At 44.0% G+C, this 133,248-nt stretch overlaps 1 protein-coding gene and 2 long non-coding RNA genes across 5 annotated transcripts; 2 read left to right on the top strand and 1 right to left on the bottom strand.

Moving 5' to 3' along the window:
• The first annotated feature begins 11,728 nt into the window (after nucleotides 1–11,728).
• On the top strand, nucleotides 11,729–45,133 carry LOC310755756. The gene is made up of 3 exons (XR_014544514.1): nucleotides 11,729–14,660; nucleotides 42,676–42,793; nucleotides 44,407–45,133. It is a non-coding gene; the product is annotated as an uncharacterized lncRNA (long non-coding RNA).
• On the bottom strand, nucleotides 23,319–96,931 carry MAP2K6 (mitogen-activated protein kinase kinase 6). 2 transcript variants are annotated; one of them, XM_083598940.1, is made up of 12 exons: nucleotides 96,488–96,931; nucleotides 61,510–61,576; nucleotides 56,259–56,307; nucleotides 49,851–49,964; nucleotides 45,675–45,794; nucleotides 43,159–43,275; nucleotides 42,122–42,173; nucleotides 39,072–39,199; nucleotides 37,169–37,246; nucleotides 34,254–34,390; nucleotides 30,853–30,898; nucleotides 23,319–26,090 (listed from the first exon to the last, which is right to left on the bottom strand). In XM_083598940.1, the coding sequence occupies exons 1-12, from the start codon at nucleotides 96,501–96,503 to the stop codon at nucleotides 26,013–26,015; spliced, it is 1,002 nt and encodes a 333-aa protein (XP_083455066.1). In that variant the 5' UTR covers nucleotides 96,504–96,931; the 3' UTR covers nucleotides 23,319–26,012. The 2 variants fall into 2 exon arrangements, with proteins under 2 accessions (XP_083455066.1, XP_083455067.1); XM_083598941.1 differs by lacking the exon at nucleotides 96,488–96,931 and adding an exon at nucleotides 94,902–95,155.
• Nucleotides 96,932–116,179: 19,248 nt separating this feature from the next.
• LOC310755738 lies at nucleotides 116,180–121,618 on the top strand. 2 transcript variants are annotated; one of them, XR_014544490.1, is made up of 3 exons: nucleotides 116,180–116,977; nucleotides 119,019–119,119; nucleotides 121,349–121,618. It is a non-coding gene; the product is annotated as an uncharacterized lncRNA (long non-coding RNA). The 2 variants fall into 2 exon arrangements; XR_014544491.1 differs by lacking the exon at nucleotides 116,180–116,977 and having other exon boundaries at nucleotides 118,837–119,119.
• Nucleotides 121,619–133,248: the final 11,630 nt, after the last annotated feature.

Consider the following 133,248-nt stretch of genomic DNA (forward strand, 5'->3'; position numbering starts at 1 on the left):
GAAACAGAATCCGTGCAGAAGGGAAAATAAAGGGTGGGGGGGACCCAAAACTGTATCCTTTACAAGGTTGTTATTGTACTTCACCAGATCTTAACCTATTACAGCATTTGTAAGAATGGATTCCAAATATCATTGAATTTGTCCATTTATGTTGTTGTTGTTGTTGTTTAGTCGTTTAGTCGTGTCCGACTCTTCGTGACCCCATGGACCAGAGCACGCCAGGCACTTCTGTCTTCCACTGCCTCCCGCAGTTTAGTCAGACTCATGTTTGTAGCTTCGAAGACACTATCCAACCATCTCGTCCTCTGTCGTCCCCTTCTCCTTGTGCCCTCCATCTTTCCCAACATCAGGGTCTTTTCCAGGGAGTCTTCTCTTCTCATGAGGTGGCCAAAGTATTGGAGCCTCAGCTTCACGATCTGTCCTTCCAGTGAGCACTCAGGGCTGATTTCCTTAAGAATGGATAGGTTTGATCTTCTTGCAGTCCATGGGACTCTTAAGAGTCTCCTCCAGCACCATAATTCAAAAGCATCAATTCTTCGACGATCAGCCTTCTTTATGGTCCAGCTCTCACTTCCATACATCACTACTGGGAAAACCATAGCTTTTACTATACGGACCTTTGTTGGCAAGGTGATGTCTCTACTTTTTAAGATGCTGTCTAGGTTGGTCATTGCTTTCCTCCCAAGAAGCAGGCGTCTCTTAATTTCATGGCTGCTGTCACCATCTGCAGTGATCATGGAGCCCAAGAAAGTAAAATCTCTCACTGCCTCCATTTCTTCTCCTTCTATTTGCCAGGAGGTGATGGGACCAGTGGCCATGATCTTCGTTTTTTTGATGTTGAGCTTCAGACCATATTTTGCGCTCTCCTCTTTTACCCTCAATAAAAGGTTCTTTAATTCCTCCTCACTTTCTGCCATCAAGGTTGTGTCATCTGCATATCTGAGGTTGTTGATATTTCTTCCAGCAATCTTAATTCCGGCTAGGGATTCATCCAGCCCAGCCTTTCGCATGATGAATTCTGCATATAAGTTAAATAACCAGGGAGACAATATACAGCCTTGTCGTACTCCTTTCCCAATTTTGAACCAATCAGTTGTTCCATATCCAGTTCTAACTGTAGCTTCTTGTCCCACATAGAGATTTCTCAGGAGACAGATGAGGTGATCAGGCACTCCCATTTCTTTAAGAACTTGCCATAGTTTGCTGTGGTCGACACAGTCAAAGGCTTTTGCATAGTCAATGAAGCAGAAGTAGATGTCTTTCTGGAACTCTCTGGCTTTCTCCATAATCCAGCGCATGTTTGCAATTTGGTCTCTGGTTCCTCTGCCTCTTCTAAATCCAGCTTGCACTTCTGGGAGTTCTCGGTCCACATACTGCTTGAGCCTTCCTTGTAGAATTTTAAGCATAACCTTGCTAGCGTGTGAAATGAGTGCAATTGTGCGGTAGTTGGAGCATTCTTTAGCACTGCCCTTCTTTGGGATTGGGATGTAGACTGATCTTCTCCAATCCTCTGGCCACTGCTGAGTTTTCCAAACTTGCTGGCATATTGAGTGTAGCACCTTAACAGCATCATCTTTTAAAATTTTAAATAGTTCAGCTGGAATACCATCACTTCCACTGGCCTTGTTATTTGCAGTGCTTTCTAAGGCCCATTTGACTTCACTCTCCAGGATGTCTGGCTCAAGGTCAGCAACACCTGGGGTGTACGAGGCATCCATTTCTTTCTGGTATAATTCCTCTGTGTATTCTTGCCACCTCTTCTTGATGTCTTCTGCTTCTGTTAGGTCCTTACCACTTTTGTCCTTTATTATGGCAATCTTTGAACGAAATGTTCCTTTCATATCTCCAATTTTCTTGAACAGATCTCTGGTTCTTCCCATTCTGTTGTTTTCCTCTATTTCTTTGCACTGCTCGTTTAAGAAGGCCTTCTTATCTCTCCTTGCTATTTTTTGGAAATCTGCATTCAATTTCCTGTATCTTTCTCTATCTCCCTCGCATTTTGCTTGCCTTCTCTCCCCCGCTATTTGTAAGGCCTCATTGGACAGCCACTTTGCTTTCTTGCATTTCCTTTTCATTGGGATGGTTTTCGATTCTGCCTCCTGTATAATGTTGCGAGCCTCCATCCATAGTTCTTCAGGCACTCTGTCTAGCAAATCTAAATCCTTAAACCTGTTCCTCACTTCCACTGTGTATTCATAAGGGATTTGATTTAGATTGTATCTTACCGGCCCAGTGGTTTTTCCTACTTTCTTCAGTTTAAGCTTGAATTTTGCTATAAGAAGCTGATGATCCGAGCCACAGTCAGCTCCAGGTCTTGTTTTTGCTGACTGTATTGAGCTTCTCCATCTTTGGCTGCAGAGAATATAATCAATCTGATTTCGATGCTGCCCATCTGGTGATGTCCACGTGTAGAGTCGTCTCTTGTGTTGTTGGAAAAGCGTGTTTGTGATGACCAGCTTGTTCTCTTGACAGAACTCTATTAGCCTTTGCCCTGCTTCATTTTGCTCTCCAAGGCCAAACTTGCCCGTTTTTCCTTTTATCTCTTGATTCCCTACTTTAGCATTCCAATCCCCTATAATGAGAAGAACATCCTTCTTTGGTGTTGCTTCTATAAGGTGTTGTAAGTCTTCATAGAACTGGTCAATTTCAGTTTCTTCAGCACCAGTAGTTGGTGCATAAACTTGGATTACTGTTATGTTAAAAGGTCTGCCTTGGATTCGTATCGAGATCATTCTATCATTTTTGAGATTGCATCCCAGTACTGCTTTCACCACTCTTTTGTTGACTATGAGGGCCACTCCATTTCTTTTCCGAGTTTCTTGCCCACAGTAGTAGATATGATGGTCATCCGAACTGAATTCGCCCATTCCTGTCCATTTTAGTTCACTGATGCCCAGGATGTCAATATTTATTCTTACCATCTCATTTTTGACCACATCCAACTTACCCAGATTCATGGTTCTTACATTCCAGGTTCCTATGCAATATTTTTCTTTACAGCATTGGACTTTCCTTTCGCTTCCAGGCATATCCGCAACTGAACGTCCTTTCGGCTTTAGCCCAGCCGCTTCATCAGCTCTGGATCTACTTGTACTTGTCCTCCGCTCTTCCCCAGTAGCATGTTGGACGCCTTCCGACCTGAGGGGCTCATCTTCCAGCGTCATAACTTTTATATGCCTGTTGTCTTTGTCCATGGAGTTTTCTTGGCAGGGATACTGGAGTGGCTTGCCGGTTCCTCCTCCAGGTGGATCACGTTTGGTCAAAACTCTCCACTATGACCTGTTCATCTTGGGTGCCCTGCTCGGCATAGTTCATAGCTTCTCTGAGTTCTTCAAGCCCCTTCGCCACGGCAAGGCAGTGATCCATGAAGGGGCAGTGATCCATGAAGGGATCCATTTATATGTCTGCGTTTATATGCAAGTTGTTCATATGTTGCGAGTTTGTCTAAATCTTCAACCCAATCGTAGAAGGGAGCCGCATTTTAGAAATGCATGTTGTTTTATAACCACCCTGCAAACATATCAGAATGAATGCTCAATACAGGCCTAGTACTGTATAACCTAACCTCTGGGCCCATCACCTCCTGGCAAATAGAAGGGGAAGAAATGGAGGCAGTGAGAGATTTTACTTTCTTGGGCTCCATGATCACTACAGATGGTGACAGCAGTCACGAAATTAAAAGACACCTGCTTCTTGGGAGAAAAGCAATGACAAACCTAGACAGGATCTTAAAAAGCAGAGACATCACCTTGCCAACAAAGGTCCGTATAGTTAAAGCTATGGTTTTCCCAGTAGTGATGTATGGAAGTGAGAGCTGGACCATAAAGAAGGCTGATCGCCGAAGAATTGATGCTTTTGAATTATGGTGCTGGAGGAGACTCTTGAGAGTCCCATGGACTGCAAGAAGATCAAACCTCTCCATTCTTAAGGAAATCAGCCCTGAGTGCTCACTGAAAGGACAGATCCTGAAGCTGAGACTCCAATGCTTTGGTCTCCTCATAAGAAGAGAAGACTCCCTGGAAAAGGCCCTGATGTTGGGAAAGATTGAGGGCACAAGGAGAAGGAGACGACAGAGGATGAGATGGTTGGACAGTGTTCTCGAAGCTAACAGCATGAGTTTGACCAAACTGCGGGAGGCAGTGGAAGACAGAAGTGCCTGGCGTGCTCTGGTCCATGGGGTCACGAAGAGTCGGACACGACTAAACAATTAAACAACAACAACAATAACCTAACCTCTGCCTAAGGTTTGTACAAGCAAATCAGGACGCATCTGAGACCAGAGAGTCATGGCCAGTGAGACTAGACAGTAAAAAACTGTGCCTGATGTGATGTAAGGCTGCATCCTGCATCAAACAAATGAAACTGCTACCTCTGCACAGGTGAGCTGCCCTGCCTTCCACAGCCTTAGAGTCAACAGCTATTCATGTGCAAAAGGTTCAGAGCAACCCTTTTCACAACTTGTTGAGATTCTATTCTTCTGCCTTCTATTCTTCTATTCTTATTATTATTGGGCTTTATACGCCAAAACCAGCACATTCAACTTAGCCCAGTGGCTCACTGCATTCTTTCAACAGTGGGGTAATGTGTTGGCAATATCCTGCCCCAGTGTGCAGTCAAACCACCCCATTTTGCACCAGCTGCAACTTCCAGATCAATCTCAAGGGCATTACGCCCCCCCGCCCCAGCACATTTCAATAATCTGTCCTGGAAGTCACTAGTGCATGGATGACAGAGGTAAACACTATAATAAATAATAATAATAAAATTTTATTTATATCCCACCCTCCCCAGCTGAAGCCAGGCTCAGAGCGGCTAACAACAGTAAAATAATACAGCATTCTAAAATCAATTCATTATAAAATCAGTTCAAATCAAATTAATGGCAACCATTGAGCTAGAGTTCTGTGAGGATTACCAAAGGAGGGGGTCAGGCTGTGCCTTGGCCAAAGGCCTGGTGGAACAGCTCTGTCTTGCAGGCCCTGCAGAAAGATGCCAAGTCCCGCAGGGCCCTAGTCTCTTGTAACGGAGCATTCCACCAGATCGGAGCCACAGCTGAAAAAGCCCTGGCTCTGGTTGAGGCCAGCCTAACCTCCCTGTGGCCCGGGACCTCCAGGATGTTTTTCTTTGAAGACTGTAAGGTCCTCTGTGGCACATACCAGGAGAGGTGGTCCCGTAGGTACGAGGGTCCTAGGCCATATAGGGCTTTAAAGGTTAAAACCAGCACCTTAAACCTGATCCTGTACTCCACTGGGAGCCAGTGCAGCTGGTATAGCACTGGATGAATGTGATCCCGCAGTGAAGACCCCGTAAGGAGTCTCGCCATGGCATTCTGCACCCGCTGGCGTTTCTGGCTCAGTCTCTAGGGCAGCCCCACGTGGAGTGAGTTACAATAATCCAGTCTGGAGGTGACCGTCACATGGATCACAGTGGCTAGGTCAGGGCAACAGAGGTAAGGAGTCAACTGCTTAGTTTGGCGGAGATGAAAAAATGCCGCCTTTGTTATAGCTGCAATCTGCACCTCCATGGAAAGGGAGGTGTCGAAGTTTGCACCCAAACTCTCAATGGACGGTGCTGCCCCCCGATCTCTATCCTGGTCCAGAAACAGTTGTAGCTGCCTTACCAGCCCAAGAGCACCCCCAGATTAACAATCCGATCTTTCAGCGGGAGTATGACCCCATTATCTATCTCATATGTTCTGGTGGTGGTTTATTTTAGAAAAAGAAAACGAATGGGAGGGCAGTTATGGATGAGGGGGAAAGAGAACACTTGATGTAATTGCAGGTTCTCAATTGCCTAGCAGAGAAACCACAGGTGTGCATTCCACACACTCACACATTTTTCGAAATGCAGGTAGGTTCGTGTTACTTGACTAACCTGCGGGAATATTGGAAGGATGTGTCTGTCTCCACGGCAGGTCAGAGTTTTCCAGACCTCCCCCATCTTTAACAGCAGCACAAGTGTTTGACTTGAAGCCAATATCCAGTCAGTTCCAAACGATTTTACTTTCCTCTGCTATTAAAATACTGCTTGAATCAGGCTCTAATGTAATCCCTCTTGCCTCGTTACCTCTCTGTAAAATATGGAAATGTGTGTTTTGCTGCCTCCATGTGGTTGGCATTGGAAATGAGCAGATTATTGGGAATCTGGCTGCTCCTTTTCCTATTGCTTTCGGTAACATTTGGGAAAGTTCCATGGGCATCCATCGTTTTGACACTCTGGACCATTCATGTCTATTTCAGAACAGCTGTAGTTCCTGTACTGGCAGGACTCCTCTCTCATTGTATTCAAACCAGTGCCAGTAATTTGAGCTATGATGCAGAGGAAATAAAGTTCTATTTGAGCTAAAATTGGTCCCTTCAAAGCAATGTGAAAATCAATGCCCGCCACCACTTTTGCCTCAGGGGTTCCTCAGCTCTGTGACTCAACCTAAGCCACAACAGATCCATCTAAGTAGTTAAAATGTTTGTGAGCATTCTGTGACATCACAGCAGCTTAGCCAATGGCAAAAAGTGCATGGGCTCGGAAGTAGCAAATACAACATTATATAATTCTATATAGTTGCACTTGTATGAGTGGTGGTGCGATAGCAGCTCTTTTCAGGCACTCGTTGGACTTGGCTGCAAATTTGAGAAAACTATGTTCCTGCACAATAAACACACAGTGTTCCAATGTGGTAGCCAGAGAAGCCAGATGCTCATCATAGTTAAAAGACACAAACTCTTAACCTATATAGTGGTAGACTACCCATGCAGCAAATGGAGCAGCTGAAAACCTGTGAGAGATGGTGGCTGGCTTATATTAGGGGCATTCCCCCCACAGGTGTGTCATGTCAAAAGAAAGTAACATTGCTGTTTCACAACAAGCTCTCGTTCAACAATAGGAATAAATGTGATTCTGGTAACCTGGAATGACAAAAACCCAAAATTAGCAGGAATTAGTGGGTCAGGGGTAGAAACTTGGGGAAGCAAAGAGAGGTCCAGAGGTTATCTGGAGCTGTCCGTTCAGCACTAGAACAATAACTGTGAAAACAGATGTCTGAGCGGAGTAACCAGAGGTCCAGGAACATTATTGGCTATTATTCTTATTTAATTATTTGAACCAGGAGCATTCTGTTTTTCCTACCCAAGCAGGCGTCCAAGAAAAGCTATTAAATCCCCAGAGACACAAGTCAGCTCTCCATCTCATGGAACTACAGAAGGCTCTCATTCTTAGCTTTCCTGCTAAAGCAGAGCTTTCCAAACTGTGTGTGTTGTGACACGTTAGTGTGTCGGCTGCAGTGTGCATGTGTGTCATGCAAACGCTCTCCGAGCTCCTCCCAGGGCTAGAAAGGCGTTCATTTAACCTCCAGTTCGCTAGTAAAACTGCATTATCGTGTCACGAAATTATGCATGTCTAAAAAGAGTGTCACTGACACGAAAAGTTTGGAAAGCTCTGTACTAAAGTGTCCACCAGGAAAACCTGCTTGCAGATGGTAGTTACAGAGTCAGCATAGCTCCAGTTATTGGTAGAAAGGGATAGCAAGACAAGGCTAAGTATTGCTACTGTTCTAGAGGGGGAAGCCCACTGTAGCCGACCCCAACCCTGGAAAAGGTGATCAGAGAGAGCTGGCAGCAGTGACAGAGAGCAGGAATTCTTCACTGCCAAGCAGAGATCAACATGTTGTTTAGTCATGTCTGACTCTTTGTGACCCCATGGACCAGAGCACACCAGGCACTCCTGTCTTCCACTGCCTCCCGCAGTTTGGTCAAACTCATGCTGGTAGCTTCGAGAACACTGTCCAACCATCTCGTCCTCTGTTGTCCCCTTCTCCTTGTGCCCTCCATCTTTCCCAACATCAGGGTTTTTTCCAGGGAGTCTTCTCTTCTCATGAGGTGGCCAAAGTATTGGCGCCTCAGCTTCAGGATCTGTCCTTCCAGTGAACACTCAGTGCTGATTTCCTTAAGAATGGAGAGGTTTGATCTTCTTGCAGTCCATGGGACTCTCAAGAGTCTCCTCCAACACCATAATTCAGCATACAGTCTGCATATTCTCTTTTCTGCTCTGTAGAAGCTCCAAGCAGACAAAGGTTTGGGAGACAATATTCAAATAGATATGGCAGGTTGTAGTGATACAGATATTTGCTTTTCCTGAGCATTGCTCAAGCATATGAAAGGAAGACTCACACATAGCTAATATACAGAAATTGAACAGTGCCATGGTGATTACTGAGACATGGTTAGAGGGGAACCTAACTTTTTTTATTGCACCTCACCCTGGGCTACAAGTGGAATATGCAGAAATTGGCATAAATAGCAGCCGGGTGGGTAGTGCCTGTAACTAAGCCTGAATGGTACACTATTATGTCTACACAGCTTAACCTCAAAATAGGGGTGACTGGATTGTCCTGGAGGCGTAAGGCGTAATGTTCCTATCTACCCAGTTACGTGTCACAATATTTGTGCACAGATTATTATGGGGGGTCATTTTCTGTACGTCCACCTGTAAACACATTAGGGGTGGCTCACCCAACAAGCAACCAATACTGGCGTGAAAGTAAATTGGAAAAACTTTGGCTAAGTCTCCAAAGATGAATGCGGTAAGAAGTAGGAATGGACTGAGTTTTGATAACCTGCAGCCGTTTTTTCCCCTTGCTCAAGAGTAACAGGAACATCAAAGTTATGCAAAACCAAAAACATGCTCATTTGCTTATTGTACAATACAGGGTACAGGGTTTGGGTTAGTGTGACACAGAATTTTGATGATTATTTTCAAGCAGGGTTCCTGAGTGTAGTCAGGCAGAAGCCCTGACATTCTTCTTGGACTGTAAAAAAAATACAGCTAACATCTTCAGACTGATCTTTATAAATTAATAGGTGCCCGTGGCTATTATCTTGTTCCCCAGGTATGAGAAAATGCTCGTACACCTCAGCCTTGCTTTAGAAGTAGATCAAACTGACAGACAGACCACATCAGGTAACCAAATGGGTAGCATCTACAGGAAACTGTGGCGTGCATAACTTGGCCACTTCCCTCTCATTTCCCCAAGCATCTAACAATTTTTTAAAGCCCTAAAGGCTGTATAAAACCACAACCTTCTCTCCTGCTTGGAAAATGAAGTAGCTGTTGCAAACTCATACATCTCAAAATATTAACATCTGCTCCTGAAATTTCCATTGGGGCTGCCAAAAAAACGTTGCCTAACAGTACTGTGTGAGGCTCAACTTACAACGTGTCTGGATGATTCCCTTCTTGGCCCCAAACAAAAACTTTGATAATGTTTAATATCAATTTGTCATCTTCATTAATCAAAAAGTTTTAGCGCTTAATCCTTGCGTCAGGTGCCTCACGTAAAATGGAATAGATTGGGAGCCATTCCTAGCTAGTTTAGTTTTGCCATATTAGGAAATGGAATTATGGTTCCCTGCAAAATGCCTATGCAGTTCTTAACATGATTTCATGCACTACAATTGGTAGAAAGAGCCTCTTTTTGTACATAATTGTGTGTGTGTAAGGGAGAGGGGTACAAAGGTGCATATGCATTGTTGTTGGCACCCATCTGTCTCGGGAGACAATGGAAGAGTGCACCTTTGGGGCTAAAGTCAAACCATTGGAGAGTTACAGCTGTAGAGACCAATATGAGAGAGACATGTTTTAGTGCGGATGGGGCAGATGAAGGAGCCTGGTTTCGCTTTTACAGGCACACCATAGTCTTTCTTATCTCTGTGCTCCTACCAATGTTCATTCCTCCTCTGCTGACCGCTGTGGATACACGACCCGACTGTCAAAATTAGAAGCATTCAGTGGTGTCCCATTTCCACCTATTCCTAAAAGATTATTTCTACAGTGCTACGTCAGGTTAAGAACTTAATTCGTTCTTAACATGAAACTGTTCTTAACCTGAAGCACCACTTTAGCTAATGGGGCTTCCCACTGCCATTGCGCCGCCACCGCGCAATTTCTGTTCTCATCCTGAAGCAAAGTTCTTAACCTGAGGTATTATTTCTGGGTTAGCGGAGTCTGTAACCTGAAGCGTATGTAACCCGAGGTACCACTGTACTTGCTCTTTTAGTTCAACACTGCAAGGCTCAACCTTGCCTTGTGAACATGTATTAAATGTCCTTCTACATGTGTTCATTTAACTTGGTACAATCTTCTCCAACTGATGCCCCAACATCCCAGGTAAAGATTTCCCTCAGCTCAAACAACCAAGAGCCTTTCAACAGGAAATGACATTAATCAAACCTGGAACCATCTGCATGCAAAGTCATTGAGCTACACAATCTCTCCCCTTAAAAGATTGGAAAAAAAGGTAAAGGACCCCTGGACAGTTAAGTCCAGTCAAAGGCAACTACGGAGTGTGGTGCTCATTTCGTTTTCAGGCCAAGGGAGCCACTATTTGTCCGCAGACAGCTTTCCTGGTTATGTGGCCAGCATGACTGAACCACTTCTGGTGCAACGGAACACAGTGATGGAAACCAGAGCTCACGGAAACGCCGTTTACCTTCCTTCTGCAGCAGTACCTATTTATCTACTTGCAGTGGTATGCTTTCAAACTGCTAGGTTGGCAGGAGCTGGGACAGAGCAACGGGAGCTTACCCCATCACGGGGATTCGAACCGTCGACCTTCTGATCAACAAACCCAAGAGGCTCAGTGCCACCAATATCTCTACAAGTTGCATGTACCTGTAAGTAAACAGTGCTTACTTCTGAGCAAAGATATATTGCCATCCGCTCTCCCCTTAATAGCCAGCAGTATTCAGGTACCTCTCCATTAAGGAAGACATGTTCTCTTACGTTACCCTCTTGCAACCTGAGCTACATCAATGTTGAATTCATCACATGGACTCATAACAATGAGCCCTGGAGAAAGGATGGGACATGGGTGCCCTGCAGATGTTGCTGGACTACAACTCCCATCACCTCTAATGATAGGCCATGCTAGCTGCAGCTGATGGGAGTTGGGGTCCAACGTTTAGAGGCCCTCAGGTTCCCCATGCCTGCCCAGTGACTCTTATCCCACCATTAGCTTGAGCCCTGATTAGTTGACTTCCCAACACAAAAGGACCATTTTGCAAGAAGCACATCAAAACAAGTTTAGACCAGAAAGCAACTGACTGCTATGCCACTGTGTCTACGTGCCTCCAGCTGTTACTCAGCTTTCCATTCCTTGTCTGCAATCTTAAATCCAAGTTCCAGGTCACCCCTAGCAAACAGATAGGCTGGTAGGCTGTCCTCAAACAACTGTTTGCGTATTTGTATCTAAGTCCCTGGCATTCAGTGCAAAAGTGGTTTGTCATATGGCATGATGGTGGATTGGAAAGCCCCTTGGGTGTACCAAATTGCTTCTCTGGATTCTCGGCCTCTGTTATACATATATTCCATGCTAACCTAAGAGAGAATTTCAGAGCATTGGGAGGTATCTGAAAGTGAGACAACCTCTCCCTGTCTGCTGTACAGAAGGACAGATCTTCTTACTTTCATGTAGCAACATTTAACAAAGTATGGGGAAGCTTTTTCTTACTTCTAGATATGGGTTGCTGATATATTTATAGAAATTATTGCATTTATGTGTTTAAAATTTATGTATTAATTTTTTTATTTCTTAGCCCTACATTGTAAATCATCTAGAAGCTTCAACGATATAATAAAATATAATTACCACCACCACCGACTGACAAATGCTGGAAACTCAAATTTCTAACACCAAACACAAATGGCTAGGGGGAAACAAAACCCATACAGATGGCACTGCCAATTTACAATAATGGCGATGTACATATATGAGAGAAATACACAGCATCTCAGACACTTGGACTTGATCCCTCCAGTTGAAGACATCCAGATTTTCCATCTGATCTTTGTCAGGATAACTTGGCCTTCAACTCAGCAGAGAATCAGAGTGATAAAAACCTGAAATAATCATTATCTGAAATGCTTTAGTAATGAATCCTCTGAGAGATATTTCTTCTCAAGGAGTGCACATAATAGTTAAGGCATAAAGGATTTTATAGAAACGTGGTTGTTCGTTTTTTGCTAAAAACAACTAACTAGACATATTTCAAGAGCTGACAATTTGATTAATGTATTTTCTTTTCCTGAAACAAAGACCATTTGTCTACTTTACACAAGCTACTTTGGGTGCATTGAATGGTCTTCTTTATAAAAAAATCCATGGCAGATTCTTGTTTCCCGACACCTGAAAGTTCAGAGGATTCTGCACCATCTTCAAAGAGCACCCCAGGAACATGAAATTAACAAGTCATTCCACCAACGAGAAATACACGTCCACCTTGAACATGAGTGAGCAGTGCCACTCCAGCCATTTTAGCCTGTGGTCAGTCAGCAAATTCTCCCAAACCAGATTTGATGCTATAATGCTAGCCTGGAAGTGGTAGTGATAGGGAGGCAATAATTAGCTTGAAGTTATAGTAGAAATGTTGTATAATAGTGTCTGGGTGTTTTTCAGTCCTAATCCTACTCAGAATAAACCCAGTGATGTTAACAGGCATTACTAACTTGGGTTCATTAACTTTAATGGGTCTGTTCTAAATGGGACTCAGTTAAATACCACCTCTTTGCTGCTCATCATGACTTCATTACACTTTCATTTTGTAAGGGATCATGTTCAATGTCCAGTTCCTTTCATTAAGTTAACAGACTATATTTATTAGACAAGAGCAGCCCCATCCCCACAAAAACACACACATAAGAGCAAGGAATTTTAAATTCAGCATAAATCAAACACTTTATTTTTAAGGTGAATTTACAAGTTTTTTTGTTTTGTTTTCAAGTTACCCAAAAATCTTTTCTAAGAATCAGTGGCACATCTGGTTAGTTAAGTGATAATTCAGGATATGGTAGAATGTCATTCAAATCTGAATGTTTCCTATAACAACACTTAATTGTGATTGATCTGCAACTTACCCTCATGCCAAGGTTGTGGTATATGTCATAATTCCAGTTTAAGACAATTTTGTTTAGGAACAGAATTAAGTATCCTTCCATTTTGCTCACAACAGGGAAGGATGGGAATGAATACATCGGTTTGGTAAATCTGGGCACAGGTTTCACTACCCTTCCAAACACATTTGACATGACACATTTCGGAGGCATCAATCACACTGGTGGACTATCCACTGCCAGCAGTACCCCTTAGTGCTCAAGGAAATCACTGGCGTAACTCCAGGTTGGGGCCTTAACTTACGGGCCAGGTGTGGATCAGAAAGGAGCTCCCAATCTGGTTTTCATCAACACTTCAACCTCAACTGACCCACTTCAAATCGTGTGGGCAACGTCTGATGGATTTTCAGAAGCCAAAGTCAGACCAAGTATATGCTTCCAGTGGTAGACTCCAGAGCGCTGCAGAACTTATTGACCTTAACCATACCAATGGTATCAAATCACATGCACATGACTTCAACTTGGCTCCCTTTAAGCAGATTGAACCGTATGGCTTTTTTCTACATAGAAACTGGATGCAAGAATGTTTTTATGTAATTAAAAAGCACATCCCTGCCTCAGTGTATATAGTTATTGGATTCTAAAATTGACTATCTAGCATCCCTTCACAAAACTGGAGTAAAACAAAGTCATCTGGAAATATTCTTTGTGTAGCACTGGTGTTATGATTTCTTTTCAGCTAGGTATCTTGCCTGATATATAATCAGAGAAGTGGGTGAAAAATAAAAAGTAGTAGTATGACTGATGGCCAGACTGAGTCTCTATGGGCTCCCAAAAAATTCAGTGGTCTCTCCCAGGTGATCCAAGTTAATATGGTGTCCTTTCCTAATATCTCATCCACACACCAAGATGTAGGGAGATGAGGAAGAGAAAGAATCATAACTCAGTAAGTGGTAGTCTAACCTAAGGCCCCAAGCGCCCCCCACCTCCCCCTTTGACTTAGAAACGGAAGTAAAGGAAAAAGGAGGGTGGGGGAAACCCTCCATAATTTATGGTATCCATGGCCTAGCCAAAACTACAGAAATACTGGAAATCTCCAAATCAGTGCCTGAGGTTGTATGATATTTCCATGCTGATTTCTGAGATGTTATGAAGTTGAAAGATATACGATATACAATATCTTTATTGTCATTGTCCCATACAGAACAATGAAATTGAAAATCTACATAAAACATTCAAAAACCCCTAAAAACTTTGGAACCCCATTTTAAAATACAATATACTATAGAGACTCCTTATGCTGCATTTAGAACCAGAATTGCATTTGCGTAGAAACTGTTTCTCAGGCGGCTAGTCCTGGTCTTTATAACCCTATACCTTCTTCCAGAAGGCAGAAGCTGAAAGAGATCATTTCCGGGTTGCGTACTAGCCTGCGCTATCTCTGCAGCTTTCTTATGGCACCTGACAGCATAGATTTGATCTAAGGTGGGAAGAGTGCACCCAATTATTCTCTCTGCAGTCTTTACAACCCTGGACAGCATTGGTTTTTCCCTGGCCGTGCAGCTCCCAAACCACACACACAGACCATACGTTAATACGCTCTCCACAGTACAATGGTAAAATGCCATCAACAGGTCCTTTGAGAGATTGTTTTTCCGGAGGATTCTCAGAAAATATAACTTCTGCTGTGCTCTCTTCATCAGGTCTTTAATGTTTTCTCCCCAGGTTAGGTCATCTCTCCACTCCATTCGCAGAATGCATCTGAATGCTTGCGGAACTTGGTGAGCCCTCATGTTTGCTCTTGCTGAATCTAAAAAATGAATCTAATACCTTTCTAGGAAGCAGATCTTGATGGTGCACACTCAAACTGAGTTCAGAACTTTGTTGTGATAGCATAAATCCCTGTTTAGACTGGGTCGACTCAAACCGCAAAGGCAACACAAAGTGCTGATGTTTCCCCTTGCTTTATGGCAAGTATCCACACAAACCCACGGCTACGTCGTGGCTATACTCCCATACTGGACACTGTTTGAAGCATATTTCCCTCACTTCTGCTGAGGGTTTAACCAATTAATGACAACTCCCGAGTCTGAATGCTTGGAATTCCTGGTTCAGCAGTGCACCTGAGAACAATGCAATAGGATAAGGCTTTCAAATCAGCTCTGGCCACTGAACTATGCATACATTAGGCACACACCTGGGATGGAGAAATGGTGGGCCTGCAAATGCTGCTGGGTTGCAGCCCCCATCACCCTGGACCATTAAACATGCCGGCCCTGGGTTGATGGATGTTGGGAGTCCAACCATTTCTGGAGGGCCACAGGTTCCACCCTCTGATAAACACACCTACATTTGTACGTATACTGCACTCCTCCACCCCTTTTCTGAAGGTGGAAGGATCACAGAAACAAGACAAATGAACATACTACTAGTGTCCCCTGGATGTATGAGACACTTAATCTCAGGGTCGTGGGTTCAAGCCCAAGTTGGGCATAAGATTCCTGCATTGCAGAGGAGGAGGAGAAGAAGAAGAAGAAGAAGAAGAGGAGGAGGAGGAGGAGGAGGAGGAGTTTGGAATTGATATCCCGGTTTAGCACTACCCGAAGGAGTCTCAAAGCGGCTGACATTCTCCTTTCCCTTCCTCCCCCACAACAAACACTCTGTGAGGTGAGTGGGGCTGAGAGACTTCAAAGAAGTGTGACTAGCCCAAGGTCACCCAGCAGCTGCATGTGGAGGAGCAGGGAATCAAACCCGGTTCCCCAGATTACGAGACTATCGCTCTTAACCACCACACCACAGCATTGGACTAAGTGACCCTCATGGTCCCTTCCAACTCTACAATTTTATAATCTGAACCTTACGTAATCAAAAATGAAGGGTTAAATGTCCATGATGGCAAGGTCTGGATTTCATTGCTCAGTTATATATGGTGGTCACTTCTGTTGCAGCATGGTCAGTGATTTTGATGTTGACGATGTTTCTTCTTTTTTAAAAAAAAAAGCAAAACAAAGGTATAGTGAAAGGTAATTATGCATGAATGCAAATTTGATTGAGCTTAGAAAATATAAAACAGTTATAATACTGAATGTGTTTCAGGATAAATGATCACTCTTTGAAGTATATTGACACCTGTGAGCCATAAATTGTGCTATGCTTTTTTAAAAATATATATATTATATATAATTATGTCTTTCTGCCATCTGATGCTAAAAATTATTCTCTTTTGGCCAACATGCATGTTTAAAATACAAGTGGCATAACACAAACAATCACAGTTATATTTTAGAGGGTTGTATGATAGAGGGTTTTAAAGTTCAGGTTCTTTAATATGGTTGATGAACGCATAAGCAGACAAGTGTTCAATTGTTTTGTTAGAATAGCTGAATAAAAGCAGGAATACTGGCTCAAAATGCACTGGAACTGTGGTTTCCAAATGATCATCAAGTAATAAGCACCGCATCTTTTGGGAGTCTCCAGTCTCCTTTCAATACACTCCAGTGATGCCAATTCTACAGTATGTTTCGATTCATATATTCCTGTTTTCTCTGTATGCCAATAAAGCTTGATTGATTTGATTAATTGCAGCCGCTCCTTTAGGGCTCTTCGTTGTTCTTGCATTTCAACACTTCATCTTCAAACAGGATTCTTAGTGACCTTCCACACAAAGATGTTGCATGAGAACAAGATAAAGAATTGCCCCATTAGAAATGGGTGATATGCAAAAGGTTAAAGGGTGGCAGCAGTTATTTATGTCATTGCTGCTGCTGCTGCTTGCTTGTTTCACCTGTGGACAACATCCTTCCTAGCACTTGTCATGGCTGGAGAGAAAGTGGATGTGCAAGACTTCCTGCAGCAAATGCCACCCGCATTGAGATAAATATGGAAAGCCTTTTTGTTCATAGGATTCCAATGTGCAACCTGCCACTTCTGGGCTCCCAGGTCCATCCAGAACTGCAGTTCTGATGAATTTGTCATAGCCAGACAAAACTGAGAACTCAATAAATCCAGGGAGCTTCTTTAGAAGGAAAATGGGATGGAATGCTCTATGGAAAGAAGGAAAAAACCCAAGGTGATGAGATGAGAAAGCACTGGGGACTATAAACCTGCCTTAATTTAGAAACACATCTGTCTGTCATTTTATATACTTCAGATATTGTTTCTTCCCACCTTAAAGTGTCTATTGCCTGTGTTCCCATATAGGGGGGGTATAAGCCACTAGAACATATGTTACAGCTTAGATCTGTCCAACCGTTCCCAGACCAGGTCCAGCTGAAATATTAATTAGGAAATGCAATCCTCCCTACAAGAAAAAAAAATCTGGGATTTTATGGCCCAGCTTACAGGATGCCGGTGATGATTGAAACTGCATAGCCCCAGATTTTTAAAGGCTTACTACCTATAGTAAGTGTATTTATTAACAGAGAGTGATTTTGCCAAATCGGCTGTCAACGACTTCCAGATTGCTGATGTCACAAGTCCTCATTCAGAGAGGGCAGATCATTGTTTTTTTCTTGCTTCATTTTCTTCTGTGAGTCACATTGTCAATCTACTTGGAAATCCAGAGCACACATTAAATCACCAATGGAAAAAGTGCAGGGACTTCAAGATGGCAATCTGGGAGGCAAAACTGAATTATATCCCTGTAATATCAGTGGGCTGAGGTCAAGGCACTGTCTCAAGATCTTCAAGTGCTGGAACAAAAACTCAACCAAGAATAGTGGCAGAAAATGTGCATTTTGCAAGAAGTGATCCAGCAAAAGACAATGGAAATTGCATACTGTCAGAAAATTCTTCCTGATGTTTAGTCAGAATCTCCTTCTTGTTACTTGGATCCATTGAGCCCTACTCTCTGGAGCAGGAGAAAACAAGCTTGCTCCATCTTCCATGTGACAGCCTTTTAGATATTTGAAGATGGCTATCATATCTCTTCTCTTTTCCAGGCTAAGCACATCAAACTCCCTCAACCATCCTCATAAATCTTGTTTTCCACCATTTATCATCTTGCTCACCCTCCTCTGCCCACATTCCAGCTTGTCCATAACCTTTTTAAATTGTGGCACCCAGAACTGGACAGAGTATTCCAGGTGTGGTCTGACCAAGGCAGAATAGAGTGGTACTATTACTTCCCTTGATCTGGACACTACACTACTATACTTCTGTTGATTACAGTGCAAAAACTTCCAGGTTATCAGTGTTTCCAGAAAACAATTAACACAGAAAGGAATGCTAAACTTCCACTAGATTTCCAGGACTGTCTTTCCCACAATGCAAAAAGATCACGGAAAACATGGAAATTATCAGTTAAGGAAACGTCAGGAAAACAGAATAAAGTGCTGTCCGAATGTAACCTACGAGAGCTCAGAAAAGGATATTCCAAGCCTGGGTTTTGATTGATTGCTCTCGTTTGTTGGGAGTTACGTATATTATCTAGGGACGCAGGTGGCACTGTGGGTTAAACCACTGAGCCTAGGACTTGCCGATCAGAAGGTCGGCGGTTCGAATCCCCACAATGGGGTGAGCTCCCATTGCTCGGTCCCTGCTCCTGCCAACCTAGCAGTTCGAAAGCACATCAAAGTGCAAGTAGATAAATAGGTACCGCTCTGGCGGGAAGGTAAACGGCGTTTTGGTGTGCTGCTCTGGTTCGCCAGAAGTGGCTTAGTCATGCTGGCCACATGACCCGGAAGCTGTACGCCGGCTCCCTCGGCCAATAAAGCGAGATGAGCGCTACAACCCCCGAGTCGGCCACGACTGGACCTAATGGTCAGGGGTCCCTTTACCTTTACTTTTTACGTATATTATCTAATAGGTTTCATGAAATTCTTTTGATATATTGCAATATATCCTTCAGGAATGGTGGTAACAAGAAAAAGATTTTAGCTCAGAATACTGTGATTCAAAGCAAGCTTTCAAATCACTTCAGCCCTGCAGGAAAGAAGCATGCAAAGTGGGACAGCCCCACCCATCTTGAAACTCTTGCAGGGAATGAAGGAAACTAATATTGAGCAGGGCATTTTGGTATCACAGGATCAACAAGCAGTTTTAATTGATGACTACACCCATGATTTGGGCAATTTATCCCCAACTTACCAAGTGCAATTTTTAACTTCTGAAGGCAATAGGAAGCCTGATTGCAGATTTAGATATTCTTGCCCAGATTTAGATCTTCTGCTGCACTGTGTTTATTACAAGGGTGATTAACTGAAAAGAAATTATTGGACAAATTGGCAGCTTTAAAATTAGCACTTTCCCAATTTGACCTTGGGATATCAGACATTAGAATTAACAAGACTGTGCAAAGGGCTTTAGCTCAGATAATTTTTAACTGGTGGGTCCCCCCACTGTTGAACAGTGGGTATCACAAGAGAAGTGTAGCAGCAAAAAATCAAAAGCTGCAGAGGCTGGATCTCACATCCTTTGACTGCAAGTAAGGACTTTCTTAGAAGTTTAGAGACTTCCTCACCTTGGGCCTGATGAAACAATTCCCTCAGATTTACCTGTGAAGACTAGGAGGCCAAAAGTAATTAACAAATGCCTAAATAACAATGGGAGTAAGCACCAGAAGCGGAAAAGCAAAAAGATCACAAAATATAAGATAAGCATTAGTTCAAAGGGTAAAGTAGTAAGATTCATTTTTTACAATCTTTCTAAGTTGCTGGATAAAGATAATAAGGCTGTCAAGGTTAAGCCAAAAGCAAGGGAGATGGCATTAAGAATAAAAACTCCCTCTACTTCCAGGAAGACCTTAATGCACAGGATGCTATAAAAGACCGTATCTCACAGCGGGCTCCATTAGCATCACGAGCTATCTTTCTCTTTCATCCTAAGGAAACACCAAACAGTCCTATATAATTATCCTAAACATAAAGGATGACTAAGCCAATTTGAGGGCAAGATACATTTGGCACATCCTTTGAAGCATACTTAGCTGGATTCTATTGCTGTGAGAATTTGTTTTATGAATGACCTGATACTAGAGCAACTATAATTTGTGCTCATTATAAGTACTGTCTAGCATGCAATATTAGGAGTGCTAGAACTCCTTTAAGCAAAACTGGCATTGGGATCAAATTGCACCCTCTATTTGGCCCCATATCTCAGCATCTGACACAGGAAACAGCCGTGCCCAATAAAAAACAGTGATTTATGGCAATTGGACACAAGTATGAAAGGGTCGAATTTAATGTTTTATCCAATGAGAGTCTTTTCCCCAGTTCATATCACCACAAACCAAGGAGTCTGGCCATGAGATAGGGAAGCGTTCTTGAGTCTAGAATGAAGCCTTGGCACTCTTGTTGGTCAAGGATCGCCTCACCTTAGCTCACAAGGCTATGCTCAGTGCTATCTTTCCAGAGAAACTGATCATTCAGTTCTTCATCTGATTCTTTTCCATATGCCCCATCCAAGGGAACAGTGGACACATGAGAAATGGCCTTTTCAGTGATGGCCCCATCTATGGAATGCACCTCTTAGGGAGATGTGCCCAACACCGTTTCTGTTTTAAGTGCCAAGCTAATACATTCCTGTTTACGCGGCTTTCAGTGAGTTAATGTTGCCTCTTATGGTGGTGTCCATCTTCCAGCAGGAATGCAGGTGGCGCTGTGTTAGGGACTGGGCAGAGGAGCAATGGTGGAGACCGCTTCCCCAGCCTGACCCTTACAGAGAAGATGGAGACACTTCAGATTTACAACAGGGGTTTGGGCAGGGGCAGAGGAAGGGGAGGCGCAGTGGGTGCAGGCAGCCCCGGGTGTCACCACTGAAGGGGGCGACAAAATGCCGGGCGGCACTCACCGCGGGACCTGCATTGCGCCCGAGCCACGCCTCTCTCCTGGGAGAAATGCGGTGGCTTGGGTGCACAGAGGCTCCACGCTGCCCAAACGGTCCACCCGCTGCCTCCTCCCCAGCTGTAGGGCGGCTGAGTGGAAGGAGGCAGGCAGACACCGGAGGCCCAGTGGTGCGCCCTTCCCCAGACACCCAAGTGGCTTCCTCCGCTGCTGGGTTTGAGGGAGGTTACAGCTCAGAGGTAGATTGTCACAGCTAAAAATTGGCCACGGTTTCTTTAATGCTAAGTCAGCATGAGTCAGCGGCCTACAATGACTCATGCAACCTTTCACCAAATTATACCTGTATATACAGAGTGGTCAATGTTAGTGTTGGGTGTGGGTTGGTTGGATGGTAGAAAGCTGGTTGCGTTTGATATGTATAAAGCTGTCGGTCGTGGTTGGAGAAGCCGACTTTTAAGAATAAAAGCAGCATTCTGCAAAGTACTCTTTCTTAAGGACTTTTTGTGCCAACTAAGGTCTGAGGACTAGGCAAAGGGGTAAAAAGGAGGTCGGGACCTTTTCTTTTACCAACACTGACACAGATGAGGGGGGAAAGCTGGGAAATAATGGGAGAGGAGGAAGAAGGACCTCTTGGGCTTGCTGATCGTAAGGTCAGCAGTTCAAATCTGAGCGATGGTGTGAGCTCCCGTTACTCTGCCCCAGCTCCTGCCTACCTAACGGTTCAAAAGCATACAAGCACGAGTAGATAAATAGGTACCACTGCAGTGGGAAGGTAAATGGCGTTTCCGTGCGCTCCGGCTTCCGTCACCGTGTCCCGTTGCGCCAGAAGCAGTTTAGTCATGCTGGCCACATGACCCAGAAAGCTGTCTGTGGACAAACGCTGGCTCCCTCAGCCTGAAAAGTGAGATAAGTGCAGCAATCCATAGTCGCCTTTGACTGGACTTAACCATCCAGGGGTCCTTTACCTTTACCATCTTTCACTGGAGTGCACAGGACTTGGTCGTTATTCATCTATGGTTCGATGAGTGCTTTATATATCTTGCATTGTTAGCATTCCAAAATTTCCCTCTGGTTTTATATTGCTTCTATATGCTGTATTTTATTTTTGTCAAATCATTTGTGATGCTTCTTACTGTAAAAAGACTGGTAAATGAAATTAATATTAGTAATAATAGCAGCAGCAGCAGCAGCAGCAGCAGCTATGTGAGGGGTAAACTATAGTTCCTAGGATTCTCCAGGTAAAGCAAAGTGCTTTAAATGTATGGTGAGAATGTGACCTTACTTCATTGATAACTTTCCCCTCCATTTCCTATTAAAAGCAACGGCAACAAGATGTGTTTGACCAAGAACCTCAGTGGCAATATTCAGAGAAAAGAAGCCCTAAAATAATTAAGAGACTGAAAGGAAGGGTTGTGATTAGTTTTTGTTTGTTTTAATGGAGGAAAGAGTTGTGCTATATCATGGTCTACATCTGAAAATAGGAAATCAGCAAGTAGGGTAGCATGAGGAAACAGAAGATTGCAACGAATATCCCTTGGTTCAGCAAGCAAGAAGGGAAAATCAGGTAATCTGAACAAGCCTCAGAGCTACCCCTTTTCTTTCACAGTTCCAAAGAGTAATCATTAAGTTTACTCTTAATGTTACTGGTTAATGTATAGTGGAAGCTGAGACCAAGTAGGATAAGCCTCTGGAAAACTGAAAGCCATCACTTGCCTTTGAATCCATCCAGATAAGTGGTTGCATAAGCTATTGCTTCTTTATAACAACATTACCATCTGCAAAGGAGTTTATTTCAAGTTCAGAATTCTCCGCAATGACCCAAAAGTGACTTTGGGCCACGGTGCACATGGGAAAATTTCCTATGTGGGTCTCATTTCTGTGCACAAAACTGTCTTATGCACAACCACCTCTGTTTGCACACGATGGGCAGCCGGCATCAGTTGGGCTTCTTACTGCAGGAGACGTCATATAGGCATCTAAGCACATGTGATGGCACATAAGGAAGGTACCTGAAATTTTCTCAATATAACAGTATCGGTTGTCGTATGTGAAGTTAAGACAGTGAAATGAAAGCCCTGGGAGCCTTTGATCATGAAAACTAAGACTTGCTGGTTTCCCGCACACGTCTGGGTTACCTTTTGGCAATGTAACCAAACGTCATGTATCTTGTACAAATATGATTGTGGCCCCTACCAAATGTTTGCTAATTCCAGTTAAAAAATCACAGAACCATGTACACAGAACAAGGCTATGGAGTAACCTCATCCAATACACCCCACCCACCCCAAAGCCCTAAGGCATCATCTTTTATGGAAAAACACCCCAAATGGATGCCTGTCCCAATTGTACTGGGCAACCTCCAAGAATGCAGTTTCTTCAACTTCCCCAGGCAGCACGTCCTATTGAGGAACAATCTGCATGAGTCAACGAGGCTTCCTCAAATGTGTAAATTTGAATCTGCTTTCCTGTAATTTAAACCCATTGCTTCTGCTTCTGTCATCGGTGCACCATGTGATCATCTATTTCTTCTCCCCTTCTTTCCGACATCCTTTAGGAAATGAATAAGTTTGACTGCACCTTAACCACTTTTGAGATATCCCTAGAAACAATCTTCACTAACGTGGTATGTGAACTTTCAAATAACAAGAACACACGAGCTTTGCAGTTTTGATTGGAAGGGGGAAATAACCTGGGTGTGCTTTATTCTAAGACTCGATAAAGGTCTATGTACCTGCCAAAGGACAAATTATACAGAGACAAGAGTTGACAAAAAAACTCAAAAGCACCTAAGTGATTAAGGAACTTAGACTCCACATTTTAATTCCTAAAATAAAGCCCGAGGCATGTAGTGTTGATTCACAGTGCAATAATCCTTTCTAAACTGACTTGCTGTAGACAGCACTGGCATTCTACTATAGGAAACCAATGGGGATATTAATATCGGCTATTAACACTGATCCTATCTCGTAAATCCAGCCTGTCTGTTACCACAGCACTCAAATAAAGGTGTTCTGAGGTCAAGAGGATGTGGTGTCCAAACGAGTCTTCTATTCCAAGAGGAAAGCAGCAAAAACAACCTCTACAGCAAGCATCAGATCCATATGTAGGAAAACCAAAAAGCTGGTTTTAAATGTCATGTTTTTCAAAGTGAGAATTGATGCTGGAACCAGTTCTAAAAACTGGCTGGCTGAGCTGCAGCTGCAGCTGCAGACAATCAATCAAAGCAGCTCAGAATCAATGGGGAGGGGTGGGAATTGGAAGCGAGAGGGGGGGGGAAGCATGCACATAAAATGGAAAACTAGGAGTAGGTTACAAGCCTTTCTAGGCCTTTAAGATTACAAAGAAATGCGAGCCCACTTTAGTGTTTTGTCTGCAGTCAAATGTCTCCTGAATGGTTTCCAATCGGCGTACGCACCAACGACCGGTTGCGTTGTAAAATGTGGACTGCAGGAGAACAGGACGGCAAGTTCTGTGAACAAAATTGACACGGCAAACACTGACGCTTTGGGTCTTCACCTGGCGTGGCTGCTTGTCTGAATTCTGAGCTGCTCCACACTGATGCCCCCATGTTTGATTTCAGGGGCAGAAGTAGTGTGTCCCAAGTGAAAGGACAAAGCACTAGCAAGAACGTTAACTTTCTCCCTCAACACCAAACCGGCAGTACAGCATTCCTCACCCATTGTGAACACTGCCATGGTTCAGTTCAGGAAATGGAAACGCTTCGGGAGCAAAAGAGTTCTTGACGGAACTGCCACAGCCTCCATCAGATAAGACCCCTGTGGCCTTGCTATAGAATATATTGAATGGAGATTAGGTGGCCATGCAAACCGCCATAACAACAAAGCTGTGACTAAGGGCAGGTCAAGGTGGAAGAAGGCCTTGGGCAATTCCAGAAACAGTTACCACCAGGCCTTAAGTCACTCAAGTCAGTACTGTTTGGCCAAAAGCGTGTTTTTTTTAAAAAAAACAACAACAACAATAATAATAATAATGGTCACAGCAACAAATTAAGATGAAGGGTGCAACACTTATTGTCCAACTCCTATTCACTTGGTTTTGCTATGCTTTTCAGACAGAAACACGGTGTGATCCTGTGCCAGACGTGTAGGGTGGGACTTGATCAGGTTAAGCATCCATAAAAAGTGAAAAGTTGTTAGGGGGTTGGTGGGAGATGAGCAACGAAGTGGCAATTTGTGTATGACGTGTGAGTGTTTGAGACCAAAAAAAAAAAGGAATACTCCTGCCAGTATAAAAACGAGCAGTGCAAAACTGACTGGCCCCTGCCCCCGGCTATTGCATCCTCGTCAAGAGCTGCACCCCTCTAAGTTCCATTTTCCTTCAGGGCATCACCTTCTCTTCGGTCAAATGCATTGGCCCATGACCTACAGCCAAGAGAGGGCACTGGCTGTAGGTCATAAGGTGACTGATTCACCATTGCTTAGTAAACAGTTAATGTGTGAGACGTATATAGATATATATCCCGCACTTCAGAATATAATTATTCATTGGAGGCATAACCAAAGCAATGGAATAAGAAGTCACCACAGCAATGTTTTTGCATCCTCTTGATGTTTGTACAAGAACAATGCTGTCTCTGGGCACCTCCTAAAGAAGGATGCAAGCCTTCTCATGCATCAGTGGGCTGCCTAACATATAAGCCAAACTCTTCATTGAAATTAAATTAGTCTTCCACCCTATACACATATATAATATTTATCTATATGGCCCATGCTTTCTCCTCCTCTGTTTCCCAGCAAAGCCCTATAAATACTAATCTTTGTAGCTTTAGCTGTTGCAGCTGTCATCACCCCCCACCTTCCAACTCTCACATAAGAACAAAATAAAAAGGGTTCTATTAAAATCAAGCACTTAACATAAATATTAAAACAATGGTAGGGACAAAATATAACTCTACATATAGAACTTCATAACTACCGTAGCACCTATTACCATAAACAAAAGCAAATCTGGTCTGACAGGGAACATGGGGGGGGTGGGACTGAGGCGACGCTAACAGAACTTGCGACTGTCGTCATTTCAATCACTCTTTTAAATTTTTGTTCGTTTACCGTTGACAACCTTATTAAAATTCATTTCACTAACCAGTTCATTCTAAGTTACTATGGTTACCAAGGAACCCTTTAAAAAATAAAAATAAAAACCTTCAAGAGGACGATGATAGGACTTTAGCAATAATAATAATATTAATAATAATAATAATTAAAAAAAAACAAAAATTGGCCAGTGGCAGGTTCTCCTACTGGTTCTCCGATGAGGGCTGCCCTGCCATGTGCCCCTCCTCCTAAAGCCCACCAGTCCACAGAAGGGTAAAATCATGTACAAGTCCATTTCTCAGTTCCCCAGGATGAGTTTGACAAAAGAAGCCACGTCTGTCTCTTTGGATTCGTGCAGGGTGAAGAAACTGTGTTTCTGAAAGAGAGAGCGAGAGAGAACCAGTGAGGCGAAGGGAAAGAGAGGGGAAACATGTCAAAACCTTCCATTACACCTCTCACAGGAATCCTAGATTCCCCCCACCACCACACACACACACATTACCTATAAAAGGACCACAGTAATTCCCAAGCGGGACGCAGGTGGTGCTGTGGGTTAAACCACAGAGCCTAGGACTTGGCGATCAAAAGGTCAGTGGTTTGAATCCCTGCGACGGGGTGAGCTCCTGTTGCTCGGTCCCTGCTCCTGCCAACCTAGCAGTTCGGAAGCACGTCAAAGTGCAAGTAGATAAATAGGTACCGCTCCGGCGGGAAGGTAAACGGCGTTTCCGTGTGCTGCTCTGGTTCGCCAGAAGCGGCTTAGTCATGCTGGCCACATGACCCGGAAGCTGTCTGTGGACAAACGCCGGCTCCCTCGGTCAATAAAGCGAGATGAGCGCCGCAACCCCAGAGTCGGTCACGACTGGACCTAATGGTCAGGGGTCCCTTTACCTTTTTAATTCCCAAACAGGGTGATGATGACAGCGGGCCTTGACTCAAGGTACATTTTCCGTGGGACACATTCGGGTGCAGCACCGTGCCATCAACCATGGTTAACCAGGTGAGTTTGTGCACGAGCCTCCCTTTCTCCAATGGAGAAACAAGCCATGAAATTGGTTGGCTTAGCATTACATCCCAACCACTGTCCCAGTTAGTTTTGCTGCAAACAAACCACAATAGGAAGCCAAGGTTCCCAACTGTGGCTTCTTGGGGAGGGCTGTTTTGGGTGTAATGCTAAGCCAGCCATCCTTTGGTTTGTTTTTCTGCTGGCCACAGGAAATAGCAGAGCAGGGAGCTCAAGCCCAGCTCATGCACAGACTGATTTGCTCACCCATGGTTTATGGCTTAGTGTGGCATCCAAGTGCAACCAACGTCTCCACAGCAAAATACAGATGTCCTCCCCACCCATGGTCAAATATAAATGAACTGGATACAATATTATTGCAAAAATGGTAATCAGCATTCCGTCAGGGCTATCAAAGAAAAGCTTACCGTGAAAAGCAATTCAGAGCTATTGGAACAATAAATAAATAAATACCACTGAACTGGACACAACTCAGCAACAAAAACTTCCATAAAGATTTAAATGAACAAGAAAAGAAAGATTCCTAACGTCTTTCTTGTGTGGGAAGTGCTTTTCATCTCTCTCTCTCTCTCTCTCATTAATTATCACAATAATCCCATTAAGCGTGTATTCAATATAATTTTTACAGATAAGCAAAGCCAAGATTGAAAAAGAAGGACGTGCCCCAAAGTTAAAACTGGAAGTTCAAAGTTCAGGAAGGCCTGAAAGATGCTCCTCCCTAACCACTACAGTGGATGCAACTCAGAGAGGGTTTCCTTTGTGAGGAAAGACTTGAAAAGGTCCTCAGAAATGAATGCAGACCCACCCAATCTCATAAAAGAGATCTCCAAAGTATTTCAGTCAATGAGCAAATGAGTTTTGAATACGAAGACTTTGAGGGAGGGAGGGGCCACTTCTATGTGGTACGAGGTGTGACTCTCATGTATGATCTGGATCTCTTTGGCTGGCTCCTAGATTACGCATTGTAGCTGCAGTCACACCAGGGTTTAGGCGAGAGAAGAATCTATTCATCTAAATCCTGTCTCAGACTTATTTAGGGCTGGCTCAAACACAAGTATGTGCATATGTATAATTATATTTCTATATTGCCCTTCATCATAAGTTCCCACGGCAGTTCGCAGAATAAAATACAGGATAAAAGCAAGTAAATAAGTACAGCGAAACGAAACATTCATAATTTATGTGCATGACACATGGTGGGGTCGGATGAAACTCCATAAATTGGCCATTATGTATGGACTGGGGTGTCTGCCAGTAATTGCTCCCCATGCAACATATATGCCACAAGAAATCATGTGTGTGGGAGCTTACTTCCATGCAATATACAACAACACAACAGTACACACAACAACACAACAGTACACCGATAGCCCTTAATTCATACTAAATGTCCGAAGTGTTGAGGTGTGTTTATGCAGGAATACTCTTGTGCCACACTGTACATGTTGAAACAATAACAATGTGTAAGCCAGCCCTGTAGGAATGGGAGTGTTCCCATGTTCAGAAGAGGTGTTCCCCTGAACCCAGGCAGTGCAGAGCAGTGGGTATAGCTAACATGGTACCCCAGCATGTGAGTAGAGCATCATCTGCAAAGGGCATTGAGGGGGTGAGGGAGGGAGAAAGAGTAACACTCGTTCTCTCCAGCTGGAGATGGGGCCTGGGAAAAGGTGGTCAAATATATGGGATCCTGCCACTAATATTAAGAACTTCACGGTAACCAGCCAGATGAAAATCTGAACATCAATGTCCAAAAAGAAAAGAGAAAAAAACTGTAAGGAAAATGACCACTTTTCAAACTTTCAGCCTTCTGCAATTTCCTGGCTCATAGAACTGGTTTATGTTGCAAAGGATTCTGGGGTGAAGAATTTGTCCTTGGTCACAGGCTGGACTCATGGGCCTGTCGCCCAGCCTAACAAACACCCTTTTGGCCAATCTGTCTTTGAAGGAAGCTTTGCCTGCCATTAATGTTATTATCCCAGGCGGAACCTCCCATCAGCTTCCAAGGAACCCCAGGGTTCCCCAGGACGCATTTTGGAAACCACGGAGGTAATATAAAGCAAAGCGTAAGTAAGTAAGAAAATTAGCTCTCTAGCCATGCCCGAGTCATCCTCTCATTTTCCACTTGAAACCTCAACGACACAGGAAAGCAAAAGAAGCAGCCTCAGCCTTCAAAGACATGCAGCCCATTCCAGGACCGCAATGTCTACTGCCATGGGAAAGTGAAAAGGGCTAGGGGAGGAAAAGCCCAAACCACAGGACCTTACAACAATAATGTCAGCCGTAAAATACCACAATGCTGAGATAGATTTCAGAGGTGATCCAATATCCTAATTCAATAGAAATGTGCAGGGCTGCCAACCAGAGCTTGGCTGAAGAACATGCCTTTCCTCACTTCCACCCTGGCGAACCCAGTGTGTGCTAAAAAGCCACGTGGTAAAAACACTGCTGTATGATTTGGAAGCGGGTGGAGGGATTAATTCTATAAATGCACGTATGGTGAATTTTTAAACAAGAGCCAATAAATCGAGGCCTTTCTCCACCTAAAAAGCTGTTAATGAAAGGTACATAGGATCACAGAATGCTGGAGTTGGAAGGGACAACTGGCTTAATCCAGTCCAATCCCTTGCAATGCAGGAATCTTTGCCCGACGTGGGGCTTGAACCCACGACCCTACATGATAATTGCGTTATAGATCCCTTATGCAGAAATGCCATAGGAATTACTTATACACCAAAGAAAATCCCGTGTTGCAAAACAGAACACTCTGAACAACAACAAGCAACACGTCGGCTAACATTATACCGACAATATTTTTATAACACTATACTGTTTCAAAATTCATAAACAGAAGACATATAATATGTCCATGGAGTCACAAACTAATAAGAATCAAATAAATGTTCCATGAACAAGAATGGTAGGAATGGTAAGTCACTGTCAAAGATCACTGAAATGGAGTCAGAATGCCTTTCCACAGTCAATGTCCTACGAACGTGAGATGATGTGTGCTCCAAACATTGAAATAGGCTGCTCCGAGCACAACAGCAAGAACAGTACACTTCTTCCAGGATAACGAACTGTTTCAATGATAAATCTTCGTCAGCAAATTAATAGTCCCCAAAGGTACATCAAATGGCCATGGATCAGCTATCACTAAAAAGTGTAGTAAGCTGATGCCATGTTGCTTGTTGTTGTTCATAGTAATTACTTATACAAATTTCTTTTACAAGAAAAGAAGAGGATAATGGTTCAGAAACTTACACTTGGATATCAGAACCACCATTTAGTAAGAGTCAAAACGAGGTGGCAGACTTGGGAGCAGCTCAGAATTTCATCAACATTAAGAAGGAAATACGTACTACTATATTATACACATAAATGGATGGAAGGGTTGAAATCATTGCCAGAAGTCCCCACCTCCCTTCCCCAGGGACTTCGCAGAGGTGAGAAGGACATGGTGGTGGTTGCCACAAAAGCTTTTGGAAATTCATGCCATCTTGCTTGATACAGTGATTTCATGGGTACAGGTCATAGAAGAGAAAGGGAACTGCAACTTCTCTACCGTAAAAATGGATCCCATGCAGTAAAAGCAGCTTGAAAATTTGTATAAAAGCCCCTTCAGAAAGAAAAACTACAGTCATCTCCCTCCAAACTGCAGTGCCTTTTTAGCAACATCTGGGTGGAAATTGCTGAAACGTCCGGGAAAAGCTCAACAACTTTTGTGTCCGGATTTTCACTTTTTGAAATATGGCAACCCAAACTGGTTCTTGAGTTTCCATCTGGCAGAAACAGTAGGGCTGATTAAGGATACTTAATGAATTTGATCTTTGAGGATTCTAGTATAAATTTACCCATTCTGCACCTCCCTGAGTAATGTGGGAGTCTCTCCCTGGGACTTAAGGCAGCCGCTGGATTTCACACTTCCTAAGGTAAGCTATTGGCTCAAAACATGATTCAGATAACGTAAAAGAACGCTAACATTTGTGGGTTTCCATCTACCCGGAGGGAAAACCCAAACCAATTCTCAGGATGAGCATCCGCAACGACAAGTTGTCGGAACCAAAACTTGTGGTTTCTGCCTGTACTGCACCTGGATCTGTTGCGACTACAAACTCACCATTAGTTCAGGGTATGTTGGCCTCTCTTTGGAATTCTTCTTCAAGCTTTAAGGGGGGAGGAAGAGAGAGAAAGGAAAATTATATGTGTGTTTCAGCCAATAGAAGCAAACAGCCAACTTGCCTGTGAAAACACAAGGAATTATCTGTGTCCCTGTAAAGGAGGGTGATGGGACTTGCTTTGCACCAGTCTCAGCACCAAAGGACACCAGAAATGGAACCAAAGCGATGCCAACTGATGTCCACCCAAACATGTAACTAGATCATGCATGGTTCCAGCTCCCATGCCTATGCATGCAGAGAGCTATGAACACAGAATCCCTCCTGCATTAATTCCCATGCTTAAACTTCCCTTAAAACTGCAGGCATTGGAGAAGCGGCCAAGAGAAGCTGTTGTGCCCTGCTCTCTGGCAATCATGTGAGGAGCCCTTCAGGCATATCATTTGTATGGTGACTTAAGTGTGACTGGGATTCCAAGGCAAACTTTTAATTCTGCACAGCTGGTGACAAGCTGTTTCAGTGCCCTCGCCAAACTTCAGTTCCCAGTATACTTTGCAGGGCACCAGGACAAGCTGAACTGGCATAAAACCACTACTTACTTGTAGATGAGCCTCCTCAGACATTCCCACCCCCCCAAAGAGATGAGCACATATAATATTCATTTATCAGCTGTACACAACACGTGGGGCTGTTCTACCTTCCCATCACCTTTGATCTGCGTCACCCATTGCCAGGACAGGCCAGCTCGGCACACTTCATCCTTTCTGCAAACAGCTATTATTACTACAATGGGTGGCTGGGAAAGTTTGTCTGTGACTTGAACGGGTGAGGTGGAAGGGTAAAAAAGATCCATTTATTCCGGTCTCCCTGCAGCTGAAAATAGCTTTGAAGACAGGATGTAATAGCAACTCACTTCCTGGCAGAGTATTTACGGGGAAGATGCTTGGAGTGACTTGAAAAAAGATCTCCACACGTACACATGCTTTAGCAGAGAGGGGAAGGAGGTGTAAAGTGTCACACTGAGAGAAACAAAAGTGTGATCATCGGGCTATAGTAAACACACCCTCTTCTGGGATTTGCCAAGCCCAGGGGGTAGGGGGGAAGTGGAGGATGCTTACTGAAGGGATACTTCCTGCCCATCTCTCACTGCATAATCTCAGAGCTCAGGTTTACGGAAACTCTTATGCTGTGTAATATAACAAAACCCAATGATTCTTTCGTGTGTGCATACACGCACACCCCATGTCTTTGCTTATCAAAACTGACAGGAGAGAGGGTGCATGTCGAAAATTGTTGGGTTGGTGTTTTTTTAAATAAACTAGCATCGAACTCTATCCAAGCTGGCCATGAGGAAATTTTGTATTCTTCTGCTAATTTATTCCTTCCCCATAAGCTTTTCATAACTTTACTATGAACCTAGGCTGCATTTTTGTAGAGTTTAAATCTATTTCTGTCTCGCTCTCTCTCTCTCTCTCTCTCTCTCTCACACACACACACACACACACACACACACACACAGAGGATTTGGATGAGAGTAGCAATAAGAAGGCAGAAAGATAGGGGTAAACTGAAGATGCAATATATAAACCGAAGATGCTAGATGGGATGATACGATGGCAAGTTTGGCCGTCTGAAAGAACATAAACTTACAGTGTCAGGACTAAATGGCTCAAAAAAGGCCACTATGAAATAATGAAGTAAAACAGCACCCATTTAAATGTCACAAAAGGAACTCCATTCTTTTAGGCAGCCTGCAGGAACCAAAGACTCTACACTGCTCTATTTCAACGGTCTTTTCTCTTCTCCTCACACTCTGCCTTGGCACAATGGCGTTTCACGTCTTGCCCCAGAGAACTAAAGGACCAGAACTCTGACACACTGAGTCACTTCCCCCATAGACCACTGGGAGGTCAACATGACATTTCCTGAAAGCTACAGGAAACAGTCCTTGAGGAAAGTTCACTCAGACACACGTGCCTTAGCTCAGGAAGAAGGCAGTGGAAGTAGAGATGGCTGACGTAAAGACCAGGCTCACATATGCACCTTGCCAGATTCCCTTGAGAGCTTCTGCCTGTTTTCAAAACAATGGAGCAGCTACTTCCAGAGCAAGTATCTTGATCATGCCATTAGCAGCCAAAGGCAAGCATCTGCTGAGTAATTAAACTGACTTATTATTTATTTATTTTTTAAAAGCAAGTAGTGGACTAAAATAATTATCCCTACCTCCTCTACAGCATTTTATAGATATTTGTGACAAATTTTCAAGGAGGGATGTGCGTCTTATACCTGTCAGCCAGACCATTCAACCTCAATCCTGCAAAGATTTTAACTCATAAGCTGAATTCTGGAGAGAAGGTGGGGTTTAACCCACAAGCATGGGTGCTGCTCTATAAAGTAAAAGGTGATTGGCTCCTGCCCCAATGAGCTTACAATTTAAAATTTCACCCAGGGGGACAATAGCAAGTTCAGTCCAGCTACACCAGAGCTGGTCATTTGGGGCGAGCGATGGAGCCATTTGTTGTTGTCGTTGCCACAGAATTTTAATGTATTTTAAATCTGATTTAAGTTATTGGTTGTCTTTTTCTCCTTTATTGTAGTGTGAATTCTGGCCCCAACCCAGTGTTTTTGACTTAAAAACTTCCTTTTTACCTTTTTTTTTAAGAGCCAAAAAGGCAGCATGTAACTCTTCTTTATTTAAAAAAACAACAAACTAATAACGTAGTGCATTTGATTTATGTATTTACTGAAATAAGTTTAATGGAGACGTTATTTTGTTACTGCAAACTATCCTGAAATAATTAATGAAGGGTGTTGCAGAACTAATACTTTTAAATTATGCTTATGCATTTATATGCATACGTGTGTGTGTATATATATATATATATAACTATATACACACAGACAGATCGATATACTCCAAAATAAAAGAAATCACAGTAAAACCAGTCAAATTCTACTGAAAGCTCAGTATTAAAACCAAGCAAATTCCTGGTGAGCACGCAAAGGTCTTCAATAGCATTTGGTTCAAACAAAAATAAACTAGGTCAGGGATAGAGGAACCTGTGGCCTTCAAACGTTGTTGGACTACAGTTCCTATCAGCCACAAGGGTCTATTTTGTGTTTCAAACTGGTTGGGTGTTTTTTAAGTGTATGCCACCTTGAGATGCTTGTTTGGAAGGTGATTAAATGTATCCACAATAGCGATAATGATCATAATCATTAATACCTGCCTGTTGGTTGTGCTGGCTGGGGCTGATCGCAGCTAGGAGTCCAACAACATCTGGAAAGCCAAAGGTTCACCTCCCACCCACCCACCCACCCTTTGACTACATGAGTCTGGGAGTTAGGTAGGGGTTCCGTGGGGTTCCCACCCCACCCCACCCAAAAAATGACTCACGCTTACCACTGTGAGGTAAAATCAACAAACTCTGCAGAGAAGGTGTCTGGGAGCTGAGGCGATGGCTCTTCCACCACCTGTTTGAGCTGCTGGAATGGCGTCCCCCAGGACTCGTACGGAAACCGCAAAATGGCCAGTTCAATCTGGGCATGGAGAGAAGATGGAGAGACATCAATATCACTTTCTTAGGTTATTTTTTTAAAAAAGAAAGGTACCTTATAAAGGCACCGGAACCCCAGAGTCGTCTGCGACTGGACCTGACGGTCAGGGGTCCCTTTACCTTTACCTTATCCAAAAAGTACAGTGAGGAGACAAACACTGTTCCGTTTCCCTAACAACCGTAGCTTTTGCTGCCATCTGCAGGCATGGCCCCGCAATGGCACCGGACCTCCTCTTACGGCTTCTGCTCCCTCTTTTCTTTTTTCCGCTCCCCCCTTAGAAACCCTGGGCTCATTTGGCGCCTCTGGAAGGCACAGCCTGTGCGAATCCCTGGAGACGGCATGTCCCTGGGAATATTTAAAAGTAGCAGCATGTGAGGCCAGTTCAGCTGGTTTGCGCCACAGCCTTCCCTGGAGAATGCAGAATGCCAGGGGAGGGTATGCTCTCTGTCCTCTCCCTATCCATTCCCTACCCACGGGGGCTGTTGCAACCAGGGGGGACTCATCGTTCCCTGGAGAATGATTCCAGTTTGCCAAAAGAAGCTGTCTGTTTGCTCTGAATGCTCTGATTCCCTGAAGCAGGCATGGTGCCAACTGAGCGAGTATGGAGACAGATTATGACTGCAGGACACCAGGTCTCTTCCAGATAAACAACCTACACATGCACGCTGATGCCTAGCTGCATTAGCATTTATCGGAAGCACTGTTTTAAAAGAGGCTGCGGAACGCTTGTACGTTCTGAAATTCACCTGCCTACCCAAACTAGTCTGTTTTGGGTTGTTGTTTTTTAAGGAAGCCAGTTCCGATTTTAAAAACCGATCAGTCCCAAGGATGCTCAAAGCTGCTGACTTGGTTGTTCTAGAAAAAAGGCTGCCGCTGGCATACAAGCTGACACTACATCCGGAAATCTAGGCGTCTCTCCTGGCAACCTGCTTTCCTTCTGACCTGTTTCTGCCTATGGTTCTTAGCACAATTCATCTGATGTCTCTTGAACGTTGTCAAGAGAAGCTCGGATACCCACACAAAGTGAAGACACTCCTTTGTGGGGGGGAATTAGGACCTCTGCAAACAAAACGAGAAGGCACAGCTTCAGGTCTGCAAGAGGTCAGCTGGAGAAGGGGGGGAGGGGGAAGCAAAATTGACGATGGAAAGCAAAGCAGGGAAAGAAAGTGAAATCCATCTATGCAGCTTTTCAACATTAAAACTCCACCACGTTTTTGGCTTTAAACCCGCCAATAAATCCAGAAAGGAAAAAAGTGAACTGCTCCAATGAAGCATTTCTTCATGCCAGTGGCTATCAAAATGCATTTTGGGGGGCAGTCTCCAAGTTTTCAAGAAGTGTATTTGGGGGGCAAGTTTCCTCAAAAGTCTGCTTACTTGCAACTACAGATCACCCCTGGCGATCGGTGACAACTTGGGGCATCGTGTTTGTGCCATGGCACACTCTCAAATCACATGTGGTGGTGATAAGGCTCAATAGGCCTGTATCCCACCTGAAAGGAAGGCATGCCCTAGAACCATCTCCCCCCCCCTTCCCATCTCTCTTGCCTAGACAACATCTCCCATCAGCCCCAGCCAGCATGGGCAATTGTCAGGGATGATGGGATTTGTAGTCCAAAACACGTGGTGGGTTGGTGAAGGATGTTCACATTCCCCACAGTTTTCTGAAACATGTGTTCCCCAGTAGACTGTGGCTAAGGAAAGGGTTCCCTTAAAAAGAAAAAGGCTGAAAACCACTGCTATATGCCTTATCTGTAATAGTGATCTCTGCCACTCTCTCTCTCTCTCTCTCTCTCTCTCTCACACACACACACACACACACACACACACACACTCACACACTCACACACACACACAAATACCTGCCAGACAAATACAGTGGTACCTCAGGTTAAGTACTGAATTCGTTCCGGAGGTTCATACTTAACCTGAAACTGTTCTTAGCCTGAAGCACCACTTTAGCTAATGGGGCCTCCCACTGCCACTGTGCCGCCGGAGCACGATTTCTGTTCTCATCCTGAAGCAAAGTTCTTAACCCGAGGTACTATTTCTGGGTTAGCGGAGTCTGTAACCTGAAGTGTATGTAACTTGAAGCATCTGTAACCCGAGGTACCACTGTATATGGCATACAATGGAATACTAAAATGCACACATTTAGACTAAGAGCCATGGGTCTTGTTTCTGAAAAAGGTTGACGATTACTGTTCCGGACTTCCTATAAACTGCAACCGCCAGTATTAGTCCAGTATTAACACAACCCTCACAGTTACTCACATCTCTTTCCAGCCTCAATAAAATACTAGAATCATAGAGTTGTAGAGTTGGAAGAGATTCCAAGGTAGGTTGCCTAGTCCAACCTCATGCAATGCAGGAATTTCAGCTAAAGCATCCATGACAGACGCCCATGTAAAGAGGCAGAAGCAGTCAAACCACATTCCCCACCCAAAAAAAAATCAAGATATTTCTCCTGCTCTCACGTAACCCCCGTGACCGCAATGGGTTCTGCTAAGTACAGTGGCGAACTTAAAACAGTGAAATTGTTATCTTTCCTCTCACAGAATGTTCCGCATTTAAACATGGACACATTTCAAGCTCACCATGTCTTCACTGTATTGAAGGCTAAAGGCCTGAGCTGTATTCAGGCATTTTATTAATCGCAATCAGTCGCAGATTGCAAAATATTTTACGTGTGGAACAAGGCCAAATAGACAAAACTCTCTTCAGTAGACACAGTCCATCAGGCCTTCCTGTTTAAACTCTTACCATAGTGATTCCCAGACTCCAAATATCGGATTTGACGCTGTATCCCTTTTGGTTTAGTTCTGGGTTGATTCTTTCAGGCTGGGGTGGGGGGAGGAAGAGACAGAACACAAATAGTATTATATTTAGTTGCCCAAGTTGTAAATCCCTCAGCGATGGGGGAAGAAGACTCTCTCGACTTCCTGTATGCATGCAAATGAATGAAGGTGTATGCAGTGTCTAACTCCAGTCAGATATTCCCTTAGGCTTTGAAGAGATTTCAAAGGGAGTGTCTTTCTGTCTTAATCTGATTTTTGTTAAGAGCAGGGGCATAGGACGGGGGGCGGTCCGCCCTAGGTGCCATCATGGGGGGGGTGACAAATTATCAAGAATCAGTTACTGCCCTACTAGGGCGGTTCATAAAAAACTTTTTTTAAAAAATGCCTGCTCCAAAGGTCTTATCTTACTACACTAGGAATTATATAGCTATATCTGAAATTTCATGCATATCGGTTAATATCTTGACCCTCCTCCATGGAAATAACTGTTTACTTGGCCGTGTTCATATGTCGTGAAAGCTGAAATTTCAATTCAGTGAAGCCAAAACACAATCCATCCTTTAGATTTAAGTATCTGTCCACAGTCGCCTACTTGTTATCTGGGGCCCAGAATCCACATTCCTTTGTAAGAAAATATGAAATAATGCAAAACCATTTTTGCAGGCAAAAAAACAAAAATTTCAATGGGGGGGTGTGACAAGAAATTTTCCGCACTTGGTACCACCTGACCTTCCTACGCCTCTGGTTAAAAGTAGCCTTCCCCAACTTGGTGCCCTTCAGATGTTTGGGACTGAAGCCCTTATCAGCCAAACGTGGGAGGATATCACATTCAGGGAAGGCTAGTTAAGATGATGCGCTTGGTTAATCTTCAACATCATAACAGGGAGCACTATAATGCAATTGGGAGCCAGTCAACTAAAAACACATCGCTGGTGATGAAATAAGTCTGGATGGCGAAAAGAATCAAAATGTGCTGGTTCCCTCGCTACCATCACCCCACTAAACCTTTATCACACTCTGCCATCTTACATCATCACCATCCTTTTATTATCGGACTGGATTGCCCCAGCCACTCTGGACAGCTTCCAGCATCTAAAAACATAATAAAACAGTAAACACCTCCCTATACAGGGCTGCCTACAGATGTCTTCTAACAGGATGGGTGCCACTACCGAGAAGGCTCTCTGCATGCATCTCCCGTAAGTTAGCTATATTGTTATTTTGTCACAAGCGATTTTAATTAAAGAGCCAACGAAAGTGTAAACGAACTGGGTGAAATGTAATTTGAAATGCTGTTGCCACACTGGCCCTGGGAGATGGAGGAGTCCAGATGCTTAAGAACGCAAGCAGAGCTCAGAGAAGGACACACTAAACCGATAAAAAATGAACCCACAAAATATCTTCCTTGTTTCGGTCTTTGTGTGCAATACCTGCAAGTACAGAGGCAGACAGTCCATCTAAACCAGGCATGGCCAAACTTGGCCCTCCAGCTGTTTTGGGACTACAGTTCCCATCATCCCTGACCACTGGTCCTGTTAGCTAGTGATAATGGGAGTTGTAGTCCCAAAACAGCTGGAGGGCCTAAACAGTCTTGCAATAGTGGGGCGGAATTTAACATCACACTCTCCTGAGAGTTCTGTCAGTGAAAGCCGTTTGGCTTGCCAGACAGAATGATCCCCCCTCTCCTTCCAGTACATGCAGGTCTGGGGATTCTCTCCCCAGGTCAATTTCAGCAATTGAGGGTGGGGGCAGACCGCATTGCACAAGTGGAAGCCCTTCTGCAAAGCAAAAATACTGAAATACAAAATCCATTGAAGTTGAAAAGTGTCCCCAGATTCACTGAAAAAAATCTGGTAACCTGAACTTACTGCCATGTAAGGCTTGCAGCCAGCATCCATCGTCTTGGCCACGGAGTCAACGAGGTAACCACTGATTCCAAAGTCACACATTTTCACCTGTCCCAGTGTGTTGATCAGTACGTTTGAGGGCTTGACATCTGCAAGGTGGAATGCACAGGAAGCAGGTTGCTTGCAGTAGCGTTACAGCAGAAATGGAAGAGGACAAACATGAGCCACCAGAGGGCACCAGCATACATTTCACTTGTCATCTTGAGAACCACAGGAGATAAGAAAATGATGTCTCTTCCCAGGCTGTAAGCCAGGGACAGAGAGCCTGCCACCATACAGACGTTGGACTCCTATCCAGTAAAAGTCCACAAACAGGTGTACAAGTTTGAGCAGAAGTCACAGGGGCCAAACAGAGATGCAGGTTCCATTCCGGCTCGCTGTTAACCATAGTTAAAGAGTCTGGGAGCCAGCATTAAGAACCCATGTTCCTTCTTCTCCCTGGAGCACAACTGCTGTCTTTCTTTCAACCATGGTTAGCACCAACATTCAGCAACAGTTATACCAGCCGGATTGTCCAAGACTTACAGAAACCCTGGTTTATTCTATGGCAGGGAAGAAGACGTAGAGAGCTAGCGGTCACATTTATGCTTAATGCTAAACCATGTTTTAGAACTATGTGCAGAATGCACCCTATGTGCAGGTAAGGTAAAGGGACCCCTGACCATTAGGTCCAGTCGTTGCCGACTCTGGGGTTGCGGCGCTCATCTCACTTTATTGGCCTAGGGAGCCGGCGTACAGCTTCTGGGTCATGTGGCCAGCATGACTAAGCCGTTTCTGGCGAACCAGAGCAGCGGAGCGGTTCCTACTTATCTACTTGCACTTGGACGTGCTTTCGAATTGCTAGGTTGGCAGGAGCAGGGACCGAGCCACGGGAGCTCACCCCGTCGTGGGGATTTGAACTGCCAACCTTCTGATCAGCAAGTCCTAGGCTCTGTGGTTTAACCCACAGCACCACCCGCGTCCCTTTATGTACAGGTGCTTTCCCCATTTTTCTCCTTCTACAAGGCAGCCAGAAGGACTTTGTCAGTGAGTCTCCCCTAATCTTGGCTTGTCATTTTGTATTAGACAGGGATCATTGTTTATCGAACCTCTGGTTGGTTAAACAAGTGAGCTTCATTAAGCCATGGTTTGACCTGCTTCACACATCTCATTCAACCATCGTTTAAAACAAATTATGGTTTAATGTGATGGAGCTCGAAAGTTCCAACAGCACTCCTCCCTGACCGCTGATGAGACAAGTCAGAGTTTGGCTTGTCCGTCATCTAAACTGGAGGTTTCCTTCCTCCAAACAAACGTCACTCCAAACAAACAAATATTCGGTTTAAAAAAAAAGTTAAGAAAAGGGTCCGCAAACCTATGTTTGAGATAACATGAAAAGGGACTGAAAAGGTAGAAGACTACTGGTTGAGAGTTATATGTGACAGTAGCCATTGTGTATTTCCAGTGCTGATTCCTGCTTTGTTAAATGTGAATTAATAAGGACTCATAGCATAACAATTTCAATGAAATTATCTCTACTCTGAATGGCCATTAAGGAAGTGATTTATCTCTTAAAGGTAAAGGGACACCTGACCATTAGGTCCAGTTGTGACCGACTCTGGGGTTGCGGCACTCATCTCGCTTTATTGGCCGAGGGAGCCAGCGTACAGCTTCCAGGTCATGTGGCCAGCATGACTAAGCCACTTCTGGCGAACCAGAGCAGTGCACAGAAATGCCGTTTGCCTTCCTGCCGGAACGGTACCTATTTATCTACTTGCACTTTGATGTGCTTTTGAACTGCTAGGTTGGCAGGAGCAGGGACAGAGCAACAGAAGCTCACCCCTTTGCAGGGATTCGAACCGCCAACCTTCTGATCGGCAAGTCCTAGGCTCTGTGGTTTAACCCACAGCGCCACCCGCATCCCTGATTTATCTCTTACACTGAAGCAGAAGATGCTGGGTTTACCTCCCAGCATCTTCCTATGACACTTAATGAGGGAGGATTCCTAGTGGGCAAGTTATATGACAACAGGAGCTCACCCCGTCACACAGATTTGAACTGCCGACTGTACAATGGGCAAGCCCACGAGGCTCGGTGGTTTAGACTGCAGCGCCACCTCCATCCCTGTTGCTTTGTCCCAGCCCCTGCCAATCTAGCAATTTGAAAGCATACCAGCGCGAGTAGATAAATAAGTACAGCTGCGATGGGAAGGCAAACGGCATTTCCGTGCACTCTGGCTTCTGTCACGGTGTACCACTGACCCGGAAAGCTGTCTGTGGACAAACACCAGCTCCCTCGGCCTGAAAGCGGAGGTGAGCGCCGCACCCCATAGTTGAATTCAACTGGACTTAACTGGGTCCCTTACCTTTACCTTTGCCTATATGACGATGATACGTAAGTATTCGTGTGCTTTTCTTAAGTGATCAAGGCACATGTATTATTTGGACCCCAAGTTGCAGAAGCAGATAGTCGTTTTGCCCAATTTTAGATAATATCCCCATCACCGAAGCCCCTCCACTCCAGCCATCACTGCTCAGCGCAGGCCCTGACTCTCCCAAGTAAGGCTGTTTGTGAGACACAGGAGACTGGAAGGGATAGGGGGGAAATTCCACTGCACTAACAGTCCTCCATTTAGCATCGCTTTGGGTTCAATCCATTATACCACAGTAATCCTTACAGCCGCAATGTACAGGTAGGCCAATTCCATTATCTCAGATGCAGGTGGGGATGCTGATATAGGAAAAGTACCAAAACAGCATTTGGCAAAGCCAAAATGAGAGTTCCAGTATTGAAGCAATACTGGCCAGGTCAAAATCAGCATCCTGAGTTGGGCCTGGAAAGAGTATGGGTACTAAGTACCCTCGGCCATCAGGGAGAAGAAGTCTTGGTCGCTGATGCAGCTTCAAACTGACCTAAACTGACCCAAACTGACCTAAACTGACGGAAATGCCATTTAGCACTTTGCACAGCTCTCTTCAACCCATTTTCCAGAACCAAGAATTGTTATGGCGTCCAACTCTGGTCGCACTTACCTCGGTGAATTACAGACAGCTTACTGTGTAGGTGCTCTAACGCTTTCACAATCTGGAAGAAAAAAAAGAACAGGGACAGACAGATAAGAACGAGCTGCAGCTGGCTGAAGCAGAAGTATTCTGCTTCGCTGGTTCCTCCCAGGCCACAGGTTAGCTCTTCTTTCAACACTTAACCAGGCTGGAGACAGTCTAGGTTGGGCGCTTGGGCAATTAACAGGCAGGAGAGTGCTGAGCCTGCAGTCTGGCACCAGGGTGATAAAACATGATTCATACTATTCATTGCTCTTCCAATCCCCCTCTTTGCAGTGTGCTCAAAATAAAACACTGATGTAACAACCTTCAAGGGATCACAGTGTGTTCAAGCTTTGGGCATCACTCTAGGAAGTTTTGATGGCTGAATTCCAGCAGAGTTCTAAATTCCTTGGAATTCCAGGTTATACACCCAGTATAAAGTGTCTCCAAAGCACATCTTCTAAGAGGCAAAGTACACAAAAAGAAAGGAGCCCTGGGATTGTTCCTCACCTGCAGAGGAAAAATATTGTTTTCCTCCACAGGTAAGAAAGGAGCTAGAGGGGGAAAGTTCCCCATAGCAGAAAAATGGCTCAAGGAAGCAATTAAGCATCCCCTCTCCAATGGCAATCTGTGATCAAGCCACCAGTCCCTCATCCTCAGGTAACTTTCAGTCTTTGAAACTAAAGTCAAAGAACAAACAGGTATTTTCATTGCATGTCATTTGGCCCTCAGCTCACCTCTCTCTTAATGTTTCCCCACAGGGCTCCCTAACCCCGCTTTCCAAAACAAATTCTGGCTCTTCTCTCATGAAGGGCTTTCCAGGCTACTTTTAGGAAGATGTGGCTCATAAATACCAAGGATAAGCCCTAAAAGAGAAGCCAGCTGCTATTTGTTCTCCATTTTCCCTTTGCAGCTTTTGTACATTTAACAGCTGACTGGCAGATGTGGGCTGCAAAGATGGAAAGGGAGCTGAATCCCCTTTGGAAGAGGATTAAAGCAAAAAAAACCAACCCAGAAGCACTCACTGAGACGGCTATTTTTCCTAAGATGTCCTCAGGAATCGTCAAGCCTTTGTCAATGACTTGCTTGTAGAACTTGTCCAGTGAAGTGTCCATCAATTCCATGCAAATCCAAACATCTCCCTAGGGAAAGGCAGAGGGAAAAGAATGGTGTTAATAATTCTCCACTCTGGAGAACCAACTGCAAACACACACACACACACACACACACACACACACACACACCTGCTTCCAACAAAGTGTATGTGCATTGCCTTCAATGCCTAATAATAATAATAATAATAATAATAATAATAATAATAATAATTTTATATGCGCCCATCTGACTAGGCTGCCCCAGTCACTCTGGGCGGCTTCCAACAAATTCAAACATTAAGCACAGTAAAACATCAAGCATTAAAAGCTTCCCTATACAGGGCTGCCATCAGATGTGTTCTGATAGTTGTTTACTTCCTTGACATCTGACGGGAGGGCACTCCACAGGGTGGGCACAACTACAAAGAAGGCCCTCTGCCTGGTTCCCTATAGCCTCACTTCTCGCAAAACCATCAGAAGGCCCTCAGAGCTGGATCTTAGTGTCCAGGCCGAACGATTGGGGTGGAGACACTCCTTCAGGTATACAGAGCCGAAGCTGTTTAGGGCTTTAAAGGTCAGCAGCAACACTTTTGAGTTTGGCTCCCAGCACATTTTGGAGCACATGTATGAACTAATCTCTCTCCCATCACACTGTGTAGCATGACATACAACCTGAATAAATACATGTACCAACATCTCATGGCAGTGCAGGATTTGGGAAGACCAAGAGCAGAGTTTGGGGCATTGCACCCTCCCATCCCCTTGTCTGAATTCCAGTCTCGGCCACAAGTTACCTCAGCCATTTCACTAACAATGTAAAATTAAGCTGCATAGCTATTTTGTTTTCTGAAGCTGAAGCATCGCACCACAAAGCTGGCTCCCCTCTGACCACAGAAACATCGGGGCCTCAAAGCTAACTTCCTTGAGAAAGGGAACAAGTTTGCTAAGTGCAGCAGTAGCCAAGAAGGGCTATTTGAAGGATTATTTGGCCCATGTGAATTCCGTCCTCCAAAACAAATTCCAATTGGTGCAATGAGGAAACAGAAGCAGGATTTCAATTTCTGCAGTGATCGTTTTCATGCCAAGCAAAACACCATTTTTAAAATAATAATAATAATCCAGAATTCTGGCATTAAACGTCGCTTTCCTGTTGTGTGGAATTATGTTTTGCTTTTTTAGGAAGTACTGGGAAACACAAGGTGTTGGGAGAGGAAGGAGGGCCCTGGCACTGGAGAAAGGAGAAAAGGAAGATACAAGCTGTCAGACAGGTTGGAATCCCTATTTCATCAATAAAGTTAACACAGAAGGAAAAGGCAAGGGAGCCAACCTTTTTTAATCAACCGCTCTTTAACCATTTAACTGACTACGTGCACCAAATGGAAGTTTTACGAGAGAACCAAAAAATATTACTATTATTACACTCGTATTCCAACTTTTCTCCAAGGTGACATATCTTTCCCTCTCCATTTTATGTTCACAACAATCCTGTGAGGTAGGTTTGGTTAAGAGATTGTGACTGGCTCAAGGTCACCCGGTGAGTTTCATGGCTGAGTGGTGATTTGAACCCTGGTCTCCCAGGTCCTAGTTCAGTGGTGGCCAAACTTGGCCTTCCAGCTGTTTTTGGACTACAACTCCCATAATCCCTAGCTAACAGGACCAGTGGTCAGGGATGATGGGAACTGTAGTCCAAAAACAGCTGGAGGGCCAAGTTTGGCCACCACTGTCCTAGTCCAACACTCTAACCACTACACCATACTGGTTCCCAGCATGCACTTCCTGTACTATTCAGTACAGGAGCCAGTGTGGTGTAGTGGTTAAGAGCAGTAGACTCGTAATCTGGTGAACCAGGTTCTTGTCTCCGCTCCTCCACATGCAGCTGCTGGGTGACCTTGGGCCAGTCACACTTCTCTGAAGTCTCTCAGCCCCACTCCCCTCACAGAGTGTTTGTTGTGGGGGAGGAAGGGAAAGGAGAATGTTAGCCACTTTGAGACTCCTTCGGGTAGTGATAACGCGGGATATCAAATCCCAACTCTTCTTCTTGTCTGGAGTGGTTGAGAAGGTAGGTATTTCTGTTAGCCCTCTGCAGATACCTTGCTCTGCTTTCCTATGGTCTAGCTAACTTGTGAACTAACTAACATTACCACCTAGTATTGCTCAACTAAGATCTTGCACATATACTAAAAGAACGATCCGTGTTCAGTGGGGATATGCACAAGTGGTATAGAAGGTGCTTGGCATGCAGAAGGTGCAAGGTTCAATCCCTTGAATCAGGAAGCAGGGGATGGAGCCCGACTGAGACCCTGGACAGCCACTGTAAGTCAGAATAAGCAGCGCATACTATGATCTGGTTGTTGTTTTTTAAAAAAAGAAGGCTATTTCCTATGTACTGTACTGTGAAGGACTGCAGCCCAAATGAAGGACACAAGAGGAGACCTACGAAGCCGTACCTCACGAAACAGTGCACCGTAAAAAGTTACAGTGAAGTGGCAGTCTACTGTCCTCATGGAGATATCCAGGTCCATCAGCAGTCTCTTCTGCTCCTGGCTGTTCACTGTAGCTCGGATTCGCTGAAAGAAAGACTCGTTTTCAGCTTTGGATCTCCTCCTCCCCTGAGCCGTGTGAATTTCGTCCAAGAACTCACTGACCAGGTACAAAAAAGGAGTGACTTTGCTTGGATCATTTCGCCAAGCAAACGTCAACAGCGCCGCCTCCGTTTTCCTAAGGCAGCTTCACCTCCGCAACGCCCCATACTTTAAGCAAAAAAGAAAAGGCAAATGGTTGTGGCCTAACAGTTAAAAGCAAGGTAACCTAGGTTAATCTCACAACCTAAAAACGGATCGCGGGAGCAGCCACAGAAGCTCAAAGCCAGCAGAGATGTTGTCTTGGGAAACCCTGACTCCCGAGGAACTCTGGTTCCTAATGGCAAAGTAATGCTTTAGTGGCAATGTGGCCCTTTGCACACTTACCTGGGAGTAATTCCCATTGAAACTAGGGAGACTTACTTCTGAGCAGACATACATAAGCTTAGGTTGCAAGTGTCTCATAACAGGCACCCCAAATTAGAGGCCATGCTTGCACGTTGCTTTTTTTTTTTTTCCTTTAAGCCTCTTTTGTGCCTCTGTGAAATGGGGATAATAATGCTTACCTACCTCACAGGCGTAATTTATGTCTGGGAAGCACTGTGAGATCCTCGGATGTGAGGTGCTATAGAAGGGCAAAGGATTATTGTTACTACAGAAGTGCTTTATCTCCTCTCTCTCTCTCTTCTCTGTTTTTCCATCATTAACAAAGCTATGATGGCAGAACATTTGGTGGAGGGAAGCAACTGAAAGAGGCTCTGGTTTAGCAATACATCCCTCACCTGCCCCAATCTGGTGGCTCTCTGTGTGTGCAGCACCTCTGATGCACCCAGCAAGGACTCTCTCATTCAGCTTCATGTCAAGAACGGGTGGGTGGGTGTAACACACATACATATACAGATATATGTATGTATATGTGTGTATAGATATACACACACACCCCTACATGCCTAAACATGTCCACCAATATTAATGTACACAGGAGGCCCCTGGTTACCTGAAAGGGTTTACACCAAAGCTCCTGTAAAGTTTCAGATCAGATCAACTTGACCCTACACGGACATAAAACTTAACCAGTATTTTGAATATTTTAACCATAATGGAAGACTGGTTGCAAACTGTAGTGGATTTCCAGGGCATTGTTTGCATTAACCATGGTAATCTGTTGCCTCTGTGATAAGTGAACCATGGTTAAAGGTAACTTCCATGTGTCTCCAGCCTCTTTGCTTGCAAGATAACAGGCATGCCTTGCTGGTGTCTCCTTACTCATGCCCTCCACAACAGCAGAACTTAGCTCAACAAGCTAAACTATGGTTTTACTGTACAACTGGGATCCTAAAAAATGGTTTAACGGACTGAACTGCACTAACCAAGATGAAGTTATTTTTTGCAGTGGTCCATGTGTCAAAATACCTGGCAGGCAGTAGTACCATGTGCTGGGGTCTAAAACAGCTTGGCACTCTGGACCAGATGGGGGAAATGTAAATTATAGCTGCTCATTCCTTGGATTAACAGTGAGCTAACCATGGTTACTACCCTCTTCAAAGGACTTTTGTAACCATATATGACACTGGTGCCAGTACCTGACCTTGTCCCCAAAGGCCCATGATATATATATATTTAACAGCTTTCAGAAAGGAAATGAGAACGTCAACAATCATTTCCAGTTTGTAGGATCAACAGCTTCAGTGGGACATGCCAATATAAGCAGAAGTAAAACTTTCCCCCAAGCGTTTTAATCCACTGGGAATGTGAAACGGTTTTGAATAAAATGATTCCTCCCACCTCTTTCCGATTTGAAGATTTCAAAATTAAAGTCTCTCATTAAAACTGAAACCCAATTCGAAAAATCATTATAAACAAAACATTTTAGTAATACATAATTAAACATGGCCCTCTATGAAATACATGCTTGCAAGTACTTGAAATAGTAGCCATCCACAAAGCTCATATACTTACAGGTTATGTTTTGCTCCAGTGAGGACTATCTAACATGGAAATACATCGGGCTCTACTGTTTTACAACATCCTAACCGAGAATAAGGCAATTTACATCTTCGACCAGTTCTTTGGGCTCTATTATGGACAGAAAACGTTGGAGCCCACCTTTGTCAGTTTCCATTGAAATAAATGGGACAAAGACAAGACAACCAAGTCCAACTGTTTGGCTGCAATCCAATGGACACTAATCGGGGGGAAAGTCTCCATGAACTCATTGGGACTTGCTTCTAAATAGACATGCACAGGGTTGTGCTATGTCCATTTGGACCCAGCCCAAAGACAATATTGGCTGATAATCAAGATCATAACCAAACCACTGTGTTAGGGAACAGGAGTACGCATACATTAATAGATTGCTATTAGAGTGGCATTCATGCCTAAAGGCAGATTGCAAAGATTAAGAAAACCTGTCCTATTGACAAGATGTCAAAGGCCCAGTTCTGATGGCCATGTATCAGCTTAGTTAAGTGTTACGACCGTGCACATGGTCTCTTCATACGTCAGCTTAAGTCAAGATGTGATCATCCAAACACACTCAAAAGATGTATACAGTGGTACCTCTGGTTACGAACTGAATTCATTCCAGAGGTCCGTTCTTAACCTGAAACTGTTCTTAACCTGAGATACCACTTTAGCTATTGGGGCCTCCCGCTGCTGCTGCTGCGCCACTGTCGTGCGATTTCTGTTCTCATCCTGAAGCAAAGTTCTTAACCCAAGGTACTAATTCTGGGTTAGCGGAGTCTGTAACCTGAAGTGTCTGTAACCTGAAGCGTCTGTAACCTGAGGTACCACTGTACTAACAAAATGCATTCATATGCAACACCAACTCTTACATCCCTAGTTCAGTTCACACAAGACAAGCTGAGAGCGGATGCAAATAGCCCTCAACGTTGAAAAGTACCGCTCCCACATTTTGAAAGCAATCGTCCTGGAGAGACTCAATACATTTTAGGGAAAAGGCAAAACAATCAAGTTACAAGAGTCAAGAGACCAATGATTCACCTCGTCAAACACCCCAATTCTAACATGAGCCAGCATAGGAGCCAACTCCTAGGGGCTGTGGGGGCTTTGCCCCCCCCAATAAAATATTTGAGGGGGCTTCCCCCCACCCCAAGTTGATGGGCATTGCCATTTAAATGGTGTGCCTCCCCCCACCCCATATTTTATTCAAGTTGGCACCCCTGGGAGCCAGCCAAACTCTTCCAAAGAGCCTGTAAGGCTGATCTGGAGCACGAACAGGTGATAATTGGGTGGGAAACATGACCACGTATTTCAACCCTGAAATCTCCTCCAAATCCAAAGCAAGAATGCAAAGTTTAATTTTTAAATATAAAAATATAACTTGCGGAATCCAAGGCATTTTGTGGTTTGACCTAATAGATGGCAGCTAGAATACAAATGTCTTAGGATGGAATTCAACGTCATGCTATGCTGAATGTTCCATCTGCGCAAGCAATTCTGCTTGCCAATTAGAACAATTTCCCCCCTCCTGCTGTTCTGGGGGTTCTCCCAAGCAAGAGCCAATTTTTGGGTGGGGGGCAGAGAATGGGGAAGGTGGCAAGAAGAAAGCCGCATTGAACAAGCCCTTATGCTTGGCTTCCGCTGACGGGATTCGTAAGATAAGTCAAGTCCCACCCCTTTACTCCATATTAATGATGTCCTGCTTAATTGAACACAATCCTCCAGTTCATTGGAAGGAATCCAGAACAATAAAACAGGCTGATCTTTGGGACTTCTTTAGATTTAATGAATGATGAAAGTTCAAGCTTGCTCTAACTGAATCCCCAGAGTTTGGCTCGAGTCCTCCCACCAGGTCAGCACTTCAATAAATATTACTTTTACCATTAAAAATCAATAAATCAATTATCAAAGCATTTGTGCATGTGTGTTTGTGTATGTTTCTCTCTGTGTGTGAGAGAGAAATGCACACACAGACACATATATAAACACACAAGTGTTGAAAAAGGTCAATAGCTGCTGGGAAGGTAAGGAGTTAATTTGGACAGTTAATGCGTTCAAAGAAGGAATAACCACGGAGTCTACCTTCACGGCCATAATTTGCCCACTGGGCATGTGCCGCATCATCTCTACCACGCCATATGCACCGCGGCCCAGTTCTGATATCGGCTCCAGGTCATCAGCTTTGACTTCAAAGTTCTGTGGAGAGAAAAGCCAAGAGAACGTCACCAGGAGCCAAAAAGTGTAGTTATCCAATAATAATAATACTTTCATTTGTACCCCACTCATCGGACTGGGCAGCTCCATCTCTAATGCGTCCAAACTGGTGGCTGCTCACACACATATATAAAAATTAGTTTTTTGATATATCATTTTCAACAGTCATTCAACATAGGTCACATCTTACAGTTTTTTGGACTTCCATCAATCACATCTGAAAATTTTCCAATTTTTTCACTTAATTTACATTTCTTAATTTCACTATTGCTTTTAATTATCTTATCTATTGACTCTCTCATCATAGCCTTCCTTACAATATTTCACATATTCCTCCTTACAAAACTTCTTGCAGTCCTACTAGCGTAATATGTTGATTACAGTTGCTTTTCAAATAGTTCACATATTTATTCCAGTCTTCTGAGAATCTCTGGTCCTGCAGGTTTCGAATCCTTCCTGTCATCTTATCTAATTCTGCATAGTCCATTAATTTCAGCTGCCATTCTTCTTTCATCGGTAATTCTTCTTGTTTCCATTTCTGTGCCAACAGTACTCTTGCTGCTGTTGTTGCATATAAAAACAATTTTTTGTCCTGTCTGTTAATATCACCACTTAAAATACCAAGTAAAAATGCTTCTCTTTTTAAAAAAAATGTATATTACAACATCTTTTTCATCTCATTATATATCATTTCCCAGAAGCCTTTTACTCAATGGATGACTTAGCTCTGAATTTCCAAATCTGTGCATACAGAGAAGGCTTGTAAATAAGCCCACAATAGTTACTAGCCCACTAAGAGTCTATTAGGCTAGAATTCTGTGCTGGCCACAGAGGGAGGAAGTTCCCTTCTCCACATGCAGAAGGTCAGAGGTTCAATCCCCGCCATCTCAGGGCACGGCTGGGAAGAGAGTCTTGCCTGGAACCCTGGAGAGCTGATACCAAGCCAGTGCAGAAAATACTGAGCTAGGTGGACCAGCGGTCTGACTCAGGGCTCATTCAGACTTCCTTTTGCACCGTGCTTTCCAGGCACGGATCAATGCTTTAAAGCTCTTTGGGTGCTTTTTGTTTCCTCCATCCTTCATCCAAGTGCTCTCCCTGGGGAAACCCACGTTTTACAGCTGAATCAGAGCAAGCATCAATCTGCAGGAAACCCTATTGCTCCGATTCAGCGGTAAAACCCAGGTTTTCGCAGGCAAAGCTCCGGAACTACAAAAAAAAAATTTCCCTAACTGGACACAGAGCCTCAAAGTGCGGACCTGGGCATAGAAATGAGGCACAAAAATCTGGATGAGGCTTCAGTATAAGGCAGCATGACCTTCTACTCAACAGATGGGAGTAGAAGAGACAGAGCTGAGGATACGCTTCTGTTCCTTTGCAGACAGCAGAGAAACTAACCAGACTAGCCGAGGAGGAAGAGAAGAGGTCTGAGCCTCCTGCGCTAACCTGCACACTCACCTGCATGCAATTGCTGGCTGCCTATGGCTACCATGGGAGGAGCTGTTTTTTTTTCCCCATGCAAGGCTGCTCTGGAGCACCGACATATCCTTACTTCTTCAAAAGTGCTTGGATGGATTTCATTATGCCATTCGAGTTCTGAAGCTGGGGGCAGCACCTCTCTCTTACAGGCATGGGTAATCGTTTCTTTAAACGGAGCATTGCTTTGACCAGGGGTCAGCAAACTTTTTCAGCAGGGGGCCGGTCCACTGTCCCTCAGACCTTGTGGGGGGCCAGACTATATGTATGGGGCGGGGAATGAATGAATTCCTACACCCCACAAATAACCCAGAGATGCATTTTAAATAAAAGCACACATTCTACTCATGTAAAAACACCAGGCAGGCCTCACAAATAACCCAGAGATGCATTTTAAATAAAAGGACACATTCTTCTTCTTATTATTATTATTACCCATGTAAACACATGCTGATTCCCGGATGGTCCACAGGCCGGATTTAGAAGATCTACCCATGGCTTTGGCCGTGTACACTTGTTCCACAAAACAGCAAGTTCAATGTCTATTTCTAGATTACATCACTATAAAACACTTTTCTTAAAAAATCAGTTTACTCAAAAGGTTCGAAGTGATTTCCCCCCCCCCCCTTCCAAGCAAATTTACGTCATCCCTCTCTTGCAACGATGTTCACTGGGGTAGGGGGAAATGTGTACACCTGCTGTGACTTTTGCACATGTCAACACAAGACAACACAAGACAAAGGTTAGACACATTGGGTGCACATTGCTTTCTATACCCACATTTTTATTTCATGGGCTAGACGACAAAAAGTTAAGTAGTTGGCACAGGAGGTTTGATCACCTCATCTGCAAGGATGACGACCTGTCCCCATTCCTTCCAGTTCAGATGTCTGGCTTGGCCACTGGGACTATGCCTGAATTTTACACACTCCTCCCTTGTTTTCTAGTTGTAGATAAACTACTATGGGTTTTCACATGTTGAGTCCTGAGAGGGAGAAACAGCTTTATTCTTTTGTGCCTTTAATTGCTGACAAAAGCGGTGGACCAAATTCCAGCTCTCTTTAAAAGACACTAGCTGGGATGAAGGGGAGATTTGCAACAGCAAATGCATGTACAACTTATAGATCAAAATCTGCTTCCTCTACGAACCTTTTGGAACATCTCTCCCTTCCAGGGACAGAAGGGAACCTGCTCTTCTTGGAACAAAGGCATTCTACATCAGACATCTCTTTGATGCAATACTGGGTCATTGTGCTCCAGATGGCTCTCTCACTCCCTCCCATCTCAAAACACCAAAAATAGCGGGGGGGGGGGGGCGGGCCTAGGTCTCTGAAAGGCAGACCTATAAAATGCTAATGAATATACAACATTGCCAATAAATTAGCACTCTGCAGCTTAGGTGTGAGACTGAACAGAAAAGGCACTAGTGCCCATCTGTATCAGCCTTTACATCAATCCTGCTGCATTTTCCCTCTTCTAACCAAGAAAAATGTCACAGATTTGGTAAGAACTGGCCTTCAAGCAATACAGTACCTGAAAAGGGACGTGGAGACTTCCAAATTAGAGAGGATGGGAGAAACACTGACTGACTGATTGTTTAATTTCCACACCATTTAATATATTAAACACACATTAAGACTAATAACTCAGGAGGTGTATATGGAGTGTTATCGGTTAAAATATTCAAAGATAAACATAGAATGCTATGGAGAGGGGGATGGGAAGTCAATGGGTAAATTAGAGGTATTGTTGATGGTAAAGTATGCAAACTTTTGAAAACTAAATTAAAAAATTATATATATATAAATACACACACACACACACACAGTTTTTTTCTAAAAAATGTGTAGGGGTACTCTCATTTTGACTCAAGAAAATCACCATTTTATAGTTCAAATTGGAAAAAATAAATACAGTAAATGGACAAAAGTACAAAGATTCACAAAATGTTTAGGGGTATGCGTACCCCCTGAAAAAGCACTACTAGTATATATATAATTCTGTTGGATCAGATCAAAGGTCCATTTAGTGCAGCATCTTCTTCCTCTTAAATGACCAACTAGAAGCCTATAGGAAGACACACAAACTGGACAAAAATGCGACAGCCCAACGGATTAAGCTTTTTCTCATCGCTACATCTGCAGCAACCGTGTGGCGTGCAGACATGGGACATTTCAGAACATATGGAATTCCTCCTTTTGCCTTTATACCCAAACAGCACTGACCAGCGACACGAACACCTGATGTTCTGCTGACAAACTCACATAATTCCTCTAAATAGGTGCAGTGGACCTGCTGGCTCACCTCGACGCTCGTTTTACTAGCGGTCCCCCTGCCGTAAAAGTTGAATACTGGGTCTACTTGAAAATTACGGCCTTGAGAACAACGCCTTGTAGCTTTCTTGCTTAACAGCAGCGAGAGCAAGTGTTTGGAGGTAGCTGCTAATGCTAGCCAGAGCTTAGCAATAAGCATTTGGTGCTGAGCAACTGTTGCTATTAATATCAGTAAGCAGGTGCCTCTGTAGAGATGTTACATAAAAAGCTGGAGGGGGGCGGGGTTTGGGAAACGCAACCAGGCCTATTAATTTGGGTTATTCCTTGACGGAGCAGTAGGAGTCACCAGAGAATGAGGCAATCTGCTCTTTTTTTTTGCAGGGGATTTGTATACAGGTCTTTTTCTTAACTATTCCCATAGTCAGATCTTTGAATTCTTCGTTTTTGTTTCTAATAATAATGATAATAATTTTATTATTTATACCCCACCCAACTGGCTGGATTTCCCCAGCCCCTCTGGGCAGCTTAAGGGACAGAAAGGTAAAGGTAAAGGTACCCCTGACCATTAGGTCCAGTCGTGGACGACTCTGAGGTTGCTCGCTCATCTCGCTCTATAGGCTGAGGGAGCCCGTGTACAGCTTCCGGGTGATGTGGCCAGCATGACTAAGCCGCTTCTGGTGAAACCAGAGCAGCACACGGAAACGGCGTTTACCTTCCCGCCGGAGCACTACCTATTTATCTACTTGCACTTTGACGTGCTTTCGAACTGCTAGGTGGGCAGGAGCAGGAACCGAGCAACGGGAGCTCAAACCGTTGTGGGGATTCGAGCCACTGACCTTCTGATCAGCAAGCCCTAGGCTCTGTGGTTTAACCCACAGCGCCACCCGCGTCCCTCTACAGTACATAGATAAACCTAATAAAATATCAGACATTTAAAAAAATCCTGATACAGGGCTGCCTTCAGATGTCTTCTAAAGTTGTGTAGTTCTTCATCTCCGTGAACATCTTATGGGAGGGCGTTCCACAGGGAGGGAGCCACTGCTGAGAAGGCCCTCTGCCTGGTCCCCTGTAACTTCAGTACACCCAAGTTAAAATAATGTAATCAAATGATGCCCATATATTTTAAATGGTACAAAAATGCATTTCAATATCCCACCCACCAAAGCCTGAGGACTTGAAACATATTTAAAAAAAAAAATGAAAGCTGGTTTGAATCAGAGCTGTAGTTCACCATCCATTAAATCCCACATGGAACAGACTTTTCGTGAGTCAGTTTGGGTTTCTCTGTACTGGTGGTCGAACAGCAGGCTTCCGTTTGATTTTGCAGCCATCTCACATGTGTCTTAGATCTTAAACTATTAAAAATATGCAAGACTTGACCATTTAGCTTGCATCTACTGCAGTCATAGGAGGGATTCCTATGACAACGGCACATCCAGTCTTGGACTTCACTTAACAGAACCGCAGTTCTATGGACGTGAATATTGCCTGTTCCAAAACACACTTAGCATAGCGAGCGTCACCAAGTCAAGCCTCTCTGGAGCAAAGGCAGATGGTTGCCTGACACAGTTTCGCGTTAACACAATTTGGTTATCATTTGCATCCCATTTTCCAAACTTAGGTGGATGCCAAGCAGTAACTGTTGGACTTACACGATATTCTTATTCATAAACAGATGCTCTCATGAAAAGCTTAAGTCAGCCGTCAACTGAATTTGTGGACTACGGGATGCTGCAATACACATTTGTATGGAGAATGCAGTGTTCGACTCGTGTCTGTCTTGAAGGCAAGGGAGCAATAGTGTAAGTCAGGGGTCAGCAAACTTTTTCAGCAGGGAGCCGGTCCACTGTCCCTCAGACTTTGTGGGGGGCCAGATTTTAGGGGGGGGATGAACGAATTCCTATGCCCCACAAATAACCCAGAGATGCATTTTACATAAAAGGACACAGTCTAATGATGTAAAAACATGCTGGTTCCCGGACCGTCCAAGGGCCGGATTTAGAAGGCGATTGAGCTGGATCTGGCCCCCGGGCCTTAGTTTGCCTACCCATGCTGTAAGTGAAGCTGCTTTTAAAAGTACAGTCGTGTGATTGCACAAACCACTGCAACAACTTGGTGTCAACCACCAAGTGGTTGTGCATAGTGTCATCAAATGAGGGCCTGCATATACCAGCCAGACACTCCCTAGCAGGGTCCCACATAGGTCTTACCATTGCTCCTGAGTAAAACAGAGCTGCTTCCTTGATACCCCAAGCAATGTGGGAGAAAATACACAGCTTTACTCCAAGAGCGTCCAAATACAAAGACAACATCAGCAAAGAGGTGAAAAGTCAAAACCTTTAACTTGTTTTGGTAGGTGAAATTTGTAATAAAGTGAACAGGTGAATCAAGGAAAGAGGGACAAGAAGCTCAATGACTTCTGTACCAAGGAATGGGATTAGCAGATTATTTATAAGCCACCCCTTAAATTCACTTCTTCCCAGCTGGATGCACAGAAATCTTTAGAAGCTGTATTTGATCGTCACCGTACCTTGTCGCCAATGGAGATGCAGGCTTTGGAGTCCAAATCTCTAGGTGGCCTGCAAAATAGAAAAAAAAGAAGGCCCAGAAAACAGATTAGGAAGGAAGTATTTCAGGGCTCATATAAAACACATACAAACACTTCATTTTTATTCCATCCTTTCATCCCTCAAGGAAATCAAGGTGACCCAGGCAAGGGTCCCAGGCATGGGGCAATCCAAGGCCTGCTTAGCTTCAGCGAGGCTGGTGCGCTGTACACTTTCTTTAGACCATGCGCCGGGAACCAAATGTGAATACATGTCATGTATACACAACATCAGAATTAGCCAAGGGTCACTCGGAAGGAGGAGTCTTTCCCATTTTTAATCCAACTTCCTGGTAAGAAATATGGTTAACAATTGCAGCTACACTTCTGGGAATAACAGGTTTGGAATTGCCCAAGGAAGATGTTAAATTATTTTTGTATGCCACAACTGCAGCAAGAATTTTGTTAGCGAAGAATTGGAAAACACAGAAAGTACCAACAGTGGAAGATTGGCAGATGAAGATGATAAGATTTTTCGGAGCTGGTCAACCTGACTGGAAGAGTCCGCGACCAGAAGGAGGAGGAGTACCAGCAAGACTGGATGAAATTTAAAGACTATTTAGCTAAATATGTTAAGATAACTTAATTGGAAAAGCTTGCAAATAATAGTTAGACTTAGGATTTAAATATGTAAGGATAAGATTTAAGATGTTTAAAGTTAAATCAGAAAGAATGAAAGATTTTAAGTGATTAAGTTAATTTTTTGAGAAAATCAATTTTGGGAAACTGTTAAAATGATATATAATGAAATTCAACCAAGGGGATTTGAGGAAGTCACTTAATAATGTTACCAAGATTTAAACAGGATGTATGTATGTTTGTTTGTCTGTTTGTTTGTTTTGAATTTTTGGAAAACCAATTAAAAAAAATTGGGGGGAAAAACAATTGCAACTACTATCTACAAAGGGAGAAGTAGACAATTTTCACAAGCTGTCAAGACCCTCATGAGCGGCTTTTTAAAACAGCTTTCCAAAGAGAAAGCTCGGTCTCTCCCTCCCAAGTGACAAGCCCCTCCTTCTTGCCTACAGAGTTTTTCTGACACGCATTCCCCTTTCTAGCTCAAAATGGTGGCAGGCAAGGAACACCCCCAGTAGCAATACAAACACATATTGGGTTGAACCAGACCCTGAATGATCCTAAAGCTGATCTGAAATGGGCCTGTGGCGGACTCAAAATATTTCACCTCCAAATTCCAGCCCCCATTTTGGAATTTGCCACTCTTTTTCTCTCACCCCGCTGCAATAGCTATTTTTAGCGCCCGCTCCACCTTAGAAATCACTGGTTTGGGGTTTCTCTACTAAGAAAAAACAAGGCTGCAAAAATTACACGGTGCAGTAAGAAACTAATGAAGTCAGGTAACCCCCAGCAAAAGCCAACATCTTTTCCATAAATAAGAAATACTCTTCTATTTATAGGCAGCCTGTAAAAAAAGACTGTATTTATCTTGTATTAATCTGCACCAGAAATAGCTAAGACCAAAGTGAGCAATGCTGAGCTTTGCCATAAATCCCTTCTTTCTGATGGAACATAAAGGGTCAGTCATGCTCCTGTTTTGCAAATGACTCCTAATCCAATACGTAAGGAGGCGCTCAGCTAAATTGCCCAAGTAAAACCACAACCAGTGTACCCCATGGGTTTAACATATATGCCAGCTTGCACGGCACCTCTTTTTTTTATATATAAAAGTGTGCCCTATAACGCTCCCTCAGACTATCTACAGCCAAAAATAAATGGGTCATTGAATGTGACCATTGTGACAATCTTCAATAAAAGTTTTCTTTTCTTTTTTAAAAAGTATGCTTCAAAAGCTCTTGCTCTGATAGATTGCAAATCTTTTATTTATTCATTATATACCACTTACTCATCGAAGCCTTTAATCGCATAATAGGAAAGCAGTCTTTCCTTCTAATAACAAACAGCAGCTTGTGGATGCAAACTGCTAAATTAAGCTATACTTCCTTCTATAAAGGTAAAGGGACCCCTGACCATTAGGTCCAGTCATGGCCGACTCTGGGGTTGCGGCGCTCATCTTGCTTTATCGGCCAAGGGAGCTGGCGTACAGCTTCCAGGTCATGTGGCCAGCATGACTAAGCCGCGTCTGGCGAACCAGAGCAGCGCACGGAAATGCCGTTTACCTTCCCGCCGGAGAAGTACCTATTTATCTACTTGCACTTGGACGTGCTTTCGAATTGCTAGGTTGGCAGGAGCAGGGACCGAGCAACGGGAGCTCGCCACGTCGCGGGGATTCGAACCGCCGACCTTCTGATCGGCAAGCCCTAGGTGTGGTTTAACGGTAAAGCTAGGCATTGTGGTCAACATGTGGAAGCTTGTTCTCTAGCCTGTGGAGCAATGGGTGGGGGATGTAGAACTTTGTGGCATCACCACACAAGGCGAGTTCAACTAGATATTAAAAGGGGAGGACAGAGTAAGTAGACATTTGATGGCTGTTTATAGGAGCAGCCGCACTTTTTGATATTGCTAAGCCCGAGCCTTAAAAAAAAAGTACCTTTGGTACTATAATCCCACTACTTCGACTGAAGGACAGGAAGATGATTTCATTTGCTGACAGTGCCAGCTGTAATCCTTTTCCAATCCTAAAAGTTGTGCTCTGGAAATCTCATTCCATTCCAGCAAGTCTACAGAATCTCCATTTCTGGCTCTGCATGAAATCTCTCTGAAAATCTCTCCACATCACTTTCTCTATCCTAGGCAGTCCTCTCTTATGGGCATATTTTAACATCACCCTTTGAGGTGTCCTGGCATTTGACTTTCTAATGCTACAGACCCATGTATGTACCTGTGGATGGCATAGGCATGGCCCCTTGAAAGATCAAAGGAAGATCAGGGGTGGGAGATGGAAAATTGCCCTCCATAAGGTAATTAAAAGCCCTCCTAAGAGAATCTTCTGTCTTAATAAGTCCTTTCATTGACTGCAAGGGCAGTCTCAGGTTCCTGGTGGAGATCAAGCTTCATTTCACTGTTTCGAGTTGTGGGGAGATTGTGGGAAGAGAGGAGGGGGGCAGAAAATGCTAAGCCTTGAAGACTGTGTTCAAAGAGGCACCATAAGCTAAAACAGACCCCCTTTTTAAGAGAGAGGCATGCAGCAAACACAGTACATGAAAGAGAAAATAACAGGGCATTGCCCAGTGCCAGACAGGGCAGATTAGAGAGGAAAGCCTCCTTGACATAACCCATATCTTACCTTGGTACAATGAGAAAAGTTGAGAGTCTGTTGTGCTACCTAAAGAACTGTCAGGGGGCCATCGGGTAACAAGCAATTCACCAAATTTCAAGGATCCAAGATACGCATCATGAGGCTGCCAAGACTAAGCAGGTTTATGTATTTTATCTGGAAGCAATGGAACCGACTTCCAAGGAAATCTGGTTAGGATAAAGGTGAGCACACTTTCCGGGTGAAGGACAGGTGGATCTAGAAAAACTTTTCTCTTTCTTTCTTTCTTTCTTTCTTTCTTTCTTTCTTTTCTTCCTTCCTTCTGCTTTCTCTCTCTCTCTCTCTCTCTCTCTCTCTCTCTCTCTTTCTATCTCTCTCTCTCTTTCTTCCTCCCTGATTATTTTCTCAGTTGGCACAGCAGCCAGCTGTCCACTGTTCCCAGAGTTTACTCCGTTTACACAAGGTGCAAGGTCTGTGATGGGTCATTTGACAACTCAATAATCTCAATCTTGCAGCCAAGAGCTTGTGAGATATGGTATATTAAAAAAAATCTGAGAATCTCTTTCACCAAACCCAGAGATCCTGACCCTACGATCCGGCATAAAGATTTAATTCTTTTTCTACTGGTAGCTGCACATCTAGTGATAGAGTATCACTGGAAATCCCAGGTGGAACTACCTCTATCTGAAGAAATGTGCATGCACAAGAAATCTTATACCCAGAACTAACTTAGTTGGTCTCTAAGGTGCTACTGAACAATTATTTATTTATTTTTTATTATTTCCTCCAGAGATGTGGTTCAATAATATTTGGAATATAGCCAGTTCAGGGCGACTACCTTTGCTTAGAAGGGTTGCAAACGGGGTTATAAAGGAAAATACCTTTGATGAAACCTGGTCTCCCTTCTTTTTATATGTAAGGGGAAAAGAAAGCAAAGCTCTCCCACCAGCCTCACAAGCCTGTCTGTGAAGAACCTATATGGACTTGCCAGTGTTTTAAGACCATGTAAAATCGCATTGGCCTGGCACCTGCTTCGTATAATATAGTCAGGTTTTCCAGAGCAGATTTTCAGACATGTGGAGAGAAAAAGAAGGGGATGTTCTATGGTGTGGACAGAACTCTGCTTGCGTGTGGCACAGGATACAACCCTATGGTTTTCACCTTCTCATTGAAACACAGTCCCCGAAGTACTATGTTCGACTGCTTCTAACACACCCCTGAGCTTGCCAACAGAAAATGTTTTACGTCAATAGGCCATTAGGCATGCAAGAGTTGTTTCTCTGCATTGTGGTCTTTGTTAGGGAGCATTCACATCACCAACCTTCTTTCCAAAATCCATCTGAAATAAGCACTGCACTATATTATCATGTTAACTTACGCAGGTATGTAACACACATTTGCAAAACAACTTAATATTGGGCCATTAACTCTCTTTCTAAATAGCAAGTAATAGAAAAATAATTTAAAGTGTGGTTTCCCTTTCTCTATTCTTCACCACATTTGCTTTGGAATATCAGAATGCAGACCCAGTCTCTTTTCACTAACTTGCACAATTGCGGGCTTTTCCATTGTTTCGTCACTCCCGCGCCACCCTGAACACCAGCTCTATGAAGAATCCCATTTTGTGTACAATCGCTTCAAGCCAGGCGTCCACAAATCCACTTGCCTAGCCTTCTAGCAAGCAGAACCTCCTGGATCATGCACATCCCTGCCCTGGAGGTCTCACTTCCACTGCAGTTTTCAAGCAGGTTAAGAAACAGAATAACGTTCCAAGCGGCAGAAAGACTCCCGCTGTTTCTTGCTCTGTGTACTCTGCACAAATGGGAGAGGACCCTGCCTCACTTCCATGTCGAGTCTGCATTCCTGGAGGCTCAGGGAGGGGATTGGTGATGACCAGAAATAATAGCTGACTAGTACGCCAAGTTGACATTTATGAACCCCTGCTTCAACCCCCACCCCCCCCAACCCAACCCAAAGCAATCATGCTGAGATTTCAAGACATACGTAGAGCTCGTCTGTGGTTGTTCAAATGCTTCTTTAGGAATTTTCAGCCCTGGATTTTTCTTCCTGCCTGTGAAATAAAGAACAGAGAGGGGGGTGGGAAATAAGAACAACTTTTCTTCAGGTTTCAGAAACATCTTGCAGCACAGCGCTTGTTTGTAGTGCTTGATTTAAGTGCCAGGTCTAATTTGACACAGGCACCTGAATGCTGAAGAGGAGAGAGTTCAAAATACAAAGTTTCTTTGTTGGGATTCAGATTATACACTTCGGGTTCTAACTGATGCAGTCAGCAGTTCAAGCACACATCTGCATATTCTCAATGCTCCATTCAACACAGCAGAATAATATGGCGTCCTGACATGTCCATCTTGCCTTAATTTATTTTTTAACTCTCTAGCATTGCATTATATGGAGAGAGGAAATGAAAATGTGCAGGTGATTTTGGGGTGGGGGAAAGTTGCGAAACCAAAGTGGACACCTTTGTGATCATGTCTTCCAGTCAAAAGAGGTGCTGTGAAAGACTTTGCAGTTTTAAATAGCTCAGAGACCCATACCCTGGCTTTTCCTGATTCTTTCTGCTCCTGGTATTTTGAAATCCACACGAGTCAAAAATGAAGCAACATGGAATGAAAATTGCAGGAATGAATGAATTTATCCTAAGGGCAAAACGGAGACTTGGTTAGCACAGAAACTGGGTGGCTGGGTCTGAAGGAGTGAGTCTCTATTAAGCAGGCACATGGATCGCGCAGCAAGCAATGGTTTATACACTGACCTGCCAAACTCTTCTTTAAATCCCTTCAACCTGAACCCTGTTGAAAGGCTACTATGTTAGCCCAAACTACATTAAAGTATCAACACAGGAAAAACCAATAGGTTACACTAGCCAAGCCAGACAGGCATAGAAGCCAAATCCATAACAACAACAACAACAACAACAACAACAACAACAACATATACCTCGCCCATCTGTCTGGGTTTCCCCAGCCACTCTGGGCAGTTTACAGCACATATTAAAACATAGTAAGACATCAAAAATTAAAAACTTCCTGATACAGGGCTGCCTTCAGATGTCTTCTAAAGGTTGTATAGTTACTAACCTCCTTAACATCTGATGGAAGGGCATTCCACAGGGTGGGTACCACTACCGAGAAGGCCCTCTGCCTGGTTCCCTGTAACTTGACTTCTCGCAGCGAGGGAACCGCCAGAAGACCCTTGGAGCTGGACCTCAGTGTCCAGGCTGAGGTGGAGAAGCTCCTTCCAGTATACTGGGCCAAGGCCATTTAGGGCTCCTAGGGGCTGAGGTCCCTTCCCCCCCATAAAATGTTTGAGGGGGACCTCCCTCAAGTTGAGGGGAATTCCCATTCAAATGGGTTATCTGTGCCATGCCATGTGATCAATTGCACGCAGAAGGGCTTACCCCCCCCACTCCAATATTTTATTCAAGTTGGGCCCCCTGCAGAAGGTGTAATATGCAGATCTATTGCAGCATCAAGTTCCAGTTCTTCAGGGGAGGAAGTAGCTAGAGAACAAAGCCTCAGGTCAGGAGCACAGATGCGAATCCATATCTTTTGACCATTTTGTAGCCCACAATAGGGACACTCCCGGGGAGGCATGTAGACTCAGGAGCGAAAGCCATGCAGCCGGATGCGACAAGAGCAGAAAGCAGGTTGACTACAAATGGCAAAACTGCACTCTGTACTATGAGACAAATCCATACAGAAGGCAAGATATTTGAAGACTTGGACTGTCCTCTCCACAGTCGCCACAGAGACAATCTGCCCTCTGGGAAGGAAAGGAAAGAGGAAGGGAGGCAGGCTAACACAACATCAGGACATTCTCCAGTCAGACTGTCGCTTCCTTGACCCCTCCCCCCCCCACCGCATGTGAGAAATAAGTGTTCCTGGTTATTTTGGTGGTGCTGGTGGTGCTGGTGTTTGTGGCCCTGGTGCATCTGTTGTGTTTTACACAGGCGTCAGCTGCTTTGAGGGCTTTAGGCAGAAAGCAGAACACACATCTTCTAAATGGATAAATATGCACTATATTGCACACAGTAGGAGTCTTGTGGAACTGCATGATGTGCAGCATCAAGAATGGGAATGAAAGGGTTCACAGGTGTGTTGCTGGGGGGTGTGGGGATGCTACAAAATATTGGAAGGAATTCAACGGCATTTCTGTTGCTATTATGATTGTTCGATTTCAGGTGTCAGGTGGAAGGATCTCCTCCCAAAGTCAAATACAGGAACATGTGTAGAGAAAATCTGCAAGGCCGTTTTGTGTCTTTCCTCTCACCCCACCTTTTCGACAGCCAGAAGTAAAAGACTGGTGTGCTGGCACAATAGATACAAATCACATTACAGTGGTACCTCGGGTTAAGTACTTAATTCGTTCCGGAGGTCTGTACATAACCTGAAACTGTTCTTAACCTGAAGCACCACTTTAGCTAATGGGGCCTCCTGCTGCTGCCATGCCGTCGGAGCACGATTTCTGTTCTCATGCTGAAGCGAAGTTCTTAACCTGAAGCACTATTTCTGGGTTAGCGGAGTCTGTAACCTGAAGCGTATGTAACCTATAGCGTATGTAACCCAAGGTACCACTGTATATGCATCCCTGAACTGCCCTGAGACCGCCAGGTATAGGGCGGTATATAAATTCAATAAATAATAATAATACAGTAATAACAACAACAACAACAACAACAACAACAACAACAACAACAACAACAACAACAACAACAATCCCACTACCACACATTCGGTTTCATTTTGAACAAAATCAGGAAACCATGGTTCTCCAGTTCAAAGCCTTAAAAGAGGGCTGTTTGTTTTCAGCAGCTTCAAAATGATGGACAAACCACCACACCACCTCCTCAGGCGTCGATTGCAACATTCGTCAATTAACTCTCATCGTTAAAAAATGCTTCTCTCGATATTTAGCCTGTAGCTTCCAGTCATTGCAACATGTCTGGGTTGGCAAAAATAAAGGTGCCACTCTACAAACACATACCTTCATTTGCCCAAGTAGCTGGAAATTACAGGTTGCTAGGGAGCACAGAGAACAACAAACCCCTTTAAAAAAATCCAAGTCAAATTCAACTGTAACAATGGGAATAAGGGCGGGGGGGGGGGGGGAAGGAAGTATATTCCCAGCATGGCCTGCAATGAGGAGATTTGGGGTAGGGTGGGAATAAAATCAAGTCTTGGATTTCCTTTTTTTAAGAAGATATTCGCTGTTTCAGGGCCCACCATACCCCTTGTGACTTTAATGTCTTTTAAACTGTGTATTGTGTTTAGTATCTTGTTTCTAAATTGCTGCAACATACCCCCAGTGAAGAAACAAAAAACAAACAAAAAAGAAATGATGTGGTCAAGTGTTTACACACCTTCAGAATGTCATGGTTCAGTCAGTACAGGCCCAATACATTTTGCGGCCTAAAGTGTTATGACCCAGGGATCAGGCTCCGCATCCTGAGGGGAAGAAGTCATAGATTCAGAGGACATCTCTGACCAGGGACACAGAGTGCCCTCTAAAACAGCCTATGGCATCCCTGCCCTCTCAAAAATCCAAACACCAGAGAAGCTTGTGATACCTCTCTGGCCTGAAGAGTTTGCATTACCCTCTTCAGGGTTCAGTCATTTGTAACCAGCACGCAATTTCCCAGTGTATGCACAGAGTTGCACAGGGTGCTGTCCAGGGGCAGACGAAGTGGGGGGCGGGCCACCCCGGGTACCACTCTGGGTGACAAGATGGCCCCTGCCTCCCCCCAACTGTAGAGGCCGAGGGCACGTGCAGTCAGTATGGGCGCCACTCGTGCGGCATCCATACAGGCTGCCACTGCTGCGTGTGCGCACTCCATATGGGATGCCGCACATGCGCAGTTCATCCAGGATGCCACACGTGCGCAATCCGTACGGATGTTGTGTGTGTGCCACCGAGTGGTTCGCCCCGTCCCTCAACGTCCCGCCCCGGGTGCCAGAGAGGGTTCCTCCGCCACTGTCCCTTTTTAAAAATTAAAAAAAGCCTCAATGAATTATCACACAAGCGGTACTCTCAGTCAGTGTATATGTATCTTAACTCTCCTTAATTTAAGATTTCAGTTATAGGTGCAACGAATACTTGATATTTATGACTTTTCTACAGAGACTGAATTAATGAACCACCGTTTCAGCAGGCTTACCATTAAGTTCAATAATGAAAATCAATAGCCACCCAAAAAACAGGTTGTCTGGGGAGGTTTCGCACCAATATTTGTGAGGGATTCGTTTGAAATAAGACATCCTTCCTCTTTTGTGTATACTGATAATTCCAGCAATTTATCGTACTTTTCCATCTATAAGACTATGTTTTTTTACTCTAAAATAATGTCTACACTGATAGTATCTCTCCCCCCCCCCATTTTCTTAAATCGAAGTCCCCCAAAATAGGGGGCGTCTTATACATGAGGGTGTTCTATAGGTGGAAAAATACGGTATATATCACTTAGCACTGTGGTTTCTATATCATATATCACCCACAAACACTATTACATAGCCATAGCAGGTTTTCCACCTTTGTCTTGACGCTTTAATTCCCCCTTTTGAAGTTGCAAGGTACAGAATGGATTCTCTTTACCTGCTTAAGAAAACGAAAGAGGCAGCACTGTGAAATACAGTGTGTGTGTGTGCGCGCGCGCCTGCTTCTCCCCTTTACTAGGTTTTTGGCATGTTAATATACTGCACTGATACTCCTCCAATCTCATAGAAATCCCCCTGATCTGGCAACTTGCCTTGACACCTGCGTACTTGCCTCTGAGCAAACCTGAGGACCTCCACTTAACAACCGTCTCAAACTGGCTCAGCGCCTCTTTCGTTACAACATCACAGCATTACAACAACAACCAACCAACCCTTTTCCACCCTTCCAGCCTAACGCACATGAATTCCTGCTTGATCTGCTAATGGTGTCATCTACAAAATGCTAATGACAGGGCAATGAGACGAACACGGACGTAGCAACCACAAAGCAGAAACAGACATTCCTGAGCCCTCTATTCAAGCTGACTGCAGCTAGGCCATGCTTCCATTCATCTTGGAGACTATCAAAAAACAACAACAGCCAGGTAGGAAAGATTCCCACCATCCACGGGTGTGAAAGGTTCACCAGAGGAACAATGAGGCCCGCTTCCTGCATTATCCTTTCCTACAGACACTGATTTCCATTATTTCCCATTGCTCACATCAGCTGCCCAACCCACCTATCTGGGATACTAAACATATTTGCGTCAAAATATGACTGCGGTTTCCTGTTCGGCCAACAGATAACATACAGAGCAGCCCAAAGGCTAGCCCTGGTAGGAGTTCAAAAGACAGAAAACTTGGGTCAATATTAGCAGTTTTTAAAATTTTGTTTGTGGGACGGTACTAGAAGAGTAAGTACCAAGGAAAGGGATTTAGTCTTTCAGCTGTGATTGGTTTTTGTCGCTGGTATGTCTTAAGTGAATGCAGTTTGCAGGCAGCTCTCAACTTACACAGGGGCTACATTTTGGAAATAGTGCGTAAAATCGTGCACAGTCACACAGAAAAAGTGGGGGAATGGGTTCAATTGTGGGTGGGACTGTCAAAGTCATTTTCCCGAATGCTCGCCCCAATTTAAAATGAAAGTAATCTTTCTGTCAAGCACGTAAAGCAGTGTTCGAAACACCCACTGTTCTAGGCGCATTTTGCGAGAGGGAATTTCATTAGTGTGAGCAGTTTCTGAGCTCTGGGCACCGTACTGCGCTTAAGATTTTAGATTAAAACTGCAGAGTGGAAGGAAAGGAGGACCTTTTTCTGCCTCCCCACTTCCAGCTATTCTCTGAAGACTGGAGAAGAGACCCTCTTAAGAGTATTGAGGGGGGCAGGGGAAGGACTAGACCATGTGAAAAATGAACGTAATATTTTAGTTGCAGTTCATTCATTTTCAGCTTTGTATTCTTGTTATATAAAAAAGGGGGCAGGAAAGTTATCTTCAAAATAAGACCATCATTACGGATCATTTTCCAGGGGCTGTTACTTAATGATTCCAGCACAGGCAAGGCAGCTATTAACTTGGCTGTGCTAGAATCATTAACTAACAGTCCTAGATAATGATCTATAATGATGGTCTTATTTGCTTAGGTATCAAGAAAGAAGATTAGGGGGCTATTTGGCAACTGCTGTGTTTGTGAATCCTTGGGTTTACCAATATATTGGTCATTCTCTTTCTGCAACCACATTCATTTTAGAGCAGGGACAGGGAACCTCCAGTGCACAGGCCAAATTTGGCTCGGCAGGGGATCCTAATTTGGCCTGTGAGGCTGTTTTCTGCATCCACACGCATGTAATGCGGTAAAGACTTGGCTGCGAAGGAACAATCAGGAGCCTCAAAGTGCACTCTCAATAGTTCCTTGGCAAGCAGGGGTTGTATTCAGTGCCTTTTAATAGCAAGCCTCACTGTCCACTCAGAAGCTCTCAAGTGGCACCAATCCCTTCTGGAAGTTGGGCTTGCAGTGTGTACTTCTCAACTGACAGGCGTCAAATGTAAGCCTTCCTGGAATTGGCTGCTTTTGAGAGTTCTCAATTTTGAGCTCCCACGTGTCACTGGTCCCTGCAGAAAACAGGACCCACTTTCCACAGGAATCTTCCTTTGCAGACCAACTTGCATTCAAAAATTGTCCTTCTTGTGGACATGGTTTCAAACCAGACCTGCAAAAGGAAGGACAGAATTCAGAAATGCACTCTTAAGTGCATTCCTTATTCCTTCCTTCGAAGTTTGGTCACTTAATACCATGCTGGCTGGTGGGCAGCCCAGCCCATCTTTGTCAAAAACATGCAGATAGGGATCAAGAAGACATGGACTTGAATGATCTCTATTGGGTCTCTGTCTTCATAAATGGTATAGAGACAGGACTGAGAAGTGAGAAAGCCAAAGTCTGTGTACTACGGCACATATTATTAAAGATAGTGAATATTTAAGCAGACTGTACACACTTCAAAATGATTTCTTCTGAACCAGGTGAACTAACAAACATGGTTCAATGTAAAGAAAATCCAATTCATGGCATAGTGATGGCACCTTAACTGGTTATGTCTATTTGTAGACGTCTCCAGGTTATGGAAATCCAATTCATTTCAAGCTCTGTGGAGCTCCAACAAATCTAATTTCTCTTCCTTTTTCCTCCTTCTTTCTCTCTCTCCTATCTATCTATCATACTGTATTTTTTAAATGAGGTTTCTTTATGACACAGGCTTTGTGATGGATCTGGTTCCAAAATCCTATTCATTTTTGTTTAACTAACTGATCCACACATTAAAAAACGTTTTATCATGTGGATTCTTCGTTGTTTCAAAATGTATTTCATTTCATGATTAGGTAAGATGCTTTGTGAAGGCTTTGCCCTAAAAGGTAGCTTCTAAACAAGGGTACCATCACAAATGGTTGACAGCTTCTGAAGAAACCAGAAAGAAGCCATGGTTTAGCGCTGGCTTCCAGATCCTGGCTAATTTAGAAGTCATTAATCATAGCTCCTGATTTTGATGTTAACTGGAAGCTCTGGTTAACCAAGGCTCCTGGGCTCGTTCACTTGCTTGCACTATGGGAGGAGCGTGTACTGGGTCTCAGCATATCTAGGAAAGGCAGAATGGAAGTCTTTTAAATGCTGAGAGACGCCAATGTTTCCAAGCAAGAACATTGCCAAGAGTTTCAGCTTGCAGCTTCTAGGATCACTTTCCCTAATCCCAGTTGTTTACAGTAAGCCTCAGAAGCTGAAAAAGTGTAGCCTGTTTTCAATACATCATGAACTTCACACCCCACACTGGGTGGTATTGGCGCTCCTAGAGACTGCTGCTACGGCTGCTGTTATAGCGAAACTGACTAATGCTACATTCATTCATAATGGCCTCCTTTGTTATGACAAGCCCATTGGGGGGAATACACTGGTTCCAAGAGCTACCATGTCCTGATTCCTGGGATCTATAAAGGGCTGCCTTCAAACAAGCCACTTTAGCTTCAATACTGTCCACTAACTGTCAGCCACTCACCAAAGCAGAAACATTCCCCAGCTTCACTACCTGTAACTGCAGATCAGGGCTGTCTTAAGCATATGCGGCGCCGGGGTGCAAAGATCCGCCCGGCGCCCCCCTACCCCAGGTTGCCCAGTCCCAGGCGCGCAGGAGGCCGGAGCCAGCTGGCTGCCTCAGCGTCTTGCTGGCTCGGTCAGCCCCAAACTTGCGGCACAGAGCCACCTGCAACAGAAGAGCCTGGCGTGGCACTCCAACCGAAGGATGGGCTCTTCCCAGGACTCAACTCTCGGACCCCGGACTCTCGGCCTGGCACCCCTGAGAGCCCGGTGCCCGGGTGCCCCACACCCCTAGCGCCTATGGGTAAGACGGCCCTGCTGCAGATTCAGAAGGCGGTGGGGGAGAGGCAGTTCAATATGATCCATTAGCTTTCTACAGATCAGACTTCTGATATGGAGTACAGTGGTACCTCGGGTTAAGTACTTAATTCGTTCCAGAGGTCCGTTCTTAACCTGAAGCACCACTTCAGCCTCCTGCTGCTGCCGTGCCACCAGAGCACGATTTCTGTTCTCATCCTGAAGCAAAGTTCTTAACCTGAGGTACTATTTCTGGGTTAGCGGAGTCTGTAACCTGAAGCGTCTGTAACCTGAGGTACCCTTTACAGTCGTACCTCGGAAGTCGAACGGAATCCGTTCCGGAAGTCCACTCGACTTCCAAAACGTTCGGAAACCAAGGCACAGCTTCCAATTGGCTGCAGGAAGCTCCTGCAGCCAATCAGAAGCCGCGTCGAACATTCAGGTTCCAAAGAACGTTCGCAAACCAGAACACTCACTTCCAGGTTTGCGGCGTTCGGGAGCCAAAACATGCAAGTCACAAGGTGTTCGGCTTCCAAGGTACGACTGTAGTAGCATTTGCACAGTGTGGTGTAGTGGTTAAGAGCAGTAGTCTCGTAATCTGGGGAACCGGGTTGGCGTCTCCGCTTCTCCACATGCAGCTGCTGGGTGACCTTGGGCCAGTCACACTTCTTTGAAGTCTTTCAGCCCTACTCACCTCACAGAGTGTTTGTTGTGGGGGAGGAAGGGAAAGGAGAATGTTAGCTGCTTTGAGACTCCTTAAAGAGAGTGAAAGGTGGGATATCAAATCCAAACTCTTCTTCTTCTTCAAACCACCTCCACGTAAATCATGGGTAGGCAAACTAAGGGCCAGATCCGGCCCAATCGCCTTCTAAATCCGGCCCGCGAACAGTCCGGGAATCAGCGTGTTTTTACATGAGCAGAATGTGCCCTTTTATTTAAAATGCATCTCTGGGTTATTTGTGGTGCGTAGGAATTCGTTCATTTTTTACCCCCAAAAAATACAGTCCGGCCCCCATAAGGTCTGAGCAACAGTGGACCGGCCCCCTGCTGGAAAAGTTTGCTGACCCCTGACCTAAATGGATTGGCATAATCCAAAAGGGCTGCATCGCATGAACTTTAAGAACAGTTGCCCTGAATCTCTGCACAAATGTTGAATATTTGGGCCTTGGTTTTTAAAAAAGAACTTGGGGAAACGTTTTAACATTCAGTGCACACTAGGAGTATAGAAGAAAACTGGGTGGCATATTTACAGTATTTATTTTTATGTTTCCCTTTAACTCCAGTCCAGACAGTCAAATCTATCTTTGCCTCTCCTCAGGAAACACAAGTGCCAGAGTACATCATCTGGGCAAACTGCATTTGTTCCTTTCATGTTCTTTGCCTTAAGTGGCAAAACAGAAGTAACACAGTACATAGCTTACTAGCAGGCAGCTACTGAAAAAAAATCTAACCCAATGCATACCCAAGCCAGAAGAAGTGGGGATATACAGTGGGGGGGGGGGGAATTACATCGTAAAGCATTTCAGTAAGTTTGCTTCCATCTCCAAAGCCACTGATACCAGTTTTATCAGTGCAAACAGGCCACCTGCAAGGTTTGTGCCATGACAACATTCCACAGTTCATAGCATACAGTGAGGATTATATTCTACAAAGTGCAATTTGGAGGGAGGGGAGGCAAAACTAAAATAACAAGGTTGTTGCTAGTGAGGGTTGAAGTGCACTAGATGAACTGTGAAAATTGCAGGGATGTTTGTACAGTCTCAGTTCAGAGCACGGCATGGTTACTTGCGTCTCAAAACATTACCCCTCGTGTGAGGAAAGTCCGATTCTTTCTAGCACCTGCAGAATAAGAATCTACTTGGGGGCTGGCTTGCAAATCATTTTGGTGAGATTTCAAGCAGCCGATTTATATGTAAAATTGCAATTAACCCACTCAAAAAATATATATATACGGAGTTCAACTACCCACATCTCTGTCCGTGTAAACTTTTTTTTTAAAGTATTTATTTGATAAATTTGCACTCTGCACTTACAATCAGAATGTCCTCTGGCTGGGGTGGGGGTGGGGTGGGTAACACAAAATAGAATATTTGTTTCGTGGCTTCCCCAAAATTTTTCCACTTTAATATTTTCATTTAGTTATTACTGAACATTTTCATGTGTCCCTTGCTGTGATTTTTCTGACTGCCCAGGGCTCCCTCAAAATTATCCCTAATAAAAATAAATTTTAAAAAATTCAAAATTGGCCATGCTCATCTTTACACACAGCCCTTGAAGGGCTGACCATGGGTCAATGCAGCACGAAAAATGTTAGCAAACCCTGGCATAAAGGGGTCTTCACCCAGTAATGCCAGCAGCAACCTTAGAACACTGGGGGGGGGGGGTTTCAGGCTGGGACAAGCTTTCATTGCATACGGTCAGCGCCTGAATGATAACGAGCATCAGAACAACTTGGCCACAATAAGGAAATTTTGCCTATGGTATGACTATTTTCTACCTTCCCATTTCGACTCTGGAACCCTATCTGCGTAACCTACCAATTCTAAAATACAGACAGGCTTTTACTCTCACAAGATTGAATGTATTGCCCTCGGCTGTACTTGAGGGACGATTCCAACAGATTCCATACGAAAAACACTTATGTCCCTGTGGAGATGGCAGTACCGAATCGGTGGTGCATACCCTGCTGGCTTGCACCCTTTATAAAGACCTGAGGAATGAGATTATCACCCCTCTTTTACTGTCCATTCCAGGTCACCCAACCACTACCACAGTGTCCTTTCTCTTGGCAGATCAAGATGAGCAGGTGACAGCAAAGGTTGCAAGGTTTTTAGCTGGGGCACTCAGAATAAGATCCACTCTTTGACTATTGATTCAAAACTCTAAAATCTATTTTATATAATTGACTTTTTATTTCTATTCTTTGAATATCGTATTGTTGTTTTATTGCTATGACCGATGGCCGACGCAAATAAAGATTCATTCATTCATTGCATATGGCTTTTGCAAAATTTGAAACAAGCTCAAAGATATATTGTGCAACATAGCACGTTTTCAAATACAAATGATGTACTTGGATAACTCAGTTGGTTAGATTGGGTACTGATAACACCAAGGTTGCAAGTTTGATCCCTGTATGGGACATCTGCATATTCCTGCATTTCAGAAGGTTAGACTAGATGTTTCTCAGGGTCCCTTCCAACTTTTTATTTTTTTTATTTTAATCCTTTGTTTTTCTGCTTTTCTTTAAACCTTCATTCTGGTTTTTATATACTATGTTTTGTATGGTATTGTCAGTATTCACAATACCATACAAAACATAGTATGTAAAAACCAGAATGAAGGATTTTTTAAAAAAGCAGAAAAACAAAGGATTAAAATAATAAAAAAAAACCAGCTAATGAATTCTTCATCAAATCATGGCATGAGGTCAATTTTTGAAATCCCCTTTGCACAGATCCTTGTGGCAACCCATGTAAAAAAGTGAAACCCTACAAGTCAAAAAAACCAAAATCAGACTACCATCAAAATTAAGCCCAGTAAAGGTGTGCTATCACAATAAAATAGTATCTAGAAATTTTAAAAAGGCTTCTAAGTATGAAGGACAAAAAACATGTAGTATGGAAGACCAACTCTCAGTAATTTCACTAAGCCATTTATGCTGAGACAGAGAACCCTGGTGATATTGGCCATCCATCACGGCTGATAGCATAGTCTCACAACTGACAGCTGTAAAGGCTTGGCTGTGCTTAGGAAAAATAAGATTAACTAAACAGGAAGCTCTGCAATGGTGATTTTAAAAAACAAAACCAACCACCTGGAAAATTTTAAACTTAAAATTAAATTGCTTTATCAGACAACACACTTCATTTAAAAGTCCTATCCCTTGAGATTAGTGAGAGTGAGCAAAGAAAAATAGAGTAATAGCTGTGTATTATTATGTATATATCTGGAAACCCAAGTGCTGCTATTCTGTAAAGTTATGTAATGCAGTTAAGATAGGTATCTAGCTAGAGTGTTTTCCAGGTTTTTTAGTAGTTAGGAGTACAGTGGTACCTCGGGTTAAGAACTTAATTCATTCTGGAGGTCCGTTCTTAACGTGAAACTGTTCTTAACCTGAGGTACCACTTTAGCTAATGGGGCCTCTGACGGCCGCTGGGCGATTTCTGTTCTTATCCTGAAGCAAAGTTATTAACCCGAGGTACTATTTCTGGGTTAGCGGAGTCTGTAACCTGAAGAGTCTGTAACCCGAGGTACCACTGTAGTATTGTTTGATTTCACTCTGCATCTTTTGATATCTTTGTGCATTCAGCAGCTTCCATGGTCAGAATACACACACACACACACACACACACACACACACACTTGCCATTTTTGTTATTTATTGCACAGTAATCTGGCATGCGTAAAGCCCAGTGTCCAAAGTCTAGTGACAAAGAATGCACTGGAAAATTTACAGATGTCAAAGTATGCATATGTCAACAAGTGCTGGTCAATGGACCCCTCCCCACAAGGACCATGAACCACAATTACTACTTCCTGACATACAGATAATCTCACTGCAACACATGTTATAATGTGGCCTCCAAACAGCCAATTGTCTTTTCAAAAACCCGCAAACAAGAGTTGGCTATACATAATAATCCCACCCCCTCTATTACAAGCCAGGAAATCCTGCAAAGATGACTCAGTTTTCTATTAATCATTCAGTCTCAGAAGAGAATGGCCATCATCCCATCTAGCGCAAATCCTGGCACTTGTTTTCTTCCCCTTTCAACAGGCCCTCGTATCCTGCTAACTCCACTTTTATTTCCTAAATCAATCAAGCCTCTCTTAGAGCTGTTACATCAGTCTTGCGTTTAACACATCGCTTGCTGGAGATCAGACAGCTGATGTTCCCTGTATATGAACATTTGGAGGGTACTATGTAGTACCCTCTAGAATGATGTTTTTGTTGATACTGATTTATATACTGCTATCTATTAACATCATTCGAAATAAGGAAATACTTTACACTAGGGATTTCCACCCCACCGCAGCATGCAGAGCCCCACTGATTTGTTTGAAAATGGGTCAGTTTCATCACTGGACCACGTCTGTTGTTAATAGGGGATGACGATATGAAGTTTTAAAAAATGAGAGGGTGGGTGTTATTGGCTTTTGTTGTGTTTTACTGTTGCATTCCATGGCAGGCTTAATTCTGCAATTTATTTATATTCTGGGATTTGAAAAGGATTCACCAGATTGCTCTTCTTCACACTTGCAAAAGAACTCACATTTTTCTGACCCCTGAGGAAAAACAACACTTGTCATTATAAAAAGACCAGAACAAGATTTTGAGGAACTTTGGAGTATAGAAGAGGAGACAACTACCCCAAATATCTTGTAATTGCATGCGAACATTATTTGTATTTGCTTTTATATTTAGCTAGTTGTTTAAAACTGCCAATAAATCTTAGGTTGCATATATTTTCCACTAGCAGGAATGGCCTGATGTTGATTGGAATTTCTGAGAAATCAGAGCAGTTGTTTTTTATTTTATTTTTTGTTTTGCCTATTACAATGTTTCGACAATAGAAAGTAAACGAATTCCACCTATGTTTTCTGCAACTTCCCTCCCCCCACCCCCTGAAGTATCTAATTATATATCATTTTCTTACTGGATAAACACAAAAGCAGAGCAGTTCTGTCCATCACCTTGGTTCCGAACGGTGTCGAATTTTATAAAGGTCCAAAACGTAGACAAAAACTTGTTCCTTTATTTCAGGAACCATCGTGCAAAACTGGGTTATGATACTTTAAGAAGTGTTCAAATGTACGGAGAACGGACAAATCGATGAACAAATTTCCAAAATAAAGAGTGGGTTTTAGAGCTTTGTTGACAACAGCTTGGTGATGGATAAATTCCTCCAAGCTGGACTTGGAATGCGACCGAAACTTCCCCACCTTCCCCCAGAGCTCCAAACTTGCTCAGAACTCACTCTGAGGTTGCAGCAGAAGAATGTCTCTATCTCCATCGTTCTTCCCTGGCTCCTAGAATGCTGCACCACCACTGAAGAGCAAGACCTCCCTCTCTCTCTCCCTCTGGTAACATCACTACCACAGCAGCTGCCATTGAATAAGTCAAGGACAGGGAAACTGGCTCTTTAGATGTTGTTGGGCTCCAGCTCCCATCAGTACCAGGCAGCACTGTCAATGACCAGGGATGATGGGCTTTGTAGTCATGGGTTTCCCCATTGCAACAGTACATGAAAAGGGAAAGAAGAGTTTTAATCTGAGTGGCTTAGATTAAAATGTGAGTCGGAGATAATGTTCAACCTTGCACCAAGCCAAAGATTCATTGATTAGCCAATGTATCTTGGAGGCTAGATGATAGCATCTCCCACTCCGGTGCAGTGAATTGCGTCTTGACAACACCGAAAACGTCAAAAAATGACAAAGAGAAAAGAAAACATCTTCATATCCAGATATTTTAAAACTGCTGCAAAGCTCCAGCCTTGTGGGAGTGAAAGAACAAGACTGATTGTTCTGATAAAAAGTGTCTCCCGTTCTAGGAAAAGTTAACTGAATAGGCACAGAACAAGCCTGGTCCTGTCAGTCGCAGGGCAATAAAGGAATAAATGGGAAAACAACACAACGGCGAGGGAGAGGTCTGGAGACAGACAGACAGCTCGTACGTGGAATGGTGACTGGAGAGACTATCACTCCGAGTCATGTTGCGCCAGGAATGAGCTGGTGTTCGCAGATGCCAGGCAGTGACATTTTGCAGAAGATGAATCTTGCAGCCTTCACTGTGGAGCAACTGCTGATCACCTCACAGGAGTGGGTGAATGCTGGAAAACGATGTTGATGCAGACAAAGCCATTCAAATGAAGCCTAGTCAGTCACTTAATATTGGGGTACCGAGTTCATTCATAGGCCAACCGCGCCCACCCCGATTACACACGGACACAGCGAAGATAAATCTCTTTTTCAGCTCAGGAGAGAATCAACGCAGTACTAGGCTTGACAACAAAATTCACAAGCCCTCGTAACCTCTGTTATAAGTTATCTCTTAAATCAATACCAATAAAAATCCAGAGACATGGGCAACTCCGGGAGCACTGCTTGTGATTCCCCCATGGTGCATAAATCACACTTGCAGTTCCTTTCTACCCAAAGTTCAGCGGCTACACTGCCTTTTCATCCCAAAAATAGTGTTTTCCCCATTGCTGCTTATCTCAAACACGGAAAACCACAGGAATTTCAAGCTGTAAAAAGAAAAAAAAAACTGGATTGTGAGAGGCTCGGAGTCCTTTCAGTTTCACCGGGGATCCTTTTTGTTTAGCAGATGCTTAATTTTCTCATCCTTGTGACCTTTTAAAAGACCACAGTAACTTAAAGCATTGTTGATTCTAAAACCAAACAAAATGGGGAGAATTATCACTGTTGTGCGCATGTGGACATACCTATTTTCCAATAATTAGTACTGTGAAACATAATAAACCACACAAAAGAAAACGGGAACTGAAGTTGGAAAAACTTGACAGGCTGAGTTAAGCGAAGTCTTTAAGTCACCTACTTGACACTCTTTGTTTTTAACACACCCCTCCCTTCAATACTGAGATATCAAAAAAAAATGTAGTCCCCATTTGCAAGACCTGGTTTCTGTGTTTCATATTTAAACACCCAGTTTCAAGAGGGGAGAAGAATTTATACCACCTACAACTAGTAGCTGTTGACATTTATTCCCATATTTCCTCTCTTGTTCATAAAGCTCTAGGGTCAATGAGGTACAGTCGTACCTTGGTTCTCAAACGGCTTGGTACTCAAACAACTTGGAACCCAAACACTGCAAACTAAGTGTTCCGGTTTGTGAACTTTTTTTGGAAGCCGAACATACTCCATTTTGAGTGTTACGCTTCCGATTTGAGTGCCACACTTCCGTTTTGAGTGACACACTTCTGTTTTGAGTGCTACGCTGAGGTCTGGTTTTGCTATTTCTTTTGCATTTTTCTTTTTGCGGCTTTTTTGTTTTGTTTTTGTGACTGTGTGGAACCCAGTTCAGCTACTGATTGATTGATTGTGTGACTGCAGTACATTGTTTATTGCTTTCATTTTATGGATCAATGGTCTCGTTAGATAGTAAAATTCATGTTAAATTGCTGTTTTAGGGATTGTTTTTAAAAGTCTGGAACGGATTAATCCGTTTTGCATTACCTTCTATGGGAAAGCGGGCCTTGGTTTTGGAATGGACTTAATCTGGAACGGATTAAGTTTGAGAACCAAGGTACCACTGTATCAGGAAACTCTGATGGATCACAGAGTGTCAGGGACAAGTATCACATTACACTGAACTGCTTGGTATGTACCTATGTAATCTCCCCCTAGCCCACAGCCTTTTTAACTAGAGGTGCTGCCGGGAGGCAGTGTGTTAGGGGAAATGCAGTTCAAAAGGGGGAGAAAGAGGCTTATCTTTTCCCACCCTGGCTGCAATCGGAACAAAACTCCTTGTGCAGCTATGAGCCTTAGGAGAAAGGTTTCTAATGGTGCTAATGGGAACTTTTGTCAAAGCCACAATTGGGTGGGTTTTTTGTGGGAGGATGATAAACTTCCCTTCCCAGTAACAACACTCCCCACCTATCATTAAAGAAGAATGAATACAAAGACATAGCTAAACATCCAATATAATGTGCAGCTTGGCCCTCAATGCTTAGTTTTCTAGAGGAAAATCTTGACAGAACTTCATTATGGGTAGTTTTCATTTTATACTATACTGTAGTCATATGGCACAAAATGTAGGTACTGTATCTCACTGCAATGGTATAGAAGAAGAAGAAGAAGAAGAAGAAGAAGAAGAAGAAGAGGAGGAGGAGGAGGAGTTTGGATTTGATATCCCGCTTTATCACTACCCGAAGGAGTCTCAAAGTGGCTAACAAACTCCTTTCCCTTCCTCCCCCACAACAAACACTCTGTGAGGTGTGTGGGGCTGAGAAGTGTGACTAGCCCAAGGTCACCCAGCAGCTGCATGTGGAGGAGCGGAGACGCGAACCCGGTTCCCCAGATTATGAGACTACCGCTCTTAACCACTACACCACACTGGCTCTCTAAACTAAGCTAATTCCATTTTACCAAAATTGGAATGAGTGAAAACAGGTGGTGGTGGTTGTTCAGTTTAGTCGTTTAGTTTAGTTGACTCTTCGTGACCCCATGGACCAGAGCACACCAGGCACTCCTGTCTTCCACTGCCTCCCGAAGTTTGGTCAAACTCATGCTGGTAGCTTCCAGAACACTGTCCAACCATCTCGTCCTCTGTCGTCCCCTTCTCCTTGTGCCCTCCATCTTTCCCAACATCAGGGTCTTTTCCAGGGAGTCTTCTCTTCTCATGAGGTGGCCAAAGTATTGGAGCCTCAGCTTCACGATCTGTCCTTCCAGTGAGCACTCAGGGCTGATTTCCTTAAGAATGGATGCGTTTTATGTTCTTGCAGTCCATGGGACTCTCAAGAGTCTCCTCCAGCACCATAATTCAAAAGCATCAATTCTTCAGCGATCTGCCTTCTTTATGGTCCAGTTCTCACTTCCATACATCACTACTGGGTAAACCATAGCTTTAACTATAAAGACCTTTGACGGTAAGGTGACGTCTCTGCTTTTTAAGATGCTGTCTAGGTTTGTCATCACTTTTCTCCCAAGAAGCAGGCGTCTTTTAATTTCATGACTGCTGTCACTATCTGCAGTGACCGTGGAGCCCAAGAAAGTAAAATCTCTCACTGCCTCCATTTCTTCCCCTTCTATTTGCCAGGAGGTGATGGGACCAGTGGCCATGATCTTAGTTTTTTTGATGCTGAACGTCAGACCATATTTTGCGCTCTCCTCTTTCACCCTCATTAAGAGGTTCTTCAATTCCTCCTCACTTTCTGCCATCAAAGTTGTGTCATCTGCATATTTGAGGTTGTTAGGTTGCATTAAAATAATTGATTAAGTAGAACAGTTAAAACCATTCTGATTTTATCTACAATTTTCAACCATGCAGAAACTGGTTATACAGTGCAAAAAAAAAGGAGCCTGAAGTTTTTCTGTTCTGTAGAGATGTGTAATTACCTCCCTCCCCCCCCCAAATAATAATAATAATAATTTGAAGGCTTCCATAAAATCAAAAAGAGAGAGCAATAAAGTTAGGTGAAAATTGGTTTTCAGGATTTTGTTGCAGTTACAATTAAACTTTTGTTTTGTTTTTTAAAACTGATTCTCACGCCACTAACACACTTCAAAAATGTGTTTCTAAAGCTTTCCAATAAGAAGATGAAGTTACAAATATGCCAGGTATTAGGAAGAAATGCAGCGTTTCTGGCAAAGTTTCAGGGTAAGGGCAAGGGCCTGGAGCACAAATAAAGAAGCAGAACCCATGTCCTCATGATTTCGCTCTTCGATGCTCTGCAGCAACAGGCCTCTCGCTGTCTGCTAGAGTGACTTTACATAAGTAATTCTGGCCAGCCAGGAAAGTGACCTCTGTTTGTTGTTCCTCGGCAGGCAGGCCTCTATTTGCTTCTCTGCTTCCAGTTCACATGGCCTCCCCTTTCAAATTCCAATTCCAGGACAAACGTCATCCGAGGAAGAAAGGCACTCCACAATCGGAGACGTGCCTAGCATTTCTCTAGCTACGGTTAAGCAGACTCTGCTTGCTTTCGACAATCACCCAATTATACCAGGATATATTTTTTTATACGGATACAGTATGGGGCCATTTGCCCAGCAAGTATTTAAGGAAGGTCACATATTTAAGCAACGGCAAGCTATTAGGACACATTCTGGAAGGCCTCAAAATGGGTACTGTTATAAAACGTAACTCTGGCATTCTTGCAAAAAGATATAATACACCACTTTAACCCTGACTCCCTTCCCTACCTCTTTTCGTTCCACTTCTTTTTTTGGAGGGGGTAACCCGAGCACAAATGCAACTCTGTGCAGGTACACAGGGTGCCCTAAATGTATGGTCGGCTCGAGAGTTTAAGAACACAGCATAAACCAATTCAATGCAACAGAGAATCCGGAACAAACTGTATCCTCTCAACCCAGTAGGGTGCAGAACATCAATGCTTTCCCTTCTTCTCTTTCCATGGTTCATTTTACATATCATAAATCCCTGCATATTTTACAAATACTATACCATTCAGTAGTTCATTACATCCATCAAAACTTGCTTACACTGTTGAATTTCTCTTAATGCTGCCAGCATTTTCAGCTGTACAGAATTATTTCCCACATATTGAATAAACGTTTTCCAATATTCTCTAAATGTGCAGTGGTACCTCTACTTACGTTCACCTCCAGTTATTTATCCTTTGGGATACGTATGCGGCAAACCCAGAAGTATTTTTCCGGGTTTCACCATGTGCGCATGCACAGAATCGCTCTACCACCGCACGCGCATGTGTAGAAGCGGTCCCTCCAGTTGCGGAAACCTCAGGATCTGACGGGAGCTCCACAACGGATCTCGTTCGCAACCAGAGGTACCACTGTATGTACTTCTTGTTCTCTTATACTATATGCTAAGTCTGTGAGTTGTGCATATTCCGTCAACTTAAGTTGCCATTTTTCTTTAGTTGGGACCTCGTTTCCCATTTTTGGGCTAACAAAACACGGGCTGCAGTAGTGGCATACATAAATAACCTTTTTTGTCACCTGGGAACTTTAGTCCAGAATTATCCCCAACAGAAAGGACTCGGGGGGGGGCTTGGGGGGAGTACTTTAAAACTTTTTTTATCAATTCATTATGGATCGTTTCCCAATACTCTTTTACCCTTTTACAAGTTTACCACATGTGAAAGAACCTTCCCTCCACCTCTTTGCATCTCCAGCACTTATCTGATTCGGACTGATACATCTTCACAAGCCTACTCAGAGTGAAATACCATCTGTGAATCATTTTCCGGTAGTTCTCCTTCAAAGAATAACATGCTGTGAACTTCAAGTCACTTTTCCAGAGTTTTCTTCCGAGGTTAAAATCTACCGTATTTTTCGCCCTATAGGACGCACTTTTTCCCCTCCAAAAATGAAGGGGAAATGTGTGTGCGTCCTATGGGGCGAATGCAGGCTTTTGCTGAAGCCTGGAGAGCGAGAGGGGTCGTTTCAGGCAGCTATCCGCAAGCCATGGGAGCCCGGCGGGAGTTCCCACTGGGCTCGCAAGGCTTGCGGGCAGCAGCCTGTTCTGGGAGCTGGGGTCGGGGAAATAAATTCCCCCCCCAAAAAAAAAACTAGGTGCGTCCTATGGGCCAGTGCGCCCTATAGGGTGAAAAATACGGTATATTGTGTCCTATATCTATTGCCCAGTGTGTCATTGTGGCTTTAACAAGCTTGTCTTTTGTTTCCCAGTCTAATAACAAATTATACATTTTAGACAAAAGTGTCTCTTTGTTCTGCAGCTCTTCTTTTTCGAATTGTGAACTTCAGTCCGCAAAGCCATTTTTTTCTATCTAATTTAAACATTTCATGTAACTAATGGTATTGTAATACAGTGGTACCTCGGGTTAAGTACTTAATTCGTTCTGGAGGTCTGTTCTTAACCTGAAACTGTTTTTAACCTGAGGTACCACTTTAGCTAACGGGGCCTCCTGCTGCTGCCAGGCCGCCGGAGCACGATTTCTGTTCTCATCCTGAAGCAAAGTTCTTAACCCGAGGTACTATTTCTGGGTTAGCGGAGTCTGTAACCTGAAGCGTATGTAACTCGAGGTACCACTGTACCATCAATGTTCAATAACTTTCCATCCTCCAAATGTTGATGGATGACAACTCCCATTGGCCATCCTGGCTGAAAACGATGCGAGTTGGGAGTCCAGCAACAGGGTCACAGGTTCCCAATCCCTAATCTTTTGGGCAAAAGATTCCTGCATTGCAGGGGGTTGGACTAGATGACCCTCATGGCCCCTTCCAGCTCTACCATTTTATAATTCTATGCGCTGCCTCTTAAATCAGAAGCACTGTATCTGAATGCCCAAATACACCCCAGGAAAATTCTTCTAGCTGCAGCACATTGACTGCTTCCAGGTGCTGAAGTCCTGGAGCAATGCAAGTCAGTATTTAAAACGGGGAAGTGGGTGGGACAGGCAAAACAGATGGTGTGGGCCCTTTCCTCGAGACTGGCATAACTGTTGTGGGGAGATATCATGTCTTCTGCGCTTTCTAGGTCGCCTCCCAGCCCCCATGGCTGGGTGGAAAACACAGCCACACAAAAGCAGCAACCACGCGAAAGGCCGCCATTTCCTCCCTCACAAATATATACAGAGCATTTGTGGTTTCACCCTATGTCCAATCAGATCAGCTCTTATGTTCTTCAATCCTACTCCTACTGAAGTCCATAGAAAACTCCCAACAGAAGAATTGCAGCCTTAAGCATTCACAGTGCAGTGAGCATCTCGAGGTGCTCAATGAAAAGGGCTCTTCCCTGCAAAAAATAAAAAATGCCAGTAGGTCTCACTTCAAGCAGTTACATAATGATGAATTTCATGAGAGAACTTTTGTGTCTGTGCACTCTGGGCAAATGGAAGCAGGGTGAAGATGCACATACAGTGGTACCTCGGGTTAAGAACTTAATTCGTTCTGGAGGTCCGTTCTTAACCTGAAACTGTCCTTAACCTGAAGCACCACTTTAGCTAATAGGGCCTCCCGCTGCTGCTGCGCTGCCGGAGCACAATTTCTGTTCTCATCCTGAAGCAAAGTTCTTAACCTGAGGTTAGGAGTCTGTAACCTGAAGCATCTGTAGCCTGAAGTGTCTGTAACCCTAGGTACCACTGTACTGTAAAGGGAAAGTGTTTCATAATCCCACTGCTCCCTTTAAACACAAATAATGGGGGGGGGACGAACATAATTTTTCTTCTCTTCCCTTTCTTTTCTGTTCATGAGGAATTGGGGGAGTAAGCTCATTTTTATTCCACTTTGCAGCCAAGGAGCCCTGAGCCCACGAACCAGAATTACAATGTAAGAATTAAAACACACACGTAGAAAACAAAATTTCCATCCGTCAAATGAAAACAAGAGAAAATGCCAGCATCTCCTACCTAACAGGAGATAGGCAAATCTCAGGAGCAGGAAGAAGTCTCTCATCACGCAAACACACACACAGAGAGAGAGAGCGCTTTCCCATCCATGCAGCAAAGATAAGCAGATTGTTTTTCTGCTGAGCATCAGAATGTTTACTGTGGTCAAGAACTGGAGAAGTCTGTGGGCTGCTCTTTCCCTAAAGGATGGAACAAATCAAAGGAGTCAGTTCCTGCAGCCAGCACAGGTGCATCACTCAGGTTGGTTTGGGGCAGATGTAGGAAGCTCCTCTCTCTCCTGCCACCTGCACAGAGTTTTGTTTAATGGTTGCCATAAACTTGATTTTAATTAATTTTTATAATGAAATATTTTTAGAATGTTGGTTTATTTGATTGTTTGATTATTTGATTGTTGTTAGCTGCCCTGAGCCCGGCTTCGGCTGGGGAGGGCGGGATATAAATAAAATTTATTATTATTATTATTACCTGAACAGCCCAACAAGGCCACCACGACCACAACCTGTGAGGAGCAGCATGACTGCTCCCCTTAGAGGCTGCAGCAGAAGCAAGTGAGGATCCAACTTACACCACCGAGATCAGCAACTGATCTCTTGGGTGTTGAACAAAATGCAGATCTGGAAAATAGAGCAAAGGCCCAAAGAGTGGGGAAACAGGGCAGGGGAGACAACACACACACACACACACACACACCCTACACTTTTCCTGAACACATCGGCAACTCCCAGCTGTTGGCTCTTAATAAAATACTTTGCCCCCTCGGGCAACTCAATTTGGACAGATTGTAAAAGAGAAAAACTCTCGCCCATCCCCAGCCAGCTGCACCAAGTTGCTTCAGCTCCATGTGGCCCGTCTGAAGTTCAGAATGCTCAAATTCCATAGAGGCAGCATGGAGATAGAAACAGCTTGAGCTGTGGGGGAGAAAATCACATGCACACACTCTGTGAACTGTCAAAGGAGCAGGTGGTGTGGAAGTGGTATAGGAGGGTGCTTCTGCACTGGACCCACTGGTCACACTGGCCCTTCCAGTGTGAATGCCACCAGTGTTAGAAACTCAGATATATAAGCTAGGCACCAAATAGCTCCAATACACCAAGGTTGCAGTTGTCATTTTGGGGCAAGACCACTCTAAAGTCTTATTTTTCAAACGGTAGACTGACTGTGATTGATTCTCAGTTAAACATCTGACCAGTTCAGATGACAGCCTTGAGCTACTATGTAAAGAACTTTGAGAATTTAAAGAAGGTCACTTGATCCAGTCCATGTATCTATTGGCCTGTTCCAACCTCTTTTCCTTAATGGTGACTGCTCCTGCTCAAGGCAGCACAGAAAAGCAATTGGGTTCCGGAAATTCATCCCAATTGTGCAGATAAAATGTAACTGATAGAATTCTACAGGAGGAGGTATTTCTGTGTGTAAACAGTACAGATCCAGTGATCCGCAGATGGTGGAGATGCCTTGCGCCATCCTGGAGCCCAAACATCTTCACTTGGTCACAAGTGGTCAAAAGTCAGGTGCAAAATGTGTCTGGCTGGCACCTGGCTAATGCTGAACACTGAATGCTATCCATACCAGTAATTCAGCGACTAACATCTACATATGTTTCCCTGCACTTCTACTCTTGGCTCACAATGTCTGACCCACCATTAAGCACCAGACAGAAATCGCAGTTCTTTCTGAAAATTTTAATATGGGAAATGCCATGGTCACAGACAATATCCCTAGGAAAGCGACCACAGTTAGCAGAGCCATTTGGTGAAATCATAATCGTAGGATTGATTAATAACAATCCAATTTTAATTCAGCACCACTACCCCTCTAACCTCCAAGGGAATGGCTCAATTTCACATTGCACAGGCCCGGGAAATAAAGAGCTTTGCATTTATTTTTTATATATCTAAATGCTGCCATTTTCTAGACAGGCAGACAAGGAATATATATGAGCATCAGACAAAACGGGCCTAATGAATCAATTAGCAGAAGCTCCAAATCAACTGGATTGTTTTTAGCAGCTGGAAATCCCAGCACCAGCTTCCTTTTCCTTAAGAAATCATTAGCATGTGCTCAATTTTGGGAGAGCGTCTTTTGCAGGCTTTCTCAATTCCCTGCAAGAACTGCTTGCTATCATCTTCATAAGTACCCTGCTTATGCTTCGTAAGTGACCTGCTTGTGTTGCATCTTGTTGTTTTGTCAGCTCCAGTAGCCTGCCCCCTACACGTCATATCCATGGGGTGAGCTACACAGAATCTGGAATTGTAGAAAAGGAGCTATGAACATGCAGGGACCCCTTCAGATTGACCGCACTTGTGCATTGGCAGAGGGCATGGCTTGGGTGCACACAAACACACACACAGAGAGACACACAAACACAGGATTCTAGGGCAGGGGTAGGCAACCTAAGGCCCATGGGCCAGATGCGGCCCAATCGCCTTCTCAATCCAGCCCACGGAACGGTCCAGGAATCAGTGTATTTTTACATGAGTAGAATGTGTCCTTTTATTTAAAATGCATCTCTGGGTTATTTGTGGGGCCTGCCTGGTGTTTTTACATGAGTAGAATGTGTGCTTTTGTTTAAAATGCATCTCTGGGTTATTTGTGGGGTCTAGGAATTCGTTCTTCTTTTTCCAAAATATAGTCTGGCCCCCCACATGGTCTGAGGGACGGTGGACAGGCACCTGAAAAAGGTTGCTGACCCCTGTGCTAGAGGCAGGCTAGCTCACTCATTCAGCCACTTCACAGGTTCATTACCAAATGCCTGCTGCGTGTGACTCTTTGCACTGCATAATACAAACAAAGGGAAGAGTGGTAATAATCCAATTACCAAATGGTTTCTGGGGGTTGGGTTGGAGGAACACCTTATAAAGTACTCTTCTGAAAGCGGTGAACCTTCCCCCATAACCCTGGAGAAGTACACAACAGTAGTTTACCTGCGTTTAGCAAAAGGCAACTATGGAATAGCCGAAGTGAGAGGGAAAATTCTTTCTCTGCCCTGTTCTTTCCTGAGGGTAAGTTTCACAGAACTCAATGGGGTTCAATTCCATGTAGATATAGACATAGACACAAACAACTACACAACCAGCTGGTCACAAAAAAAAGAAAGATTTCCTAAAGTGCATGTGAAGTATAATTGCACCCTCTGTAGCCACTGTCTCATTACAGGCACTGCATGCAGCTTATTAAAAAAATTAAAAAATAAAGCTCCAGAATCACATGTGCAGCAAAGGACCATTGTGCAAAACTGCTACAGTTCCCATGGCATCTCTGTGTATGTCGCCTATACAACCTGATATAACACCACAGGATTTTTCTTTTCCAAGACCTGTGTGGTTAGATGAAAAACAAAGGCAATATTGAAAGCTTGTAAACAGCCACCAGTCCGGTTCCCTGCAGAATTTCCTCCAGACAACCAGGCAAGGAGGCTATAAAAGAGACAGGAGATTCTATTCATTTTGGGCAAGTGTACCAATGTAATATTTTTGTGCACTAGCTTCATTTGCAACATATTTAAGTATGTCCCACAAGCTGCTCCTGCTGTTATATGTATACAAGCCCCACTAAGGCGCACAGCAAGGCTTTTAAAATGTTTTGTTTCTTGCCAGTGGTGCGCCTCATAGGGCATCACACATACGAGAACGACGTTTGTGGCTCTCTGCATCACACGCATGCAGAGAATAGATCGCAAACTTTCAGGAAATTCCCACCCATCCCCACCCACCATTGCAAAACATCAAAATTTGGTGTGAGAATCATTTGGCAGAATGAACTCAAAGCAACAATATCTATTAAGGCAGCCAAGCCGCTCTGCATTCCAAAGGCAGTGAACAGCTTAGGAGATATTTTTCTGCTCTCCAATCTTTAACTTAGCTTTCTGGTTTTAAATTCTGGACACCCCAGCACCACCTGGATTCAAATATTATTATTTACATATGAAAGAGGTTCAGTTCTGCCTCTTAAAACAAAATATATACAGTGGTACCTCGGGTTACATACGCTTCAGGTTACAGACTCCGCTAACCCAGAAATAGTACCTCAGGTTAAGAACTTTGCTTCAGGATGAAAACAAAAATCGTGCTCCGGTGGCAGCGGGAGGCCCCATTAGCTAAAGTGGTGCTTCAGGATAAGAACAGTTTCAGGTTAAGAACGGACCTCCAGAACGAATTAAGTTCTTAACCCGAGGTACCACTGTATTATTCTTCATGAGACTGGGGTGGGTGGGAACCTTTGTATTTCAGCAATATAGAAGTGGAAAGATTGTCCAGTATCAGTGATGGCGATCATAAAAAACCAATTATGAAATTGGAAGGGTTACAGGCAGCCTTTTAACGTATATTTAACTGCACATTAGCATGTAAGAACATAGAAGCCACTTGTCTAGGGATCAGAAGCTGGCATCCTTTGGGCCAAAGCCAGCCCCATAAGTCATGCCATATGTTCAGTCCCCTCGCTCTAAACAGGGGACCATGGGATAGGTTATCATCATTTGCTTTAGCAGCAGATGAATGGAGGAATAGGGGTGGGCAAAAGTGATCCTCTGGAAAAACTAGGCTTGGTAGTAGTAGGCTTGGATGAAACCCCCCACCCCACCCCCCCAAAAAACAACCACATATCAGATACATTCAGTGATTCCGTCAAACATGTTCAGCATCCCTATCGTGCCATAAGGAAGATTTTAGCAGCAAAGAACAACCCCAATAATCATCTACAGAGTAAACTCATGAAGTTTAAACCTTTGCTAAACGTATTAGCTCAGATTACAACACATGCAAGTCAGAAGCTACAAATTCAATAAGCAAAGGGATTTTCTGTAAATCATTGTTAGCAACGATATTAAGGTTATTTGCAGTTTTCTAGGTCTTGTAGCGTATGATCGTCAAAAAAACATTTTTACACCCTTTTTTCATATATCAACAAGGACATAAGACCAGCAACGCACAAAAACCAAAGTGGAATAAATATGATCTGTGCCCACATTACGTAAGTGGACTTAAGCAATTTTTCACTTTTTCATGCCCTCCTATTCCCCACTATTCCCCACCTCTCCTACAAAAGTTTATAGCATCTAACAAAAATGGAATATACAATACAAAAAGATATTGTCTACAATAAATCTAATGCTTTTGCGCATTTCATAGATCTCACTGGCCCAACTTCCACAGTATGATAAGCCATAGTTTCTTTCCAAGCATTTTGCACCTGGCTAGCTACCACTTGCCACCAAGTGAAAATGTCCAGGAGCCAGGATGGTCCACCATCTGGAGGGGAATGAATGGGAAGACTTGGGTCTTGCCTGTTTTCACACACACTAACAACACATCCTGCAGAATTCTATCCATGATATGTTATCTGCACAATCGGAATGAATTTCAGGAACCAAAAAGTCAAATCGAGAAATACAACTTTTGAGCTGTCTGGCCCCAAAAATGGCAACTAGACAATCTGTTTTGGCAACTGCAACCTTGGCTTATGGAGCCCTTTGGCACCCAGCTAATACATCTGAGTTTCTAACAGTGAGTTGATGCCCAATAGCAGCACTCTGGGGCACTGTGGGAAATTCAAACAGCCCTCAAACAGCTTAGCACCCTGGTAAGCTCACTGCAAGAGGGGCGTCACGGCATGGGGCAGGGTCCACTGAAGCAACTGGGGTCCCACTACCAGAAGTCACTGTGCCAAGTGCACACTCTCAAACCTCATGCCTGACCTGAGTCAGAAAGATGGAACTTTGCCTAAAGAGCTACCACGGATCGTGTGTGCAGCAAGGCTCCAGATCCCTCTTCAGGGTCATAAGAGACTTGCACAAAATCAGTCCCTTGCAACTGGCAAGCAGTGGGTTACCAGTATTTAATTTAATTCAATTTTTAAAATTTAATTTTCACAAACATCATCACCATGGCAGTCTACAAGAAAATATTATTCCGAGAGGCACGGCTGCAACGAAAATCTGGCATGCGTGCAATGGATACCGTTTTTCGACCACTTTTCAAAGACAGCAGATGCTGTTCACATCTTGCACAGAATTCCACTACACATCCCCATTTCTCAAGTCGTTGCATCCAAATGGGACTGAGCCATGCAAAATCTTGACGCATATTAGAAGCCGCAAATCGGAAAACAACGAAGAAGGCTTCTTCTCCCATTTGCTTTTTTTGTTTTTCTAACCTATTCCATGCACAGAGGGGAGAATAAATAGACCAAACACATTATCAACTGTAAAAAAGAAAAGGAAGAGGATGCATTTAATTATTCCACAAGTCACAGAGGTTCACATTTTTCTAAGTACGGAATATTTTAAGCTTGTTTTTAATGTTCTTGTTGGTTCTGCATCCTTCTGCCCCAACTTGAAATTGATGCAGAGTGGAATTATCAACATACAGTAATGCAATATGGGGCATCCATCACACTGGGTGGAATTTAGCATCAAGCTAAGACAATCGTTCTGTCTGGGCAACTACATCAGCTTGCCAGATGTAACAATCGCTCCTCTCCTCCACTGTTTTGGGTGGTGGAGGGGGGTATCCTCAGAGCCACTTATTTTGCAGTTGGGGGGCACACAGGGAGGCCCATTGCAGAAGCAGCCCTTACACAGGGCTTCCACAGAAGTGGCTTCTTAGGTATGCTTATAAGCAGTGAAATAAATGAGCAAAGAAACTTCACCTGATGCTGCTCTTGATACGCCACGGCTAGGTTTCACAGGGGATACCCTGCGTGCAACAGAACCTGCCGAAACCCATTGCCACCCTTCCTCCCTACCACAAAAGGCCTCTCCTGAAGGTCAGGGGAACTCAATGCACCTCAAAGACTCGCAAAAGGTCTGCAGCTCCTATTCTCTCTCCCAGCATCCCACCCCCATGAGCTGAAGCACTTTCCATTCCAGCACAGGGCACTTTGGAGCTCAACCTTTGCTGTGCTCTTTTACCTGGGGATAATTTTCAGTGACTAATTCCAGCTAAGTGCTGATTTCAAGCACCCAGAACTAATTATCCTTCCACTAAACAATGGAGAGTATTACTTCAGTATTTAACCTCTTGTAACCAGTTCTGTAAATAGTCATTCGCGTTGCCCTAACGCTAGCTACACGATCAAGATTGCACACAAAAGCAAAGCAAAACTTAACCGAACGCAATCACAGCCAACTCTTCTGAACGGAACTAGCAAAGAGCTAAAGTCAAGAGAACCTCCCGACCCCTTCAGAAGTGCTGTCTGTGGCATTATTAGACTTGGTAGCTCAAAGCGGCTGCCATACACCTGTTGAACTCCTTTGTGAAGCGTTCCTGGTTCAATAAGGGTTTAATGGAATATTGAGGCCCCCTCCAGACTGCTGTTTAATAGCAGCTGTATGCAGCGACATGGCACTTATGCATTAGTAGGGCATGGGCGCATAGCGTGGGGAGTGCCAGGGAGGCACACAATTTTTGAGGGGGCACAAACTAGGCGTCTCCACACAGGTGACCCCAGTGTGGCATGGCCTGATGTTCCACTCTGCCCGCTAAGGGTCCTGCCGGCCGGCCAGGCTCCCCCCTGTGCAGGCAGACAGGCAGTTCAGCAGGGGTGGAGTCGCTCCAATGGCATCAGCAACTAGGCTCCCACCACCACTCACAGTGTGAGCACAGCCCTCCCACCCAGCATGCCCTGGGCATCAGCAAACAACGCTATGCCACTAGTAGGGCATCTGAAATGGATTTCTATCAGATCAGCCCACATTCTCAGTTGTTCTCTTATACTTTCTAAACTTTCTGCGTCGCTGCATCCACACTTGAACTCTACCTATTCTGTTTTCTGTGTTTCCACCCCTCCCTCCCCCCAAAAATTGCTCACCCTCTACACTAAGTGTAAGATAGTTGCACTATGATGCCATGCTTCTATTTGTACACTTTCAAGGGTTTGGGTTCAGGCTGCGGTTGCAGGGCTAAACCAGAGCTCGTTTCCACACACAATGGTATGCCGGCACCTGGCATCAATAGGAACTATGCAGGAGTGGTTACATCAAATAAGTGGGTACATTTCAGCACATTATCTGAATGCAGTCCTGTTTTTAATGTTTGGCGTTTTATTGTGTTTTTATATTTTGCTGGAACCCAGCCAGATGGGCAGAGTATAAATAATATTATTGTTATTATTACAGTCGTACCTTGGTTCTCAAACGGAATCTGTTCCGAAGTCCGTTCAACTTCCAAAAACATTCAAAATCCAAGCCACAGTTTCAGATTAGCTGCAGGAGCTTCCTGCACTCAATCAGAAGCCACGTCAGACATTCGGCTTCCAAAAAAAAGTTTGCAAACCAGAACACTTGCTTCCAGGTTTGCGACATTCAGGAGCCAAAACATTTGAGTCACAAGGCGTTCAAGAACCAAGATACGACTGTAAAGGATTTGTAGTATAAAAATTTGCAGATATTTAGCAGGAAACTTCAGGGCCCTGACCGATTACAGCCAAAGCAGTATAATCACCCTGAAATATTTGCATGTGCAAATGGCATTGAAAGCGCCATCACACATAAACAATTTGAGTGCATCACGAGCACAGGTGAGGATGAATGTGCAATAAAAAGGATGTCTGGAGGAGCCCTGAGATAATTGTGAACAGTTCAATATCAGAAACGAAAAAGACTGCGAGCTAAAATGGGATTTAGTCCTGACAATGTTAACAAAGCCCTGCTGAATTCAACAGCGCTCAAAAGTAAAGTAAGGTTAGGACTGCGACCTTATGGCTTTCGCCTAGATCTGTATTTCCATCGTCCCGGGGTATGCAAAAGGTTTTCAAAGGGGGCATATTTCATTTATTGACTGAAAACACTAACAGGTGGGAGCAGCCAGACTGGCTAATTTCACAGAAATCACTAAGAATGGTACCCTCATACGTTTCTTTCTTGGAGAGCTAGTGGCTTACCTTAAATAATTTACTTAAAAGCTCAGTTTGGGGCCTTTGCCATGAGGACATTTTCAGGCACTATGGTGCCCAGAGTCATTGGGCTGGTGACCCCTGAATGACCTAAGAACAATTCCAGCACAGACTGAGAAAGATGTCGGCTTAAAGGTCTTGTTGGAAGAGGAAGGTTTTCAGTAGACTCTGAACAGTAAGAGACAGTGCCTGTCTGATATAATATAGAATCTATAGAATTGTAGAGTTGGAAGGGACCCTCAGGATCATCTTAGTTGAACCCCCTGCAATGCAGGAAAATGCAGCTGTCCCATAGGATGGAGATCGAACCTGCAACCTTGGCATTACCAGCACGATGTTCTAACCAACTGAGCTATCCATGCACTAAAGGGAGGGGATTCCAACACTGTTGAGAGTCAAGTACCCCTTAAATCAGTCTTACCATGAGGTGAGGGTACCTGGAAATGCCTAAGTATGCCAACAGTCCTAGATTAGCTTGCCCTTTCAGAAGAACTGGCTTGCCCCATGGATAAGTCCCCCTTACGTAGTCTGCCTTGGCACTGCTGCCAAGCATCCTCGCTAGCAGAATGAGGTGGCACCCAGAAAAAGGTTTCACATGATCAACTTTCCCCATTTGGGTCAGGAACAGCAGCTTGCGCTTATAAAAAAGAAAACCCCACAGACCAGAAATAAGTGCCACAATTTAGGTAATAATAATAAAAAAAGATACAGAATCACAGAATCAGAAGGTAACCTAAGGGTGATCTGAATGCAGGAATCTCAGCTAAAGCATCCATGGCAGATGACCATCCAACCTCTGCTTAAAAACCTCCAAGGAAGGAGAGTCCACCATGTCTCTTCCACAGTCAAACAGTGCACCCTCTCAGAAAGTTCTTCCTGATGTTTAGTCGGAATCCCCTTTCTTGTAACTTGCAAGCCATTGGTTCAGGTCTTAGGAGAAAACAAGCTTGCTCCATCCTCCATCTGACAGCCCCTTGGACACTGTATTTGAGGAATCATTTGCATGGCAGGGGGCTAGCTTCTCCTTTTATTAATCTAGGGAGATGGGTGGCACTGTAGTCTAAACCACTGAGCCTCTTGGGCTTGCCGATCAGAAGGTCGGTGGTTCAAATCCCCGCAACGAAGTGAGCTCCCATTGCTCGGTCCCAGCTTCTGCCAACCTAGCAATTCGAAAGCACGCCAGTGCAAGTAGATAAATAGGTACCACTGCAGCGGGAAGGTAAATGGTGTTTCCATGTGCTCTGGCTTCCATCATGGTGTCCCATTGCACCATAAGTGGTTTAGTCATGATGGACACATGACCCGGAAAGCTGTCTGTGGACAAACGCCGGCTCCCTCAGCCTGAAAGCAAGATGAGCGCCGCAACCCCATAGTCGTCTTTGACTGGACTTAACCATCCAGGGGTCCTTTACCATTACCTTTATCAATCTCGTGTTTAAACATGCATACCCAAAAGAAGATTCCTTTCTGCCATTACAGTTGTCAAGGTGTATTATTTTAAAAATATTGCATCTCTTATAGCATCTCAAAAACAAATAATCCACAGAATCCCGCAGTTCTCATGCTCGGCTGAAAGAAATATCAAGTAAATGCAATTGTATTTCCTTTATATTGAACCTTGTAACCCTTGCGTTTTATTTCCTCCGGTCCCCCTGTTGTCCAACCCACCAGTTAACATTGCAGGGTAACCTGAGCAAAAGACAAGTCCCTTGTCCCCAATGAGCTTACAATCTGAAGTTCCGTGTACACAGTTACCCCCACAAACCTCAAAGTTAGGCCTTCTTCTTTCTGCCGTTTTAACACACTACCCCTTACTTTCTACTGCATACAAACACCCTTATTCTTTTGAAATAAAGGTCTCTAGATGTTTTCGGAGCCAACATTTGCTTCATTTGTGTTCTTTATAGTACCTTAAAAAACACACAACCTCATCTACTTGAAAATTGCATTCCACACATCTAAATATATGTATGAAAATGCTTCACATGGACACAATGAGAGTTGGAAAGGAAACTGGAATTCTAGGCTGGGAAACGATGGCCTTACCAGACAAGATGATGGATCCTGGCCACAAACAAAACTGAATGAAAGCAAGATCTAACCTGAATGAATTGGTGCACTTTCCCCTTCAATTTAGATAAATCCAGTCCCTCAAAAAAAGGAGTACTTTTTCACTGTCTCTCTCCTCCAGCTTTAATCAGTTTTTCCAAGGCAAGAGGAGGGAGATTCAGGTTTTTACATCCTCCCCTTTTCCTCCTCCGTGTATCAAATGATGGATTCCCCTCTTGGCTGCTAACTAGATCAACATGTTGGATCCGAAGAGAAAGGAAGAGAGCCACATTCTCTGCTAGCCATCCTTTTAGACTGGCAAAAAAACCCGATTGGGCTCTTTTCTGCTGAGAGCTTCCAATCAGCCTCCATTTGGCCAGAAGAGAGGACTGCAGTAAATAGGGAATAAATTATGCAATTCAGCCGCCACAAAGTGCAACTAGGGAAGGGGGGTTTGACATTAAACACTGCGATTAGCACCCATTGCCTCTCTAGCCCCCTTTCCCGACCACCCTCGAGAGGAAAAATTGAAGCCGTCGATAAAGCAACTCATACAAGTGGCTTCCCAAAATGCATTCTGCACCACTGTGCACAGAATCCAAACCCACAAGTCCTGCAGCCTCTTGTAACACAGATATTTGTAATGCAAAATAGAATAAAACCCAGAAAACTGAATCGGTATATCCATGCATAGACAACTAGATTCCTCCCCTAACTGCAAGACCCACGCAGGATGGCTACAGTAGTTCCCACTTTCAACATTACTCTTCTAAAGTTTGAAGGGGACGCTTGTCTGCATTTTTATTCCATGTCCATTATCCTTCCACGTTTGCCCATCTTTTAAACCGTGTTGCCAGCCTTAGGAGGACACAGAACCTTCTCCAGTACTTTTGAGAAAAAGATCTGCTCTGCCTCCATTTACACACATCCCAAACCAAGAAATCCGTGTTCCAGTATAAGAAAACGTAGGAGACTTCCTTGCGTAACTTTCTCAAACCCATTCCTAAAACTACACGCACAGCTTGCGACGACGGGGGGGGGGGGGGTTAGGTCTGTGGAAAATGAGCTCAGCATTGGCATCAGAACAATACTTTCCCATAGAAACAGAGGCATATATTTAATTCTTAGTAACTCCACTCAAGTTTCACCTTCCATTTCCTCCAGATAATTTTAATTTTTTTAAATACAAAGTTTGGCTAAAATTTGCAAGGTAAATTGTCTTGCAGATTTGCATTTCGCCTTTTTTGGAAAAAGAAAAAAAGAAAATATACAGCAGCTAAATGCATAAGCCCTTCCTAAGCCTTTATCTGCCCTGACAGTGCAAAAGGCAAAAAAAGAGCTCTGTAATCCCAGCAGAAGAATGCAAATAACGTCAATGCACAGCTGAACTGCAAGCCCTGCCTTACAGGAACTATGTGTGCCTGTGTGTGTGTGTATGTGCGTGAGTGTGTGCGCGCGCCAGTGTGTGTCTGCAAGGAGGAAAAAAAAAAGGTACATTCTAAACAGGAAATGCAACTGAGAGCTATTCAAAGCCTCAAACTTCAAAATGCAATTGCATCCCCAAAATTGCATGCATGCAATTCCATAATGCATGGACGACTTTTTGCATATCTGCAAGGAACGCAAGTCGGAGCCTTACCTCTCGGCTGAGACATTTTCCCCTCTGCTTTGATGGGGGAGGGGAACACAAAAGACTTTGCCTTCTCTCTTCAGTAGCTAGTTTTGCAACAAAGATGAAAACTGCAAGCGCTCAGTCTTCATGCAACTGGAGTTTTTCTGACTCCCTGCAGCAGATCTCCTTGCAGAGGAAGGAACTGCAATTGCACACCTTGCAAAACAGATTGCAAAGTGGGTTTTCACCCCCTATTGCAATGGTAAGGAAGGCTCTGCTGCACCTACATGATGGGCCAGGACTGGCAGCTAAAAGCTCCAAACTTGGATCCGAGTGCCTTAGTGCGCAGACGTCCTTTCTACGAGCAGCGCGTTGGTTTGTGGGTAATGTAGTTCATCCGGACAGCCCATTGAGAGCTTCTTTAAGGAGACTCCGTTGTCTTCATGCTGGAGGAGGGAGGTGGGTGGGATTAAGATACACGGAGCCATCTACTTGGAGGCGACTGCTGTGCAGCGGGGGCGCACAGATCCCACTGGAAAATGTAAGCAGGAAATGGAAACGGCCGCGCACAGTCTTCTGCTATGTAATCGGAAAGCTGCAGAGAAGCATTGCCTAGCAGAGCGAGCATGCAACCACGTTGCGAGACTTCGTGTCTATCCAATGGCAGTTTCATAACATAGGAATTGCCGTACTGCAGTCTAGCAATCTGCCTGCAACAGTGGCGACCCCTCGCCTCGCATGGTAGTACATATACCAGGGAATGCTCAGCCTCTCGGAAGAATATTGTCACTATACAGAAATATCAGCATGACTAGCCATTGAGCATCTTCTGAATTAATTTGCCTTAAGCTTTTAGTCTAAACACATACATGCAAGCAAGACACACTGCCCAAGATAAACAGTGGCGTTTCCCTCAAGAAAGACTTTCTTGCCATCTAAATGGAGGCACTCCGTATTGTTTGGTGCCAATATTTTGAAAATGCAGGTTGTTTTGCGTTCTCTTCAATTACAGGTTACAGTGGTACCTCGGGTTACATACGCTTCAGGTTACAGACTCCACTAACCCAGAAATAGTACCTCAGGTTAAGAACTTTGCTTTAGGATGAGAACAGAAATCTTGCTCCAGCGGCGCGGCGGCAGCAGGAGGCCCCATTAGCTAAAGTGGTGCTTCAGGTTAAGAACAGTTTCAGGTTAAGAATGGACCTCCGGAACGAATTAAGTACTTAACCCTTAAATGACCCTCGGGGTCCCTTCCAAGACTACCGTTCTATGGATCACAAGAACTGATCGCAAAGCTACAGCTCCCAACATCCTCAACAAACTACAGTTCCCAGGTTCTTTGGAGGAAGTCATTTGCTCGAAATCTATAGTGTGCATGTAAGCTCAGTCACATGTATAGTTCTCATCCCATGACCTGACTAAAGCTCAGGGATAAGAGTCCAGGGGGTAGGAGCTAGTGCACTCAGTGCCACACCCTAGTGATACAGAGGTGGGGGCCTGCAGGGAGGGCGCTGAGCACGGCTGTCACGAATTGCTGCCCACAGGTAGAATTCGTGCACCCAGGGACAGAGCCAAACAATAAACTGAAAAGCCCAGTGCTAAAAGAGCAGAGCCTGTGTAGAACGATTAGTTGTGCTTGCCAGTCTCCTGAAACTGAGCGATGCAACCATACTCATAATACCAGAGACCAGCACACAATTCAGACTCCCTAATAGGTAAAAGGTAAAGGACCCCTGGGCGGTTAAGTCTAGTCACCGTCATGGAAGCCAGAGCGCACAGGAACGCTGTTTACCTTCCCACCACAGTGGTACCTATTTATCTACTTGCACTGGTGTGCTTTCAAACTCCTAAGTTGGCAGGAACTGGGACAAGCAAGGGGAGCTCACCCCATTGCGGGGTTTACCTTTATTCCCTAATGAATCACCAGCACAATACAGTAACTGCATAAGCAGGGAAAGCAGCTGCAACCTACATCTCACATTTTGCTCACATATATGCATCGCGTAATTAAGAAATTAATTTTTATTTACAAGACATTTCAGATAACAGCAGGTCCAAGAGGACAGTCGGTGAATTTATGCCTGTTCTGAAGGTCAGTCGGTGAATTTATGGCAGCCAACTCGAACCACACCTAAGACAGATCACTCAAGGAAGTGAGCCAAACCACAGAGGACAAATGAGGCTACAGATTCACAGAGCGAACTGAAGACCGTTACACAGCAGATCACTCACGGCTGAGTGAGCCATCTTCACCACAGACTACAGTCGAGTCACAACGTAGCATTCAAGGAATGAAGTATCTATAAAACTTTTGTGAGTTGCACACTTTCTCCCGTACACTCGCTTAAAACAAACCTTCTCTTTCACACACATACACAGTCTCTCTTTCTCTTAACACACAAAAAACAAATACTCTCACTTTCTCACACGTATGGCCTCTTGCTTGTCCTCTGGGTTTGTGCTTCTAGAGTAGGAGACACAATCAACTCTGTAGGACTCTTGCTTGCCTTCTTCCAATGTTTATGTTGTACTGACCTCCGTTGACTGGGAAGCGGAAGGGGGAAAAGGGTCTTCATAGATTAGGTTAGTCAAGTGTCCTGAACCCCTGGCCTACCTGGAAGGAAGTCAATATGCCAAGTCCAAAACTCGAAAGTCCAGGGGTCAATCCACACAACCAATGTTCAAAGGTCCGGAAACACAGTCCAACACCAATCCAAGTAGCCAAGTCTGAAGTCCAGCAGTCCGGATACAGTCCAGAGTCAAACCCGAAACACAGTCCCATGGCGGTCCAGGAACATCCAAGCCAAGTTCCATCAACATGGGCAGATGAGCAGGCACAAGCCCCTCTTTTGTACAGTGGTACCTCAGGTTGCAGACGCTTCAGGTTACAGACTCCGCTAACCCAGAAATAGTACCTTGGGTTAAGAACTTTACCTCAGAATAAGAACAGAAATCGCGTGGCGACAGCACGGCAGCAGCGGGAGGCCCCATTAGCTAAAGTGGTACCTCAGGTTAAGAACAGTTTCAGGTTAAGAACGGACCTCCAGAATGAATTAAGTTCTTAACCCAAGGTACCGCTGTACTTGGCATGCTGATTACAGCATCTGGGCTTGTTGAGCCATGTGACCCTCACCTGCTCCAAGCCTACAGCTGAGGCATCACACACCTCTTCCCAGAGCTAGCAAGCCCCACCTGGCCACCTAGGGAGCTGGGCTGTGGGCCCTTGCCTGCCTCAGCCTCCTAGAGTGCCCTTCCCACTGCTCCCTGTGCCTCAGATCCCGCTGTGTTCGTGGAGATGGAGGCCACTCTGGCAAAAGGCCCTCCTTCTCTGGTACCTTGGTGTGTCCCCGTCTTTGCTACACCCCTCGCCGGGATCCTCTTCCTCCTTTTCCTCCCCCCTGTCGTCCTGCTACTTCACGACACCAAGTCAGAAAGTAAATTTGTACCTTCTAACAAAAGGTTTGAAGCTGCATTAAAAATCTAGGTATCTTTTTCTGAGAATCTTTCCTAAGGGTGAACACGCTCCGAGTTTCCATCCTTATGTAGCTGAAGTGGTATTATTATCACCTTCATCTTCATCATCATTATCATTTTATACCCCGCCCAGCCACTCTGGCCGGCTCCCAACAGAATATTAAAACAATGATAAAACACCAAACATTAAAAACTTCCATCATGCAAAAGGAGGAGGTATCAGCAGCTGTGGTGCAACTCCAGATATTTAAAAAAAATAAACAAAACATTTTTAAAGGTAGTGTGTGTGTGTGTGTGTGTGTGTGTGTGTGTGTGTGTGTGTGTATATATATATATATATATATATATATGAAGACTGAAAATCAGGCCGGACACTTAAGTGTTTGAAGCAGGAAATAGCATTTAAATGAGAAGGATGTATGGTGCTGCTAGTTCAAATTGTGAGCTCTGAATGGGAAACAAAGTCCAATTGACTTTAAAGTCTTAAACCTGAAGGACTACTTGGCCCAGGTTCTTAGAGCAGCCAAGGTCCTACTGTCTAGTCTGTCCATAAGAGATGTTAGGCTGAGAGGATCCAGGAACAGGGCCTTTTCAGTGGTGGCCTTGCACTTCTGGAATGCCTTCCCAAATGATGTTGGTATGGTCCAATCCCTGTGGCTTTCTTCAGAAAACCCTTATGAGGTTTTCATTTCACTCTGCTTTCTATTAATCTCCATCTAAATGAAATTGTCCTGCTTAATTTAAAGGGTGCAGTACGGATATGAATCTGATTAATGTTGATATTGTTGTTCTTGTTTATAATTATTCAGGACCCCTCCTTGTGAGGGCAAAGTAGTTGGAAAGGCGGTTGTGTTTTTTTTTTTTAATAAATAAAAATAAATGTGAATTTTATGGCAGAGTTGTAGATAAAAGCCGTCATAGAAATATATTACAGGTTATGAACTGGCCTATGCACTTCAGTCAATCCAGAAAAAAAGGACTACCCAATTTTGTAAATTACCTTCCTGTTCCAGTACATGTAGAAGTTATGCAACATTACAGGGGAAAAACATTAGCGTCTCGAGGGGAATGTGTGACAAACAGTGGTTAAACTGGCACATTCTAAAAGACTATGGGAAAATAGAAATTCCTTCCTTTAGAAACAATTTAATACTGGTTACAGTTTACTGGAACATAGTTAAATCTTTTGGGAAGGTTAAGCAGGAAGTATTGGCTCTTTATAAGATAATGGCCTGCTTGGAGTTACATGCAAGTTTTCTTTCTTTCTTGTTCTTGTGTGTATGTTTTTCTCTTTCTTTCCCCTGTTTTCGTATGTATGATATTTAAACCTGCATTTTATATTTCTGTTTAAATATGTTAACTTTCATATTATGCCAGCACAATAAATAAATAAATAATAAATAATAATATGATTAATATTGGTTATGTAATTGTTATATAGTTGCATAATTATGTAACTTTAAATGCATTAAAGTTAATGGGCTGGATTCAACTAACAAGGGCTCCTGCTAGTACAACGTGGCTTTCCCTCTCTCTGCTCAAATGTGCCTTCTGTGCCCACCCCCCCAAAAAAAATTCAGTCCAGAGGGTCAGGAGGATTCCCCCGAACAGCTCGTAGGGCAGGAGAAGAGTGAAGATCATGCCTCTTTGCAGACTGAAATGCTTTTGCCGATGGAATGATCAGAAGAGTGCGATGTTGAATTCCACCCATCCACAAAAAAAAAATATCAAGATATTTTTGAACTGCATGCATGAGACATTAATGCTGTTCTAAGGGAACCTTTGGCGTTTGCAGATGTTACTGTAATGTTGGGACGATATTCGGGTGTCATGGGACTCCGCGTGGTATGAGATGTGTGTGCGTGAATAGAAATGAGTTCATGTCCTCTTGTTACGATGTATTGACTCTCCTTCTATTGAAAGAAATGTGTTGGTCCTAAAGTGTTTTCACTCTGCACAGTTTAGAATTTGGAGGAAGAGCATCCGTGGAAATTATTGATGTGGGATACCCACTGTTCTACTTCTTGTTTTGATTTATGTATTGATTATTCACAGAATCACTGACTTGTAGAGTCTGAAGGGACCACATCCAATTCCCTGCAACATAGGAATCTTTCACCCAACATAACACTCCAACCCATGACCCTGAGATTAAGAGTCTCCTGCACTTTGACTGAGCAATCCATAAAAAACATAACCAGAGCCAGGGGCATACAAAGTGGGGGACGGAGGGGGCGGGCCGCCCGGGGTGCCACTCTGGGGGGTGACAAGATGGCCCCTGCCTTCCCCCAGCTGTAGAGTGGCCGAGGGCGTGAGCAGTCGGTACGAGGTGCCACTCTCATGCGCCATCCATACGGGCGTCTGTACGGGTTGTCTCTCGCACAGCGACCGTATGGGCTGCCACATGTGCGCACTCCGTACAGGATGCCACTTGCGCAGCAGCCCATACAGGCACAATGCAAGCGGCAGCTCATAAGAACACCACGCGCGAGCAGCAGCCCGTATGGAGTGCACATGCGTGGCATCCTGTACAGTCGCCACACATGCGCAGTCCGTACAGGCTGCCGCTTGCGCGAGGCGGGCGTACGGGCAGCCACTTGTGCGAGGCGGCCACATGGGCTGCCGCACATGGGCACTCCGTACGGGCAGCCCTGCCATGGGTGCCAGAGAGGGTTCCTCCGCCACTGAACAGAGCCTGCTGGATCTGGCAAGGGGCTCATCTTGCCCCACATCCTGTTGCCACAGTGGCCAACCAGATGCCTGTGGGAAGCTGACGTTTGTCGCCTTTATTACATTGGAAAGCTTAGGTCTTAAAGGAAAAAAACTTCCAACCTAATGTGATTTTAGCTTGCTGTTAATGCCTGCTTCGTAGACATTAGCAGAAGAAGATATAAAAGCTCAGAAGCTGGCAGAAGAATGAAGAATGATAAGCATTAAGCAATGGCATCAAAAGCCCTCTAATGCATAACTTTGCTGATACATGGGGGGAAAAGCAGGTTGAAAGAATGTTGTCCACCACAGACGTATTTCCCCTCCTAAAATGCCTCCATACGACGCAACCCTGTAATGCCATCACCATTTGGCAAGAGGGGAACATTGGAGATGAAAGAGTAGCAGCCAATCATGTGAGAAGGAGTCTCTCCCCCAACAACTGGTGTTGCTGCGACTCATCTGGGGAGGCATCTGCACAGCTCCAACCTCACCACCAACCTGACCCTCCCCTGCTCAATCCAGGTAAGCTCACAGCGACACCAATGTCAGGAGGGAAGCTCTGGCCCACCAAATGGGCTGCTTTGGCTATACAGTGGTACCTTGGGTTAATGGGGCCTCCCGCTGCAGCCGCACTGCCGCTGTGCAATTTCTGTTCTCATCCTGAGGTGAAATTCTTAACCTGAGATACTACTTCCGGGTTAGCGGAGTCTGTAACCTGAAGCATCTGTAACCTGAAGCATCTGTAACCCAAGGTACCACTGTATAATAAAGGCAAGGAGAAAGCGGTGGCGCTATGGTCTAAACCATTTAGCGTCTTGGGTATGCCGATCAGAAGGTTGGCAGTTCGAATCCCCACGACGGGGTGAGCTCCTGTTGCTCTGTCCTAGCTCCTCCCAACCTAGCAGTTCAAAAGCACACCAAAAAGTGCAAGTAAATAAATCGGTACCACTCCGACTGGAAGGTAAACAGTGTTTCTGTGCGCTCTGGCTTCAGTCATGGTGTTCTATTGCGCCAGAAGTGGTTTAGTCATGCTGGCCACATGACCTGGAAAGCTGTTTATGGAACAACGCTGGCTCCCTTGGCGAGATGAGCGCCGCAACCCCATAGTCGCCTTTGACTGGACTTAACCACCCAGGGGTCCTTTATCTTTACCTTTTTACCTTTTAGAATGAAGGCAACTACAAAATAACGGATATTGGCAAAATAACATCCATGAAACTGTAGCTGTGTTGTGCTCGTCAGCAGTGGCTATCGGTTTATTATTATTATTATTATTATTATTTACTTAAAAAGAAACTTCACATTCCGAAGCTCACACCGGATCTGTTGCATACCAAAATTATACCTTTGCGCAACATTTTAATGAATAAGGAATGAACCCCTTAAATTACAGTTTGCCAGCATAAAGAAGCAGTAAATGAATGAATAAATAAGAAATAAATACATTTATTCCCCACCTTTATACCCATTGGGCTCAAGGCAGCTCACGGGTAAAAATGAGAACTGCTAAAAACATAGAACTAGCAATCAATAATAACAATTGAAACAGTAATAGAATCAAAACTATATACATATACAAAATCTATTAAAACAAGAAAGATGATAAAGATTATTATATTATATTATATTATATTATTATATTATATTATATTATATTATATTATATTATATTATATTATTATATTATATTATAAATGTTTGTACCCCAGCCACTCTGGGCAGCTTCCAGCATTTTCAAAAACATAATAAAACATTAAACACTAAAAACTTCCCTATACAGGGCTGCCTTCAGATGTACGGCACCAGCCCGTTCATTAAAAGCAGTCAGTTCCCAAAAGCCTGATGGAACAGAAAAGTATTCAGCTGCCACTGGGAGGACAAGAAGAAGGAGCCAGTCTCACTTCCCCCAGAGAAGGAATTCCAAAGTTTGGGCACTGCCACCGAGAAGGCACATAAAATAAATAAATAAGGCGGAAGTGCTGGCAAAGCCTTTGCTCATCCATCCTCAGTGCAGTGTAGCACATAACCATGCCTATAATCTTAATGTCTTGTGATGTGAGCAGCCCATAGGCAATGTCCGCGGCAGAGTTCTGCAGATTCAGCTGATCCTGAAAGCCTGTGCAATGTCTGAAGTTTCTGAAGGCGTCCTGTGTTTATCATCTTTTGCAATTTCCATATTTTAAAACCATCATAAAGCACATGAAATCTCTGCAGAACTCGGGGGCTTTATCGTATGTTTGTCTCACTCAGACAGCAAATGGGAATTACTCTGGGTCGGAAAGGAGCTCTGTGGGTCAGTTTTCAACTATCAACGTGATACTGTCTAGCTTTTTCATGGTGACTACCTGTGCTTTGTAGCTCTGTACAGTGGTACCTCAGATTAAGTACTTAATTTGTTCCGGAGGTCCATTCTTAACCTGAAACTGTTCTTAACCTGAAGCACCACTTTAGCTAATGGGGCCTCCTGCTGCTGCCGTGCCACCGGAGCACGATTTCTGTTCTCATCCTGAAGCAAAGTTCTTAACCTGAGGTACTATTTCTGGGTTAGCGGAGTCTGTAACCTGAAGTGTCTGTAACCTGAGGTACCACTGTACTGTTAAGACAGACAACTTCTCTGTGGAGAAAGCTGCTTAGGGGGTCAGAATTCCACAGAGCAGGCTAACAGGAGAGAACCTAGCCCAGAAGCAGGGGAATATTATTCTTTTACTGCCTGCCATTCGCAAGCAGGAGAAAAGATCTGGAGGGCAGCAGCTTGTGGAAGTCTGCTGTAACAACTATAAAGGTAAAGGCTGTGGTCTAAACCAGTGTTCCCCAACCTTGGGCCTCCAGCTGTTTTTGGACTACAACTCCCATCATCCCTCGCTAGCAAGACCAGTGATCAAGGATGATGGGAATTGTAGACTAAAAACAGCTGGAGGCCCAAGGTTGGGGAACACTGGTCTAAACCACTGAGCCTCTTGGGCTTGCCGATCAGAAGGTCGGTGGTTCGAATCCCCGCAACGGGATGAGCTCCCATTGCTCTGTCCCAGCTCCTGCCAACCTAGCAGTTTGGAAGCACGCTATGCAAGTAGATCAATAGGTACCACAGTGGTGGGAAGGTAAATGGCATTTCCATGTGCTCTGGTTTCCATCACAGAGTTCTGTTGCGCCAGAAGCAGTTTAGTGGTGCTGGCCCCATGACCCGGAAAGCTGTCTGTGGACAAATGCCAGCTCCCTCGGCCTGAAAGTGAGATGGACACCACACCCCATAGTTGCCGTTGACTGGACTTAACCTTCCAGGGGTCCTTTACCTTTTTACCTAACAACTACTGCACACTGGCCCACTCTCATTTTAAGGTAACGTATTAAGTGCGGGGATAAGCATTGTGTCAGCTTAGGAGCAGAGAGTGTGAGGGCCTTATAATCTATTCAGTATTACAAATATAGATGTATTCTAGTCCCACTCTGGCAAGCCCAGGAAGTTCTCCCAGGGTATTAGACTGGCACAAGCTGGTTACCAGTCGTGATGGCTGTATGCTCCATAATCAAAGGGAAATGGGTCTCTGAATAGCAGTTGCTAGGAGACAACAGCAGGATAGGCCTTTTGTCCCTCACTTTATCCTCATGGACCTCCCTGAGACATCTAGTTGGCCACTGTAGAAAACAGGAGACTCAATTAGGTAAACCTTTAGTCTAATCCAGAAGGCCTCTTCTTAGGTTCTTAGCCATTGACAGGCCCCCCCCTTTTTTTTTTTGAAGATGATGATGAAGAAGAAAATCCTCCGTTGATCCAGAGAGAACATGGACCTCCCAGCTAAGCCTTAGGATGGTAAGATCATTCTTTATGTCCTGTCAGATGACCAGATGCAAAAGAAGATGGGTACCTGTGCTTTGATAGATGAAAAGGAGAGGGCATTTCCACGACTGCCACTTTCCTCACTGTTAATGACAAGGTGAAACTAGCGTTTTGTGAATCTGTTAGTTCTGGTTTCTCTCAGTTTCTCATTTTTCCAATCGTAACTTCAGTTCTCTGCATTTCCACATCACTCTGTGATATGTGTGTGTGTGTGTGTGTGTGTGTGTGTGTTTAAGTCCGATACAGCATTTTGGTGTGAATGTCTCCTAAATATTTTCATATGCATCTTCTACACATTCTTGTTGTTTTCCCCAATATAACGCATTTTGGAGGCTTTTTTTCACCAATATATGCATTTCTATGCACATTACTTGCTTGGAGAATAGCACTGCAAAATTTGGAGAAGTGTGAATTTTAAAGGGTGGCTGTGTTTCAGTTTGTGTATTGTTTCAAAAAGTGTGAATTAGGTAAGTCCACATTTAAATGAGAGATTAATTGAATTCCCCCACCCCATTCCTAGCTCCAACTGCTCTGAAATTTTCACTTCAGCACACCTCTTGAGAACCCAGCTGTCTTTTGTATCTATTTGCCAAAGCTCCCCACAGGTCAACAGAAGTTGGTGTAGATGACTTACCTTTGCAGCTAATTGTCCATTTGTCAACTGTGGCTGTTGACATAATCCGGCTCCTTCTACCACTCCCAAACAAGAAAAATGGGCCTTTTGCTTTGCATCAGAAATGGTAGCTATTGAAGTGTGTGTGTTTGTTTGTTTGTTTGTGTGTGTGTGTGTGTGTGTGTGTGTATTAAACACACAGTTTATTTATTTGTATTTATTATATTTCTTAGTTGCTTTATGTATAAATAAAAGTCTCAAAGCAACTTAAGAATTTCCAGATTGCTTTTCTTTTGTCTTGCAAAAATGAAACTAAGACAGGAGGAATTGCTAGATTCTACTTTGTGGTTTATAACCAGATCAATGAATGTGTGTGTGTGTAGCATATACATTGTGACAAGCTATAAAACCCTGGGAAAGAGTTGTAATTCATAAAAGTAACAGGAAATCAAGCCCGTTCACATTTTAAGTTGCCCTAATACAATCTTGGGAGTGAGGCTAGAGGAGAGGAGGGAACTTCCAGGTAAGTAATGATGGAGACAAATCTTAGTGTAACTGAAACAAAAGAAGGAAAAAGTGAACTTCCAGCAAATCAACAGAGCCTTAACTTGCCAAGAGAAACAAAACTCAGCAGCTGACTCAGGGTATTAGAGCTGCAAAAGATATTTGAGATACACTGGACAGGTCTGCCAGACAAAGACTTATTTTTATTAGACTTGTGAATCTTGCATTTAGTTTAATAGCATGAAAAACACATTCTTCTTTTTGCGATCTTGAATCTGCCAAGGTAGACAGGTCTGATGCCACCAATGATTTAGCTGTTCCTTTAAAGGACTTTGAAATTGTTATGAAGTCAGAAGTGCAGTGCTAGAAATGCTTTGCAGCGGTTCTCAACCTGTGGGTCCCCAGATGTTGTTGGACTACAACTCCCATCATCCCTGAGCTCTGGCCTTGCTAGCTAGGGGTGATGGGAGTCGTAGTCCAACAACATCTGGGGACCCACAGGTTGAGAAATGCTGCTTTAGAGCCAGCAGCAGTGTCTCTAATTCTGGATCCAGGCAAATGCCTCAAGTATCTCAAGGAAGCTTTGGGTTTCATTGCAGGCATGTCAGTCTTCTAATGCCAGGAAGATAGAAAATACCTGGTGTCTGCATTCAGGGGTTAAGGCGCTCATGCCCCTTTGCACAAAGATCAAACCTAGTTTGCAAAGATGCAAAACAGTGTCTGTTGCCACATCTTCTTGTTGCTGGTTATGGGTCCAACCAAGGCAAGGTCTCGCTGTCAATCAGCTCCATCGACAGACTGTCCCTGTCTGGACAAGCTACACTTTCTCATTCTTGCTCTCCTGTGGAGGGAAGGTGATTTTGGTAAGCTGAGAACGCCAAAGTATTAGCCTCGTTCTGTCATTCTTGTATGTGTAGAGGTGGAGCACTTGGGTGTGGAGGGGGGGTGCACATGTGAGAAATGTACACCTTTCGGTGTTGCCACTTTTAATCTCTAAAAGAGCACGTGTTGATAACCCTTGGTGCCATGTGATGCCACGCTTTATTTAAATATCATGTGGAACCCAAGAGCGTCTGACAGTAAATCAATCACAATGAACCTGGAGAACAGATATATACACAGTGGTACCTCGGGTTAAGAACTTAATTCGTTCTGGAGGTCCGTTCTTAACCTGAAACTGTTCTTAACCTGAGGTACCACTTTAGCTAATGGGGCCTCCTGCTGCCACCGCACGATTTCTGTTCTCGTCCTGAAGCAACGTTCTTAACCCGAGGTACTATTTCTGGGTTAGTGGAGTCTGTAACCTGAAGCGTCTGTAACCCGAGAGACCACTGTATAGAGAGATCCTCATTACAAATAAAAGAGCAAGCACCAAACTTGTACATTTTTAGTTTCCATGGCTTCTTGTGTTTGTAGCTTTTGTGGGAGCACAAGAACAGGCACGTTTGAGATTTGCATGTGAAGTTGGACCTTGGTACTGTATATTGTAGAAAGGATAGTACAGTGTGTTGAGTTCATGTTTGTTTAAATGATTTTATTACTTCTTGCAACGGATGGAAGAGAAATATGCTTTGGTTAGGATTTTAACGTGACCCTACCTAATTTACACTATCGGGAACAACATGCAAACCAAAATTCAACTTAAAATTCACCCTTCTCGGAATTTTGTAATGCTGTTCTGCAACCAAGTAATGTGTACAGTGATGTGTCTGTTAGGGAAAAGTGTGCATAGAAATGTATATATAAGTGAAAAATAACATGAAATGCATTATATTAGAGCAGAGCTTTCCAAACTGTGTGTTGCGACACATTAGTATGTCAGCTGCTGTTTGTAGGCAAGTCACGCAAATGCTCCCGATGTTCATCCAGGAGCCGGAAAGGGATTAGTATAACCTCCGGCTTGCTAATGAAACTGAATTAAAAAGGTAAAGGGACCCCTGACCATTAGGTCCAGTCGTGACCGACTCTGGGGTTGAGGCGCTCATCTCACTTTATTGGCCGAGGGAGCTGGCGTACGGCTTCCGTGTCATGTGGCCAGCATGACTAAGCCGCTTCTGGCGAACCAGAGCAGCGCACGGAAACGCCGTTTACCTTCCCGCCGGAGTGGTACCTATTTATCTACTTGCACTTTGACGTGCTTTCGAACTGCTAGGTGGGCAGGAAAAACTGAATTACTGTGTCGCAAAATGATGCATATCTAAAAAGTGTGCCACCAACATGAAAAGACTGTATTGGAGGTCATGGCATGCAAAAATGTGCATACCAGGCAACATTTCATGCAGAAATGTGTATACTTGGAGATATTTGCACTGAAATGCAGACAGAGCTTCATGAGAACTTTCTGGGGGGAGAAAATAGCAAACTGATACAGAAACGTGGAGAAGCAAACTTAAGACTGGGAAACTGAGCTAAACCAAAATTGGCCAGCCCTACTTCTTGCAAGATTGATGTCAGGTGTACATTCAGCAACACACTGCATGTACAAGAACTAGAAGTGAGAGGGTGCTGAGTTCATCCTAGGGCAATGCTCAGCTGGAATCAAAATACACGTGCAGAAATCACCATTTTTAACTGGAGACGCAAATAATGTGGGGGGGGGAATCTTAAATCACAACACACCATATTTTTTCCGTGTGTAAGACGATATTCCTCCTCCCCCCCCCCCCGATTTTTTAAGTTTAAAATTGGGGGTTGACTTATACATGGAATGCTGCAATCAAATATATAAATAAATACACGTCACCATCCATATTCTTTATCCTCAGCCTCCCCTCACTATTGGCCTCATGAAAAACCCTGGTACCTCGGGTTACAAACGCTTCGGGTTACAAACACTTCATGTTACAGATTCCGGTAACCCAGAAGTAGTACCTCGGGTTAAGAACTTTACCTCAGGAAGAGAACAGAAATCGCGCGGCGGTGGCAGCAGCAGCAGCAGGATCCCCCATTACGGGAGGCCGCACTCCAGCGGGTGCAGAATGCTGCAGCGAGACTCCTTATGGGCTCCTCGCTGTGAGATCACATTCACCCGGTGCTATACCAGCTGCACTGGCTCCCGGTGGGGTACAGGATCAGGTTTAAGGAGCTGGTTTTAACCTTTAAAGCCCTATACGGCCTAGAACCCTCGTACCTACGGGACCGCCTCTCCTGGTATGTCCCACTGAGGAACTTATGGTCTTCATATAAAAACATCTTGGAGGTCCTGCGCCACAGGGAGGTTAGGCTGGCCTCAACTAGAGCCAGGGCTTTTTCGGCCATGGTCCCAATCTGGTGGAACGCTCTGTCACAAGAGACTAGGGCCCTGCGGGACTTGACATCTTTCCGCAGGGCCTGCAAGACGGAGCTGTTCTGCCAGGCCTTTGGTCGGGGTTCAGTCTGACTCCATCTCCCCTTTCATAAGAACTTGCATGAAAGTGGCCACCCAATTTTTCTCACAGGCCCATATAAGTTCAGCACAAACAGTTGGGCCTCGTGAGCATTTAAGGTCCCCAACCCTAATCTGCGGGTTGCCATCCGATTGGATTTTATTCTGATCCTGATCTGATTTGAGGATGTATTTTAATTGATTGTCTGATTTTATGTTAATGTATTATACATTGGATGTTAGCCGCTCTGATCCCGGCTTTGGCTGGGGAGGGCGGGATATAAATATTATTATTATTATTATTATTATTATTATTATTATTATTAGCTAAAGTGGTCCTTCAGGTTAAGAACAGTTTCAGGTTAAGAACGGACCGAATTAAGTTCTTAACCAGAAATACTACTGTACTCCCCCCAGCAGCCCCCACTCCGGACATTGTACCTTCCACCGTAAATACTGAGACAAAAGTGCAACACACAGGCAGGAGAGCTGGAGCCGCAACTACAGTGGAGTTACACTGAGCTGACAGGAGCAGCTGCCATTACAAGAAGCACAGTGGTAATAATTTTGGTTCTCCCCCCCCCCCCATATATATGTGTGTGTGTGTGTGTTGAGCATGTGTTGCAAGAGTACAGAAACAAGTATACATGCAGGCAACTTTACATTTGTCAATGCTGCCACTGGCCAGGTCAGGAAATGAAATTCTAACCAAATAACAACCGCAACATTTTCAAGCCAAGGAAAATTCACTGTACATCCGCTTTGCGTGTTTCATTTACGGGCTTTTCTTCACTCTTTTCCAGCGGCGTTGGCCCTTGTTCAGTGCAGTCTTCTCTGAGCCACCCTGGGGAGGCTGTTTGGACTGCTCTACATCAGAGAGACAAGCCAGAGTATTTTCAAACGAATCCCTTGAAGTTACTATAAGATTAGGGTGCTTTTATGTTTAATTAAGAGAGCGCGGCATATCATTTCAGCAGTGTAATTGTTTCCTGCTATTAAATGGAGCTGGAGGTTGTTTATCTGCTCAACAAGAGACATCAATCCTGAGATGCTCCCCATTCCATCCCCCCCCCCCTCTTTCTGGACAATGATGTGATTTTTTTATTTGGCTGCATGATAAATGCAGCTGCAACCTTTGCTTGTAGATGGACTAACCCGCCCACTTCTGACGTTATTTCTGAGCAGATCATTTTATATTTGTTCCATGAGCAATAGTGTTGGTCTCTGTACCTCTGACTTCTGATTCTTTTAGGATCATCCTGGCCCATCTGCTGCACTCCTGAAACAGACGTTTCTAGCGCACAAATTTGGCCTCTCTATAATATTTAAAAAGTATCCTCTGCTGTTCAAATACATAATTTAATTCGGACATGCACGATATTAACCTCTTCTGGTAACAATGAAGTCGGGGCCTGAGTTCTGTGGAGTGGAAAACAAGAGCCTACTCACCCATGGAGGGATGCGAGTGGCACTGTGGGTTAAACAATAGAGCCTAGGACTTGCCTTTCATGTGCATGCACACTTCTTCAGATACTTTGTTTCAGTGTATCTGAAAAAGTGTACATGCACACAATCAGAAGGTCGGCGGTTCGAATCCCCACAACGGGGTGAGCTCCCGTTGCTTGGTCCCTGCTCCTGCCAACCTAGCAGTTCAAAAGCATGTCAAAGTGCAAGTAGATAAATAGGTACCGCTCTAGCGGGAAGGTAAATGGCGTTTCTGTGCGCTGCTCTGGTTCGCCAGAAGCGGCTTAGTCATGCTGGCCACATGACCCGGAAACTGTATGCCAGCTCCCTCGGCCAATAAAGCGAGATGAGCGCCACAACCCCAGAGTCGGTCACGACCGGACCTAATGGTCAGGGGCCCCTTTACTTTTACCTTTATAATATTTAAAAGGTATCCTCTGCTGTTCAAATACATAGTTTAATTCAGTCATGCACGATATGAACCTCTTCTGGTAACAATGAAGTCGGGGCCTGAGTTCTGTGGAGGGGAAAGCGAGAGCCTACTCACCCAGGCTCGTTCACTCAGGGTTTGGAGACCACTCAGAAGCAAAACTGGCAAACAAAACAAAGCAAAAAAACCACAAAATGGTGTTGCAGGAATCATGCGCACCTTATTTTTGCACTTCTGCTATATTGCCCCAAAGATAAATGATTGAAAGAGGACAGGGCTCCTGCATGTTGAACGGTTATGTAGATTGTCAAGCTGAGCTACAACCTGGAGATCTGCCCTGAACCTTGAAATTGAGGGGAGTACATGGCTTCCACCCCCTCCCCAGTTCCTTCTCCAAATCTTTCATACACCCAAGCTGTGCAGCACATCTTGAATTATATTTGCTTACTACAACAGACAGCAGAACGGAAGGGATGACAGGAATAAGCAGAGGAGGATGCTGCGCCTGCCTCCTCTCCAACGGTGCTGGGGAATTTAAATGGTACTGCCCAGAATAGCAGCAAATAAAATCCGCTCATACATCAGCGACTGATAAGACTTGTCAACCAGTTCTTCCAAAGTCTTCCTAAATTATAAAGCTCCAAAATACAGGCCAAAAGAGAGCAGGTCTCGGAAGAGCGAGGCATACAACAGGCACCACCAGGGAAAAGGCCCTGCTCCATGTAGCTCCTGTCCTAACATTTGATAGGGTGCCCACTTGCCCTCCTTCTTGACATGGGATGCTCTCTATTGGAGTCTCCAGGTCCAGTACAAAAACCACAAGAAGGGAGAGCAGGGACCTTGAAGTTCCCAACAGCTGTTAATCAAGCAAGCAAGCACACAGGTCACCTTTGTCACAGTCAGGACGCCTATGTCCTGGCCAGGCCTGCACCCAATCTTGTTTTTGTACAATCTTGTTTGTCCTCAGTCACCAAAATTATATTATCAACATATACAAGCAGAACATTTTTTCCCCTTCATTTGCAAGGAATAGTACAAAACAAAGAGGCACTAATAAAGAAAAGTTCCACGGTGGCAACAGAAAACAAACTAAAAATGCTTTTGCAGTTCATTAAAACTATCCAGCAATATCAAGGTATAGGAAAACTGGTGCTATTAACAGAAATCCTTCCAGTTGGTTAATTGGTTTGGCAACTTCCATGCACATGACGTGCGATGCTAATTATTTTCCCCAAGAATTACGGTAAATGATAACTAATCAGAGGCAGCTAAAGTTGCAAATGGCAACAAAATATCTGTGATAGGAAGAGGAGCAGGTTTGCTCAAGTGTATTGCAGGTAGAAATACTGTTTGTAATGAAGTGAGAGCAGTAGTTTACTTGCTCGAATTAACAAATAAGAAAGTTTTGAGAATTCAAAATCTAGATTAAAATTGATTACTTAATTGAGAAGGGGGATAGTTACAAAAACACTGGGGCCTAATTTGAATAGTAGAGTGCCTGGTATCTGGTGAGTAGACCAAAGCACTCGTCAGGAGAGTTATGAGATTCAGGTGAGGGTCAGATGCCTTTTCAATCCCAGCAGATATATGCCCGGCTTAGAAATGTTGCCTCCTTGGTAATGGCGTTGCCCTGAGTAAACTCTCTCCCCCCCCCCACTTCCTTCTCAGTCGTCAACAGCACCACCCCCCTTGCAGTGGCTGCTGAAGGCCATTTGCCTCTTCACCTTCTGCTCTCCCACTTTCACTGCGATAAACAACTACCTGACATTCAGAAGACATCTGAAGGCAGCCCTGTTCAGGGAAGTTTTTAATATGTGACATTTTAGTGTATTTTTCATCTTTGTTGGAAGCCGCCCAGAGTGGCTGGGGAAACCCAGCCAGATGGGCAGGGTACAAATAATAAATTATTATTATTATTATTATTATTATTATTATTATTATTATTATTATTATTACCGCTCTCCAGGTTCTGGGAGAAGGGGGTGGTCTGGAATGCTTTCTAACAATAACATGTCAGTCAGCAGCTCTGGTTCTGCTCCTCCCCCCTCCTCTTCTTCCATGATCTCCCAGGTTTGTCCCTCTCCTATCTCTGAGCCGTGACCTTCTGCAAACCACTGTTGTAAATCCATACTGCCTTCCTCTTCTCAGGAAGGTTGAGGAGGAGGAGGAGGCGGTCTCCACCATTCCTCCTCAGTCCAGTCCCTGGCATAAATATAGATATAAAGATATAAAGATACTGTTTCTGCACCTAACCACCTGTTAGGACTGCTGAATGACTTCCTCAGAATGAGACTTCTGCCTGGCTCTTTAAACGTGGCCTTCCTTTTGGGATTGTCCCTTCATGGCTGCTTTCTGGAATTAGTCCTTAGCTCACTTTGGACTATGATGTGACACTGTTGAGAGCTTGTGAGGAAACAGCAATGCTTTCAAATGTGGTGTGTGTGTGTGTGTGTGTGTGTGTGTGTGTGTGTGTGTAAGAGAGAGAGAGAGAGATGAAGTTCCCATCATCAGTGTATCAACACAGTTCTACACGCTGGATGCTCACAGGCAAAATCATTACCAAATTTGTTTTGGAAAGCTAGTCAATTAAGTGGCCAATTATTATACATTTAGCAATCAATAGACAGGTCAAAAGTTGTCAATTAACTGGTCATTTGAATGACTTTATGAGCAGAAACAACATAAGAACTTATCTAGCAGATTACCAGTAGATAAAGAAATGGCTTATTCTTTTCGTAGGTCCACTGTGTGTGTTTGTGTGTAAAACCTCTGTCTTATCTCTGGTGGGGCTGCACAACCTAAACCTTTTCAGCAAAGCCTAAACATTTGTAATTTTTCACAATGCATTCCTTTCCCAACCACCAGATTCTTTGTTCCAAAAAGTGCTGGAACTTTTTGTTTTATTACAAATTACCCATGCTTCTGAACACAGGTAAATGTACAAAGAAGATACCGGTAATCAAAACCACAAGGAAACTTACAAACAAGATAATTCAAATTACAATTAAAAAAAAAAAAACCTAGCAAGGGCAAGTGATTTGGGAGATCAGACTCCCAAATGAATGGGGTGGCATTTATCACCAAAGGTGTTTCCACAAAAGGTGTTTCCAAAACTTAATGGCTGTAACATCAAATTGTGACTTGTGTGCTTAAATGGGTCATCACAGATCTGAAAGTCGAAAGAATGATTTAAATTATTTCCCTCATATTTTTTTCCCTGATGGCATAAGTTTTTTCAGCCAGAACTTGCCAGAACTCACTACCAGCACCTCTCAGGTGTGTGCCATTACCATTCTAAGAGAGAGGTGTTTGTGGTGAGTTCTTTTTCTAGAAAAATAGTACTGCTTATATTCATGATGGAATGTTGAAACTATGAATATATTCCCCCCCCCCTCAAGTCCTGGAAAGAGAAGGCAAAGGTCACAGCAGATTTACCAGACTCTAGTCCATGAAGTAAACTGTTACCAGTGATTCCAGGACCAGGGAAAACAGAAAACAAATGGAAGCCATCTGCAACCACAGTAGCTTTATAATCCATTGAAACCATCTCTCCAGCACTCAAAACACCTATTTCAGGGATGGGAGCCCTGTAGTCATCCACTACAACTTCCAGCATATTCTTCAGCCATTGGCTGATGAGAGATGTAGTCTGGAGGTTTCCCCAAACCCTGGTTTACTGGTTCAAGAATTACCTTGGGGGCTTTCCATCTGGTGCCCAACCTACTCCCTGCCCCCCATGAACCAGCTATTCTAATTGAGTAATAGTGAATACTTCAGTTTAGCACTGGTCATCTGGAATGTTTTCCATGACAATGTTTTGTTCCAGTTTTTTGGGGGGACCCATTACATAAAATTCATTTGGAAGGGCTTAGCATTTTCTGATGCTTTTTCTTTGTTGGAGCTGAGCAATCATAATAATATGCCCACGCCTCAGACTAATTTTCAGCCAAACAAACAAAAACTAACAACAATAGCAGCAGCAAGAAAGCAAAAACTTATTACTGATGTTCTATTCAGAGCCAGATTTGTTCTGTAAATTCTGCAACACAATAACAGATGTTGGCCGCTGATTAAACAAACAGGAGCTGAGACGCAAGAAAAACACCAGTTTAACTTCAAAGGTAGCTTAGCTTGGAGCCTGACATTACATTATATATTTTTCCTTCTTCAAGAGTTAAGTGGGAACGAGATCTCTTTATTGCCAGACTTTGATGATATCAGATATCAAGATAATTTTATGCCAGGTCTCCACCTGAATAATTAAAAATATATCTAAGAAGGTTCCAATATCAGGGATTAGAAATAACTCTTCTAGGCAGAAAAGTATTTTTATACTGGCTGGAACAGATTATTATGGGACATATAAGACGGCCAAATTTATTAGTTTGACTTTAAGGAAACAGAAATTGCTTAATATTTTAGATGGGAATATGTGTTAATGATTATAGCCTTGGCAGATGGTAGGGACATCGATTGCAAAAGTTCCACTGACAGCCCAAGTTGCTGTACCTTCTTGTTAAACTGTTGTAGCCCTGGGGAAAGAAAGGGGTCTAACAAAACTTCGCTGAAGAGAGGATCTTTATCTGATGTAAGGCAAATGTTTAACCAGCATAGAAGAAATCTCGCCCAGGTGACAGTCTCTACCTTGTGTTGACCTCCCTCTAGACACAAGGCTGCATAGGTTACGCATCATGGGACAGTAAAAATCTTGAAGAGGAAACCTGCCTGCACTCATTCTACCAACTGGGTAAGCCCTGGCAGCCAGACTGGAATACCATAGAGCAACTGAGCTATAATTTTGGCGTTGAAGACCTTAAGGGCAGAAGGGATATGCGAATTACCTCTTATTATGAAAAAACGTATTATGGCCTGCATAGACATCTTACTGGCATTCACTGCCATTGCACGGTGCGTGGACCAGAGAAGCCTATGATGGAATGTAATTCCCAGATAGTTGAATTTGAATACCTGCTGCATGGGTTTACCACCAAATACCCAGCTATAGCTCTTGCGTGAATTCCCAAAAACCATTATTTTGCTTTTGTCAAAGTTCATGTTAATGAACACTGTAACAACTCCAATTTTTCTAGAAAAAGAGGTGCTGGAACTCACCATGAATGGCAATGATAATGGCAATGGCGCCCACCTGAAAAAAGCCCTAACTATAACAATATCATTATATTCCAATACAGTTTAATGTGTTTTGTATGTATGCATCTTATTGTAGTTTTTATTGCCTGTCATCTTTTATTTATGGCCTGATGGACTAGCAAGCAATAAACTGGGCTGGCTATGGTTCTCGAACGTAATCCGTTCTGGAAGTCCATTCGACTCCCAAAACATTTGAAAACCAAGGCACAGCTTCCGATTGGCGCAGGTGCCCCGGGAACAATAGCTGACAACCACATTGGATGTTCAGCTTCCAAAGAATGTCCAGAAACTGGAACACTTACGTCTGGGTTTTTGGCATTCGGGAGCTGATTTGTTCGTCAACTAAGCCGTTCGAGAACCAAGGTTCCACTGTATTTCAGAATATTTCCACAAGCTATGGTAGGACCTCATGAACTTTAGATGCAATGAAGTTACTGGTATATATGGGTGGGACAGGTATAAACCTAAGGTAAAGGTAAAGGGACCCCTGACCATTAGGTCCAGTTGTGACTGACTCTGGGGTTGCGGCACTCATCTCGCTTCATTGGCCGAGGGAGCTGGCGTACAGCTTCCGGGTCATGTGGCCAGCATGACTAAGCTGCTTCTGGCGAACCAGAGCAGTGCACGGAAATGCCGTTTACCTTCCCGCCGGAGCGGTACCTATTTATCTACTTGCACTTTGACGTGCTTTGGAACTGCAAGGTTGGCAGGAGCAGGGACCGAGCAACGGGAGCTCACCCCGTTGCAGGGATTCGAACCACCGACCTTCTGATCTGCAAGCCCTAGACTCTGTGGTTTAACCCACAGTGCCACCTGTGTCCAGTATAAGCCTAGGCAGTTGCTAAATAAGGAAATGTCAGCCTGATAGAATTGATGCTCCGTTATTGATTGCATTTATAGATCACCTCTTAGCTGTAACATCTCCACATTTTTATTTTTATTTTATTTTTAAAACCCTGAATCTGAGCATATTACCCCTGAGTCCATCACAGCGCTGTGATTTTTGTCCAGGAAAGGCTTGCTGACTTGAACAACCTTTCCCACACAGCAACAGGAGGCAGACAGAGTCCCTAACTGGCTCTGTGTTTGATGGTCAAGCTCTCCTTGCTAAAGTAAGCTCACAGATTTTTTTCTCTATCTTTGGAGAGGAAGGGTTCTGCAGAAAAACAAATCAATTTGAGTCCCAGGCAGATGGGAAGGGAGCAGATTGCTGCTGTACTAGAACAGAAGATACTAAACATGTTTGTCTGTTTACTATGACACTCTGTGACTCAGGCACCTCTGTGGATAATAAAATAGGCAAGCATCTTCTATTGGCTTTTTAGGAGTCTGTCTCATTTTGCCCTATCTCTGGGGCTCTGTGAAGTAAATCTTCATTCACCAGCCTGGGGTATGTGGCGATCACACAGGGTCCCCGGACGTTTAACGGTCTATTGATCCCTGTGCCACCACTGTGCTTGCTTCCCCACTGCCACCAACCAGTTACTCTCTGGTAAAACACTGAGTCCAGTCAGTTGTTAAAAGTGAACCAAAAAAACAAGTTTATTTTACAAACATTAACAAGTTTATGGTTTCTCAGATAATATTACTATCAGTATCTTAACTTTAGTTTCTTTTCCTTCCTAATACCTTCTGACTGATTATCTCAACTGTTTGACTGACTCCTCTTAACAAATTCTCTCACTCTCTCACACCAGACTAGCCCAACCCACAGACTTATCTTCTCTGTCTGTTCTAACTCCAGACTGTCTTCTCAACAACTCTAACTCCCTAAAAAACCTCTGTGCTTAAAACTTATACAGTTAACTCTGCCCCCTGGGTTCCCATTGGTTAGTCATTTTACAATTAGTTAACCCTTTCCCTATGAACCCTATGTCACACACATAGGAGGGCAAACGCCACAGGTAGCTCAGTTGGTAGAGTAGGAGACTCTCAATCTCAGAGTTGTGGGTTTGAATCTCACTCTGGGCAAAAGATTTCTGCATTGCAGGAGGTTATGCTAGATGACTCTTGTGGTCCCTTCCAACTCTATGATAAGGTAAAGGTAAAGGGACCCCTGACCATTAGGTCCAGTCGTGACCGACTCTGGGGTTGCGGCGCTCATCTCGCTTTATTGGCTGAGGGAGCTTCCGGTTCATGTGGCCAGCATGACTAAGCCGCTTCTGGCGAACCAGAGCAGTGCACGGAAACGCCGTTTACCTTCCCGCCGGAGCAGTACCTATTTATCTACTTGCACTTTGACGTGCTTTTGAACTGCTAGGTTGGCAGGAGCTGGGACTGAGCAACGGGAGCTCACCCCATCATGGGGATTTGAACCGCCAACCTTCTGATCGGCAAGTCCTAGATTCTGTGGTTTAACCCACAGCACCACCCACGTCCCTATCAACTCTATGATACTGCTTCCCAAATAGGGTACTTCCAGACATCATCATTTTAACAGCACTGTTTAATTGCTGGTCTGTTTTCAGCTGGAATAGTAATTTTACTCTTTTTCCTTTTTGTTCTTCCCTTTTGGTGTGACTAAACTCATGGTACAGAATATTGGCACCTCTTTTTTTCTTTTCTTTCGCTGCACATGGCAGCCATTTTGTGCTGCCACCCGCATCACTTTTATCAATACTGTTGTACTGGCACCTCATATATATCTTTTACCAAAAAAAGTACTGCTTAAGGCAAGTGAGTAGTCCTAATTTCTTCAGTCCCAAATGTTGGGGGGGGGGTATTCATTGGACCAGTAGGGTGGTGAGGGTTAAATATTCCTTTACCCACTCACTGCCCAAACATGATAGATTACATTAAGACACTTCTGTAGGGAAAGGGAAAGGTTGAAGTGATAGAGTTGATTTCTTGAGAAGCGATACAGACCATAGAGAAGGGAATGTGTAGAGCACTAGTGACTTGGGGAAATTGTGCAGGTGTTCCATAACGTTGGATGTTCTGAGGGGAAAACAAGCTGAACAGAGAAAAAACATGAGTTGGGAGATGTTGTGTTCAAAATGTCATGCAGGTGCCTGATAGGTACATGAAATACAGATTTCAGTTGTGTGGGTGTTGGGAGTTTTCAGTTCTTATCTCTTCTCTGCAGTAATGTAAACAGCTAGTGTTCTAGCTTGCCATTCTTCAAAAATGCCAAGGGGGGGGGGGGAGTTACTACCTCAACCCACCAGTTGCTGATATTGCTCACTTTTTATCCAGCTATTTTCAAATTCTATTGACCATGAATTTGGTACACTAGGATTTAAGATGCACCCAACCTCCCTCCCTTCAACATGGCTCTCTTTTTAAATTTATTTTACAGTGGACTTGGGTCTGTTGTTTCATGTGCTCATTTTTCTCCCTAGGTGTCAGAGAGCAGAGATAATAGGCTGTCGTTTTATCTGTATGAAGAGGCTGAGTAATGAAGACAAACGTTGGCAGTTCTCAAATGTGCACTGAAGATCTATTTCCATACAAGATCTGTTTAGAATTTAAGCTGAATTTAAAACAATTCCTCCATAAAGCTGCAGTTTAAAATAAACAGACATGTTACTTATGTTTCAAATGCAACGATTTCCAGAGGGGTGATCATATTAGGCAGCATTGCAGCAAAAACAATAAACTGTCTTGTGGCACTTTCAAGACTAACTAATTTATTATGGCATCTGCTTTCATGGGCTAAAGTCCACTTCACCAGCTGCCCGAAGTATTATCCTCAGTTGCAGACATATACACATGCAGTATTGGAGTGGGGGTTGTAAGCAGTAAGCAGTGAGGTCATAAGAAAATGAATTGTCACAGTTTGTACATTTTGCACTACATTTCTCTTTGACCTCACTGGTTACAACACCTCCTTCCCATTAATATATACCTGCATTATATGCAAATAGAGGTTAACACTTCATAGTTATTCAGCAGATGAGGTTTGGGGGCATATTTTAAACTGGTTTTAACCTCATGTTTTAATTGTTTTTTAAGTGCTAATTTTATTAGTTAAGCTCTTGCAGTTTTTCATCAGCTTTTCTAGCAAACAAACCTGCTAAATTAAAGTGCCACAAAGCAACTATGTAACTACCCCAGAAAAGCTCAAATAGGGATGGCTGTCATTCCTTTTTGTGTTCATTCATATTTTTTTTATGTCACACTAGTGATATATCCCATAAACTGCACCACACCCCAAGATCTGGGAAATGATTTTCTCCTCTATTAGATGTTGCTTTGTAACGAAAAGAAAATGCAGTCCCGCTGTAACCATCAACTGCTTTGTCTCCCCGCCACCTCCACCTCCCAAAGTTAATTCACTGGTGCACTGGAATAAATTACTTCACTACTTCAACCACCCTTCCGGCCCATAGACTGGCGTGGCAAATGGCAAAGTTCTCTGGTGGGAAGAGCTACTTTCCTTAAATACTTATTGCCAGTGCCGGATTTACGTATAAGCTAAACAATCTATAGTTTAGGGCCCCACCCTCTTGGGGGTCCCCCAGAAAATGAAGGGGAAAAACCTGGATGTACATTTCCAAAATATAAGATAAAAAACAAATAAAACCCACATACAGCAACAGTGTTTTGTGTGGTGTTGGCTCCTATGATGTAAGTAATGGGCCCCGCCTGCTAGCCTGCTCCCTAAAATATCACTGGTTTGCTCATTTCTATCTCAACTACTTTGATAAAATACATATTCTGTTATGTGCAAATGGCTTTAGATACCTATTAGGTCCATAAATTACCATATAGCATATATTCAACACAAAAAAACAGCGACAATTTATTGCTGGCAAAGGACAGCTGGACATTTAAAGGACCCCATTACCTTCAGTAGCTTAGGGCCTCATCAAACCTAAATCCGGCCCTGCTTATTGCTATTCCCCTCCGATTCCATTTATCTCCAGAGCTCCCAGGGCTTTTAAAAACAATTCACCTGTTCTGCTTGAGTGCAGTGCAGTCTCTTGCGTAATGATTGACCTCTTTTGTGAGTGCTGCAATACCTTGACGCTCGGGCGGCAGCTCGGTGAGAATGTCGCATCGCTCACCTTGCTCCCCCTCCCTCAGCGTTCCCAGAAGCAACTATGTGATCCTTTTACATTCTAGCCACAACCGTTCCGCCCACCCACCACAGATTACAATGCGCTAATAAGGATGGCTGTTCTCGACATGCACAAAACGTAAGCTGAAGTGCTTCACTGTCAGCAGAATGGCACGTTACTGTTCTAACAGGATACATACCCAACAGATCTACAGCCCTTATACACCCAGCTGATCACTGCGTCTGAGGGAGGGACTCCCACAAATGTCATCAGGAGGTCCATTCTGTATGATATAGGAATTGGGTCTTTAGCATGGTAGAATTCCTTTGAAATACCCTCATATTAAATATAAAGGGGACCCCTGACCATTAGGTCCAGTCGTGGCCGGCTCTTGCTTTACTGGCCGAGGAATCTGGTGTACAGCTTTCAGGTCATGTGGCCAGCATGACTAAGCCGCTTCTGGCAAACCAGAGCAGCACACAGAAATGCTGTTTACCTTCCCGCCGGAGTGGTACCTATTTATCTACTTGCGTGTTTTTGAACTGCTAGGTTGGCAGGAGCAGGGACGAAGCAACGGGAGCTCACCGCGTCACAGGGATTCAAACTGCCGACTTTCTGATCTGCAAGTCCTAGGCTCTGTGGTTTAACCCACAGTGCCACCCGCATCCCTACCTTCATATTAGACAGGCACAATCTTTGCTGCCTTTTCAGCATCTATTGGAAACATTCTTTTCTTTTTTCAATGAGCTTTTTAAGTACAGTGGTACCTCGGGTTAAGTACTCAATTCGTTCCGGAGGTCCGTTCTTAGCCTGAAACTGTTCTTAACCTGAAGCACTACTTTAGCTAATGGGGCTTCCTGCTGCTGCCTCGCCGCCAGAGCACGATTTCTGTTCTCATCCTGAAGCAAAGTTCTTAACCTGAGGTACTATTTCTGGGTTAGTGGAGTCTGTAACCTGACGCGTACGTAACCTGAAGCGCATGTAACCCGAGGTACCACTGTAGAGACCTTTCTCCTATTCTGTTTCTGCATTGGATTTAAAATTCTTTTTCCATTTGAAAGTGTTTCTAACTGGGGTCTTTTTTAAATTGTGTGTGTGTACGAACCTGTGCAATGGTTTCTGTTGTTGATGCTTTTATTGTGAAATTGCTTTGAGATATTTTAGGAGAAACAATTCATAAACTGAGCAAAATGATGAAATAACAACCCACCTTTGTGTGTTTCTGTCAAGTAATCAACACCATCATGACATCAGGTGATGGGCAGGTGGGTTGCCCCACTCACCTGTCAAAGTTGAGCCAGGATAAGATTCTGACCCAATTGGGGCAAGAATTTCCAATTCCTGGTGCATTTGACTTGACTTGGCTTATTGTAATTTTATGCCACTTTTCAGTCAAAAGAATCCCAGAGCAGCTTACAAACAATAAATAACAATGACGTAATAAAACCTATTAGAACATCGCAAATAGAGCCTAAATAATATAAAATAATTAGCAAATCATCAATAAAACAGTTACAAAGTATAAAACATTATTAACAATGGGGCAGCTAAAAATACATCACAATTACAGCAGAAGTCATATGATTAACAAATCAAGATGGCTTTTATAATCTATAAAATATTAACAGCATTAATATTAAAAACATGTGAAGCCTCCTCGATTTTATGGCATTTATATAACCTCCCCTTGGCTGTACTGAGATACACTTGATTAAAAACAAAACAGAGGCATTAGCAGACCCTTTCCTTTAGTCACATCAGCCTGAGCCAGAACCCTCAAAGGTACTATCCCCCGAGCCTGACTCACCCGCAGATTCAAGTGCTTCCTTCTACTGGACATTCTTATCAAGCCCCAAGTCTTCAGGAGAGAAAAAGAACAGCCAACCTATGTCACAAATTGGATTTTTTCTTTGGTTGGTTAATTTCAGCAAGGGATGGGGAGTATGTTGACCATCAAATGCTGTTGGAATCCCAGCCAACATCACTCACCCCAAGATCGCTCAATTGCATTACAAGCCAGTTTCCTGTATTCCTATCCATTGCCTTCCTCTTATGAGCAAAAAATCTGTACACCAAGTAGTGCACATTGACTTACTGAGCGTTTTCTATATTACTCTTCTATTGCGTGCACCAAGCAGCTTCAAAGGGAAGCTGTGGAACTGGAAAATTAACCAGTTTGATTGCAATAAATAAAAAAAATATCCAGTAGCACCTCAGAGACCAACTAAGTTTGTTCCGGGTATAAGCTTTCGTGTGCATGCACACTTTTTCTGATACACTGAAGCAGAAGTACTGTATCTGAAGAAGTGTGCATGCACATGAAAGCTTATACCCAGAACAAACTTAGGTGGTCTCTAAGGTGCTACTGGACAATTTTTTATTTATTTCGACTGCGTCAGACCAACATGGCTACCTACCTGAATCTACAATTTGATTGCATTTCTCATAGCTTGAACTTCCAAGTATAGGCAGTTTGCAGGCTTCAAAGGGTAAATCACCTCCTAATGAACTGTAATATGTATTCACACGTTTGGTGATCAGGTGTTTTTTTATTTATTTTCATTTTGAACTCCTATCATTTTCTTGTCTCTCAAAGTTAACTTGGCACATCTTGCAGTGTAACTTATTTCAGCTGCCATTGTGACAGACAAAGTCCATTGCCTGCATCCAGTGAAGTGGTCTGTTATCCGCAATAGCTCTTGCCACAAGGAACTTAGGGTTGCATCCAGTGTAGCACCAAGTAATTCACATAACACAAGGATTTATGCTTGCACAATGGAATTCCGCCCCCCTTCCCATCATGCTCCCTAAATGTGTTCTGGATTCTTACCAACACTCCAGAGTTGATTTGGAGAGGGTGTGGGCTGTGAGGAGAGGGAGGGAAATTCGACTGCACAAGCATAAATACAGGTACTTGCACTGATGGGACACGTTAATTAGATACCGCTCTTCATCTTTCTAACAGCATGTGTCTTATTGTTATTAAGGTATTTTCACTTAGATTTGTTAGGATTCTCACTCTAAACCAGGGTTTCCCAACCTTGGGTCTCCTGCTGTTTTTGGACTATAACTGCCATTATCCCTAGCTAGGAGGACCAGTGGACAGGGATGCTGGGAACAGTAGTCCAAAAACCAGTGGAGACCCAAGTTTGGGAATCTCTGCTCTACACTGAAGACTAGGATCAGTATTGAAAGAGCTACTATAATCTTCCATCATCTGTGATTTTAAAATTAACAACTCCCCTTCCTTTGAGCAGCAAATTGCAATTTTGCCAAATTGCAATTTTCATTTGAAAGTCCGTTCATTTTGTCATGTCACATGGTGAGCTGCTATTTTAAGAACTCAAGTCCAAAGGACCTTTGGGCATGCAGAGCTTCGTTTTGCTATTCTTTGGATCTCTGTTTGGGTTTATTTTTGGCTTATGTTAACAGGTGCTGTCCGTGGTGCTGAAGATAACATTCCATAATTCAAAAGTGGGGTATTTTCCGAGTGGGGCTTAAATAGCTTTGGCTGTCCAAGGAGCAGACATTCAGTGCAACAAACTGGGCAGAATCAAAGCACACTCTACACTCCAATAGAATAGAATAGAATATCATTTATTACGGCCATAGGCCCATACAGGTAAAAACAACACATAAATAACAGCTTGTGCCGTAAGGAGAAAAAAAGCAATCGCTAAAACACTACTATAACAATAAAATACTATAAAATGGAAAGGCAAACTACGCCTTAATTAGCTTGTAGAGCTCCTTGGCGTCGCTTTTGGGAAAGGACAGCAACTAGGAACCTAGCCACCTTCAGGGTCGTGTGGGTATCCTTGTCCTGCAAGATTTGGGCAAGGTGGAATTTTGGTGGGGTACCCTCTAGTTTCTGTATGATTGATCCCAACAAATTTGCCCGTAGCACATTAAACAAGGGGCAAGTGAACATAATGTGCTGGAGCGACTCCGGCGTCACCTTATCACATTCGCACACGGCGGGGGCTTGGCCCTTTGAGAACCTATGTCTCAGGACATTGGAGGGAAAAACGTTAAACCTCGCTTTGGTGAAGGCCAGTCTATGTGCAACAGTCGAAAGGGAGGAGAGGTATGATGGAACGCAGTAAGTTAAAGTGATACCAATGTTCTGGGGCGAACAAACACCTCCCCCCAGCGTATAATTTCGCTGTAAATCGATGTCATCCAGTCTTTGGCGGATCAGTCTCTGAGCAGTGATTTGGTCTAATTTTAGGGAATCTGAGGGAGAGATTCCATAACTCAGGAGTTTGGCATGAATTCTACTAGTCCAAAGGCTAGAGAATTCATCTCGCCATAAGCATTGGGCAAGGTAATGGTTTGGTAATCTATGCCACAATGATAACCAGTAATTGAAGACTTGCTTCCACAGGCAAGTTTCTAGGGATGCGACCTTCAGTTCTAGTCGCATGGCTGCGTTGCTTACGCACAGGGGGAGCATTAGGAGCCGACGTAGGAATTGGCTTGTCTACACTCCAATACTGAACCTGGTCTCAAATGGATCAGGGAGTTGCTTAACCCACATGCGAACCTACAGAGTTCCTTCCAGGTATCTGATTCAAAGAGAGGATTCCTCATTTCCAATCAGCCCTATTGCATCTCAGCACAAATCACTTCCCTGAGCTTATCTCTTTCCACTCAGGACAGGAGTTAGAACAGTTCTTCACACAAAAACACATAGACCGGTGGGCTCCTTTGAGGGTGAGCAAACTTTTTAAAACTCTAAACATAAACTGTTTCTGGGTGCAAGCCAGTGTGGTGTAGTGGTTAAGAGCGGTAGATTCGTAATCTGGTGAACCGGGTTCGCGTCTCCACTCCTCCACATGCAGCTGCTGGGTGACCTTGGGCCAGTCACACTTCTTGAAGTCTCTCAGCCTCACTCACCTCACGAAGTGTTTGTTGTGGGGGAGGAAGGGAAAGGAGAATGTTAACCGCTTTGAGACTCCTTTGGGTAGTGATAAAGCGGGATATCAAATCCAAACTCTTCTACTTCTTCTTCCTGCAAATTTCAACTCAATACAAAAGTGCATCTCAGCAACCAGAGATTTAAACACTGGGCATTAATGGTTGGGGAACACCTCTTGCAAGTGGTGTTTTTTTAATCTTACCCTCTTCCCATTTAGGAGAGCTTCACGCCATATAGCATCCTCACCCGTTTTCTTATCTAGCGAAACAGATATTGAGTACTATATTATAAAAGCATACTTATTTGAAAAATTATATTGCTTAGTATAATTAAACCTCTAAGTGGTTTACATAAAACTCTTTAGGGGGGATCCTAATGGGGGGAACCCTGACAACAGCCCAGTGGGGCCTGAGCATGCTCAGTGGCCATGAAATTGCACTGGGGCAAGAGAACAGTACACGGGACACGGGTGGCGCTGTGGGTTAAAGCCTCAGCGCCTAGGACTTGCCGATCGAAAGGTCGGCGGTTCGAATCCCCACGGCGGGGTGCGCTCCCATCGCTCGGTCCCAGCGCCTGCCAACCTAGCAGTTCGGAAGTGCCCTCGGGTGCAAGTAGATAAATAGGGACCGCTTACTAGCGGGAAGGTAAACGGCGTTCCGTGTGCTGCGCTGGCTCGCCAGATGCAGCTTGTCACGCTGGCCACGTGACCCGGAAGTGTCTCCGGACAGCGCTGGCTCCTGGCCTATAGAGTGAGATGAGCACACAACCCTAGAGTCTGTCAAGACTGGCCCGTACGGGCAGGGGTACCTTTACCTTTACCTTTAAGAGAACAGTGAGGGAGAAATGGAATGGAGTATTGTGGAGGAGGGCATGGTTGGTTGGTTGGTTGGCAGGAACACTGATTCAGAGCACAGCAGGTTCTACTTGCTTATAGATAAAACATTACAAAAATGTCACAAGTCCTCAGTGCTCTGATCTAAAGGAAGTCAAACCCACATTGCTCTCATCACTTGGCAAGGTGGGGAGCATGTACCATTACAAAAATTTTGAAGATGAAATATCACAGTATCACTAAAGTGGGTGCTAGTACTCTGGACTGGACTGGACTGTGCTCTTGCTTGCTTGCTCATTCTCTCTCTCTCTCTCTCTCACTTACACACACACACACACACACACACATTGCCTGCCTGGCATGGCAAATAGGTCCTGTGCCTGAAATTTGGTTCCTGCTGAGTTCTGACATGAATTTGAGCAAAACATCAGTGCTGACTTGCAAAAGGCAGCATCTCTATGCCTTTGCAAAATTTCGTTTCTGATTGTGAACGCTGCAAATGTACATTGGAAGGCATTATGCCTCTGAGGTATACCATCGCACAATTCATCCACACGAAGCTTCAGCAAAGTTCTTACATCCTGGCTACATACACACACTGTGATAATCTCCCTTCTCCATCCCTCACACCTTCCCCAAATCTGTTTGGCAGGATTGGGAGAAACCTCAAAAAGACTGCATGGTGAGTTGGGGGGGGATCATTCTGGCAAGCAGAAAAGCTTGCATGGATGGAACAATCACCTTAGTGTGACATTGAATTCCACCCTAGATGTATTTAAAAAGTGAATATATGGGTTGGATTCAGCTAGACAGTTGCACAACCCTCACATGGCCCAATCCTGCATTATTTCGTTTGATTGTGTCCTATTATGCTCAGGCCTCCATTATAGCATGCTGGATCCCTAGCACTCTCTCCCCTCTTTATATGGCAGCCACAGTTTCCCTCCCTCTCTCCCTCTCTCCCTAGGATAAGTCGATTGAACTGTCAGTCCAGGCCATGCTGTGTTTGTGTAGGCCTGTGCATGAATGTGGGCAGGGTCACAGCCCAAAGGTACAGTACTGTATACACTTTATATGGAAAAGGACCCAGGTTCAATCCTCATCATCTCCAGCTAGAGCTAGGAAATACTGTGTTGGAGACCAGGCTGAGGAGTACTGTTCTGATGAGGAATGGTGGGATTCTGAAGCTGCTCGGGAGCAGTGGGACAGTATAGATTGGGAACAGTGGTTTGCAGAGGGGCATAGTTCAGAAGACAAAAGATGGGACAAACCAGGGGGTTGAGCAGCAAAGTGAAGAAGAACTGGAAGAGAGAGAGCCAGCAGACTCTCTCACGCTAGAAAGTGTCCAGCCTATCAGTCCAAGGTCACGTAGAGTAGATAAGGTAGTGGTTGTGAGATCAGGTTGCAAGGCGAGAAAGTTATGAGGGTGGGGATGTGGGTGTAGACATTAATTGGGAGCACCTTTACTCTGAGAATGGACGCTTTGTTCTTTCGAGGTGATCATCAAAATCTATTTAAATGGTAAGGGACTATTTTGTTTTGTTCTGCTTATCCACGGGCAAAGGGAGGGAGTGAGCCGCATTCCCGAAGCCTGACATACTGTTCCCTGAAACTTTGAAGTGCCGCTGCCAGTCAGAGTTGGAACTATTAAGCTAGATGGACCAATGGTTTAAGGCGGCTTCCTGTGTTCCTACACTTGTACCCATATTTCACACCTATTAACTGCCTTTCTATTTTGTAATAACTGCAAACCTTTGCTTTCCATATAAATGGTAGTCTGCGTTCTGTTGCCAATTTCTTCCTCATCTTAAGTGTGCAGGGCAACTTCTCCTGCAGTGTGGGGTTATTCTAGGCCCAATATCTTATAAGACATCCTTCTGTCGATGGCATGCATGTGTGCTTGTGTGGCACATGTGATGAGGTTCATGTGTTAACAAGCAGTACACGGGGAGAAGGAATATGACACAATTTAACTACTTCTATCATGTATTTATACACGGCTGGCGCTGTGGGTTAAACCACAGAGCCTAGGACTTGCCGATCAGAAGGTCGGCGGTCCGAATCCCCGCGACGGGGTGAGCTCCCATTGCTCGGTCCCTGCTCCTGCCAACCTAGCAGTTCAAAAGCACGTCAAAGTGAAAGTAGATAAATAGGTACCACTCCGGCAGGAAGGTAAACGGCGTTTCTGTGCGCTGCTCTGATTCGCCAGAAGCGGCTTAGTCATGCTGGCCACATGACCCAGAAGCTGTACGCCGGTTCCCTTGGCCTATAAAGCGAGATGAGCGCCGCAACCCCAGAGTCGGTCACGACTGGACCTAATGGTCAGGGGTCCCTTTACCTTTATCATGTATTTATGCGGTTTGCGCTGAATGAAGTGGGGTTTCGAAGTTTGCCCTTACAATATAATATTTTTACTCTTTGGGGACATCTAGTGGAGTGACAGATTTGTTACATTGCTACATCAGGAAGGCTTCATCCCACATACAGTGCTTTAATTCAGAAATTGATTAAAAGGCCTTGGGGAGTAGGGCTTCTATGCCAAGTGTATAGCTTTAGCATGTCAGGCACTGTGTGTTTCTCTTGGGACTGACCATGATAAGCATATGGCTAAGGAGACAGGTGTTGGCATAGCGGGTGCATTTAAGTGCAAATAATCGTGGATCGTCTAAATCTTCACCCGTGTCAATGAAGCTTCTTGGTGCTCTGCTAACTTCCTTGGAATGAGCTGTTGCTTTGCGTTACACTTATGGGAGTAGTAGTCAGCTATGTTTTGCTCAGAGTAAACCTGCTGAGATTAACGAGCACGACTCATAAATTAGATTCGTTAATTTCAGTGGGTCTACCCTGCCAACCTAGCAGTTTGAAAGCACGTCAAAGTGCAAGTAGATAAATAGGTACCACTCCGGCGGGAAGGTAAACGGCGTTTCCGTGCGCTGCTCTGGTTCGCCAGAAGTGGCTTAGTCATGCTGGCCACATGACCTGGAAGCTGTACGCCAGCTCCCTCAGCCAATAAAGCGAGATGAGCGCCGCCACCCCAGAGTCGGCCACAACTGGACCTGATGGTCTGGGGACCCTTTACCTTTACCCTGAGCAAAAACTCTGTTGAATACCACCTGTAGTGTTGGAGATGATAAAAGGCACCTCTGGTCTGCTCAGTCCACCAACTCATCTCAAATCCTTAGTTCAACCTACACAACTGAGACCACATATGCCAAGTATAGGTACATTACCAAAATATATTTTTCAAATTACATTCCCATTTCAAAGAGGCTCAAGAGGAGGAAGCATAGCTCCCTGACACAGCACAAAAGAAGGGTCAACCCCCTACCATCTCCAGTTAAATGTTTAGTTGGGGTTGGTGGTTATTTCAGTTTGGGTATAACAATAAACTGTATATTATAGTTATTGTTGTTATTGTTATTATTGGTTTCCATTGATTTATTGGTTTGTTTGTTTGTTGCTTGTATAGGATATTTTGGTTTTTAACATTAGATGTTTTGTTGTGTTTTTATATATGTTGTAAGCCTCCCAGATGGGCGGAATATAAATTAAAAATTATTATTATTATTATTATTATTATTATTATTATTATTATTATTATTATTACAGTGGTACCTCTGGTTATGAACTTAAATTTGTTCCGGAGGTCCATTCTTAACCTGAAACTGTTCTTAACCTGAGGTATCACTTTAGCTAATGGGGCCGCCCACTGCTGCCGCCGCGCGATTTCTGTTCTCATCCTGAAGCAAAGTTCTTAACCTGAAGCACTATTTCTGGGTTAGCGGAGTCTGTAACCTGAGGCGTATGTAACCTGAAGCGTATGTAACCCGAGGTACCACTGAATTTAGTAGCAGGCAGTGGGCAGGGAGAGAGACCTCCCTCTCCCTCCCTCCCTCTCCTTGCATCACAGCCCTAATCCAAACTGAATTCTCCACACAGCTATATTTAGCCAAAATACCCCTAGAGACTGTGACTCTTGAAAGAACAAAGGCTACCTCTGTATTATAATATGCATGCAAGTGTGTGTGTTTTCCAGATTCACTATTCTGTCCTAAATAAAAGAGTTGTATACCTGTGCAAAAATCTCCCTTGCCTGTTTTAGCCGTGAGAGCTTCTTCCTCCTCTTCTCCCGTTATTTCCCAGCTTTCCCCCTCATCTACCTCTGCGCTGTGATCTCCCTCAAACTCCTGTTGTAATTCTGAACAGTCTTCTTCTTTTCTGGAAGGGTCGGGAAAGGGAGGCAGTCTCCACCACTCCTCCTCTGCAGTGTCTCTGACATTTACTCAGCAAAAGGAAAAGAAAAAACTTACCCTCTTATCTCCTCTATTATTGTTACTGACCACTTGCCCAAGGGAAAAGGCTGTAACTCACTGGTAGAGAACATGCTTTGAATCCAAAGATCTCAGGTTCAACCTCTGGCATCTCTAGGTAGGACTGGGAGAAAATCTTGAAACCCTGGAGACCGACTGCCAGTCAGTAAATACA

This window comes from Podarcis filfolensis, assembly GCF_964270895.1.
Source record: "Podarcis filfolensis genome assembly, chromosome: 2".
Lineage (NCBI taxonomy): Eukaryota > Metazoa > Chordata > Lepidosauria > Squamata > Lacertidae > Podarcis > Podarcis filfolensis.

What these genes read in the sequence shown, in the direction of transcription:
- MAP2K6 (XM_083598940.1), bottom strand. An exon ending in ACGGTGCACTGTTTCGTGAG is followed by an intron (nt 43,276 to 45,674) that starts GTACGGCTTCGT and finishes GCCTTTCCCTAG; the next exon opens with GGAGATGTTTGGATTTGCAT. An exon ending in GCTGTCTGTAATTCACCGAG is followed by an intron (nt 39,200 to 42,121) that starts GTAAGTGCGACC and finishes TCCACCTTGCAG; the next exon opens with ATGTCAAGCCCTCAAACGTA.